The sequence below is a fragment of the Sorex fumeus genome, unplaced genomic scaffold (genome assembly GCF_029834395.1).
Source record: "Sorex fumeus unplaced genomic scaffold, SorFum_2.1 ptg000045l, whole genome shotgun sequence".
Classification (NCBI taxonomy): Eukaryota; Metazoa; Chordata; class Mammalia; order Eulipotyphla; family Soricidae; genus Sorex; species Sorex fumeus.
In genome coordinates, this window is record NW_026606102.1 from 9,143,963 (window position 1) to 9,288,141 (window position 144,179).

At 43.9% G+C, this 144,179-nt stretch overlaps 1 protein-coding gene and 1 pseudogene across 3 annotated transcripts; both read left to right on the forward strand.

The window, feature by feature from the left end:
* The first annotated feature begins 14,371 nt into the window (after positions 1 to 14,371).
* On the forward strand, positions 14,372 to 89,317 carry OMA1 (OMA1 zinc metallopeptidase). 3 transcript variants are annotated; one of them, XM_056122321.1, is made up of 10 exons: positions 14,390 to 14,483; positions 18,550 to 18,757; positions 23,695 to 24,192; positions 27,608 to 27,836; positions 30,367 to 30,540; positions 30,656 to 30,763; positions 34,795 to 34,923; positions 39,040 to 39,114; positions 65,088 to 65,237; positions 88,865 to 89,317. In XM_056122321.1, the coding sequence occupies exons 3-10, from the start codon at positions 23,714 to 23,716 to the stop codon at positions 89,069 to 89,071; spliced, it is 1,551 nt and encodes a 516-aa protein (XP_055978296.1). In that variant the 5' UTR covers positions 14,390 to 14,483; positions 18,550 to 18,757; positions 23,695 to 23,713; the 3' UTR covers positions 89,072 to 89,317. The 3 variants fall into 3 exon arrangements, with proteins under 3 accessions (XP_055978295.1, XP_055978296.1, XP_055978297.1); XM_056122322.1 differs by having other exon boundaries at positions 18,550 to 18,706; XM_056122320.1 differs by lacking the exon at positions 18,550 to 18,757 and having other exon boundaries at positions 14,372 to 14,483.
* Positions 89,318 to 89,445: 128 nt separating this feature from the next.
* Positions 89,446 to 91,221, forward strand: LOC130030992 (protein SPO16 homolog; annotated as a pseudogene).
* Positions 91,222 to 144,179: the final 52,958 nt, after the last annotated feature.

The following is a 144,179-nucleotide window of genomic DNA, read 5'->3' on the forward strand; positions in this document are numbered from 1 at the left end:
AGGTTTGAACTTTCAGTGGTCCCCACTACTACCACTACACCTGGGAAGGGGAGAGAGTCACCAATAGCCAATCCCTTCATATCAATCATGCCTATGTAATAAAATCTATAAACCCAAAGGACCGCCTCAGAAAGCCCTGTAGAGACTCAGGTGCTCACCATTTATGGTTATTGTTCACTCGTGGCATCAGAGAAAAAGGAGAGGCGGACACAGAAGTGCTCCTTGATCACTCTGTAGTGTAGTGGTGACTGCTTGGGGAAGCTCTTGTCAACATGGGGCCTTAGGGCAGGTGACTTAACCTCCCCAGGTCCCAGTTTTTCTCATTTATACCACAGGGACAGCAGTGTCCGTCTCTCTTCCTCTTGGGTCTACTGAGAGAAGTAATTACCTCTGTCCACACTCCACATTTAGGTTAGTGCCTGATTCTCAGTGGACAGTCCTCATGTTAAGCACAGCTCCCAGGGGAACCAGGGAGATTAGCTCCACGGGTTGGAGAGGCCTGGCTTGAGATGTGAGTTCCTGAATTCAATCCCTGGCACTGCAGGGTCCCCTTAGCATAGCGTGTTTGAGCTCCAGCACTGAGCTGTTAGGTCCATTCAGCCAGGGTGAGTGATCAGCAGGCCCTTGAGCACACCGACTGGGAAGCACTCTCCCACCCCAGAGAAGATTAGTTTCCAGTTGCATTAAACGTTAAGACGGAGTGTCCCATGCAAGTTCAAGGAAGAGATGAACTGTTTTTTTTTTTTCTATCCACTTCTGCATTCTCATAGTGTAGCACAGAACATACGCACAGCAGGTGCTCAGTATCTGATGCTAATGAAAAAATTGGATAGATAGATGGGTGGAGGTGGCTGGAGGTGGCCCCTGAGGGCTCACAATGTTCTGGAGGGTTAACCAGTACCATGACATCCCTCTGACATCTGGAATCAATTCATCAAGAAGGAAGGAGCTTTATGATTTTGTCTGTCACGACACAAAATCATATTCAGAAGCAAAAGGAAAAGAAAACTGACGTAGATCTTCAGGAAAAGCAATCTGGGACACATTGAAATCATTATTAGTGGAACAAATACCAAACAAGAAAAATACAGCATATTGTAATATGCAAAAAGTTAATTGCTTACTATATAAAGCACTGAGTCCAATTGATTCGAGAAACAACGACCTGGTCAAGGCCTTGGTTAGGTGCCTCTGTGTAAAGAAGAAAGGTGCCTCCAGTGTGGGTAAAGAAATTAAAAGAGGTTCCATCTCAGGGTCTTGGGCTTGCAAAGCAGGCTTGACCAAGTGCAGAGATGGGCAGGTACCTTAGTAAGGAGGGAGTATACTTTCCTCCCTTGGTTGAGGGTGGGTGACACAGGTGGCAGGCTGGAGTCACAATTTAACTGGAGCCAAGGAATGATTTGGCCATTGCTCCCTCAATCCTGATGCAGTATATCTGTAGATCACCCCTTATCCTTTACCTCATTTCTCAATCGTTTTCCAACTATGACCCTCTTCCAACCTTGCTTCCTTCCAGTGACCCTGCCCCCTCGCTGGACACCCCCTTAATTTTGTTCTGTGACCCCCTTTGTTTATATGATTTTCACCTGTGTCCCCTTGGAATATCCTGGTGAAATCTACACGACCCCTGGCTGAGAAACGCTGGTTTGGGATATGGAAACTGTAGAACGGTTGTGGATAATCAATCCCAGAAGAGGAAATAAAAGTGACAATAAGTATCTTTTAAAACTGTTTCTAACATCAGGAATGGACTGAGTTCAAACCAGAGTTGGACAAAATTTCCCTCTGTGAAGGGTCTAAGACAGGTTACGCTGTTCTTGTGAGGCGGGTATTAATTGGTAAGCCCTTTACCTATTCAGCAAGAACCTTAGAAGTGCTATTTTGTTTGACTTTCTAATTTCACATCAAGGAATTTTTATTAAAAAATGAATAGGGGAACAGGCTGGAGAAAGATTCCAGGAGGTAAGGCACTTACCTTTCATGGGGTGTTCTCACCTGTGATCCCTGGTCCAAATTCCCAGCACCACCAGCGGTCATTCCTCAGCACCAAGTGTGGCTCTCAAGCCCCCCAAAAGGAATGAATAGTGGGGTCAGAGAGACAGCACAGGGGTTCAGGAACTTACCTTTCATACTACCAATCCTAGTTGAATCATAGGCATAACATCACCAGATGTAACATGAAAGGCATAACATCACCACCCCTGAGTGCAGGGCCAGGAGTAAGCCCTAAGTACAGGTGTGGCCCCGTAACAAAATAAAACAAACAAAACCCACAAACGAAAAGAAAGTACAAACCAAGGTTCCCACTCAGACATGTTCCCTGAGCTGAAGGCTCAGCCCAGGAACAATATAAATAGGCTTGGGAGTAGCTGACTGTCCTGAGCCTCATACAGTTAACGCAAGCCCAGACTCCACATTCTGGTGCACAGTCTAATAAAAGATTCCCTATACATAAAAAGAAGACATGTTCCCTTGCAGCAGTTTAATACTAGCAATAAGCTGAAAATAATCAGAATGCCAACAACAGAGAGGTTATAGAGTTCCACAATCTTTGAGAATGTTGGGCTTCAGAATTCCCTTTTAGATTTCAGAGGGATGATTGGGTGTCTCTGATTCAGCCCCTCATTAGGGTCTGTGGCGGCATCAGCAACACAATCAGATAAAACCTCTGCCATGAAACTTATTAATTGTCACGCTAATTGGTTCAGATGGACCATAAATAGCTGGGGTCCACTTTAGGGCAGCTTAGCCTTCAAACGAGTTGGCACCAAATTTTCAAAACAGCTCTCAGAGCATTTGGGACGTGTAGGTAAGGGCTTGCAGATTTGTTTAAATTGGAGTATAAATCTTGAAGACCTTTTATATGGGGAAATGTTCACAACATGCTATTAAGTCAGGAATGGGGGATGACTTAGAAAAAAAAACAGAAACAAAAATTTTAATGTAAAATATACTATTTTATATCCCAACTGATCGTTTTGCCTGTATTATTTGTTTGTAGACCACCCCAGATAGTATCAGGCTTTGTGTTTGGGGGTCATTCTGGCAGAGCTTAGTAGATCAAAGGGTGCCAGGAATTGACCGTGGGTCTCCTGCATGCAAAACATATGTTCAGCACATTGAGTTAACTCTTTTGCCCCTATTTTCCTCCTTTGAAAATATGTTTCCAAAGGACCAGAGAGATAGCACAGGAATTACAGTGCTTACCTTGCATGTAGCTGACCTGGGTTAGATCTCTGGCATCACATATGGTCCCCATTATGTGGACCCTGGGCACAAAGCCAGGAGTGGTCCTTGAACACAGAGTTAGGAGTAGCCCTGAACACTGCAGGTGACGGCCACCTCCTCCCTCAAATTCAAGTGGAATATTATCATTTGATCATCCTGGAAATCAGTCATAATGCCATTAGTTTTTTTTTTGAAGAGCCAGTTCTGGTAGAAGAAAGGAAGCTACTCCTTCCCAGACTTCCCAAGACTTGCCAGGGGCCAAGCTTAGTTGTCCAAGTTGCTTTGCATAAATAAATGGGAGGAAATATTTTCAAGTTGCCATAAACTGTGTATGGGATAAACTAAGGAGGGGGAGAAGATCCCTTGGTAGGGAGGAGTTGGCCCCCCGTTTAATTTCCCTGGGACTGCCATGGTTTAATGGTTTCAAAGAACAGAGAAATTGGTTGCTCAGTTCTGAGGTCAGAAGCCCCCTGTCCCCACATTTTCTCCCCAGGTTCTCTCCAGACCCGAGGCAAGGGCCCTTCTCTGTATCTGTGAGCTTTCTGTGGTTACAGGTGCTCCTTGAGATTCCTTTGCCTGTGACAGAGAAAACTACAGTCACTGTCTTTTCACTATGCCTGTGTCCAAACCTCCTCCACCCCCTCTCTCAAAGTGAACTTGGGACCACCCCTTGCTAGGTGTTTGGGGGTCACTACTCGCAGTGCTTGAAGGACCATGTGGTGCTGGATAGAATCTGGGCCTCTTGCATGCAAAGCCTGTACTCAGCTAATTGAGCTCTCTCTCTCTCTCTCTCTCTCTCTCTCTCTCTCTCTCTCTCTCTCTCTCTCTGTCTCACTCTCCCCTCTCTGTCTCTCTCTGTCTCTCCCTCTCTCTGTCTATCTCTGTCTCTGCCTCTCTTTGTGTCTCTCTCTGTCTCTCTGTGTCGCTGTCTCACTGTCTTTGTCTCTGTCTCTCTGTCTCTTTCTGTCTCTGTGTGTTTTTGTCTGTCTCTGTTTCTGTCTCTGTCTCTCTCTCAGGCCCAAAGGACACTCACCCAAGTGGGACTCCACTCACTGGATCAGTGCCTTAAGTTAAACGGGGGCTAACTCCTCCCTGACAAGGGATCTTCTCCCCCTCTCTAGCCCCCCCTTTGTGGTCCCCACACCCCAAGTTCTCTAAGCCCCAGTGACCTCCTCTTGCTTATATCAGAAAATTCTCCAGGTAAAGTCACAATTACAGGCTCCAGGTGGACAGAGGTTGGCCAGGGTGGGGACACTATTCAACCCCTGGAAACTCCCCTAGCATGTGACTTGATTGAGAAAAGAGATGAAAGTTTCATTATTTTGAAGCTCCTGATGACCAAGCAAACAAATGGAGTCTGGTGTGTAGATTTTTCTCCTGGATTTTTTGTTGGCGATGTGCATAGAAGCTAGTGTCTGTGATCAAAGGCAGGGAAAGGAGGCTCAGTGTTTCCTGAAATGCAAAAGGCATCCTTGTGAGGAGGAAAATCCAGGGTCCTATAGGAGGGCCCCTGAGAAGAAATGGCCCGGGGTGCCCAGGGCAAGAGCCTGAGTCCACGCTGACATCTAGTTACAGCTCCAGAAACAAGAGACAAAGATGCAATTATGGGAATACTGGAGAGTTTCCGCTCATCTCCAGCTGGATTTTTATGAATTTTACAAATTTTCCACAATGATTACATCTCACTTTAAGAATTAGAAACAAGACAAATGTTATTGAGAGGAAAGGCAATTCGAGTCAGGGATGGGATGTAAGTTTTGCATTCTTGAGGCTCCTGAGTTGGATTTCTGGCACTTCACAATCTCCTGACCACCGCTGAACGTGGCCTTGGCAGTCCCCAGCCCTGCTGAACCTGAGCAACATTGCATTGCGAGGCCTGGCATTGCTTTGGCCAGGCTGGCCGAGTATTGCTGGGAATGGCCCTGGGGTCCTCGAATACTGCTTGGGAGCTGCTCCCACCAAAAAATAAACAAAAAATTACAAAGGAAGGGCAGTTCAAGGTGGTGTATCGTTCAGTTTTAATCTTCAGATCTTCATAGAATGCTTGAAGGACTGAAATATTAAGCTCTCCCCCTTTCTTTCGTCTAATCAGACTGCTAAATGCTATTAAGGCAATAGTCTTTGCCCTCCTTGAGTATAATTATCCTCTTCAAATTATTTCCTTTGATCAGCCTGAGGAGTTAACAAAATTATTATTATAATTTCATTAAGAACTCCCTCAGTAAAAGCAATTACTAGCGTCTGTGCTAAAAACTAATCAGGACATATTAGAATTGTCTGATAGCCATACAAAACACTTTCACTTGGTTGGACTTTATTTTATTGTACCTTTGAAAAACAGATGAGTATTTGAAACTGGAAACAAATGGACATTTGTCACCTATTACATTTTACCACTATGCTAGAGATGGGAATGTGTAATAAAAAGAATTTCTCTTACTCTCAAAGATCTTACATTTTAGACCTGGATGGAATAAAGTAGATAATTATTATAATGGGCAGTAGTATGTGTGGGTGAATACAGGCTACGAGAATGTCCAGTAGGCAAAATTTATGTGGCATGGGAATTGTTTTAGGGAAGATCTGTGTGAGAAAGTTACATCGAGCTGATAAATAGGGATTTATCAGAAGGAGGGGAAAGGAAACAGTCGAAGGTAAGCATAAGTCACTTTGTCAAACCGATGATTTTGAGTTGAGGTCATTAGAGACCCTGCAGTCTCATGAGAATTTTTCACTGACTTCTACCCCTTCCCCCAACAACCTAGAAGAATGAAACTCAGATGTTACCCAACGTTTTATCAAAAATAGCCTTTCTATTGGCAGGGTGAAGGTCTAATTACAGAGAAAGTGGGCTTCATCAAAGTGATGACTTCCCTCTTACTCCTTTCTAATCCTGTGGGCCCCCCTCCTCTCTCGGAGAGCCCCAGGCCTCTCTCCCTATTCCTCAGCTCTGGGTCTTTACCCTCATTTCCATCATTGGCTCTAGAACCACATCTCTGTGCATTCTCCATAAGTAATTCTTTCTATTTTCTTACTGATTTGTCTGATATTCCCGTGATCACTAGACCAGTCTTGGGAGAACCCAGAGGGTTTCCCTAGAAGGGAACCATGTCCCGTCGTCCTGACAAGTACAATGCTTGAATATATTAAGGGGTATTTCAGCTGCAGGTGTTAACAATTCAACGCAAGCTATTTACGGCAATAGAGATTGGTTGATTCACACACCTGAAAGGTGAAGGGGAGGCGTGAGTTTCAGGCCTGGCTGGAAAGTAAAGGGAGGTGTTAGTCCAGGAATGACTTGACGTGAGGGTTCTGGCAATGGCAGGTGTCTGTTTCTCTCATCATAGCCTTATTTTGATATGATTTTGCTTTTTTTTCTAGGCCATATTTCTCCTCATCATGGGAAAGATGGTCACTAGTAAAAGGGGGGGGGATAGATAGAGGAAGACAGAGACAGAGAGAGACTGAGACAGAGACAGAGAGGCAAGAGAGAACTTGGGTTAGAGCTCTTGTCTTGCATGTGGTAGACCCTGGCTCACTTCCTGGCACCCTCTTTGGTCCACCAAAGGTAACTCTTGAGCCCGGAGACAGGACTACCCCTGAGCACCACATGATATAGCACCTCGCCCCTCATGAAAAATGCACTCTGCAAATTAAAAAGAGAGAGAGAATCACACAGAAATATTGCCTTATTTGAATTTACAAAACTAGTGTAAGTATAATTGGCCTTTAGGTCTCTGAAAAATGTCCCCTCCTCACAACCCCTTCTGTCATATCTACCTGGATCCCGGAATGTGACCTTATTTAGAATTAGAGTGATGGCCTCTGGACAAGAATTGAGTGCTGAAAGTAGACAAAGGGATATACATTTCAGAACTTATATTGTGGGCAGGAGCAATAGCACTGCGGCAGAGTGTTTGACTTGTGCGTGGCTGACTCGGCTCAGGTTCGATTTCTCCGCCCCTCTCGGAGAGCCCGGCAAGCTACCAAGAGTATCTAGCCTGCACGGCAAAGCCTGGCAAGCTACCCGTGATGTATTCGATATGCCAAACACAGTAACAACGAGTCTCACAATGGAGACGTTACTGGGCCTGCTCGAGCAAATCGATGAACAACGGGAGGACAGTGCTATAGTGCTACATAATGCCCAAAAGAGAGAAAAAGCAAGAGAGAGAGAGAGAGAGAGAGAGAGAGAGAGATAATGCCCAAAAGAAAGATAAAGCAAGAGAGAGAAATAGAGAGATAGAGAGAGGAGGAGGAGGAGGAGGAGAAGGAGGAGGAGGAAGAGAGAGAGAGAGAGAGAGAGAGAGAGAGAGAGAGAGAGAGAGAGAGAGAAGAAAGGTGCCTGTCACAGAGGCAGAGCGAGGGGAGTGAAGGGAGGGAAACTGGGGACATTGGTGGTGAGAAATGTATACTGGTGAAGGGACGGGCATTGGAACATTCTATGATTAAAACCCAATCATGAACAACCTTGTAACTATGTATCTAACGATGATTCAATTAAAAAAATAGAATTATATGAGATGTTAATTCAACTAAGGATCTAGAGAGGAGATGATCCTGGGTGTAGGATGGGTTCTAGGTCCAAATTCTGGTGTCCTCATGGAAAAAGACAGTGCACAGACTCACGGTCATGGTGGTGACATGGACAGAGGCGGAAACTGGATTGTGGACTTTCTGCTTCCCTGGGTTTTAGAGTCGCTCTCTGCAATCTCCGAGGAGGAATGTATGACCATGAAGAATAGCAGGTACGCCAGTGGGGGATGATGTAGGGAGCCTATGCAGATTCCTGCCAGACCTCAGAGTAGGCGGCCTTACCCTCTGTTTGATGAATCATCCAGAGGACAGGAAAGGCGTTTGTACCAAATGCCACAGGTGCCTTTTCATATCTCCATGCATGTTGGGGCCTGGCCTGTACTTCCCCACATGCTGGTCCAACTTTCATCTCCCAGCATCTGAAGCCTCTGGGTTTTTTCTGGATCCAGAGGAGCTCAGGCAGAAAACTGGAGGAGCCAGAGACTGCCCTCCCTGCACCCCCTCCTTCTACCCTCCCCAACCTCTGCCCAGTGGCTGGCTGGAGTTGGTGGTTAAATAGCCTGACAAGCTCACTTCTCAGTTGACAAAGCTGGGGCATGTGTTACAGTCTCGTAGCAGTCAGCTCTTTCCATCGGCATCTTTTACAACTGCTTGTGAAGGCATCACTCAGTGTTTCCCTTCCCTGCCATGTCTCACCCCTCTGCTCTCCAAACGGTACTTTCTGCAATCACCTTCCAGATAAATGGTTTACACTTGAATCTTTGTCTCTTTCTGAAGTTGCCCCAAGTTAGAAAGAATTCTGTACATAAATAACAGCATGTACAAAGACCTGAAAAGGTAAACATGAAAATCTCACAATAAGTTTAAGGATTATTCAGATTATTTGAGAAACCGATGCCTGAACCATTGGTCTCGTGGATGGAGAATAACCAGGGGCTTTGAAACAAACATATTGTAATGACCCATATTTTCTCTAGAAGATTATTGGAGTCTAGGAAATGAGCAGAGGGTTGTTAATTTTCCTGGGCACACTCTATCAGACGAATACAGTGCCTGGTACATAAAGTGTCTTTAATAAGTATTTTTGAATAAATGAGTTTGCTAATTGCATTACAATTCATGGCTGAAAAGTTAGAGTTTGCCCTATAATGCACTGGTGGATGGCTAACAGAACTGATGTTTATTGTGGAAAGTCAAAGAAAATTTTTTTCTTGAACAGGCATTGTGCCATCTGGTGGTAGGTTTTGAAGAGGGGCACATTACAGGAAGTAGTTATGTACTCTTGGAGTTTAGGGACTTTGAATCTGGTTAGGGTTCAAGACAATAAACTGAGTTTTTCATAATAGCAAAACAACAGATATAGCTTAAAAGGTCCGTAAAGATGGGATGGAGCGATAGTACAACAGGTAGGGCTCTTGTCTTGGATGTGGCCAACTTAGGTTTAATCCTTGGCACCATACATGGTCCCCTGAGCCCTGTCTGGAGTGATCCCTGAGTACAGAACCAGTAATAAGTCCTGAGCATCATTGGGTATGAGCCCCATACATAAAGATAAAAGGTCTATAAAGAAAGAAATACTGAATTGAATGATAATTTATAATCTCTACAGAGTACCATGCAGCAATGAAAATGATTCAGTTGATCTGTATGCATGGATATAGTAATCTCTCCCAGACCTGTTCAAGTTATAAACTAGAATCTCACAATCTACATACTGTATAATGTGATGTCATTATATAAAAGAAAACCCAAATGAACCCTATATCTGTGATGGTTTGGGTGAAAGACTCAACTACAGTTTAGAAGGAATGATGAGGCGATTTTAAAAGTCCCTTCCAGTTTTAGATTCCGCAGTTCTACAAAGTCAAAGTTTATAGTTCTTTTAAAAAATATTGCTTCAAACCATGGTAGAAAACTGCCAAATGTTATGGAAGACATTAAAGAAGGCCCAGATAAATGGAGACACGTGACATGTTCTCAGATGGAAGGAAACAGCATAGCAAAGACATAAATTCCCCCTCAGTTTAGTCTAAGTGTAGAAACAACAATAGAAAAATCAAAATGTGACTGCATTTTTAATGGGAAAGACTTGAAGCCTATTTCCAAGGTTTATCTTGAAGGTTATATGTGTAAAAGTAGAAGCCACATGAAAATAAAATCTATTTTTTTAATTTTTATTTATTTGTTTATTTCAAATCCCCATCCCTCCACCAGTGCCCATTTCCCACCACCACGGATCCCAATATCCCTCCCCCCATCCCATCCTGCCTCTGTGGCAGGGCATTCCCCTCTGTTCTCTCTCTCCTTTTGGGTGTTGTGGTTTGCAGAAGAGTTAAGCTTGACTTTCAGGGAGAAACGTTGGATGATTAACTTTCCATTGATCACTTTGTATATAAGGAGATGTTGCATGGCTGCCTAAGTTTGGAAAAAGTGTCCTGGTTCCCGCATGCCCGAGCTATGCTTGTAGAGGCTCATGGTCACCGGGGTTCTCCTCTGGAGAAGGTGGGATGCAGCACCTACCCCATCTGGGACCTCCCGGTGATATTGGCTCTGTTTGGGACGTGGAGCATTTTCTGGGAGCTGTGGGGCCCTCCAGCGGTTTTCTTCTTTGTTACTGTGTGCTGTAAAGATTGCGCTGGGGGGCAGGTAATAAAATCTATTTTGTAAAATTAAAATCCCATACGATTATCAGAACAGAACAACCAAGGGACGAAAATACAGAAACAGACTTGGATATTTGCAAGAACTTAGCATGTAATGAAAGACTTTCTGGAAAGAGTGGATGATTCTATAAATTGTAGAGACAGCGGTTATTTTGGTGGGTTCATCATGGCCTGGCCAAGCTGGGTTCGAGTCCTCTGCCCCTCTCGAAGAGCCCGGCAAGCTCCCCGTGACATATTCGTTATGCCAAACACAGTAACAACAAGTCTCACAATGGAGATGTTACTGGCCCCGCTCGAGCAAATCAATGAACAACGGGAGGACAGTGCTACAGTGCTCCATCATGTGAAGGAGATGGGGCCAGGACCAGACTATAGTGGAAAAGTACACTTGCCTTCCATGTGACTGATCAGAGTTTGATCCCCAGCATCCCAATTGATCCCTGGAACACTGCCAAGAGTAATTCTTGAGTGCAGAGCCAGAAGTAACCTGTTAGCACAACAGGGCATGGCCCCCAAACAAATTAACAAAAAATAACTCCCCCCCCAAAAAATCCAAAACATCACACAAAGGATCATGCATATGTCTTAAAGCCTCACAAGCCTAGTTATTTATGAAATGTTTTGTTTTATCTTTCTGTCCTTCCTTATATCAAAATTAATTCCTGATTGATTGAAGAGTTAAGAGAGAATGCAGTCACTAATTACACGGTACACGGTCCTCCCGTTGTTCATCGATTTGCTCGAGTGGGCCTAGTAACGTCTCCATCATGAGACTTGTTACTGTGTTTGGCATATCAAATATGTCATGGGTAGCTGGCCAGGCTCTGCAGTGTGGGTGATATACTCTCGGTAGCTTGCCGGGCTCTCTGAGAGGGGCGGAGGAATCGAACTCTAGTTGGCCATGTTGGCTGCGTGCAAGGCAAACGCCCTACAACTGTGTTATCGCTCCAGCCCACAGTCACTAATTATCAGAAGAAAATATTGGTAAATATACACCCCTGCCTGGGATTGGGGCAGCCTAGAAACAGGACCTCAAAGGCAGAAATCTGAAAAGATTTGTCAACAACAAATGGTGGAGCCAGGGGTGGTGGTGGCAGGCAATTTGCTAAAAGAGAAATCCAAATAGCGTGTAAACACGTGAGTGTTTAATGGCTGGAAATTTCCTAGGTGAGCCAGGCTGGATCCCAAGCTCAAGGGAGAGGGCAGCATCACAAAGCAGTTCCCAGGGGGCTCTTGTCTGCAGGCTGGGATGATTGTGCGAGAGACAGTCCTGGGGCTGGATAACATCGAGAGACACAACAGAGGGTTAGGTGCTTTACACTCTCGACCCAGGTTCTATCCCCAGCACTGCTTATGGTCTGCCAAGTATGATCCCTGAGCCCAAAGCCAGAAATAAGCCTTGTTTAGAATTAACGGCAATTCTGGATCAACAGGCAGCACAGGGGACTGGGCAGCAGGGAGGTGGGACGGCATTTAACTCACAAGGAGCCCTCTCAGGGAGAAATGGCTGCACCTTGATTCTGCAAATAGAAGGCAACAATGGAAGATCAGGAGATCATGGAAAGTGGTTGCTTCAATAAAAAGTCATGGTTTGTGTTAGCTCTCAGACTTAACTTGATTTTCAGACCCAGACAGTGAAACAAGTATTTACTACAAGGGTTATTCACAGACTAGGGCCATTTTCTCAGCTGACTATTATAACGGGACATTTCACCAGGTCCAGGAGGATCTCGGCACTGCAGTGTTACCATGCATCTCGGCAGGAATGAGGGTAATAAGCAGAACCAGCGGTGGGTGATGAGTTGATCCACAGGTACAGGGACCATCCACTGCCACTTCCCAGCCCCTGAGTGCACTATCAGGAACATAGATGGGGAAGATCCAGCAAACTCCATCTGAGATCTTGTGGCCTTGAGTTCTCATGGTGGGGAAGAACAAGAGGAAGCCTCTGGAACGACCCTTCCTACAAAGTAGAGACACAACATCAAAATCATGATTTCATTTTCACGGAGACTTAGGGCCACAGAAGGATGCAGGAGATTCATCTCTCTAATTTGCTACCCTGCCCGTCAGACACCGGGAGAGTACATGGCTTACAGACCGCTGCAGACTTCCTCAGTTGTAGCTGGCTTTCCACCAGTGCATCTGCTTTGGGATCAGTCTCACATAGTCCCATGGGCTAGAGCGATAGCACAGCGGTATGGCGTTTGCCTTGCACGCAGCCAACATAGCTGACCCGAGTTCGATTCCTCCGCCCCTCTCGGAGAGCCCGGCAAGCTACCGAGAGTATCTCGCCCGCACGGCAGAGCCTGGCAAGCTCCCCGTGACGTATTCGATATGCCAGACACAGTAACAACAAAGTCTCCAATGGAGACGTTACTGGGCCCGCTCGAGCAAGTCGATGAACAACAGGAGGGCCTTTACCTTTACCTTTACCTCACATAGTCCCATAAGATGTCAAACATCTGGATCTCCCTTGGAGCATCACATCTAGTTGCTGTATCTATGTGACTGCTAACCTATTGTTTATTCAAGAGGAGAAAGAGGTTCCTGACACACCGGAAAGCTTGGTGAGACATGCATCTTCCATAGGGTGGGAGATAAACCCCTGAAGACCAGGGACCTATGGCTTAGTTCTTAGGACACCCCTGGTCAAGGGTCTTCCAGGATAATGATTCAGAGCCAATAACACATTACAAAATACAAATGAGTGAGAAGAAAAAATGTGCTTCTTCTAAAAGAGACACCTAAAGATTTAAAAATATTTTTTTTCTTGACTGCTGGGAGATAGATCATTACAAACCTGTTTGAGCCGGAAGTGGGTTTTGGGCATGGCTTCCACATACCTAACTTTTGGCCATTTAATTCCTCAGGCAAACTAGGTCCCTAGTTGTTGGGGTCCAGCCAGAGGCACAGCAGCATTTTTGGGGTAACAGGAAGCCTGAAGACAACATCAGGTTGCTGATGCACTTGCCCTATGGGTACAGGTTGTTCTGCTGGAGACTCCATACCCCCTTAGGCAACTAAAATTTTTAATTTTGCATATTATGTTATATAACTTACGTGAGATTACAGTCCTTCTCCCTATGCAATTTTTTTTTCCTATGCAGTTTTATAGCCTTAAACAGGCTATAAATAGCCTCTATTTCTTTACTGTGAATAGACTCTGTGGAGGTTGGATTGGGGTTGCCACATTCAAGCTATATCCTTGGCACCTAGAACACAGTAGGTGCTGCATAATCTTTGGTGGGATGAGTACAGGCTACAAAGGCCTTAATTTCTCATCTGCCCTTTTTAACCAACTTCTTGATGCTTTAGCTCAGGCTTCATCTTTCTGTGAAATTTCATTCCAGAAGTCACAGGAAAGTAGATTCCTTCTACTGACGTCTGTCTTCAACTTCCCTTTTTGCTGTCGTCATGAGTGGGGTTGCACACACACTGAGCTGCACACTGAGGTGGGACTTGCACTTGGGTTGGGTGCAAGCTGGGATACCCTGAGACTGCATAATAATTACCGTCTGGGCTTCCCAGATAGCAGTGTGAAGGCGGGTGGCACTGAAGATGGGACTCAGGCATGAGAGAGGCATCCCTGCACCTCTAGATGATGAAGATGATGAGGGTTGAATTTCTGGACCACATGCAACCGTGCTTGCATAGTCCTGCGGTGCAAGGACGGAACCGAGGCCTACCTAGCCTCCCACCCAATGCGCCCCAGGGCCTGCCTGGAGTTGAGCGAGAAGCCCCAGTTTAGAGAATTCCCTGCATGTCCCTCCTCCGCCACACGGGGTCGCTAGAGCGCCGCGGTGCTCGCGGGGCTCGGGGAGGCTGGAGGAAGACTCGGGCGCGCCCGGCTGCTGGTGCCTGCCCGGCGGGGGCGGGGCGGAAGGCGCCCGGGCCGCGCGCCGAGGGCAGGAAGTGCGGGGGCGGGGCCTCTGCGCGGGGCGTGCGCATGCGCAGCTGGCGTCCGCGGAGTCGGCTTTGCTGGCAGCGCTGCCCGGGTCTGTCGTGGTGTGGGGGGCGCCTTAGCCCTCCTCCGCCGAGTGGGGCCGGGCCCAGGTGGGGCGGGGGAGGCCTCGGAGGGGCTGGGGGTGCGGGGCCGGGGGGCGCCGGGCGCGGGGAGTGGAAACGGGGTGTGGGGTGCAAACTTCCTTTTCCCTTAAGGATGTGGCATTGCCGGGTGCTGCCCGGGCATCCTGGGGGTTTGCAGATGGGCAGGATGGGTGGGTTTGGGGACAAGTGGTCCCCCATCCCCCGACCCTCACCGGCTTGCTTTCTACATAGCAAACGTCCTTCCACTCCTTTGCAAGGGGTGGTTCAAAATTTTTTTGGTCAGCCTTTCACACTTGCAAAACAGCAGCTCAAAGCGTTTTTGAGATGGAAGCCCTCCCTCCCCTTTTTTAAAAACCTGTTCACTTTTAGAAGTAGAGAAAAGTTTTCTTGCCTTTTTTCACTCAGCCATGAAAAATAGAACGTTTCCCTGTCGCCCACCATTCTCGGGGAGTTTTAAATAATTTCTTTGTAAACTTGCCTGCAAAAAAAAAAAAAAAGAAAAGAAAAGAAAAGAAAAGAAGCAAAGGAAAATCATCATGTTTGGTGATATTTAAACAATATATTTGCCTGCGTTTGAAAGGGGGAAGCAATGGTTTTATGGTGCCATGCGGTTCCTCGATGAGAAATTTTAGTTGCAGGGAGATGAAAATAGCGCCTTTGGAATTCAGGCATTGATCAGCTCCAGCGATTCCCGTCAGTGCCGTGTAACCTTCACTTCAAAGGATTTAGGTTCAAACCCGTCATTCCCAGCCTGGGTGAAGCGGGTGCAGGCTGACATTCGGGAGCTCCAGAACCAAGTCTGTTGCCTTTCCAACTTATTTATTTATTTTTTTAAAGCCCTCCATCATGTGTGTACTTTGCTTGAATGATTATTTTAAAGTACATGTCCTATTTTTTGCCAATCTGACAGCTGTTTCCATAGAAACTGGAGAAGAAATAGTCATTTTCGGCAGCTTCTCTCGCAGGCTTCAGCTCTGAGTGCCAGTGAGTGCTGTACTTGCTCTTTCTGAGATGGTACTTAGAGAATTAAGGCTCCGAGACGTTCTTCGAGGCTAACAGTCCAAACTGTTTAATTTTCTCACATCATTAATTGAGTAATCCTGGGAGCCTGCCAGCTCCGTTGGTTGACCTGCTACGTTCTTTGAAGAAGGATGTGTCAGCTCCGTTCCTCTCTTACACCCTGTATAGTCTACTGATTGGCTCTTTGAAAATGGAGAAATTGATTTCTCCCCCCTCCCATTCTCTATCCTTTCTGAAGGATGAGCCCGGAATCGCAAAATACCACGCACTCTTTCTAGTCTAAATGACACTTGACTGTCAGCGATCCAAATGATTGTGTTAGGTGCATACTGTGTTTGGCGTTTTTGCTTATGCCTTCTGTGGCATTAGTTCCTGGTAAAAATGTTCACCTAAGTCCAAAGAAGGGCAGGTGTGCTTATTTTCTGAACAGAGCTGAGTAAATGGATGTGCATAAGCTGAGGGCTTTTCTGCTTCGTGTAGAAGTATAAGTAAATCAGGGGGTCTGAAGAATGGGTGAAATGGGGGTGAGGCAAAGGTACCCTATGAAGTGGTGGGAGGTGGCATTATAAGGGGTCCTGGTCTATCATAGGAAGTTATTCACTCTCATCCCATTGTTCATTGATTTACTTGAGCGGGCACTAATAACATCTCCATTCATCCCATCCCTGAGATTTTAGCAGCCTCTCCTTACTTGTCTTTCCCAACGCTGCTGTATTAGAGGCTCTTTCAGGGTCAGGGGAATGAGACCCGTTATTGTTACTGTTTTTGGCTTATCGAATACACCACGGGTAGCTTGCCAGGCTCTGCCATGATACGAAGTTATTGACTTCCATAAAGTCAACGGAAATTAGGGGAAAAGTTGCCTTTATTGGTTCAGGGCCTTTCAAAAGTAAGACATCCTCAAAGACTAAACCAACACACAGATACTTAAGATGGAAATGCTAAGTCGCTCTCAGTTCATCCTGCCAATCAAAATCATCTCTTTTGGGATATCTTTCTTGAGATTTGTTTGTACCTGTAGACACGAGCATATTTTGTTATTGGCTAGAGGTCTTTGTTTCATTTTCTGGGGTATCACTGGCATCCAGTATGGTGACTGGCATGTGGTTGGTGCGCATTTAATACTGAATGAAGAAGTGAATGAATGAATTGTGTAAGTCAGAGATAAAAACTGAATGGGGGGGTGGGGAATCTGTTTACTTGGCTAAGGGAGTTGAGAAAATGCTTTAGTAAGTCAGTTGCCTGAATTTTTAAATGGGTAACTTTCACATAACATCTGAACTTTGGGCTTTCCTTGAGAATATTTGAAATTTGGTAATGTAAAGCACAAAACTTTTTCCTTATACTCTTTTAAAAGGGCCTGACTCTGCTTTTACATCAGTATAGCTTTACTGATGTTCACGGTCCTGGATGCTCAAACCTGTACTGTCCAATACAGTAGCCATCATGTGACATTAAATTTTAAATTAAAATCACTGTCACTGTCACTGTCCTCCCGTTGTTCATCGATTTGCTCAGGTGGGCCCAGTAACATTGTGAGATTTGTTACTGTGTTTGGCATATCGAATATGTCACAGGTAGCTTGCCGTGCAGGTGAGATACTCTTGGTAGCTTGCTGGGCTCTCCAAGAGGGGCAGAGGAATCGAACTTGCGTCGGCCATATTGGCTGCGTGCAAGGCAAATGCCCTACCTACTGGAGCAATAAAATAAAGTTAATAAAAAATTTTGTTTCTCATTCCCACCATATTGGAGCTGTCTTATTGGACAGTGCAGATACAGATGATGGCCATCCTTTAAGAAAGTTTGGTTTGGTGTTGTGGTGTTACACATCTGAGTTTGCAGTCTTCAATCTACAGAGTATTTGCAAGGAGCATGTGTTATTATTTAAATTATTACACATACCTGTCAGTGCACAAATTCACATTTTTCAGACAGCCGCATAATAATTTAGCAATATAGGATTTTATGTGAGCTGTAGCATTTTGTTGTTTGGCATTTTCGCAGCTCTCGTTTGGGGAGGATGAGTTCGAGGGGTCAGAGTTAGTGGTGAAAAATGACAGAAAGAAGGTGCATAATGATCTGTTATCCTTAGGTTCCTATGCCCAGGAGTGGCTAGATTGAGAAATGGAGCCAGAGTTGATGTGATTAATTTAATGTTGGTCGTGATGTTTGGTTGCTTAAGTCACTGTAGAGAACAGTTTCAGTATTAAGCGGAACTGATTCAATATTGAAAGTTGGGAATTTGGATTGTAGAGAAGGAACTCTCAAGTGTTTCCACTGAAAAAAACTTGTATAATATTAGAAATTGTAGGCACTGGGAAGATAGTACCAGGGATTAAGGAGCTTGCCTGGCATGTGGCTGACCCGGGTTCATTTCCTGGCACTGAATATATGATCCCCTGAGCACCTCAGAACTGATCCCTAAGTACAGAGCCAAGAGTAAGCCCTGAGCACTGCCAGTTGTTGCCCAAGAAGCAAAACAAACAAAAAATAATTTGTGTCTAAGACAAATGGGTAACATATTCATTTATTTTTTGGTTTAATGTCAAACTCGAGCCACCCCCACATGGTGCTTAGGGCTTATATCTGCACGCAGGGGTCACTCCTGACAGTGCTTGGGGGACTATAAGGGGTGCGAGGGATTGAATCCAGGTCTGCTGCATGCAAGGTGAGTGTCCTGCCCTCTGGTCCCCAAATGGGTAACTTTTGTATTATATACATTACTTAAGTATCATTTATTTGCAAGTTATAGAAACTCCTTGAAATGGGATTTATTTTAGGTACAGATTCAAAGCTCATGAAACATACAGCTGTAAGGAATTGTAAGCGCAGTTTGGAGAACCGGGAAGGTATGCATCCTCGCAGAACTTCACGGTCCATCTCTTGCTTTTCACACGCCGATTCCACTGTCCGTTCCATTACCTCCCCTTTGCAAGAGCCTTTTGTTTGCATTTGTAGCTTGTGTATTGCGCTGTGTTGTCACCAACGGCAGCAGCAATTGGTACATTTCTATTCCTGTGCCTGACACCTTCTCACCAAAAAATCTTTTCAGTATCAGATGTCCACTGGTAACTCTGTGGCTTGAGGCAGAGGTCACTAGGGACTTACAGGACAGTCCAGGCCTCTGCTGTTCTTCATGGAGGCTGTAGGAAGCACTTGGGAAAGGAGTGTGGCTGGCAAAGTCTGTGGACCACTGTCAAGGGAAGAAAGTGAGTTTGTATGTATCATTATGCGTTTTGACTTCTAGAAGACTCTTTAAAGTGAGTACACATTCCTGTTTGTAGCAATTGAAAAAAACCCTTCTTTTCCCCCCTCTGACCAAATGGTATTAAAAAGTGACTTTCCTGAATTATTCTGCTACTTTTATTTATTTATTTATTGCTTTTTGGGTCACACCTGGTGATGCATAGGGGTTACTCCTGGCTCTGCACTCAGGAATTATTCCTGGTTGTACTCAGGCAACCATATGGGATGCTGGGAATCGAACCCGGCTTGGCCACATGCAAGGCAAATGCCCTACCCGCTGTGCTATCACTTCAGCCCTTATTCGGCTACTTTTGATACTGTCTTTAAATAAATCCATACAAGGGCAAGATAGGCAGCTCTAACCAGAATATGTCTCTGTCACTGTCCTCCCATTGTTCATCGATTTTCTTGAGTGGGCCCAATAACGTCTCCATTGTGAGACTTTGTTGTTACTGTGTTTGGCATATCGAATACATCACAGTTACTTTGCCAGGCTTTGCCTTGTGGGTGAGATACTTTGTAGCTTTCCGGGCTCTCCAAGAGGGGTGGAGGACTCAATCCTGGCTTGGCTGGGCTGGCTGCTTGCAAGGCAAACACCCTACCGCTCTGCTATGGCTCCAGCCCAACCAGAATATACAATGTCTCTTTAAAAAAGTGGGTAAGGAGCTTGCTTTGCATGTGCCTGATCTGCATTTGGTCCCTCTTACCCCATATCCAGTGCCTGGTTATGTGGTCTCTGATCACCAAGCTAGGAGTAAGTCCTGAGCACAGCCAGGTACGGCCCCCAAAACAAAAAATTAATGTTGTGCATAGGACTTAATGAGGAACTTTATTGTTTCCCAATACTTTCATATTTAGGTACTTCCCCCCCATTTCAACTGAATTATGACCCTCAGGAGATAATGGACTACATTTATGCTGTGCCTGTAACTCATGTGGCCATCTTGAGGAAATACTCTTAATACTGATTGAAAAGAATTTCCAGTGTGACTTGTGAGTGATTCATGTGTCAGTGTGATTAGGGCTTGTAACATCCTAATGCTCCTATCTGATTCAGGAGGGAAAAATAAAATTCCAGCCCTAAATTATTTTTCGCACTTTTTATCCTGATCATGAAATGATTAATAAAGAAAATAACTCCTCTTCCCCACTCCCCTCTTCATTCCTCTCTCCCAAAGAAAACCCAGGATGTATCTTGTTAATGAAGTTAAATTATTATGTCAGTCTGGACTCTGTTGATTTGAAATTGATGGTAATTTAACAAGTTTGAGTATGAGTTAAAAAAAAGTATGAGTTTTTTTTTTTTTTTTGCTTTTTGGGTCACACCTGGTGATGTACAGGGGTTACTTCTGGCAGTGCTCAGAGAGCATATGGGATGCTGGGAATCGAACCCAGGTCAACCACGTGCAAGGCAAATGCCTTGCCTGCTGTGCTATCACTCCAGCCCCAAGTTTGGCTTTTATTCACATTGTTTTTAAATAATACCAGAGGTAATATATGAACTTGTAAAAAATTGAGTAGTGTTCATGTTTTTTTTTTCTTTTCAATAAGTGTTACCATAGTTTTCTTGTCATTTTCTGTATTGCTTTGGTATTGGGTAACATTAGTCTTATTAAATGAGTTTCAGTTATCCTTCCTTTTTAATTTCCTAAAAGAATTTGTATAGAATTATTAATCTTTCTTTAAATGTTAAATGTTCTTCCCTTAAGAGGTCATTTGGGCCTATAGCTTACTTTGGTAAGGTTTTTAATTACAAATTTGATTAAGATGTAGATACACATTATTTATTTCTTCATGAGTGAGCTTTGAAAATTACTGTTTTTCAGGCAATTTGTCCATTTTATCTATGGATGAAGGCAAACACTCTACCCGCGGTGGTGTCAAATTCAGAACTTTCTCTTTCATGAATTTCAGGTGTACCATGGTGTACCATAAAGTAGTTTCATTTTTATCGATAGCACAGCGGGTAGAGCGTTTGCCCTGCACGAAGCCTATCTGGGTTTGATTCCTTTGTCCCTCTCGGAGAGCCTGCGAGCTACTGAGAGTATCCCGCCCGCACAGCAGAGCCTGGCAAGCTACCTGTGGCGTATTTGATATGCCAAAACAGTAACAACAAGTCTCACAATGGAGATGTTACTGGTGCCCGCTCGAGCAAATTGATGAACAATGGGAGGACAGGGCTATAGTGCTACATATTCCATTCAAATTTGTAGAGTTTTGCTCATTATTTTTTCAAGTGTTTATTTTTTTTTCTGCTGCTCTCTTCCTTCTGGAGGACATCAGTTATGCTTGTGTTAGTCTACTTGGAGTAGATCCATACCTCACCCATGCTCTGTGCATTGTTGGAGGGGTCCCACACCTCACCTATGCTCCATGCATTAGTTTCTGGTCTATTTCATTGGGTACGGTTCTCATTGGTGTCATGTTTGTGAATCCTTTTCCCTACAATGTCTAATCTGTTGTTAATTTCATTGTGTTTGTGCTTTTGTTTATTTTGGGGTGATGGTCATGAAACGTACCCAGCAGTACTCAGTGCTTACTTTTGGAAGTGCTCAAGGTGGCAGGGGATCGAACACCAATGTTAGTCTGGGTGGCGGAGATCAAACCCAGGTTGGCTGCATGCAAGTCAAACATTTTACCAAGTTACCTGCTATACTATCTCTCTGACCCAATTCTCTCTCTCTCTCTCTCTCTCTCTCTCTCTCTCTCTCTCTCTCTCTCTGTGTGTGTGTGTGTATGTATATATATATTTTTTTATATAGAATTTTAAGACATTGTATATTCTGGTTAGAACTTTCATTGTAGTTCTTAAAGCGAATTGTGTGTATTTCTACATAGCATGCTGAAATTTTCCTTTAACTTCTTAAGTATGAAAGATATGGTCATAATAGCTAATACTCTTATATTCTGATGTTTTTATTAGGAAGCAGGCAGTAGCTCCTGCTGATAAATATTGATAGATGCGGATATGTTGTTTTGAGGCTGGCGCACCAGGCTGTGCTCAGGGCTGACTCCTGGCTCTGTAGTCAGTGATCCCTCCTTTCAGGCTTTCTGCTAGAGAGAAGGTTCTCTGTGAGGGACAGGATCCCTGCAAGTATAGAGTTTTCTGTAAGATAGGTGGTCTTTGGGGATTCTCTGTGAGAGAGGGGCTCTCTATGAGAGGGGTTCTTTGCAAGGGAGCGGATCTCTGTGAGGGAGGTCTCTGTGTGATAAGGGGATTCCATAAGAGAGGGGTCTCTGTGAGAGAGGGGGGCCCTGTAAGAGAGGGAGATCTCTATGAGAAGAGGTCTCTGTGAGTGAGGGAGATTTCTATGAGAGAGGATCTTGGTGAGTAAGGGAGGGTCTCTGTCAGAGAGTCTGTGAGTGGGGGAGGGTCTCTGTTTGAGAGAGGTCTCTGTGAGATAAGTTCTCTGTGAGAGAGGGGGGAATCTCTGTGAGAGGGGGATCTCTATGACTGAGGGAGGTCTCTATGGGGGGGTCTCTGTGAGTGAGGGAGGTCTCTATGAGAGGGGGTCTCTGAGGGAGGTGTCTATGGGGGGGGTCTCTGTGAGGGAGGGAGTTCTCTATGAGAGGGGGGTCTCTGTGAGTGAGGGAGGTCTCTATGAGAGGGGGCCTTTGTGAGTGAGGGAGGATCTCTGTAAGGGTCTCTATGAGTGTGGGAAGGCCTGTGTCAGAGAGGGGTCTCTGTGAGATAAGTTCTCTGTGAGAGGGAGGTCTCTGTGAGAAAGGAATCTCTTATGAGTGAGGGAGTGTCTCTGTGAGAGAGGTCTGTCTCTGTGAGAGAGGGAGGTTTTTGTGAGGTAAGGTCTCTATCAGAGAGAGGGGATGGGGTCTCTGTGAGAGAGGGGTCTCTGTGACTGACAGAGTGTCTCAGCGAGGTCTTCTCAGAGAGGGAGGTCTCTGTGAGAGAGGGATCTCTAAGTGAGGGAGGGTGTCTGTGAGAGAGAAGGTCTCTCAGAGGGGGCTCCCTGTGCGAGAGGGCTTCTCAGGGAGGGGGCTCTTTGAGGGGGTCTCTGAGAGGGGTTGTCTCCGTGAGAGAGGGGCTCTCTATGAGAATGGATTACTCAATGAGGGGGTGTGTCAGTAACCTCTGCAGCTCTTCCCCTTAGCCCTGGTGTAGACTCTGGGCCAGGTGCTCTGCTGCTGTGACTTTCTGAAGCTCCAGTTTCATCTTTGTTGTTTAGGGGACGACTAAAAGTCTGACCTGCCCAGTGACCTGGAAACACCCTGGCAGGAAACCCGGGCAGTCTTGGGACTCACCGTTTTGTTTCCCGTCTTTCAGGGGTCCCTGTTCGTTGTCTGATGCCCACTATTCTAAACTATTAACTAGCTTTCTCTCCCGCTCGAAGAATGATTTAAGTGGGAGGATGAGGCTGGCCCCTCTCACATCCTGAGCCCACTGAAGAAGGATTATATCTGAGAAGGAATTGGTGTTTCAAACTCAGTTTCTAAGTTCACTTTACCATTGGGTTGTTACATGTTCGCTTTTCCCCAGTTGCTGATGTTTCACTGCTATAGTCATTTAATCCAGCTTTTCTTCTTTAAATTTTATTGAATCCCTGTGAAGGACAAAGTCACAAAGTTATTCATTATTGAGTTCCAGGCTTACAGTCTTCCAACCCCAATCCTTCATCAGCATCCTCAGATAATTTAGCTGTTAAAATAAAAAGACATTCCCCCCACCCCACTCCACCCCACCTCACCCCCTTGCAACTAAAAATGAACAGTGACAAGAAGAAAATCAACTTCAGGTTTCTAAGTACGTGCAGTGGGGTTAGCAAAACAAGTCAGATCTCTCTGGTCTGTGTTGGTACAGGCATTGCTATAGAGGGTGGTAAGGGGGTATGAAAGGAGGAACAAGCTGACTGGCCGGAGCAACAGTTGGGGATAAACAAGTGTTTTTTGTTCTTTTCTTCTCCAGAACTATTTACGGTGTCGATTTGTGTTCCAGAGAGGTGAGCCAAAGAAAGATGCACTTCATCTGCAGGCCTTCCAGAAACCGCCTCTTCCATCTCGGGGCCCTGCTCCCTTGGAGACAGTGCGCCAGACTCCCCGTCGCCTCCCCTGTCCACTGCCAAGCACAGCTGGACCCGGTGGTGATGCAGCTGCGGCCACGGTGCCAGGGATGGACTCAGGCGCAGAGGCACATCTTCCTTCCTGGGATCGCTCGCGGCCGTCGGACTTGGAACGGCCAAACGCCAGGCTGCTGCTCTAGGACTCCAGCGGAGGAAACTGGCACCTCGCCCAGGAAAGGGTCCCCCGGGAATCTCCCTTTCTCCGGGCAGCGCCGGCCCAGGGAAGACGCGGGCCGCCCTGCTCCTCCGCCCGCCTCTCCTCCAGCCCAGGTCAGGGGTTTCCACGTGTCCCCGCGCTGCCAGGCTGGCCCATTGCCTCTCCTGCTGCTCATCCTCAAACCCGTGCAGAAGCTACTCGCAATCATTGTGGGCAGGTAAAATACCTAATTTTTTTTTGGTAAAAAAATAATTTCTTAAGGATATCTGTACACCTCCACTTTTAAAGAAAATTTGTAAGATGGCCTTCCCATGTTTAGCGCAGGATTAAATTTCTATTTATTTTTATTTTTTTGGAGCAGGGCAGGGGGCACATACAGTGATGCTCTGTGGTCACTCCTGGCTCTACACTCAGGAATAGCTTCCTGCAAGACAAACACCCAACCCACTGTACTATCACTCTGGCCCAAGGAGTTAAATTGTTAAATTTCTAAATGATTGCTTCTAATCTGTTTTTTTTAAGTGTCTGATTTAATAATATTGAAATATTGAAATGATTTCTTCCACATTGTTGTAAAGTTTAGGAATACAATCTTTAAAAATTATTTATGTATCTGTGTGAATTTTTTTAATAAAAGGGTTGATTTTTATGTTTCTAATAAGAATCAGAAATGTAGATCAGGGGCCTGAGCGATAGTATGGCAGGTAGGGCATTTGCCTTGAATGACCCTGGTTTGGTCCCCAGCATCCCAGACAGTTCCCTAAGCCCCACAAGGAGTTATCCCTGAGCGCAGAGCCAGGAAGAAGCCCTGAGCACTGCTGGGTGTGGACCCAAAAAGAAAAAAAATTGTAGAGAAAACTCAGTATAAGGACAGACTAAGTACAGTCAAGCTCTTTTCTCAACTCCTTCTCAGATTGATGGACCGGAAGGCCTTCCTGCTATACCAGCTAGCTCAATTTTCTTTTTGTCAAGAAGCAAGAACTTGGACTCTGTCGTGTATTGTGTTTTGTGTATCGGCGTCGGCCCCTAATGGAATGGATAAGAGAGCTCCATGATTGATAGATCAGATATGAGATTGAATGGGTAAATAGTAAAGAAGAGAGTGGAGACAGTGAGTTATAAAATAAATTGCACTTCTGCCTAGGCAGGAAGGGCATGAGAGATCCTAGGAGACTTTCTGGCCCTCAGGAAAGAGAGTAGTGGGTTTATATATACAGAGGACTTTGCTGATCAGCTCATACACAATCAAGAAAAACATTAAGAATTATTAAATTCAGTTTCTTCTTGCAAGGCTTTCTCTGGTGGCTGGCAAAAAGCTAGGGCAGAAATGCCACAAAGTCTGTAAAAATCTTTGGAGCTGTGAGAACTCATGGCCGAGTTATCTGTAAAGGGAGATGCACAGGATTCTTTGTTCCCAAATGTCTCTGCAAGAGATCTTGTGACTCCAGGCTCAAAGCGTCTAGCTTGTGAATTTTTTTTTCTTTTCTTTTTGGGTCATACCCGGCGATGCGCAGGGGTTACTCCTGGCTCATACACTCAGGAATTACTCCTAGTGGTGCTCGGGGGACCATATGGGATGTAGGAAATCGAACCCGGGTTGGCCTCGTGCAAGGCAAACGCCCTACCTGTTGTGCTATCACTTCAGCCCTAGCTTGTGAATTTTAACCCTTATGATGCCAGACCTGGGAAGCTACCCTCACACCAGAACATATGTAGCTGATTTAGATCTGTCAATGTAAGTAATGACTGTCTGAGAGAACCAGAGGGAGGAGGCTTTAGTGAACCAGCAGTGAAAGCCAATTGTACTGTATTCAGGGCTATTGCAATAGGGGTTGTGGCCTCAGTATAGAATCAAGAGTCAGCATAGGCAATGGGAGTTTATAGCCAACAAGCAGGGCGAGGGCACTAGGTGGAGGGAAAGTTCTTTAGGGTAAGCATCAGGACACTGGAGGCATTCCACCCAAACTGGTGATCAGATCCTTGTTGAGGGCAGGTGATGGGGCTGAGGCATTACCTGCGGGATGGGGAAGGAAGAGAAACTGAATTAGATCTTGTAAAATAGTTGGACAAGACAACTTGGAAGTCAGAAAGGCAAGAGCTAGTTGAAAAGGAGGTTGGGAGTACTGGCAGAGTTCAGTGCGAGGGTCTGTCGTGACTCAGCCCAGGGTCTTTTTTTCATCCTTTAAGATGATTTTTTTAAAAACTTTGTTATTTTCATTATTATTGTGAGTTTCTTCATATTTCCTTTTAGATAATGTTTTTATACATTAGACTGAGTTAATTTTTCTTTGTGATGCTGAGAATTGAACCAGGGCCTCAACACGAACAAGGTATGTGTCTTACTGCCAAGCCACATTCCCAACCATTGTTTTTATACATTTCAGAGAATCAGGTACTTTTTATTTAATTTATTTATGTATTTTTCACTTTTTGGGTCACAGCCGGCAATGCTCAGGGGTCACTCCTGGCCCTGCATGCAGGAATCACTTCTGATTGTGCTCGGGGGACCAGGTGGGATGCTGGGGATTGGACTCAGGTCAGCTGCGTGCAAGGCAAACATTTGCCCTCCCCACTGTGCTGTTGCTCTAGCCCCATGGAAGCAAGTTCTAACAAGATTTCAATAGGAGAAAAGTATACTTCACAGTTTGGTTTACTTCCCTTTAGTTTGAAGCCTTTTATCTAAAGGCATATTAGAATCATGTCACTTTATAGGAATAAATATCACTTTAAGAAGTTACTTTATAAAGCATTTTTTTCCTAGAGAGTGATGTACATCATTTTTTTTTGGGGGGGATATGATTTTACAGACAAATTCATGAGGAAACATTTTTGGTGTTCAAAACTTTGCCAGTTGTCAGTGTCTGAGCCCTAGTAAGCAGTGCGGAGTGTTCTTGGCAGCGTAGGGACTGGACCTCCTCGGGGCTAGCTGTAATCTCTCTCCTCTCCTCTTCTGCACACGGGCTTCCTTTCCTCCGTCTCTGCTTTGGTCAAGAGGGCGTAATGGAGTTTCTGCTCCTGAGCAGGAGTCACTTCTAGTGGGTGCCGAGGTGGTCTTACTTTCCCCTAGCAAAACACTGGCCGTGGGTACCGTGAGGCAAGTGTGCTGCAGTGAGGAGTGGGGCTGCAGATAGAACTCTGGCCCACGGGTAGTATCACTGTTAAGGGGACGTGCACATTCTCCCAGAGCATTGCCTTCTTTGCCTGATTTTCTTCTTTTTTTCCTTGTATCACTTTGAACTCGTGTCTTAACTTTTCTGTGTTAATTTTCTCTTTAGTAACAGGGCTATTCTGAAAATTAAAAGAGATGACATATGTCTGATCATTAGAAGAGCCCTTTGTGGTAAAATATCAATGAATATTAACTGGTAGGATTATGGTAAAATAGTTCACGTAGATGTTTTTGCTTGTAGAATTCTGAAAGAAAATCCAACTGAGCACTAGAATCTTGAGCTACATAGCTGTTCATTCTACTCTTTCATTACTTAGCTAAGAATTTTATGAATCAAAAAAAGAGAAATGGAGAAACAGAAAATGTCTAGCACTTAAAGACGCAATTCTAGCCTGAGCATTGACTTCTGGTGGTTTGTGTTGGTACTGTTAGCAGAACGTTGAAATTTTCTTTTCTGCTCTAGGGGCATAAGGAATTGGTGGAAGGCACTTCCTCCTAACAAGAAGGAACTGTTTAAAGAAAGTGTGAGGAAGAATAAGTGGAAGGTGGTCTTTGGCTTGAGTAGTTTTGGATTGCTCTTCATAGTGTTTTATTTTACTCATCTGGAAGTGAGTCCGATCACGGGAAGGAGCAAGCTGCTAGTATTGGGCAAAGAACATTTCAGACTTTTGTCCGAGCTGGAGTACGAAGCAGTAAGTAGTAAGACTTGTTTTTAAGTAGCTCTTTCAATCCAATACTCAAAGCAGGAATGTTTCTTATGTCTGAAAGGCATGCTGGTTCTTTTTCTCTTAGAAGGAACATTTTTTTCTTTGTAGGGAATTAGCATTTCTTCCCTGAAAAGCTCCAATGTGTTTTTCATATTTAGATTTCTAATGTCTGCATCTCTCTGCCTCCTGTTCACTCAGCCAACCCCTGCACCTCACAGGTCACTCGGCAAACTCTTCTCTGGCCCTCTGAGAAAGAATTAGACAGGGTTGACTATCTTAGGTTCTAGGGATATCCTTCACAGGGACTAAATTGTGAACTCTCTCTTTTGTAGTCGGGTCTGGTGCTGGCTTCAACAGCGCTAGGTTGCTGACTTTTTATTTTCTCTTTGTATGCTGTACTTTCCTTCCGGGCAAATATTTGCATGTTCTTTACTGGGAGCGATATAGCACAGTGGTAGGGCATTTGCCTTGCATGCAGCTGGCACGGCTGACACGGGTTTGATTCCTCTGCCCCTCTTGGAGAGCTCGGCAAGCTACTGAGAGTATCTCGCCCGCATGGCAAAGCCTGGCAAGCTACCCGTGGCATATTTGATATGCCAAATACAGTAACAAGTCTCACAATGGAGAGGTTACTGGGCCCACTCGAGCAAATCGATGAACAACGGGAGGACAATGCCACAGTGCTATAGTGTTCCCTTTTACGCCTAGTTCATGGGGACCAAGTGTACAAAATAGTTCTTTGTGTTTATTTTTGGAATATATAGATTTGAACTCTGAATTTTTGACCTTAAAATAAGAGAGAATAAGTTAGTTTTACTCAAACATTCATTTAGGATGTGTGTGTGTGTGTATTTTTCCCCTCTTTTTTGTTTAACAAGCCAACAATTTTATCTATTTGTTTGTTTGTTTGTTTTTGGCTTTTTGGGTGACACCAGCAGTGGTCAGGGGTTACTTCTGGCTCTGCACTCAGGAATTACTCCTGGCAGTGCTTGGGGGACCATATGGGATGTTGGGGGATCGAACCCGTGTGCAAGGCAAATGCCCTATCTGCTGTATTATCACTCCGACCTCGTAGTTTATATTTTTTTAAATGCAAAATAAAGTTCGAATTCGAAAGGCTTCATTCCTTGTAAAATTAACAATCCAGTTGTTAGCCATCTTACACCACATGTGAGATCCTGGAGGACAGATCAGTTTTCTGTCCCTGGTGCCTACCCGGCTGATATTTGCTGAGGCTGATATTCAGCCTCAGGACAACTTTGTTCTTGTTTTACCTTTATACCTTTTAATTCTACTTGAGCTTATGTTTTTAGTGAAAAGAAAAAGAAATAATGAAAAGAAATAAAAAAGAAATAATGGATTTTTCATTAAAAAGATTCTTAAGACCAATGATTTCTAGTAGATTTTAAACAGATTTGAAATATTCCTTAGAATATAGGCTAGTGAGAGGCAATTGTGAGTAAAGTGTACTGGAAAGATTGAGACAGGCCTCATGCTATCCTGACTGACATGAAGTTGTAACCACTTGTTTTTATTTGGACATTAGAGAGTACAGCGCCTCTCAAGGAAGGAGGGGGCAAACTTGTTGATTGTGATATGCAGGTTAAATTAATGTCAGAACATCCTTAATTTCCTCAGAACACTTGAAAAGGCCTCATGAATATAGCTTCAAGAGATGTGTTGTCTTCTGCATCTTACTCAGCACAACAGAGAGAATGAGGGCCCCCTTGTTCTGTAGCTTCAAACTATGAATGAAACACTTAAAAATAATGAAATGTCCACTTTTGGTGAAAAGTTTAATATTCTTTTGTTCACTGTCACTGTCCTCCCACTGGTCATTGATTTGCTCGAGCGGGCCAGTAACGTCTCCATTGTGAGACTTGTTGTTACTGTGTTTGGCATATTGAATACGCCACAGTTAACTTGCCAGGCTTTGCTGTGCGGGCGAGATACTCTCAGTAGCTTGCTGGGCTCTCCGAGAGGGGCGGAGGAATCGAACCTGGCTTGGCAGGGCCAGCTGCGTGCAAGGCAAACGCCCTACTCACTGTGCTATCGCTCCAGCCCATTCTTTTGGTATAAGTTTAATATTCTTAGTAAGTCTAGGATTTTTTTTTTTTGTTCAGTGGGTTATGAAGGATAATTTTCTCTTGCAGTTCACTTTCTTGTGTAAATCTTTGTATTCTCTCAGCACTGTTTGGTTTTCTCAAATACTTAGGAAAGTAGAAATAATATTTAAGCATTTTATTTGTTTATAGGCTAATAGAAAAGATGAATGAGATTTTTATCTTAGCCAGTTTATATGAAAAATCTTAGTTATTAGGATGTATTCCATTTGTAACAAACCATGTTGCCTTTGCATGAATAATTCAAATTTGAGAAATTTTAGTGTTTAATATGCAGATTTTTACATAATTAAAAATTAAAATGTTCAACAGTAAGTTACCGTATAACTCTCCATGAAGCAATATGTGTGTTTTGTAGCGTTGCATGGTAAAGATTTTTTTTTCTCTTTCAGTTGATGGAACAATTTAAAGATGATATGCTGCCCGAGACGGATGCCAGATACCTGGGTGTTGCAGAAGTGGTCTCCCACCTGATTGAGAGCAATAAGGATGTCCCTGGGGTCTCTGACATCAGCTGGGTGGTTCATGTGGTCGACTCTCCAGTTATCAATGCTTTTGTGTTGCCAGTGAGTGAGCCTTCTCACATTTAACTTTTAAGTGTTATGTTTCATAGTCTGCCCCCTTCCCTTTTATATGGGGTTCTAATTCTGATTGCTTTCCTGGCTTTTCTTTATTATATAGAATGGACAGATGTTTATCTTCACCGGACTTTTAAATAGCGTGGCTGACATTCATCAACTTTGCTTTCTCCTGGGCCATGAAATAGCGCACGCAGTGCTGGGGCATGCAGTAAGTACCGCTGGGGAATATGCAGATGTTGAAGTACTGCTTTGAAGGTAGCAAGTGAAACCTTTTCTTTGGATCTTTTTAGCTTTCTCTCTGTTTTTTTTTTTTTGCTTTCCAGTGATGGAATGTTCACTTTTGGTAATTGCTGTATTCTGTTACCTAAAATAATATGATTGGCCAATTTTGAGCATTTTGATGATCGTTAGTATTTGATACTAATAATTAGTGTTTTTCTTAAATACTATTTTTATCACCTGTCTCTTTTATGCAAAGGTAATTACTCTCAACCCCTAATTATTTCAAATTAGATTTTAAACTTTCCATAATTATTAACATACTTGTAATCCAGTCAGAAAATTAACAGCAGGAAAATGATAATACTATTTTTTTTAGATTTTATTTTCATAAAGTTGTTCACAGTAGTTGATTACATTTAATATTTCAACACCAATCCCACCACCATTACACCTTCCCACCATCATTTTTTCAAATTTTCCCACCACCACTCAAGCCTGCCCCACAGGCAGATGCTAGATCATTTATTTTGTATTGCTTGCTATGAATAGCTTGAGATGTCGTGGGGCCACTTTTGCGGCCAGTCGCTCCTGGAATTATAAAATTGTGAATAGGGTCCGGAGAAATCTCTGCAGTGAGCTGCTCAGTTTCTAGATTCATTTGTGAGTCTTTGGATCATGGCCTTAATGCACTTAAGTGGCACCTGGAGGCAGTTCATGAGCGTGACAGTCAGGACCCCTTAGGGGCAGGGAGTTGGGAAGAAGTGGCCCGTGATGATACTATTTAAGTGAATAAATTTTCTTGCTTTGCATATTCATTCTCAGAGGATAGCATGGAGCACCTTTGAAATGTCTAGACTGATAGGCTATCTATGCAATTTCTCCACAACACTGATACCTTGCCAGTTTACAGTTACCTGAGCTTTTAAATATGTACCTTCTCATTCATAATACAACACCATGAGGTCTGTATTTAATAGTCCCACATTAATCAGTGTGTCGGAACCCTCAGTTAAATGACTCAAGCCACTGAGCGGCCACTCTGGGTCATCACCTCGGGTCTTCTGTTTGTAGCTAGCGCTGCTTGCTGTCCCTGGGCTGGCCTGGTGTCAGCAACACTTTCCTTACAGATCATAGAATTCAAATGGATTTGTGCTCTGGGGAATACACATCTGTTTGACTTGGCTTGAATCCACAAAAACGAAACATTTGTTTTATTCACGTTGTCATTTTTATTCATAAAAAAAAAAGATATGCCTGGTTCTTTTGTCCACATAATTAGGGAGAGTTATATTATAGTTCCTTGAGTTAAAAATGTAAAGGCAGATAGTCATAGGATTGTGAAATGCTTGGAAGTTCAAGTGATTATTGCAGTGAATGCAGATGACAATGTTTTTAATTGTTCTAAAAGTCTAGAGCATTAATCACATGAGGTGGGTTAAAAGTTGTGCTTTTGTCTGAAGCAAAAATGGTCATTGCTCTTTTATTTCTTTTAAGATTTGGGAAATTCAGATACAATTGTCTTTAAAATAAATGCATAAGGATAAGCCTAAGCAGTTGAAATAGATTTTTTTCTTTTTAAGAAATGGCCCCATAACTGCACATGCAATCCGTTTTGACCAATTTTCGCATCAAAAGGTGTTAACACTCAGTACATTTGTTCTTCTGGCATCTGGTTTTATGCCTCATTCAGCATGTTGTTGTCATCTTTATCAGTGCAAGAACAATAATTAGACGAGATGTAAAAGCAAATGACAGTCTTAAAAATAGAAAATAGTATGCATATTTCTTTGACAGAGGTCTTAGACATTATTAACACTACACTTTCTCTTTTAGGAGTCTTGATTTTATCTCGCCTTTTGCATTCACTGTATTCCATAAATACAGATTTTTTTAAGGGTTTTTGTTTTCTAAGACTGTGTAGTAGTAATTATAGTTTTTAATAATTAATGGCACGTATTGTCTCATAATGACTTCTTTTCCTTGCTGTAATCCTTAATTCTTTTTCATGATACAAATTCTTACCAATGAATCAAAAACTGTTTAGTGAGGACAGATAATATTAAGAGAAGCATTCTAAGTGATTGATTTCAGTTGTGAGTTATGCTTCACACATTCAAATGTGACTTCTGTCTTATCAACTCCAATTTTACTTTAATATTTATCAGATAACTTTAATAGTGAACAATATGTGAACAATATGTGCATTAAACTTATCTTTAGATATTACTACTCAAAACTTCTATTTAAAATAAAACCTTTTCGGATACTGGTGTATGGAATTAATGGAAATTTATAGCTTCCAATTTCCTGATGATAAATATCATACTTATAATTTTTTTATCTTTAAAAAATTATTAAAACACCAATGATTATAATACTTATAATTTTGCTAACTTGTATAAATGATTCATATTTAATAGTTCATATAAAATTTGTTTTTCTTTTTTTTAGTTTTTTGGGTCACACCCGATGATGCTCAGGGGTTACTCCTGACTCTGGAGTCAGGAATTACTCCTGAAGGTGCTCCGGAGACCATATGGTATTCCGGGAATTGAACCCAGGTTGGCTGCAAGCACAGCATTTACCCTACCCTCTGTACTATCACTCCGGCCGGCCCCAGAACTTTTGCTTAAATTTCCAGGAACCGGGGATGTGGATCCGTAGCAGAACATACACCTTGCATGTGTGAAACCCTAGATTCCACTCCTGGTATGAAACATAAAAGTGAATAAAAGGTAAAGGTAAAGGTAAAGGCCCTCCCGTTGATCGTCGATTTGCTCGAGCGGGCCCAGTAACGTCTCCATTGGAGACTTTGTTGTTACTGTGTCTGGCATATCGAATACTCTCGGTAGCTTGCCAGGCTCTCCGAGAGGGGCGGAGGAATCGAACTCGGGTCGGCCATGTTGGCCGCTTGTAAGGCGAACGCCTTACCGCTGTGCTATCACTCCAGGGCTGGAGCGATAGCACAGCAGGTAGGGCGTTCGCCTTACAAGCAGCCAACATGGCCGACCCGAGCTCGATTCCTCCGCCCCTCTCGGAGAGCCCGGCAAGTTACCGAGAGTATTCGATATGCCAAACACAGTAACCACAAAGTCTCCAATGGAGACATTACTGGGCCCGCTCGAGCAAAAAGTGAATAAGAATAAATAAAATGCAATAAAATAAATTTTCAGGGCTGAGAACTAGTGCAACAAATATGGCCCTTGCCATGCATGCACCTGACCTGGATTTGATCCCTGGCACCACATATGGTCCCCTGAACCCTGCCAGGAGTGACCCTGGAATACAGAGCCAAAAGTAAGCCCTGAACACAGCTTGGTGTGACCCCAAAAGCAAACACATGCAGTATTTCTCTGTCATTTCTACTGCTTCATATGTTAAGCAGTATTTAGTCTCCGCCTCAGAGTGTAAGTAAACTTATTGATTGATTGATTGTTTGGTTTTTGATTTCTGGTGATGCCTGGGGGATCTTGTGGTACCAGGGATCATTTCTAGTCTCTGCATTACAAAAGCATGTTCACTAGCCCTTTGAACCATCTCTCCAGCCCCAGCTATTCCATTTCTGTAAAGCTTGCAGTTTATCTAAAACTAAAATTTCCATTTGATTCGAGTTCTTTTGCTTTCATTAATAGCTTTGTGGATTGGAGCAATTTAAACTCTCTCTGTTTTAGTTTCTTTATCTATGAAATGGGGATAATTGTACCAATTTCACAAAATTACACCACTTGTTAGGACCAAAAAAATATAGGTTAACGAGCCTGTCATTGTATCCGAGTAATGTAAGTGCTTTGTGTTAGTTGAATGAAGAAATGAATGAACAGAGTTGTAAGAAGGGGATAAGAAAACAGAAGGGGAAAGGAGAAAGCACACGGAAGAAGAGCTTGTGAGCTTGGGTTGAAGGGGTTGGGTAAGCTGCATGTAGCTATTAATGTGATTATACATGATGAACTTAAAAAATGTAAGCATTTCCTGTCTCATGGTATTAAATGTAATTTTCGTTATTTTGATTATTCTCAGGCAGAAAAGGCTAGCTTGGTTCATTTGTTGGATTTCCTAGGTCTGATTTTCCTTACAATGACGTGGGCCATTTGTCCTCAAGATAGTTTGGCACTTTTGGGCCAGTGGATACAGTCTAAACTAAAGGAGGTAAGTCCCAGCCAATCATGCAGTTTGTGATGGCCTCTGTGCGGGTATTTTCCTGTTACCACGGAGCAACAAATAGCCAGAGATTTTTTTTACACATTACCCTCTCGGAGAGCCTGGCAAGCTACTGAGAGTATTTAATATGCCAAACACAGTAACAAGAAGTCTCACAATGGAGACATTACTGGGCCCGCTCGAGCAAATCGATGAACAATGGGAGGACAGTGTTCACAGTGTTCATTGTTCACTGTGAAATTTTAGAGTCTTCTTTTTAGGTGATAATTCTTGATAGCAAATGTACAATGAGAAAACTCTGCATTTCATATGATGAACAAGGAAGCGGGTTGGGGAGGTTGTTGCTGGTCTTACAGGGGAAATACCAGAAGATCCAGACCCAAACCTTCCTTGCTTCTGTCAGCGACCTTAGAATTGCCACTCTTGAGTCTCTGTGGACTGTGTACTAAGTGGGAGGACTAAATGTGTACTAAATCTTTGCCCACCTTTGGGGGTGGAGGGAGGGGAAGTGTGTGTGTGTGTGTGTGTGTGTGTGTGTGTGTGTGTGTGTGTGTGTTTTATACAAGGGAATCAGACCCAGGGCCTCTCAATGCAAGATAAATGCTCTCCCACTGAGCTACATCCCCAGCCAAGTCTCTTAAAACCTGTAAACATTTATGGGCCCAGGGTTGACTGAGACTGTTTTTATCAATTTCATATCCTTATTCCCAGGTGCATTAGCATTGTTCAGGAAATATTGTAAGGATCGTCTAAGGTGTTTCATTTACTTTTATTTTTAGTGCTTATGTGTAATGGAAATCTCCTAACACTTACTGAGTCGTTCATTTTGTTCTCAAAACACAGCACTGCTGAAAGCAGGTCTTGTAGTCTCGTTAATTACTTTGTTAACTATGATTAATTATTTTATTTTACGTCTTTCTTCAAATATTTCCTCTTGTCCTGGGAGGTTTGGTTATTTAGGAACAATCTGTTATTTGTTTATTTAATGATTTGTGCAGCACCCATCAGAGTGCCATCTGGGTGCTGTTTAAATCTAATGTGTAAAGTTCTTGGAGACAAATGGCTTTTGAAATTGGATAGCAGAGTCTCTTTCTTGTTCAGTGCTGCCATCTCATTTGGCATTGGTTTTATTGAAATAAAGGTCCTTAAAGGAAAAAAGGAAGATTGATTATTGCTTGCAGTCTCATATTTTGAATTTTATGTTTATCACTGATGTGCGCCTGAGTCCAAGGAGTTAACTTAGAAGTCCCACCACATATCCGCACATAGGTTTTCTTCCTGTAGAGGAATCAAGTTGAATCGTAAGAAAGGTAATTTCTAGCTGTCTACCTTGAACTGGATGAAGAGTCCTGCTATTGTGATACAATTCTTCAGTTTGATGATTAAACTGAAAATAGAGGAGGGATTTCTTCTGTTTGAACTTCTTTCTCTTAAATCAAGTTGTGTGTCCCCCCCCCCCCCAACACACACACATACACACACACACACATACACACACCTCTTGATAAGGGGTAATTTTGTTGATCAAGAAATGCTTTTTTCTAGAAATCTTGTTTTTCTGGTTTGGAAAGCAGTGGGGAGTGCTGAGAAAAACTAGAGGTGTTGGGGGGGGGGGGGGGAGTATTGTTTCTACTTATTTGCCAGAGAAAGGAAGGGTGGAGAAGGGTCCTTTAGCTTTGGGGAGCTTCTGTTTATATAATTAGATCTGTGGGTATAATGCAGCCACCCTTATTGAGTGTTACTAGCTACAGTTTTGAGTATTGATTGTAGTTGCTAATGTTTATCTGTACTTACCATTCAGTAGGCCCTGGGATAAACCTTATGGGCTAATTATGTACAGGGGTTAGGAAGAAATGTTCTAATCAGATGGCATCGCATTTGAATGTAGACTTCGCTTGATCTACGTTCTGTTGAACTTGGGCGGCTCCACTAGGTGGATCCCTGTGTGTTTCTGAAATGGGATAATAATGCTTTCTAACTCTTCAGCATCACGCTGTCTTTCATGGGCTACATTAGCTAGTGCAGGATGAGCAGTGGGCACTGGATCTTGCTGTGGATACTGCCCATCTGGTCTCTGCAAACTAGAAGGCAGTTGCCATCTCCCTCCCCCCAGTAGCAACAGTGGAAAATGGATCCTGATATTTCCTGATATCCCTGGTAGTGGTGGAGGCAGCACTATTTGTGGTGATAGTGGTGGAAACTGCCCCACTGATTCCAAGTATGTAGCAAAGGAAGCCTCTAAATAGGTGCTCATTGCATCCTCTCTTGCCTGGAAGTCGAGCTCCATTTTATGTAGAGGGTGCTCTGGGCTCAGAGCTGTTTACTATATGGTTCATAGTCGTAAGTGTTAGCATTTGGCTCTGAACCTGTTTCTGTCTTTTTTTTTTCTTTTTTTTGTGGCCCTGGGAATCAAACTTTGCACCTCACACATGGAGACGTGTGGTGTGCTGCTGTGTGATCCCCCTGTCCTGTTTTTCTCCTTTGCTGAAGTTTTTAGTCCATTAGGCTCTGGGTAGCTGGTTGGTTCACCGCAGACTGCTCAAGACGAGAGAAGACTGTAATGGGATTTGGGCACCTACAGCAGACCAAGGGGAGAAGGGAGATGCCTTGCCTGGTCCCATACCATGATTCAGATGGTTTCTTTTTCCAGCCACCATGGACACAGAGCTATCCCTGAAAAATTGCTTCCCACAATTAATGGGTCTTTTCTCAAAAGTCCTGCCTATTGAACCGTCTCCTACAAAGTTTTAGTACTTACTGAAAATTAGAATTAAACTGGGATACATTCACATAAATACAAATAATTAGGGAAATTAAAGTTACGATGTCTATTTGTATTTTTTTTTATTGAAGTTGGAAGAAAATTTCATTTTCTTAACCAATCAATACTGTAAAAAGAAAGGGAATTAAGAAAATTAATCAAGGGAGACCATTCTGCCGGATGGTTAATTTTGTACCTGAAATAAATCCTCCAGCAGGGTCTGTGGCTATTAGCTTGCTATATATATATATATATATATATATATATATATATATATATATTTCAGTTTTCTTTTAAAACTGCAAGACCACAATGTTCCTTGGCCATATTAAAAGTCTGCATCAATAAGCTTTCTTAGGGAATCCTCGCGGTAGGTGGAGATTTTAATTGGAAAAATAGAACTCTCCCTCTGTATGGTGCTGTAGTCTCCCCACATGTTTTTCTTTCAGGATTCTTTACGTTAAAAAAAAAGCACTTAGTTTCTTATAAGGTAAATGTGCCTTATACTGTGGTGTTTATGGCTTTATTATTGAATTTTTTTGGTCTCTAGGACAGTGCTCAGGAGGCCCATGGGGCCCTCTTGCTGATCCTTGGTCAGTATGGTCCATGGTTCAGTACAGGAGCCGGAGGATGCACTGAGTCTGGGTGTGTGCTGGGGGTTGCCTGGGCTGCCCTGGCATTGCTGCGGGCGCCTGCATTCCTGTTGGGCCCGTGTTCTGGGGGAGTATCAGAGCCACCCCTGCAGTCCTGCTTGGGCCTCCCTGGCCATACTAAGTGTGTTGGGGATCTCTGGGCCTATACCAGACAATGCTTGGGGGCACAGGAGGTGTCAGAGTTGGCCGCATTCAAGGCGGCCTTAAACCCTGTGCCATCTCTCTGACTTCACTCCATGGCTTTCTTTAAATGTTAATCAGAGGGAGTATTTTATCCTAGAGACCCTTCTGAGTGCAGAGCCAGGAGTAAACCTTGAGTACAGCTAGGTGCGACCCAAAACAAAAATTTAAAACTGTATTTTTGTGGACCTATTAGTGATAACACAGCAGGTAGGGAGTTTGCCTTGCACGTGGCCGACCCGGGTCCGATTCCTCCATCTCTCTCGGAGAGCCAGGCAAGCTACCAAGAGTATTTCGCCTGCACGGCAGAGCCTGGCAAGCTCCCCGTTGCGTATTCGATATGCCAAAAACAAGTCTCACAATGGAGATGTTACTGGTGTCCGCTCGAGCAAATTGATGAACAATGAGAGGGCAGTGCTACAGTGCTACCCTTCTGAAATGAATTATTGAAACATTTTGTTCCTTCTTTTGCTATAAGAGCTCTAATGAGTCTTTTCTGTTTCTTTTTAGTACATGTTTGATAGACCCTACAGCAGAACGTTGGAGGCAGAAGCAGATAGAATTGGACTACTGTTTGCTGCAAAGGTAAACTGATGTTTGTTTGTTTGTCAATTGGTTTGGGGGTCATACCCGGCCATGTTCAGGGCTTACTCTTGGCTGTGCTCAGAAGCCCTAATGTGGTGCTGGGGTTCAAACTCAGGTTGGTGGTGCGCAAGGCAAGGGTCAAACCTGCTGTTCTGTCGCTCCAGCCCCCAAAGGTAAGACATTCTTAGCTAAGAATACCGTGTCCTTCCTTAGCAAAATCTTCATGTGCGTTATTGTTGCGAGGTTTGGAGTGGGCAGGGAACAAGAATTAGACAATCTACACAAGTCTTTTATGTCTTCTGCCCTCTGGAAGCTAGTGCAATCTTCATTTCATTCTTCCCATTTTTTTTTTTTTTGGATCACATGCACAGAGGTATCCTGGCTCATGCACTCAGGAATTACTCCGGTGCTTGGGGGACCATATGGGATGCTGGGAATCGAATCCTGGTTGGCTGTGTGCAAGGCAAACGCCCTACCCACCGTGCTATTGCTCCAACTCCTCTTCCCATGTTTTGCTGATCTGTGTGGGCTCTCTGAGTAAATCAGATGACCTGAAGTTGTTTGGCCCCGCTGGGGAAGAGGCCTGTCCTGTCGTAGCTCTACAACCTGGCTGGGCAAACTGAGTTTTCACAGATAAACTGTTTCAGGGTAGACTGTACTCTGTATTCTTCAGGTTCTCTCTAACCCACATTCCTTCTGCTCTTTCTGTCCACGGAGAGAACTCCGGCCTTTGCTCTGATTAAAGTGGAACCTTACACGTGGCTGCGTGTCAGGCTTGTCTGGTCTGACTGCTCTTTCCAGTTCCCCTGTTCTCCCTGGATATTGTTGGCTGTTTAACATTGCAAGTAAAACAGCATTAAAAAAAATCAAGTGAAAACAATGTCTCTCTGTGTGGTTACATATTAAATTCAAATTACATTTGATTCTTTGCTGAGTTTCCAGTAATTACTGGGTGTTCTGTCAAAAAGTTAATCATTGAACTTCTCATGGTGAGGTTTATGGCATTCATGGTGTAAGTAAAGATATAACTTACAATAGCAAAAGTAATATTTTAAATATTATGTAAGTCTACCTAAATGAAATAATCTATTTGCATAGGTTAAGGTTTCCAAATATGGTCATGGAGAGTATCATGCTAAGTGAAATGAGTCAGAAAGAGAGATAGACATAGAAGGACTGCACTCATTTGTGGAATATAAAATAGCATAATAAGAGACTAACACCAAGGACAGTAGAGTCAGGGCCAGGAATATTGCTCCGTGGTTGGAAGCCTGCCTCATGAGCTGAGGGAGAAGGCAGCTGGGATAGAGAAGGGATCACTAAATCAATGATGGTTGGAGGGATTGTTCAGGATGGGAGATGTGTCCTGAAAGTAGATAAAGGACCAAACGTGATAGCCTATCAGTATCTGTGTTGCAAACCATAATGCCCAAAAGTAGAGAGAGAGTATAAAGGAAATTGTTTACCATGGAGGCGGGGAGGGAGGGCAGGGGGAGGGGAGAATACTGGGGACATTGGTGGTGGAAAATGTGCACTGGTGGAGGGATGGGTGTTCTTTCATTGTGAAACTCAAACACGAAAACTTTGTAACTATATTTCACGGTGATTCAATTAAAATAATGTTTTAAAAAAGTTTTACAAATAGTGGGTCTCAGATCAGTTCTATCAACATTTTCCCGATTTTAATGTATTTTCCTTTAGCTAAGTGCGTGTTGTGTTCTGGTTAAGATACCTTCACAATAAATTATTCCTTCCTCCCCCGCCTCTGCCTCCCTTCCCCCCCCCCTTTTTTTTTATGGGACTACACCTGTTGGTGCTCAGGGCTTATTCCTAGCTCTGTACTTAGGGATCACCCATGGCAGGCACAGGGGACTGAGTAGGTGCCAGGGATCGAACCCTTGTCAGCTGCCTACCTGCTGCTGTACTATCTCTCTACCAACTTTCCCCCTTTTATTTCCAGGAAGCTTCCTTGTTTTATTATTTTTTTTCCATCTAAGAGGAAGAAAGCAAGATCATTTTTTAAAACTTTTTTATTGAATCACTGTGAGATAGATCCTTACAAAGTTGTTCATGATTGGATTCAGTCATACAGTATTCCAACACTCAGCCCTCCACCAGGGTACATTTCTCTGCACCAGTGTCCTCAGTTTCCCTCCCATCCCCCCCATCCCCTGTCTGCCTCTGTGGCAGGCACCTCTCTCTCTCTCTCTCTCTCTCTCCTCCTTCTCCCCCCCCCCCCCACCTCCTTCCTCTTTGGTTAGGCAGAATCTTTTTTTTTTTTCAATGTGAATATCTAATGGCCTAGCACTGTTGTTGAAGACTCCTTTTTTTCTCCACTGTGCTCCAGTGTGTATTATCAGAAACATGGCAGCTTTCTGAAAGTCTGAGTCAAGGTCCTTGTTGAGTTCTGCTGGCCTGTAATTTATCTCTGAACCACTATTGTATAGCCACTGTAGCTTTGTTATTCAGTTTGCTGTCTGAAAGCTTCTGTCCTCTGATGCTCTGCAAGATTGACCTGGCTATTTTTTTTTTCTCCTTTGTATGTCTGTGTAGGTTTCAAAATTGGCTTTTCAGATTGTACATTTGTGCAGAAGCACCTGTGACTTTTGGTTGGGATTGTATACATTTACTGTACATCGTTTTGGGGGCAGTAAATGAGTGCTACTCATGTTGAGTCTTCCAGTCTACAGATGATGTATTTGCCCATTTATTTTGGTATTCTTTCATTTCTCTCAGCGATGTATCAAAATTTTTGTGTGTGTCTTTAATTTTTATGCATGGAGCTTGTATTTATCTTTGGTTATATTTATTGCTGTTAGAACATTTCGTGGTATTATAAACAATGCCATTTAAAATCAAACTTCATTTGTCTTAAAATTGACATTAAAGACAGCCACTTTGTTAAATTTACACAATTCTAATTAGGGTGTGATTATGATGTTTCTTGGCTGCAGTGCTCAGGGATTTTCTCCTGCCTCTGTGCTAAGGGATCACTGCTGGTGGATGTGGGGGACCATTGGTGCCATAGATTGAATCTGAGTTGCCTCACTCATGGCAAGCACCCGGCCCGCTCTACTATTGCTTCAGCCCTGGATTCAGTTCTGTTTCATTTTATCTATCTATTTATTTTGGTTTTGGCGTCACACCGACAGAGTGCAGGGGTTACTCCTGACTCTGCACTCAGAGATTACTCTTGTGGTTTTTGGGGACCGAATGGGATGCCGGGGATCAAACCACATGCAAGGCAAAAGACCTGCCTGCTGTACTGTCACTCCGGCCCCTCAGTTCTGTTTTAAGAAATATAAACCTACTCAGGTTTTTCTGTTTCTTGTGTCATTTTCACAAGTTTCATTTTTCCAGGGACTCAGGTTCCATGTAAATTTTCATTATTGTTGGTAGAAGGTTGTTAAAAAAGCTATTTTATAATGTGTTCTCCGTGATATAACTATATACTATAAAATAACTATATAACTTATGAATATTTTATAATAGCTTTCATAATAACCAATTCATAATAAAAAGATATGAAAATATGCTTCTATTTTCTCTTTCCTTGGGAGGGTGGTCCCAGCAGCATGCAGGGAACTGCAGTCTGGCTCTGGAAGCTCTGTTCACTGCCCAGCCATGTGGGCACAGTACTTGGAATTGGTGATGCTGAGGGTGGCAGGGATAGAGATCTGTGCCTTCTCCTTGCCAGGCCCTATTCTCCCAGACCCAAGAGCCATCTCTGCGACCCTCTTATTGTACCATTAGTATATTAAGGCTATCTATGTTCAATGGGCATAATTAATTTTTTTATATAAAGTTTCATGTTAGTCATCCTGACTTAACTGTTGGTGATGGGGTTTCACATATGCAGTGTTCCAGCACCTCAGTCCCCTACCTGAGTGGCCGCTTCCCACCACCATTGCCCAGATGTCCCCCAGACCCTGTCTCCCTGCTGTGTTGAGCTCAGTTCTATAGACAAGTTCTCAGGTCCTGTTGCCTGAAAAAAATATACAAATTGTTTTAAATGCTCTCTTTATTCTAATATTGGTGATAGGTGTGATGGTCCTTTATTTTTTATTTTTGCTAGATTTTTATCACACTTACTGATCTTTTTTTAAACCATCTTTTTGTGCATGAGATCCAAGCTTCGACAATGCCTCTCAAGGTGGCAGGCTGGGGTGGGTGTGTGGAGGGGGTGTGGTGAGAGGGAACTTGGGGACACTGGTGGCAGCAAGGTGACGCTGGTCGTGGGGTTGGTGCTAGAACAGTGTGTGATTAAAACTCAGCTATGAATAACTTGGTCAATCTTGGTGCTTTTTTAGAAAAAAAAAAACCTTATTTACTCAGTTGATTTTGGGGGAGTCACCCAAGTTTATCTTTGGGGTCTGAGGGTCTCCCTGGTGATTTTCATCCTTCAGGTCAGAAGTTCATTGCAAGCTCCACGTGATGTCCTTTGTGCCTTGTGATGCCAGGGATCACCAGATTTACCCTGATGGTTCTTGGGCCCCCAGGACCACACCCGGCAGTGGTCAGGGGCCTTCCGGGGCTGTATCTGCCCGTGCTCAGGGAAGCCTGTGCTACCAGAGATCAGACTGGGCTTGGCAGCATATAAAGCAGGCATACGCCCTGGTCTCACGCGATCTCTCATGTCCCTGCTCTGTTGTTCAGTAAGTCATTACTGCTCGTATCTGTATTATTTCCTTCTGCTTTTGGTTTATATGCTGGTCTCTTTCTATCGTTTTTGTTTTATTTTGGATGGTGTCAGGGATTAAACTCAGAGCCTCCCTGCCCCCAGCGGGTCACTTATACCACTGGTTCTACATCCCTGGCCCCTTTCCCAGTGTTTGATTTTAAGCTCTTTTTCTTTCAAACATGCACACTAAAGGTAATCCATCACCCTCTGAGAACAGTTCTTGTCGTATTCCGAGTTGCACTGTGTTTTCTTTTGTCTAAAGCTCATTCTCGCTTTCATTGCAGTTTCTTCTTTGATCCATGGCTTACTCACAGGTACCTTCTTTCCTTTTTGGACAATTGATGATTCTATTTAATTTTTTTCATTATTTTTAATTTCTAATTTAATTACATTATGATTAGATAAGATCCCAAATGGCTTGAATTTTTTGAAATTTGTTGAGTTTTCCTCAAAAACTCCCCGTGGGACCATACTTGTTAAAATAAGATGCACTTAGAAATGGCTTCTGTGACTGGGGATGGAAGGGGGGTGGGGGGCACATGATCTGTCCTTTTCGCCAAGTTTGTTAGTTCTGGTATTTCAGATCATCTTTATCTTTATCAAGAGGGGCATGTTAGTTTCTTTATCATGTTTGTGGATCTTTCTATTTCTCCTGCTCGTAGGTCCCAGGCTCGAACAGATATTCCAGGTCCTTCACTTTTCCCTCACAGAGTGAAATTTCAGAAGGAGCTGAGGTGGGAAGCAAGGGTTTTTTTTTTTTTTTAAATTTACTTATTTTTAATTTTTATTTAAGGTACCATGGTTTACTTCCTCCGCCCCTCTCGGAGAGCCCGGCAAACTACCGAGAGTATCTCGCCCGCACAGCAAAGCCTGGCAAGCTCCCCGTGACGTATTTGATATGCCAAACACAGTAACAACAAGTCTCACAATGGAGACGTTACTGGGCCTGCTCGAGCAAATCGATGAACAACGGGAGGACAGTGCTACAGTGCTATTTTTGTTTTGTGTATTGTCGTTTGATTTTTGCATATCTAGGATTGTTTACATTTTACCAGTTGATTAGTCATAGAGATAATCCTTTGTCTTGATTAATGCTTTCTCTCTTAACCTCTCCTTTTTCCCTTACTGGTTTTATTAAGGCAATTTCCTTTTGATTCTTGGGTACCCAGGGTTACCTGTTTTTATTCTTTCCTTTTCAGGCTTTCTGTGTAGATCCTGTTTGTGTTTCCTGTAAGTAGCAGATGGTTTTCCTGTTCGTTGTTTTCCTTCACCTCTGCCCTTTGTGGGGGTTGTAGTCCAGTTACAGTTTAAATTTGTACTTTTTTGACTGGAATAATGTGTGTGCAGCCATTTGTTTGTCTTTTGGGAGTTCTGTTTTCTTGCCGTTTAGTTTTCTCCTTCCTTCAGTAGCTCTGCGCTGTCAGAATTTCTCTTTGAAATTTCTCATTGCTTTGCAGCCTCTGAACTTTGATCCCTGCCACATTAGCTGATGACCCTGTTGTGTTCTGCTACCATCCCTGCAGCCCTGGCAGTGCCGTTTGTTGGGGGAATTCCCTTCAGTGCTCGGAATAGGACCCAGAGTCTTAGCTCCTGGGCTTCATCCCAGTCCGGATCCAGGAATTCTGATCTTTTGTATTAAAGTATTCCATGATTAAATTTCTTTTATTTTTTTTTTTTAACTTCCTACTTTTGTAGTTTCCAGTATTTCAAAAATAGTTCTTATTTTTGAAGTTAGATATCTCTCACTTCCCTGGCTTTTAAGTCTTCTCTTCTCTCACTGGGTTTTCCTGCCATGCTGCCCCTCAGTGTTGGTGTCCTACCCTGTCACCCTGACCGAATCTCTCTTCTTCATCAGCTTGGCTTTCTCTTGAGTTCTGCTCAAAAGTCCAAAGGCAGAATGTTTGTTTTCTACCCTGGTGTTCGTCGTCTGTATTGTTGTGTTGTGTGCTTCTTGCCCTTGTTGTGTCTCTTGCCCTTAATTGCTTAGAATGCGCAGGAATTGCTGAGGGCAGGAGTGAGACGGAGACACACCATCCCACTCACTCAGGGCTTCCTTTTCCTAGGATTTGGTCTTCCTGGTCTTGGCTGACTTGGGAATTCTCTGGTATTTTGAAACATATTCTTCATCTCTTCCCTAGATTTTGTTATTGGTTTTGACTGTTCTCTTCAAGCTGCTTCCATCACTGCTAGAGAGTTATTAGGTGGTTATTGTAATACTTACTACCCACAGTTTGAAGAATTAATTACACTCCTGCTAATGAATACGTGGGTTATTCCCACTATGTTCTTTGTTGTTTTTTATTGTAATTAATTTTAATACAGGTTTCTTTACATATGTATCCTTATGCTTCTTGGACTTTTAGAGATGTAGGCTAGAGCTCTTTGGGGTTTTCATTTTTTATTTTTAAAAAGGTGCTCCCAAATATTTCAAAGTGTTACTGGTGGATCTCCCAGTGGTGTATCAGAATGCCATTTGTTTTTGCCCACACTAACACTGTTTTCAGTCTCTTTGATTTGAACAATATTAATTAGCATTGCTTTAATAAAACCTTATGTATTTTCTTGCCTAGCATTAAAGTTGGTATTTTTTTTAAAGTTGGGTTATTATCTGTTTTTTGTAGATTGACTTTTATTTTGTTTTGCTGGGTGGATTTAAAACAAGCAAAGAAACAAGCATCTCTTAGTCTCCAGACTTGGAAATTCTGACTCAGTAGCAAGTGATGAATTTTCGGACCTGTAGGCTTAGGAGCGGTCACATAATTCTGATAATGAAGCAGCTTTGAGGATTCGTACTCAAGCCAGAAACCTTTTTTCTGTTTTGTTTAGTAAGGAAGTATTAGTAAAGCTTTATTAGCTTTGAAGAAGAATTTAGTTTTAAAAACAACATATCCAAGCAGGTAAAACTGTGATTTCCTTTTCTGAAGCACACTAAATATTATTGCATGGTGGACTTGCGGACCAGAGTCCAGCTGTGATATTATGGGTTATCTGATGCAAAGGAGAAAGCAATACTGCTACCCAACTTGAAATCATGAATACATAGTGATGCAGATAATATCTTTACTGTGGGGCTACTGAAGTATTTTATTCCTTATCAAGAAGGAAAAGCGGCATAAAAACATCAGAGGCTGTATTTATACCGCCATTTATTTTGATATTAGTCTTTTAGATAATAACACCATTATCTGCTGTTCAGTATAGTAGCTGTTTTCCGCTGGCTGCGCTTAGTATTTTATCTGTATTGCCTGATCGAATCCTTTCAGTAAGTCCCTTAAGTAGTTGTTGTTATGATGATCATTAAATTATTGTCTCTATTTTACAGATTAGGGTTTTAGTCCCTTTCTGGTTCTCACGTAGACCCGAATGGTGCCCAGCCTGATTGTGACCAGCGAGTGTCATTTCCAGGTTCCGACCCAGGTTGCCATCCAATGCTCTCCTTCCAGGTGTTCCTGCCTGGTGCCCTGCCACATGGGTCTTCTCTGTCTCCGATTTTTTACTTAATTTCAGCAGCATTTTGTGCTCCTCGCCACACTCCTCTTTAAAGCTGATCCTATATTTGTATGCAGTCACGTGTTTCAGTATGGTTGAAAACCATCACTTAGTATTATAAGCCTATAATCAGAAATAACAACCTCCACTCCCCCCCACCCCCACCCCAACCACAACTTAAATACCTGCTGGACTTTTTGCTGTTCTTGCACCCTTTGCCTCTATAGTTCTGCGTCATTTGTTTACTTTGTAATTTCTCGGCAGAAATAATAAAGGTCAGCCAGCATTGATTTCTTGCTAGGGAAGATTTAGTCTTCTGTCACTTGGCTGATGGTTTCATGTGCTTATTTCTCACCTGTATTCTTCTTGGTTTAAATATGGTGCAAGTGTTTCACCATATTCTAATTGGACATTTCCCCCTAACCTTTTCCTGTATTTTTTTTTGGGGGGGTGGCAGGGTGTTAGGGGTACATATGGCCGTGCTTGGGGCTTACTCTTGGTTCTGCACTCAGAAATCACTCTTGACTGCATTCAGAAGTCAGATGTCCTGCCAGGGATTGAATCCAGGTCAGCTTCGTGCAAGGCAAGTGCCATCGCAGCTCTCCAGCCCAGTTGCTTGTTTTCTTTTCTTGCTTTATTTTTGCTTTTTGGGTCACACTCGGTAATACACAGGGGTTACTTCTCGCTCATGCACTCAGGAATTACTCCTGGCGGTGCTTGGGGTCTGTATGGGATGCTGGGAATCGAACCCGGGTAGGCTGCGTGCAAGGCAAGCACTCTACCCGCTGTGCTATTGCTCCAGACCCTCTGATAAACTGTTTAAAAAAATATTTCAACATGGTCAAAGCACTTAATACCCTTGGTTATCAGATTTTTTGGGGGGTGTAAAATGAGAAAGTGGGGTAGCTGCCTATTTTGCTACTACTTGTTTCTAATATTAGCTACTACTTGTTTCTAATATTATTTGTGAGAAACTTGATATCTAACTTGGGCTGTTAAAGGAGAAACTGGCAAGAGGGAGAATCCACTCAGAGACTTTCAGACATGAGAGAAAGCCTACATTTGCTACATTGGTTCATTGCTCCAGCCCCCCAGTTGCTTGTTTTCTTAATGAGATTTGATTTGAAAATACTTTTTATTCATCTTTGCTTATTTTTTTTTTTTTTTTTGCTTTTTTGGGTCACACCTGGCGATGCTCAGAGGTCACTCCTGGCTCTGCACTCAGGAATCATTCCTGGCAGTGCTCAGGGGACCATATGGGATGCTGGGAATTGAACCTGGGTCAGCCGCATGCAAGGCAGATGTCGTACCCGCTGTGCTATCGCTCCAGCCCCTGCTTATCATTATTTTTTAACAAGTATTTTTTTCTCCCACAGAGCAAATAGTTTTTAATTTTCACAAAACCTACTTAAGGAACTTCAGTACCATTTTGGGGGTGAGTTCCTTCCTGGCTCCACACCCTGCCAGTTTTAGCTGTGACTGCAGACCTAATGCCCCTTCACTCTCCTATGTGCTTTACTCAGTGAGGCCTATCAGGCTCTCTGGCAGAGATTGGCAGCAAATCTGGTGGTTACCCAGATGTTTCTGTTCTTTCCTGGATCTCTGTCTTCTGCCTGTTTGTCTGGTACCAAAAGGGGTGTTCCTCATGTGCTCTACCAACTTTTGGATCATTAATGGTGGGTAGACAAATTCAATTCCAGTTCCTCTTTTACAGATGGAAGTGTAAGCCCCAGATTGGGGATTCATAACTGCCCCATACTTTGTAAGACGGCACTAAGACAGTTTGTAGAAGTTTGTATGCATTCAGATTGGAATGGTGGGTTTAACTATAGAATTATAGGGCACTGAGCTAGCTCTTTCTAAGGGGGGAACTCCACATGGAGAATATAGTCCTTTGCTCTGTGACCCCTCTTCCTTTTTTTTTATTTTTATGATATCACCAAGAGTGATGATACTTCACCTTGTGGTTAGGGCCTGATGTTTCGCCCTGGCAACGTCGGAAGTGGGGGAAACTTGTAGCATGGATATTCAATGCAGGGCTTCTCCCATTCACATGCTAGGCAGCGCTTGCTGGGGATCCTGGGATAGTTGTTTCACCTTTCTGTATCTCACTTTTCCTCATCTGCAGGATAGGAGCAGGACATGCATCATAGAATGTGTGCAAAGTCTTAAGAGCACTCATCTTTCAGGCATATCTCCTATTCAACATCTCTCAGGGTTCATTTCCTTTCATATTAGTTTCTCTTCTAAGCTTTCTTTTACGAATAGGCATGCCACCCTCAGTTCATTCACTCTGGGAAAAGACCTGGTATTCTCTGTAATAATTTCTTCCTCCTTCTTTATCTGTGTCTACTCTTTCATAAAGTCCTGGTCGTTGTATCTGTAAAATATCTCAGTATGTTTCTGTCTCTGCTTTTAGCTTCTGTTACCTGAGTTTCTGTACCTGACTCAATAAATTTCATTGATGCAAGTCATTAATTCCTCTGGCACAGTGACTAGGGCATTTGCCTTGCACATGGCTGATCTGGGTTCAATTCCTCCATCCCTCTCGGAGAGCCCGGCAAGCTACCAAGAGTATCCCACCCACATGGCAGAGCCTGGCAAGCTCCCTGTGGCATATTCGATATGCCAAAAACAGTAACAAGTCTCACAATGAAGACGTTACTGGTGCCCGCTCTAGCAAATCGATGAACCACGGGAGGACAGTGCAATCCATTCTTTACCGTATCACAAAATAGTCATAAATGGACCTTGCAAAGCATTTAGCATCATACTTTGGGCTCACTAACCCCCTACTTTTTGTTGGCACGTTGTTTTTTTCTAATTTGTTAACATAATCCATCAGAATACAGATCTTTCAGGTAGATAGCTGTTCTTTGACCTATGCTGTTGTTTTTCACTTGTTGATTTAACATATATTTAGTGTTTGCCTACCATCTGCCAAGGTATTTTTTACAAGGCTGGAGGGTGGTGGTGGGGAGGGTGGGTAACACTGACACAGAACACTTGCTTTGCGTGTGTGATGTCCTGGGTTCACGTTCCAGCAGACGGACAGATAAACACACACTAAAATACAACAGTATTTTTGTGGATGTCAGAATTTGAGGACGAAATAGACCTTCCCTAAGTAATTATTTGCAGTTGGAGGTATTATGATTAAGATGTTCAAGATCCTTTGGAAGAGTATAGCCAAGAGACTCACTTTATCAGGGAAACACAGTCTGGGTATTAGGCTAAGAAAAAATGTTTCAGGTGGAGCTGTGAAAGCTAATTAGTAAATATCTTAATAAAAGAACCGAAGGAATTGCTTTCAGTCCAACAGTGTGTTCTCCTAGGCCAGAGAAAAGTTGTAGGTTGAAAATTCAGGATGAATATAATGAAGATAAAACTCAAGTGATGAAATGGGAAGATGGTCAAGGTCTCTGTTATCTCTGTTGGTGATAACGGATTTTATACTTTTCTAGTGTACTGGTTAAAGCCTTGGACTTGAGGCCGACTGGTGGGACGCTTCCCTCTTCCATAGAACTTTGGGCAAATGACTTAACCAAGAAGTTGGTTTTCTACCCTAGAAAATGGAGGCATGGTGATGCAAGTCCTTGTCTCAGATGGTTATTTCGCATATCCTGGTCTTCATTTTCACGTGTGCCTTTTTGGAGGCTTTGGTGCATTGTGACGCCCTTGGCTTCTCATTTAAGATTCAGATCACACAGCAATTCTTATTCCCAATTTATCTTTATTAGGCTGGAGCGATAGCACAGCGAGTAGGGTGTTTGCCTTGCATGCTGCTGACCCGGTCAACCTGAGTTCGATTCCTCTGCCCCTCTTGGAGAGCCCGGCAAGCTACCGAGAGTATCTTGTATACATGGCAAAGCCTGGCAAGCTCCCTGTGACATATTCGATATGCCAGACACAATAACAACAAGTCTCACAATGTTACTGGGCCCGCTTGAGCAAATCGATGAACGGGAGACAGTGACAGGATCCTTATTAGACAACTTTGTGTGTATGGCCCTCGTTCTTTAGAGCTCACCTAAAATAGAGAGGGTGTGCTGATTTACCACAGAGGCCCTGTGTCCTTGGCAGTTTTGGTAGTTAGAATAATTGCCATAAATTATTAAATTGTCATCATGATTTTTGGTGATCTTCTGAGAACTAGGTTAATGGGAACAGTTCCTGACAGATGGATCTTTTGGTCATGTGTTTTCCCACTAGATTAATGAGATTTTTATGGCTAAGGGCAGAACAATTTGTAAGCTTTGCTAAAATCAACTTAGTCATGACACATCTTTCAAAACAAGCAACCTGTCTTTCCCAGCTTCTTCTTGACTTTTACTGTGCAAAGACAGTTGACTATGAGTTACTTTTGTATACTTACACATTTTTATAGTTTCAATTTTTAGTTTTAGCTCTTTAGCTCATAAGGCATATCACTGTGACTAAGACAGAGTTAGTAAAAACTGGTAGCACAGAATAGCTTCCAGGTGTATCACTGTCATCCTGTTGTTCATCGATTTCCTCGAGCAGGCACCAGTAATGTCTCCTTCGTCCTAGCCCTGAGATTTTTAGAAAGTTCCACATTCGCGGCTCTTTCGGGGTAAGGAGAATGAGACCCATCGTTATTACTGGTTTTTGTCATACTGGTTTTTGAATACTCCACAGGGAGTTTGCCAGACTCTGCTGTGTGGGCAGGATACTTTCGGTAGCCTGCCAGGTTCTCCAGAGCAAGAACTAGATAATAAGATGTTGTGCGGCCTCAAATGTGGCCGCGCGCTTCTGGGAGCTAGGTTTTATAGTCTCTGGGTCTTGGCCGTTGATGGGATTACACGGTGCCGGTGAGCTTCCAGGTGATAAAAAATAAATCACTTGTTAAATATTCTATTTTTTCAGATGTGTATATTCATTTGTCACTATAAAGAGAATTTGACACTTTTTACTCATTTACGGAAATACTTTTGTTTGATTTCACAAAATACCTAAACCATCCTTTACAATTGTATCTGATAAAGCAAGCTTCTGCTTTCAGTGGTTCTAAACTTAATAAGGTATGTGTCTTTTTTTTTTTTTTTTGATGGTCACAGTGATGGGGGATTGTGCTTACTCTTGGCTGGACATTGGTGGGTGGGGTCAGAGATGCCAAATATCCAGCAATTCCTTAGGGAGCCACGGAAAGGTAGGAATTAGTTGACCAGTCCCCGTGCCTGGTTTCTTCAAGTAGCTGAATAGCTGTGTGCATAGCGCCATCTAGTGAATGAAATATGTAATGAGCAAAGTATTTTGATCACAGAAATAAGAAAATTTAGCATTGTGAACTTTCTGTAATGTAACAAATTGTGGAATCAGAGACTATAAGAAAATCAGAGATCATTTTATCCACTTCTTTTAATAGATGCTTAAACAAGGGTGTCAGGTGGTAAAATCAGGTGTCTAATAATAGACACCTAGTTAGTAGCAAGATTCCAGGCTAAAATCCACATCTTAAACAGATTAGTAATCTGAGCTGTGACAGATTTGTGTTCTCTTTGGTTTAGTATCTTGGGCATTTTCCCTTCGTAATTTATTTAAGAAAGAAAGAATTGTAAATGAGAAGAACATCTCACTAGTTATGCTACAAAGTAAACTTTCACAGTGCATACATTATGTGTCACATGTTATTTTGAAGCTAGTTTGTGGCCTAGAGAAAAGACACAGACTTATGTGTATTTAATTTTCGAGTTGCTATGTTTCCCGCATAAATGATAGGTCTCCAATATATACTTGGAAATACTATAACACTTGAATTTTTTTTTGTATTGAATGATGAAGTGACAGTCTGGCAATCAAAAGAGATAAACATTTTAAATTAAAATGGATGAATGGAAATCTTCTCATTGCTCCACTATGTTGGGAAACATAAAATATTCTTAATAAGTTAAGTTTTTATTTTTATAACTGAGAAGGATTGGTAATAGCTTACACCCATTCGTAAAACTGTATCGTGTTCAGTGGGAAAAGAGCTATTTTAAGTTGCTGATTGGAGAAAAAAATGTTTGAGTTACATACAGAGTAAAGTGAATTTATTTATTTATTTTTTATTTATTGAATCACTGTGGGAAAAGTTACAAAGCTTTCAGGTTTAAGTCTTGGTCATGCAGTCATCAAACACATTTCCCTTCACCAGTACTTATTTTTCACCACCAAGAACCCCAATATATGCCCCTTCCCAAAGTGAATTTTTTTTAAGTTTTGGGGAAGTTCTTTAGAATTGGAAGTACTGGGAAAATTAATAATTGAAGGCATGAGCCAGGAATGCCCTAGTTCTCTCGTAGATGGTGAGGACAGTGGTTCCCCTAATGCTGGACAGCAGTGATGACCACACACTGCTCTTTGCAGAGCCCTGGGAGCGATGGGCCTTCCTGTCACCCTCATTCTCCTGCACACACCACCAGGAGGAGAAGGGTACTAACTGGTCAAAGGCACCAAACACAGGGAGGAAGAGTCTCTGTGCTTTCTTTCTAGGATGAAGAGACGTTCCTTTCAGAAATGGAAGTTTCTAGTATTGTAACTTACTAGGAATGATTTAGGCTTTCTGTAGTATTATCTCTAAAATAAATTGTTTTAAAGAAGCTTTTGGTCTCTTTAAATATCATCTTAAAGTAGGCTCAGTGTAATCTTATAAACCTCTGGAGTCCAACTACCTTCTTCTGCAGTCCTTCATCTTATTATGTCATAGTCCTTCATTGTATCATTTCACAGCCCTTCATGTATCATTTCATAGTCCTTCAAGTATCATTTCATTGTCCTCTATAATATTATTCCATAGTCTTTCATAATATTATTCCATAGTCCTTCATAGTATTATTTCAGTTTTCATAAGTAGCATTTCACAGTCCTTCATAGTATTATTTCATAGTCCTTCAAGTATCATTTCATAGTCCTTCATAGTAGTATTCCATAGTCCTTCATGCTATTATTTTTTAGTCCTTCATAGTATTATTTCAGTTTTCATAGTATTGTTTCACAGTCCTTCATAATATTATTTCATAGTTCTTCAAGTATCATTTCATAGTCCTTCGTAGTATAATTCCCTTGTCCTTCATAGTATTATTTCACAGTTTTCATAGTGTTGTTTCACAGTATTTCATGGTATTATTTCATAGTCCTTCAAGTATCATTTCGTAGTCCTTCATAGTATTATTATTCCATATTCCTTCATAGTATTATTTCGCAATCCCTCATAGTATCATTTCACAGTCCTTCATAGTATTATTTCATAGTCCTTCAGAGTGTTATTTATTCTGTGGTCCTTCATAGTGTCATTTCAGGGGACTGTCCACCACACATCTATGTGGGTTGCAGGAGGATGACATAATGGCTGAAGTAAGTGTACCGAATTCACTGCATTCTAGAAAAAAGATTCAGAACTGTGACTGTCAAAACTCACCTGCTAGAGAGGTCACAGCCAACAAGGATTTTGTTGGAGAGTCTAGGGGAGTAGAAGGAGCAAAATTCAGACATACTTTCCATTTTTGCATTCTTTAAAAGTTACTTTTTATTTTGCAGTAGAATCAGTATGCATCACATACGTGCATCACAGCTAAGGTCCTTTCCCTCCTCTCCCCCCGCATCCTTTCTGTATTTCTAATGAGAATTCTGGCCACAGGTAGCGTGTACTAGATCTGTTTATTCATGTTTCTCTGAGTATTGTTGTAGCATTGGGAAATGTTCATAATGCAAGAACAGCGTTTATACGACTGCATTCTAAGAATATCATATCCCACTGAGTTTCTAATTGAATAATAGTAGCAAATTGTCAATTAATGTCTCTTAATGCATATTCATGTATATTGATATTACAAGCAGAATTAAACTAGATCCTTCTTTACTTGTAAATTGGTGATATCACTTATGACCAAACGTAGTTGCTCTCCAGGGGGAATAGAGAAATAGAAATATCATCTTACTGATGTCTAGATTCAAGGCTGGCTGCATTACAAGGGTTATCACATTTAATCTTAATGATCCACTACTTTAATTCAGTTTTACGGATGCATTCGAAACTTCTGGAAGCTACATTATTGGCACAAGGCCACAGACTCTGGAATTACTCTACTTGGAGTTGTGTGGCAGCTGTTGCCCTGTGACTTTTGCCAAATTTCCTGATCTCTCTGGGCTTCCCTCCTCTTGTCCCTACAGTGAGCCTGAGAATGATAAGCTCACGAGGTTGTTTTGAGAGCTGATACTTGTAATACCCTGAGAATAGCACCTGGCACACGGGGTCACCTCAGTGATCGTTAACTGGAGAAAGAAGTAACTTGGACTCTGGACTCAGATTTTTCTGGTGTTACCACCCGCCCTTTCTCACCGTCCTAGTGCACCGCCTCAGAATCGCTCCCGCACCAGCAGAGCGACTTTCTTTATGTTCCCAAGCCCACTGTGGCCTCTGCAGGCTCTGTCTTAAGGCAGAAGCATTGCCTAGAAAGTGTCCCCATTTCTTTGTGTGCGCTCACACACAGAGGAGACAGAAACTCTTTCCTTTGCCGGAGTTGGGCCTGGTGTGGGCCGGCGGTGCTGGACCTGGCCGTCGTATGGGCCCCCCTCAGACATATGGTGTGGGTTTGCCGAATCCAGGGCCTTGAACCAGCTTTCCTGTATGATCCCTGGCTCTGCCATGATTTTTATTTTATTTTATTTTATTTTATTTTATTTTATTTATTTCGTACTGCCATGATTTTTTTTTTTATAGAGGAAAATGAATCAGGCTTGTAATGGGATGTATGTTTTTTTTTTAATATTTCTACTTTGATCTATAATTATGTTTTTATTTCTTTCTTGGGGGAGGGGTGGGGCCACACCCCACAGTGCACGGGTGCTAGTCCTGGCTCTGTATGTTGGACTGACCCCTGCCCTGACCTATGTGGTCCCTGGGATTTGAACCAGCGTTGCAGCTTAGGTAACCCTGTACAAGGCAAATGCCTCATTACCTCCTGTATTGTCTTTCTGGCCTATTTTCCTTTTTTTCCATTCTAATGAGAATGCCTAATATTAGAGCAACACTTATTAGTTTCAAGAGTGTGGTAAACTGTTCACTGTGTGATAAACTGGGGGTTGCACTTAGTGATTGGGGTGCTGCTGGGATACAGCTGGTGGTCTCAGTGCATGCCAGCCAGGTGTCTGCCACCGCGCGACAGCCCTGAGCTTAGATTTTCACCTCTTAAGTAAAGTTCTTTTTTCTCATAATTATTTTTAAAAAATATTTTACAGTTATGTTAACGTCTATGGTTTCTTTTGGTGTATTTGTTTTGGGCCACACCCAGCATTGCTCAGTGGTTATTCCTGGCATTACATTCAGGAATCACTCCTGACATGCTCAGGGGACCATATGGGATGTTGGGAATTGAACCCGGATCAGCCGTGTACAAGGCACGCACCCTCCCGCCATATCACTTCAGACGCCTCCACTGTCATCTGTGGTTTTGATATACACAGCCTCACCACTACCACTGACTTTGACTATTTTGAAAGCTTTATGTGAGTGAGATCCTGCAGTATTTGTTTATTTGTTTTCCTGTGACTGACTGGCGTCAGGTAGCGTAATGGGCTCAAGGTTTGTGTGTAATTTTGCACAGAGCAGAAAGTGGCCTGCATTGTTAGTGCACACCCCAGTTCATGACTTATGTTTGCAGCCATGGAACTAGAGGTTGTTTCCTTTTCTTCACTGTTGAGAATAGTTGTTGCAGTGCAGGTAGAGATGTCAATATCTCTTTGAGAGACTGATTTCAGCTTGTAGATAAATACCCCAAAATGTGTGGTACTTTTTACTCTTAGCTTTTTTGTTTTGTTTTTGGCTTAGTCAGGGGTTGAACTGAGGGCCTCAGACATGCAAGGCAAGTCTGTACTGCTGTACATCCTCGTCACTGACCCTGTAAATATGCTTAAGAACCCTCACACTGTGAGCCCCTGATTCCATGTTGGGCACAAGATTGAAAAACAGCCCCTCCATTCTGTATCCTAAAGAAGCTGCATTGTTTTACATTTCCATGGACTGTACTGAAATCCCATTTTTTGTTTGTTTTGGGGCCATACCCCGCAGTGCTACAAAACAGAAAATAAAATAGCAACAATAAGCCTTGCTCTATCATTGACTTTGTTTGGTTTTGGTTTGGGGTCACAACTCCCTGTACTCATAGGACCGTATGGGGTGCCGGGGAGCAAACCCAGATTGGCTGCATGCACGGCAAGAGCCTTACTCACTGGACCATCTCTCCAGCCCCTGTCAGTGATTATATTAACTATAACTTCAAATGGATTAAACATCTCATAGGACATAAAAAACCCCTACAGATTAACATCTCTGATGAATATAAGCCGTGAAACAAATCTAGAGAAATGTGCTAAAACAAATCCTAGCAAACCAAATCCAATAGCACATTAAGTGAAGTACGCACTGTGGAATTTTTCCCCGAGATATAAAGATGATTCAACATACTAAAAAGAAATCCCACAAACAATCCAATGTAATGGTCTATATGACAGCATTTTCCAGAGTGGGGAATTTCACCTTACCTCTCAACCCCCCGGAGCACAGGACTATCCATCAGGTGATACCATCAGATATAATTGGGGATGGGGTAGGGGGGCTAATAACTGTGGGAGTTTGTATTCTATATTAACAGAATAAAGGATATTCTATATTGAAGTATACCTTATTTACAGAATAAAGGCTGAATCTCACAGATCATCTCAACAGGTGAAGAAGAGGCATTTTGCAAACTCTAACACCCTTTTATAATAAATCCTTTTCTATAAAATGCTTATCAAGCTGGGAATAGAAAGAAATTATATCAGTATTATAAGGGCCATATATGAAAACCCCCCAGAAAAATCATACTCCGTGGTGGAAAAGTTTCATGTAAGATAAGGAACAAGACAGGGATACCCAGTCTGGAGTAAGCCAGTGACATGGCCAAAGAGAACCTCACCTGGGGTGGCAGAGCAGGAGGTCAGGAACTGCCTCTCATTGTGTAGATGTGCTGTGGAGAAGTGCTATGTCACATTCAGTGCCCTGCCCTGGACTGTGTAAGGTTTCTCCTGAGAATGTGATGGTTCCTTTTTTTCTTTTCCATTCAAAAATTCTCTAAGTTTGGTAATGTGTCTAAGTGTTGGCTTCTTTGAATCCATAAATTTTGAGATCTTTGATGTTTCTTGGAACTGGATATCCTTTTCTCTGCAGCTGGAAATATTTTGTTCCTTTGTTTTTTTTCCCCTCACATAAACGGTCCTTTCTTTCCCTTCCTTCTTTCCCAAAGCTCCTGTAATATATGTACCAACCTATTTGATGAAAGTTCCTTAAGATTTTTTTTTTCACTTTTTCCCTTTTTTTGCTCTATCTCACTCATTTCTGGTGATTTGTCTTCGAGCTCACAAGAACCATTCTTCTGTCGATTTTAGCTACTGTTGAACCCTGTCATGAAATTTGCGATTTCATTTGTTATATTTGGCCGATTCAGTAATTTTGTTTGATTCCTTATTTATTTGCTTTTTGGGGATCGGAGGTTACACCTGGTGGTACTCAGGACTTATCTCCCTTGTTCTTCACTCAGAGTAAGTGGGACATGGGGAACCAGGTAGGGTCTGGAAACTGGTTCAAACACATGTAAGGCAAGTACTTTACCCACTGTACTCTCTACCACCATTGTTTATCTTTTAAATTGTTTTTAAGTTTCCATTTCATTAATTTCTGCTCTGAGTTTTATTTCCTTCCATCTGCTATCTTTGGGTTGCTTTTGTTGTTGTCTTTTCCTAGCTGCTTAAGCTGTTTATTTATGTGGGGCCTATTATTTTTTAAAAATTTATTTATCTGTTTAATATTTGCTTCCTAAAGAACACTTGCATTGCCATGAACTTTCTTGTAACACAGCTTTTGTTGTGTTCCATTTTCAGACAGCTTGGTCTTCACTTTTGATTATTTCCAGGACTCTTTCAATTCTCTCTGATTTCCTCGTTGGCCCACTGGTTGCTTAGTAGTAAGCTGTTTAATTTCCAAGTGTTTGAGTCCATGTCCCGCCCTGTTCATGCCCATCATTTCTGTTTATGGTTATTTCCCTTTTTCAAAGCCTTCTTATGAAAGGGATGATTGATACAATTTCTTTTTTTTTTAAATTGAATCACTCTAAGACCCTTACAAAGCTGTTCATGATTAGGTTTCAGTCATGCAGTGTTCCAACACCCATCCCTCCACCAATGTACATTTCCCAGCACCAGTGTCCCCTGGTTCCCTCCCATCCCCCCATCCCCGCAGCTTGCCCCTCTATAGCAGGTGCTTTCCCCCCTCTCTCTCCTTCTCTCTCTCTCCTCTCTCTCTCTCTTTCTCTCCACCCCCCTCCCCCATCTCCACTACCCCCCAGTTTTGGGCATTGTGATTTGCAACACATATACTGAATTTCTATCTTCTTGATTCTACGGAGATGCATTTTGTCACTCAATACGTGGTCTGTCTTGAAGAATATCCTGTATGTACTGGAGAGGCGTATGTAGTCAGCCTTTGGCGTCTGCCAAACCCATGGCTCTTTCATCAAGTTCCCTATTCTGTTTCTCAGAGACTTTGATTATTCTTGTCAGTAACATTCCTCTTGAACTCATATCCTAGTTCTTTGATGTGTAGTTCATTTCTTTTCAGACTTCACTCCATCTTCTATTTGTTTCTAGAAGTTCCTGTATCTTGTCTTGGAGCTCACTAGTTTTTCCTCAGCGGTTTCACTCTGTTGTTGAGGCCTTCCACTGAGTCTTTTACTTCACCCCCCAGTACCCTTCGGGGTGCAGTCACGTCTTGCTGCAGTTTCCTCGTTTATGCTCTTGTACTCTCTTGTGCATGTCCCATAGTTTCTTTGGGTGCACTTAACACCTGCATCCCTGTGTCCCTAAAATCTCTCTCCTAGAGGTTATAGAGCTGGTTGCTGCTGGTGGAATCTTCACTATGCAGACTCAGAGGGCTTCTATGCAGCGTCCCCACTGGGTCTGCTATTCTCTGGGGCGGACTTTTGTAGTGCATGCCTGTAGAAGTGCTCCTCGTGACTCAGGATTGTGGACCTCCATGGGGATAATGGAATCTTCAGGGTGAAGGGGCGAAGCTGAAAGTTACAGGTCAGTATTCCAACACTGGAGAGTGTTTGGGCTCCAGACTTCCCCAGGCTCCCCCTCCCTACAGCCATCACCTGTTCATTGTCAGGATTGGAGTTGCGGCTGGGAAGCCACAAACAGGCTGCCGACAACTTGGACTTCCAGCTGTCATTTTTGATGGCACAAAGAGGAAACATTCCACTTCTTTTGATAGCACTTGTAGTCTGAAAATACATTAAATTATAGATGGTAATCTTCGTGGTGAACATAATTTACAAATTCGTAAAAGTCACTGGATATGTTTGCCTTGAATTTTCCAGGTTATTTCTGTTTCACTGCTAGACAGTTTGTGCTTTTAAAAATGGTAGCTTGTACAGTCAGTTAAAATTCTTTCAACTCAGTTTATTCATTCTGACTATTTTTAAAGGAACACCTTGCTGGTTTGTCTCAGCTTATGTTTGTATTGTGAACTTGTTGACTTGATACAGGACTTATTCCTGTGAGTGTTTAGGATTGCATATCCAATGTTCTATCTGTTAAGGAGATATATATTTATAAAATATATAATAGACACATTTTACACATAAGCAGAAACATATGTTACACACATATCTTTCACATATATAGATATTCTTGTATTTATAAACATTGATCATATATTTATCGGTTTGTTTTAAATATTTACAAATTCCTTTTTATACACATGTAAACACATATATCTATAGATGTGCAAAAGGGTACATTAGCTTGGATTCTTTTCAAGTTGCGTAAGTGTATTTTCGGAACAGGGGAGAGTAGGGATGAACACGACTGTGTCTTCGTCTGTGGGCAGCAGCATCTGTCTCCTCTAACTCTTCTGGAGCTCTGGGAGTCGGCTAAAGGCCTGACACTGGTAGGGTAAGGTGTGGATGATGAACTCCGCTTAATTCTGGTCCTTCTGGGCCTGTTGCACAGTCGCAGCCACCCACCATCAACGCAAGCCAGGGGGCAGGCAAGTCCACATTGTGTCCCTGAGACCCAGTTGACAGGGACCAGGATGCACAGACGGGCCTCCGTGCTGTTGACAGGTGCAGGCAGCCAGCCGGGCAGCCATTGCTGCTCTTCCTCCATGGATGCAAGCCTCTCTGGCTCAAGGGCCATCCAGAAAGTTTTGCCATTTAGTCTGACCTTACCCACTCTTCTTTTTCTTTTTTCCTTTCCAGAGTCAGACTTGCATTTATGGAGAAAGGTACACAAGTAGTACAAATGCCCCTGGAAAAGTTCAGAAACTCTCCAAGAAGATGTTAAGTTTGTTCTCCAAGCTGACTCTTAGTGTAGAAGCAGTCTATAGCAATTCATTAAAAAAAAAAAAAAAAAAGCAAAAAAGCAAACCCAAACCTGTAGCTCGATGGTCTGAGAGCATGCAGGAGTCTGGAATTTGGTCAATGGCATCCCATGGATTCCCCTGGGAGCAATCCCTGAATACAGAGCTGGGAATAGTCCTGAATACCACCGGGGGTGGCCCCCAAATAAGCAGGCAAACCCAAAACAAACAAAATAAAACAACAACAGAAAGTTGTAGGGTAGGGATGGAATCTGACTTCCAAGGCTATGCCATTATTGAGAGTCAAATTCTAGTGTTCAGAAAATCATTCAGTCATACAGAGAAACAGGAAAGTGTAGCCCTTTGCCCCTCCCCACAAAACAAAACAAAGTCAACAGAAACTGATTCTGAAAAACGTTCTGTCATAGCTGGATCATATGGTCGTCGTCGTTTAAGTTTGTGAGATAATGTCTTCCATAGAGGCTGAACCATTTTACATTCTCACCAACAGGGTGTCGCAGCTCCTTTTTCTCCACATTTCCACCAGCACGTATTACTTCTGCACTCTAAGATTGCATATCAAATATTCTAACTGTAAGGATATATATATCTATATGATGTATATATATTTATATATAATAGACACCGATGAACAACGGGATGACAGTGCTTCAGTGCAATGCTACAGACACATTTTACACATAAGCACAAACATAAGTTACATACATAGGGCCCATAACAGTAATGCTGTCAGTACAGTACCCCTCTGGCAGTGCTCAGCCTGGTAAGGCACCCACTGGTGGTTGGTTTGGGAGGAGGGGATTGTGCTGCTCCAGGATCCAGTTCAGAACCTCACACATCCTGAACTGTCTCCCTGCTCCTTCTCCCCCTGTTTTGACTGAGTTAGTATTTCGTTTGGGGTTTTGAGTGCTCGATATACACCCTTTATCTGATTACCGTATGCAGGTATTTTCTTCCATTTGGTGGGGTGTCTTAATTTCAGTTATAGTTTCTTTTGCAGGGCTGATGTTTTTCACTTCGCGGTAATGCCTTGTTTATAATTACTTTTGTTTTCCTGGCCAGTGAAGCCAAGTCACTGATCACGGATGATACTTCAGTAATGTCATTATAATGGAGTGTTTGCCTGTGTTTACTTGATGTGTTTCCTGTATTCAGGGGTAACATTTAGTCCTTAGTTCTATCTTGGGTTAACTTATGCGTATCAATGTAAGATAGTAATTCAATTTCAGTTTTTTGCGTGTGACAATCCTGTTTTTTCATCACTATTGAAGAAACTTTCTTCATCTTGTACATTAAAATGCATTTTGTATATTAAAAGACATTATCTACAGAGTAAAAAGTCAACAGGAGAAAATACATGCTAATCATAGATCTGATAAGGCGTTAATATCCGGAATACATAGAGGACTTTTAAATCTCAACAGCAGCAACAAAAATACCCCAATCAGTCTAGTTCAAAAGTGAGCAAGGGACTTGAGGAAACTTCTCCAACGGAGGGGGGAGAAAAGTCTGAGTGCCAGGAAGTGGGAACCTATGTTCAAACGTCAGCGAGCTTCTGGGAACTGCCAGTCAGGACCCGTGAGGCTCACATTCATTGTGATGGGTACTAGGAACTGTTGGAGAATGAAGGGCTGGAGGGCCAACATAGGGGTGAGGCGCTCACCTTAGATGTCCCGTGTCACGACACTAGTTCTATATGGGGCATCACATGGTCACACAACCATCACTGGGCACGGCTTTGCAGGTCCTCAGCACTCCCTACGTGGCCTCGGTTTCCCTCAGCAGCATCACATCCTTAGGCTTCTATATTGATCTGTCACGTAAACTGGGAGAAGCTCTGGGTTTCCTGGGTATCACTTAGGAGTGTCAGTTGGGATGTGGGATGTGGAGAAATTGGGATCCTGGTTCATTGCTGCCGGGAAGTAACCGTGGAAACAGTGAACTGGTTCTTCAAAAGATTAAAACATATTCTTCAATGACTTTAGTGACATTTTATAACAAATCTGCTGTTCTGGCCTTTTTTTGGTTGTTGTTTGCTGTGTTTTTAAATTTATTTAAACTGTAAACAGCTTACCAAAGTTGTTCACAATACAGTTGTTACAGATATTTTCAGTATTCCAACACCGGTCCCACCACCAGTGTGCCCTTCCCTCCACCACTGCCCCTGGTTTCCTACCCGGCCCCCAAGCCTGTTCCTCCCTTAGCAGGCACAGAATAATGTGCTTTATACTGCTTGTCACAACATAGATCCCGTAATGGTGTTGCTAAAGCTGTGGCGGAAGGATTTACTGAGTTGTTAGGTCCGAGTTGAGCCTTCTGTGTGACTGTTTTCACTCACTGAGCTTAGTGGGCTTCTGCTCAATTTTCTCATCTAATTTTCTTGTTCCTCCTGGGCTGTCAGCTCTGTGGAGTTTGGAGGTATTGTATGACCGCATATGCGGCTGCTCACTTCAGGGGCTTTGAAACTGAGACAATCAACTGCAGGTGGCTCTCAGACACCTGAGATCAGTTCTGAAAGTGGGCTTTTTTTCTCTGGCAGTGGTGGAAGCCAGATATGAGTGGGTGGAGCTCGGCTCTCATAGTGCGTAGCGTCCAGAGAACTTGGCCTGGAGGTGGCCTTCCTGGGCTAAGTCAGCAGGATCAACCCTGAAGCGGGGCCAATTATCTGGGAGGGGCTGCTTGTTTTAATGGGAGCACACCTAGTGGTCTTCAGGACTTACTCCTGGCTCTTTGCACAGATTACTCCTGGCTGTGCTCAGGAGATCATATTGGGTGCCAGGCATCAAACCCAGGTGGGCGGCATGCAAGGCCAATGCTTTATTCCCGGTACTGTCTCTCTGACTCCATCCAGCCTTATTTTCAGAAAGACAGAAATTTTTAATTTGTGTGAAACAGTCTTGCCTGTAGCACATGTAGAACATCTCTCATACTGAAAATCCTGTAGTACCTTGGTCCTGGGATCATCATGAATGTTTTGTGAGGCAGGGAGGGGTTTTGTTGGAAGTAGCATTCTAGTTGTGAGTTCTTTAATGCCATATTACTTAAGTGTGTCTCCCCCCTCCTCCCGCACTTTGGTGAAACAGTAAACATATTCTCGTGTGTGTGTGTGTGTGTGTGTGTGTGTGTGTGTGTGTGTGTGTGTATTTGGCGTTTGGGCCACACTGGGCAGTGCTCACGGCTTATTCCTGGGTCTGTGCTCAGGGTTCACTCCTGGTAGTGATTGGGGGACCATAGGCGGTGCCAGGGATCAAATCTGGGTTGACTGCATGCGAGACAGGCACCCTAACCCCTGTACTATCACTCTCGCACCAGAATTTTTTTTTTTTTTAACTGTGGTGACAGAATGGCGTCACTGAGCTCATGCTGATGCTTGTTGTGTTGCAGGCTTGTGTGGACGTAAGGGCCAGTTCCGTGTTCTGGCAGCAGATGGAACTCGCAGACAGCCTCCAGGGCCAGCCCAAGATGCCAGAGTGGTTATCCACACATCCTTCTCATGGGAACCGAGCAGAGCACCTGGATAGACTCATACCACAGGTGAGCTGACCGGATTCCAGCGGGCACAGGCACTCTTTGCCTAATTACACTTGATTTCACCATATTCTTCACTTTCAACACTGTTGATGCTTGTGCTTGGGGCAAAGAAAGACAAAAAACATGGGATCATTATAGTTATGCAGCATCCATCTTCAAATGAACAGAGAGTTAAAATTGTACTCCACTGGGGAAAAAATGACCTTCTATGTAGTGGACTCTTCTTGATACTAAAATTATAGCTGATTTGGTGGAAGATTAAAACTCAGGGCATCTTTTGTCAACATGTTGATTGTAGTCTTTTCTTGGTGATTTCACCTTGTTCTTAAAAATCTAGGTTAATGATTAGTGTTACAGATTTGACTCTTATGGGTATTAAGTACAGTAGTAATACTCAATTATGTTTTGTGATTATTTCTTTCAGAAATATGGTTAACTGCATGCCACTCCTTTTTTTTGTTGTTGTTATATTCACCATCAAATGGGAACACTTTTTTCTCCAAGTAGTTTTTACTATCTTTTGAACATCTCTGGATGTGTTGACGTTCAGATGTTAATATTCAGATGCATCGGGAATGTCTTCCTTAGTCTCTACATGAGCACACAGTGGATGTCTATCTGGAATCTTCACACCCAGCCACATGCCCATTTGGTCTCACATTAAATGTGAGAGCTAGTTGGGAAAGCAGAATATTTCCTCATAGTGGGTTTTTTATTTTTTTATTTTATTTTATTTTATTTTTGCTTTTTGGGTCACACCTGGCGATGCACAGGGGTTACTCCTGGCTCTGCACTCAGGAGTTACTCTTTGTGGTGCTCAGGGGACCATATGGGATGCTGGGAATCAAACCCGGGATGGCCTCGTGCAAGGCAAACACTCTACCCACTGTGCTATCTCTCCAGCCCCTCCTCATAGTTTTGAGTCCTGCTATTGGGCTGTTTGTTAGGGGATAATGCAGCACCTGTTAAAGGATCCAGGTGTATTGTAAAATTGCCTTTCAGTATGCCCTTATATTCATTCAGCTTAACAAACGCATACTAATGAAAAACAAATACTATTTTCAAGAAAGCAGTGCTACTATAGCTATTGGGTTGCAGAGAAAAATAGGGCATGGCTCATCACACATTGAGGATGCTAAGAATAAAATGGTTACTAATCTAAGAAAGATAAAAAGATAAATATTTTTATTTATCATTTGTCATTGAAAAAGATAAATATTTAGGCCTGCTCTTCAAAGAAAGAATAGTCATCAAGTTTGTAATAAGGAACTACCACAACGGATTCATGTGTTCATTTATTCATTGGTATGATCAATATTTATTGATATTTATCGATGATCTGTCGTTCTGTGTTTTATGACTGGAGAATGATCAAGGAACACAATGGTCCCCGCCTTCTCAGAACTGGCATTCTAGTTCGGTAATAGAACTAATAAACAAACATCCAGATGGTGTGTCGAGTAGTGCCAAGCATGTTCCACGGGGACAAGACAGCAGGCTTAGAGAAGTAAAGCCAAAGAGAGGCAAAGGTGTGGTCACCTCTGCTCAGTTTTCAAGGAAGACCATGCAGAGCAGAAGCTGGAAAGGAAGAGGCGAGCGTACCCGGTGGGTGTCTGGGGGCACCTTTCATTCTGAGGAAGCAGCCAGTGCAGAGCCCCGCAGATACAGTGAGTTTGGTGTGTTCAGGGAGTAATAAGGAAGGACTGAGTGGGGAGAGGGAGGGGAGGATGACCGAGGTCCAGGGATGCCAGACCGTGAAGGCACTGCTGAACCCGGCTAAGCGCTGTGTCCAGAGCCAGTCAGCTGGGCAGCTTCCACCTCCATCCAGCAGAAGTCGGTCACATAGAACGCCACTGGCAGAGACATAAGCAGACAGACGTACACACGGACTGTCGGAGCACGAGGGTGGCCTGGGTGGCCTCCAGTGGTCTCACCGCCGGCCATTCGTTCCTTACCATCTCCCTCCCCTACAGGCGAGCATTGTTGACAGAGAGATTTAGGGCAGTCAGTGAAATCTTGGACATTCAGTGTGATGTATTCAATATGCCAAACACAGTAACAAGTCTCACAATGGAGATGTTACTGGGCCTGCTCGCGCATCTTGATGAACAACAGGAAGACGGTGCTACAGTGCTACAACAGAGGCTGGGGGGCATTTTATACCACTCTCAGAAGGCACCCTTAGAGTAAAGTCCTGACAGTTTCCTACCGGACTTTTGCCCACGTAACCCCTACATCGAAAAGACACTGACCAGTCTTATTCTAGACTTGTGTGGGGCATTTTTGCAGCTGGCAGAGATTGGTTATCTGTTCTATTCTTTCCTCACTATATTATTCTTTCCTCACTATATTATTCTTTGCATATATGCAAACCCTTTGCATTCTAATAACCTAAACTATCTTACCTGAGGGCCCCTCCCATCCTGGTGGGTTTTGTTAGAAGGGACCACGGAGCTAGACTTTTATTTCAAGCCCTAGAGACATAGGCTGAGGGTTCTGAGCACCGTGGCTTGCTCTGACATCTGTGTTTGGTAAGCACCATGGACCCCTGCATGGAGGGGAGGGGCCTCGAGTAGAGTCAGGCTGAAATCAGAGAGGCTCTGGGGGAGGCTCTTGTAGTGATGGGGAAGAGAGTGAGAGGCTTAAGAGAGAAAAAAAGAAGGGTCAGAACTGGGGTGTGTATTGAAAGGGGATCTTGGAGAAAGCCACAGGAAGTAGTGACTTGCTAAAATATCTAGCTGTCACTCATCTTAAAAGCTTCCTGGAGGAGAAAGCTGAAAGGGGTGGAATACCTGCCTTGATTTTGGTCCTGGGCATTGCACCTCTCCCTCCCCAACTCCCCCCTGAGCTCTGGAGTGTGTCTCCGGCGGGTCCTAGTGCAGTCCTGGTGGCCCATGGCACAGCATTGTCAGCCCAGGTTGTGACTATAGCTGGAATGGGCCCAGCTATATGTCCAGCCCTGCTCCCCGCCTCCAGACCCCCTCTCCCCTCCCCCCTCCCAAAAAAAGGGTTACACAGTATGGGGACACAGTATGCATCTCACTAGTGGTTTTCCCTGAGGGTCCCTCTAGAAACCCTCTAGGTGCTGAGCCTCCCGTCCTCCCCTTTGGGGGTCACATGGCTTGAGGAGGGTTAGTTCCCTCTAGAGCCACTGGGGGCCCTTGGCTGACTCCTAGATCCCCTTTGGATTTTTGCTCCGTGAAATTCTGCAGATACATGGTTTGCTGAAGCTGGAAAATAAATTCTGAGCCGCTTTTAGATGCTGTGTTGCCCAAATTCTGAGTTATCATTTTTACATCAGATAATTGTGGGTCTTTGTAGAGGTTAAAAAAATAAAGGTGTTTCAGATGCTAAAATAATTTTTAAAAATGCTTTAGAGAAGTCTTTAGTAGTGGGTTTATTAGTGAGCATGAAGAGGAATGACTGGGAAACAGATTATTAGGGAGCCAAGAGGAAAAGAAAAATTGAGAGACGTTTTTCTTCTAAAAATAAACTGAATTCAGAAACTTAATTTGAAAACCTCATATAATTTCTTGCATTTTCCCCCCCAAGTGATTAAATTCAATTTGAAAGTAATAAAACCGTACTACAATATTGGGAATAATTCAGTGGTTGAAGTGAAAGTGATTGTTAGTGCACGAGTATATTGTTAATTAGAATACACAGTCATAACTCAGAGAGTGGAGTTCCCGACTATCATCGGTCTAATTTTTATAATGAAAGAAGAGATACCTCGGGCAGTATATAGAGTTATATGAGTCGACCTACCGCTGAAGATGACTTTTCAGCTAGCTTTTATTTAACATATTTTTCTGCTTCAGTGACTGTAATCGATGCTTCATCCTACCTAAGGCGCCTGTCCTTCGACTGACTAAGACTGTAGGGATGCTTGTTCACTGGGAGCTGGGAAGACAGCTCAGAGCACAGGGAAGTCTGGGATTTTGGAGTTACCTAGGAAGAGGTAATGGCTGAAGCAGTGAGAGTTGTTGAGTTTACTTGGGAAGTGAGCAGTTGAAATTATAAGGTTGCTTCCACATTTGATTGGTAAGAAAAAGACAGAGCTGAGAGTGGATCAGATTTGTTAAAGAGGACGAAAGGTCATGAAAATGTAAAAACTGTACAATTCTGTGGTGCTGTGAGAGCAAATAAATCTTAGTCGTTAAAAAAAAAAAACAACTGATGTGGGGCCAGAGAGATAATACAGGAAGTAAGTTGCTTGCCATGCTTTTGCCCAACCAGGGATTAATCTCTAGCCCGCCCCCCCACCCCTCATTTGGTTCCCTCAAGCCCGGGAGTGATCCTTGAATGCAGAGCCAGGAATAAGCCCTGAGTACTGCTGGGGATGGCCCCCAAAAACAAGTCAAAAGAAAAAAAAAATAAAGATTTTTAAGTTACTGGGGCTGGAGCAATAGCACAGCGGGTAGGGCGTTTGCCTTGCACGCGGCCGACCTGAGTTCGATTCCTAGCATCCCATATGGTCCCCTGAGCGCTGCCAGGAGTAATTCCTGAGTGCAGAGCCAGGAATAACCCCTGTGCATTGCCGGGTGTGACCCAAAAAGAAAAGAAAAAGATTTTTAAGTTACTGAAAGTCATCTATTTTCTTCATTGTTTATCTTAAGTAATATGACAAGACTTAGGTTATTTTTCACCATAGCATATCGGCATTTAATGATTTGTAGAGGCTGCATTCAAAAATACTGTTCTGTGCAAGCTTATAGGCTTTGTTGGTGCCATGAGTAAAGTAAACAAAACTCCCCTGTCCTCATGAAATGTATTCTGCAGTGAAGGGAGCCAGATAATAAGTAGACTAAAGTAGCAGTGCATAGAGGAGATCACTGGGGTGTCACCTATTTGTCAGTAATGAGTTTTAGCGGGGAGAATAGCACAAGAGGGCCAGTGAACTCGTTAGTGTGTGTTGCCGGGACTAACACTGAGGGACATTCACTTCTCAGCTCTGTTGGGGTGCAGTGGACAACTCCCCTGTTCTTCTAGGCTCTTTTGGGGCTGAGGAACAAGTAATTAGCATTTACTAATTGTAATTAGTAAATTACAATTATTGCTCAATAAGTGAACTAACTCCTTTTTTTTGTTTGTTTTTGAATCAAGAAAACACCCCCAAATCAGAATAAAATACTCCCTTGCTATATCTTAAACATGTTAATTCGGAGATAAAGCCTGTGTAATAGTCTTGTCATATAAAATTGTGTGGTCCACTAGCATCTTAAGAAGATAAATATAGGATTGTAGTAATAATATTATTTGTAGTTAATAAAATGATGTGTGATAATTTTATTTACTTGAAATGATCAGTTAAATTTAGAAAACACACACTCCACATATTTTGGTTACCATAACAACTGGGGTGAAAATTGAAGAACAGATGTTATATCAACCTGTTGATGTTTAATATATAAAGTATGACAGTTTTAAAATGATAAGTACACTTTTCAGACTTCAAATTTATGCATACCATGTTTTGTTCTTGAAAGAGATACCTTGTAAAACTTTCTATAATGATAGTTATAAAGCATGGGAGATGTAAATAGGGGAATTGTAGCCCAGGTTAAAAAAAAAATTACGTGGGAAATTTGTTTTAAGACTGAAAGCACAGACTGAAATTTTCATTTATTGCTTCTCTATTCAACTTTGTCTTGTCATACTCTCCTTGGAGACTGGGGGGCTGACGGGGTTGGGGAATGGTAGGAAATATAGAAGCTGTATTTTAGTACTTCAGTGTCAATTTTATTTGTAGGCTACTTTTAAAATCCCGGTGTTTAAATTTACTACATTCAATTTTTAGGCACCAGAATCACTCAGTGGCGAGCTGCAAAGGCATTCATTTCCGGTCCTGTATTCTTTTGAATCTTTCGACTTTCAGGAAGCTGGGGGTTTGAGCTCCTGTGTGAATCATACTTATGCATTTGTAATTGGACAGAGTAAATGCATAAATCATCCCTACTATACATCTCATGAGTAGAAATTAGGAGTGTGTAACATTGAAATGAAATGTTGTTGAAGGGGATAAAGGATGGTTGGCCAATGTGTACAAACACGCCGTTCGCCTTACAGAATCCCATTTTGTCTGACATGGAGAGTGTGGAGGAAAAGGCAAATATCATAGCTGCTGCTGTAATTGAATTGGCCTCTGAATCATATAAAGCCAGGAAGCCTGACAGCAACATTGTCTAAAACCTTAAAAAAATATCATGCTGCCTGTGATGTGTATCTACTTGAGGCTGAAATGAATGGGCTATTAGGGGAAAATTGCTTTTAGGAGGAGAGGGGAGAAAACTAATAATATTTTAAACAAAAACACTCTTTTTAAAAAATGGGAGTGATTTTTCTTTTTTACCTTAAAATGTTTTAGTTTCTGTTGTCAAAAAGAAATTTCAAAGGAAGCTTTTAATGTAATCATGAAGCTTCTGACCTTTCAAAAACAAACAGAAAACTAAATGTAGCTTATTTTTTTTTATGAATATGTAATTTCAGTCTTACTCAGGATAGAGTGCCAAAAAGAATCCTAATATGTGGCACATGCCAGTCATTTCATAGGTACTTTCTTTGGTTGTTACTAGGGGGTAAAATTTGCCATTTCTTAGTAGATCATTCTTATATCTTAGAAGTGGTTGTCATAAAATTTCATTGAAAAGTTTTTCTTATTTTACCATCCCAGAGGACAGTTGACTGGTGTCAAAATTAACCTGAATTTTTATGTTATGTACTTAAAGTGATGTTCATTTTTAAAAATATTTCATTTAGAGCACTTTGAAAATGAAAAGATTCTAATTTCCATTACAATTTATAAAGGAAGTATGGTATGAATTAGAGAAGCGAAATGGTAAAATCATGGCTTTTAGGTATAAAATAAACCATGCATATCTCAGGTTTTATTTTCTTGCTATAAATGCAGAAGCCAGTAATATGTTAAAACTAACACCAAGAAAACACAAGAACCACAAGTGTGTGACAATAAGGAATGTTGAAGGAACTTTACAAACAGATGCAAAAACTGGTCCATCCGTAAGGCAGTAATCAATTGCATTCTGCCAGGCAGAGTTCATTTCCATTTTCATGGACAAGTATCATTTGAATTGTTATCAGTTTTCTGAGTTGTAAAATAGCTCAAAGACCATGAAAGCATAGATAATGCAAAAGAATGAAATTGACAGGATACTCAGAGATCTTTTTTGCCAGTTTCAATGTCTTTCATACCTTTGTCTGTTTTTACTTGCCATTGACATAGATTTGCCTTTCAAATAATGATGCCCAAATCAAATCATTCTGTTACATTAATATTTATCGATCTCAGAATATATAATTGTTTTGTTAAAGTAGTCACTTAGATATAAACCCTGGCTTGTATTTCTTCTTGACTTTTTAAAGTGGTTAGTCTGGGGTCGGAGAGGTAGAATAGTGAGTGGGTAAGGTGCTTGCATTGCATGAGGCTGACCCAGGTTCAAGATCTGTGGCACCCCAAGTGATCCCCTGAGCATTGCCGGGAGTGATATCTGAGTATAGAGACAGGGGTAAACCCTGAGCATCATCAGGTATGGCCCCAAAGCCAAAATAAAGTGGTTAGCCAGCTTTTTTGTTCTGTTTTAGTAATCTATTTCCAGTGTTTGGGGCTTGAGGATTTTTATGATTTTAGTTTTTTTGAAAAGTACATGATTGCCTTCCAAAATTAAGAGAAGTTGGAAACAGGATGTGTAAAGAGTTGGTTTCATTATTCAGGAGTGTAGGGATAGAGGGGAAATCACCCCCACCCTGTCCTCCACCTCTGCATCTCTGCCTTCTTCTGGGATGGGTTTATTGAGCAATCAAATAATGCCAGATAGACCCGTAGAAAAAAAAAGAATGAATAATACATACTCTTGGAGACTCTGTATCGATGTCGATTTTCTAGTTATTGGGGCAAAATGAAGGTACTTATACCCTGAGCCGAGGAGCGGCTGGGTTCCGAGACCACCCAGAGAGCTTGTTTACCAAAGAGGCTCTGTAACTAAGCCTACCCTCCCTTAGAGAGAGAAAGGTGCTTTCTGTTGAAAACTCTAATCCTAGACGGTACCCCCAATTCTGGATAATACTCCAGTTTTCATTCTTCTAGGTAGCATTTCACGAGCCCACAGAGCCCCCTCTGACCTTAGTCTGAAATAATCCACAAGCTGGAGAGACACGTCTCTGGGACGCCTGTCCTTCAGGAGAAACACTTGACCTATGGCCTTCTCAAGCTGAGGATTATATCTCTATCTCTATCTCTATCTCTATCTCTATCTCTATCTCTATCTCTATCTCTATCTCTATCTCTACATCTACATCTACATCTATATCTATATCTATATCTATATCTATATCTATATCTATATCTATATTTATAGATATATCCTCCAGAATGGAGTCACTGAACTGCATGACAGGAGAGAAAGAATGAGGAGAGCAATGGGAGATGCATGCTGAAAGTAGACTACAGAACGAATGATGGCCATTCAATACCTCTATTGCAAACCACAATACCTATAAGGAGAGAGAAAGAGCAAAAGGGAATGCCCTGCCACAGAGGTGGAGTGGGGGTGGGGGGTGGTGGGAAGGATACCAGGATCATTGGTGATGGAGAATGGGCACTGGTGAAGGGATGGGTACTCAATCATTGTATGACGGAAACGTAAGCACGGAAGTTTGTAAGTCTGTAACTGTACCCCCATGGTGATTCATTAAAAAAAAAAAGAATGAGGAGAGCAGAAATAAGCAGAAAATAAAGTTCATTTTAGTGGTACTCAGATCATTTAGTGGTACTTAGACATATAAAGGGGCTGGAGCAATAGTACAGTGGGTAGGACGTTTGCTTTGCATGCGGCCAACCCAGGTTCGATCCCTGGCATCCCATATGGTCTCCCAAGCAGCACCAAGAGTAATTCTGAGTGCAGAGCCAGGAGGAACCTCTGGGCATCCTCTGATGTGGCACCAAAACCAAATAAATAAAAACACATGTAAAGATGCAGAATAATTTTAATAATTTAATAAACCCCCTACTTTTTAGAAAAAATTTTTATTAGTGAAACACCATGAGGTACAGTTGTAGATTTACAAATTTTTGTGCTTGGGTTTCGATTATACAGTGATCAAATACCCATCCCTCCACCAGTGCCCATTTTCCACCACCATGGATAATATCCCTCCCACCCCCATCCCTCCCATCCTACCCTGCCTCTGTGGCAGGGCAATCCCTTGTGTTCTCTCTCTCCTTTTGGGTGTTGTGGTCTGCAAAAGAGGCATTGAGTGGCAAACATGTTCAGTTCATAGTCTACTTTCAACATGCATCTCCCCTCCTGGGAGGATCCTCCAAACACCCTTTATTTGGTGTTCCCTTCTCTATTTGAGCTGCCCTTTCCCCTAGAATACCCGGCTGGCCTCTAAGCTATGGAGTAATCCTCTTGGTGCTGATCTCAGCTATTCTTGGGTATTAATCTCATACTTTGTTACTTTATATCCCCCAGATGAATGCAATCTTTCTATGTCTATCCCTCTCTTTCTGACTCATTTCGCTTAGCATGATACTTTCCATATTGTACCACTTGTATGTAAATTTCATGACTTCATCTTTTCTAACAGCTACATAGTACTCCATTGTGTAGATGTACCAAAGTTTCTTTAACCAGTCATCTGTTCTTGGGCACTCAGGTTTCTTCCAGGTTCTGGCTATTGTAAAGAGTGCTGCAATGAACAAACAAGTGCAGATGTCACTTCGACTATACATTTTTGCCTCTCTGGGATATATTCCCAGGAGTGTAAACTCCCTACTTTTAACACACTCTGGCTCTTAGCATCAACCAGCACCTCCATTTTGCTTCAGCTATTTTTATAATTTTTGCCAGAAGAATTTTTATGCCCATCCCAGGGAGGAGCACCTTGCCATGTAATCACGTCAGCATGTATTTAATTTCATTGATACAGATTCATTTGATTGGTTGCTGTTGTCATGGGAACTGCACCCTGCGGGTTTGGTGGGGATTCAGGGTTCTTCCTGACCCTGTCCAGGACCCCCACTGTGCGTGCTGCGCTGGGGATCCAGCCCAGGGCCTCCCACATGCACAGCACTCTCTACCCCCTGGCCGCATCCCGGACCCCTCAGCATGCATCTTTGAATGTATTGTTATTTTCCTCATAGTTGAAGCATTTTTTTAACTTTTTTAATATTCAAAAAGATTTTATTTTAAAGTAGAATAGCCCTTGAAAAGAAACTAAAGTATAAAATGTATAAACTAAAGTATAAAAGAATAAAAGTATAAAATGTAACATTTTTTTAAATAAACCTTTAAATGTGAACCCTTCTAAGTGATATTTCTTTTATAATGTACTAGACATAGAGTAATAACACTTGGCTATACTTTGCAGGTATAGAAAGCTTTTTTGTTATTTATGTTTTATTTTTATTAAAAAACACCGTGATTTGCAAAGTTGCTCATTATTTAGTTGTTTCAGGCGTTCAGTGTTCCAACGCCACCAGTGTGACCTTCCCTCCACCAATGTCCCCATTTTCCCTCCCACCCCCAACCTGCCCCCTTAAGCACATAATACATTTGCTTGTTCAAACAAAACTTTAAGAAATGTCAAATAGAATGATGAGAAAATAAATCAGTAAGAGCCAATTTGTGATTGCTATATGATTTTAACCTCTGTAAACAAGGAAAATAAAACCCTTAATACAATATTATAAAATGCTTCTTATTTACATAAGTAAGTTTTCAACTCTGGAATCTAAGATATATTGCACTAAATTTTTTTTTGGATCTCATTATGCTTTATCTGTCATTAATAAAACTTTTAAAGAAGTTCTGTGCTAATATATTTGTAGTTTACATGAAATAGTAAGGCCTGCTTATGTAAATATTTCCCTTACATTTTATATAAACACTGTGGTTTGCAAACTTGTTCATGATGATTTGTTATTCAGTATTCAAACACCAGTCCCCCACCATTGTCCCCTTCCCTCCACCATTTTCTCCAATTTTCCCAACCACTCCTCAAGCCTACCTCTATAACAGGCCCACAATAATTTATTTTACATTGTTTGTCATCAATAAATTGCTAACAGAGTGGTAAAAACATTTCCGTAGAAGAAAATCTGTGTAAATTGTATCTTACCATGGAGACGTTAAGTCCTTATATGAGGGATTACTTAGATGTTGTTACCGATTAAGCCTTCTGTGTTACTGTTTGGTTAGTTGAGATTGACTGCATTCTGTGTTGCGTCCCATCCAACCTGGTGTGCTACTATTGGAGTATCACTGTTGTTCAGTTTGTAGAGTTGTCAGTCCAGGAAGTCCAGAATTCTTAATGGGTTGATAACAGGGAGGTACGGGGTAGCCTATCCCGACCCTGAGAAAACTGTGAGATTTTGGTCACAAAAACCCACGTGCCCGAATTTTTAGCAGGTTAATTTCTGGGTAAGGCTTCCTTCTAAGACAGTGGAGTTGGGCCAGTGGCATGGTGGTGATTTTGCAGTGTGGGAGCAAGTGGCTGCCCTGGCTCTATGTGGGCAGGTGCCAGCTGACCCGCCCCACTCAGGGGTGCCTCAGATGTCTCAGCCTGAGCAGGTATCTGAGAAACTTTTTCATAGCAAGTTGATCTCTTTTGAGGTTTATTTATGAGTCTCCAGAGCAAGGCCCGTTGATGAGCTTACATGGCGCTAGAGGTGATTCGTGGTCATGAAAGCTGATGCTCCCAGAAGTACAGGAAGCTGGGTGGAGGGAGCCCATCTCGACCCTGAGAAAGCCTGAAGGTTTCAGTCACAGAGACCCACATACCCGAATTTTCAGCAGGTTAATTTCTGGGTGAGGCAGTTGAGGCATTTTGTCATTCATAAGTCATGGTTCTTGCATAAATTAAGTATCGTATCTTGCTCACAATCAGATTTCTATCTCAGTGTATAGTTTTACAGTTGGTTTGATCCATTAAGAACTGTCCATTGTGTTTGGTTATGTTCCATCAATCTCTTGACTTTAGAATAGTGCTCCCTTCCTCTTTGTTTCTCAACATGTCATTGACTTGTGGAATAGGTCTTACCCCTCATTCTAGATTGATCTGATTGTTCCTTTGTGGTTCAACATGTTCCTCTATGTGCCTGTTCATGGAAGTTGAATTTTGACAGTATGGGTGGAGGGGTGACTCAGGCCAGAATTGCAAGCCCTGATCACACAAGGCCCAGAGGTCAGTGCCCTCACTGCATTGCCCTTGGGCTGTAGTCCTGGAGGCCCCTGAGCTCCCCTGGACCTGAGCAGCATCACATTGTCATGCCCTGACTTGGGACCATCCAGCCTGCTTGGTTGAGAATTACTGGAAGTGGCCCTGGAACCCTCTGAACACTGCTTAGAAGTCTTCCCATCCCCATTTGGGTTTGAGCTCTATCACTGCATATGATCCCTGAACATCCCCAGGAGTGATCCCTGAGCACAGAGCCAGGAGTAAGCCCTGAGCACCACCAGGGGTGGCCCGCAAATAAATAATCTCTCTCTTGACCAGCCTTTTAAATTTACTCTGTAATCAGGGGCAAGTGTGGCTCCATTTTTTACTGCGTTGAGCTGCTCTGGCTGGTACAATTCTGTTTTCACAGTCCGCACAGGCTCCTCCTGAAGACTCACATGCAGATCAGTTCTTGAGGAAGGACAATGCCTCAATCAGAAGTAAAGTTGTGAAGCTGCAGGACACGGAGGGCTAAGTCATACCATCACCTGCTGATGTTCAGGATAAACCACTGCTAGACAGGCCTCCATCATCCAAACAAGCCCGCTGTTGGAGCATGTTAGCTCAAAATGTGAAGCAGTGTGATAGGAACAGTGCGACCCAGTGCACTATAAAGCATGCTTGTGCCACCTACAAAATATTATCAGTAAAATGACCCCTGTATCAGCATATGCAGGGCAAGCACTGTGACTCCAGCCCAGGAGAGTTTAGAAAGGGGGGGACAGTGAAGAAATTCACAAGTTGGAAAGAAACATGACCATTCGATAATTGCATTTAAAAGATTGATTTTGTGTCTGGGTGTTCTGAACTAATCAAATGGACAATAAAGATTCTCATCTACAGTAAATTAAAAAAAAGGCCAACAAAAAGCAAAAGCCTCTGAAATGTCCATTTTCCCTTAATAAGCTTCCTCCTTAAAAATTAGGGGAGATCCAGGGCCTGGACACTGGCTCATACAGCAGGAGCATGTGCTTCACACGTGGAAGCCCCATGTTCGATCCCTGTACCTTGTGGTCATATCCCCCCCCACCCTCCACACACCTGCACTCTGAAAAAAAGGAGTAGGAAAATCCTTCCACCCCCCCACCCCCCAAGAGGGAGAAGAAAACACAACTTCAAGATGCATCTCTAATGTTAAATTTGACTCCTTTGGCGAGAACATTTTAAGGGGTGAGCAGCAGGGCTACCTGAAGCTGGCTTGCTAAGCCTGTTCCTATCCCCATTGAGAGTACAGAAGAAGGAAAATTACGGATCAATAAATATAAGACATCCACGTCATTTCAATTGTGACTATAGCTGAGAAGTTGCAAAGCTTTCTGTGGAAGTTGTGAAAGAGCAGAATTAATGCCCCAGAGCAAGGACTCATTGGAGCGGGAGAGAGGGGAACTTGACACAACCAAATTAAAATACCCATAGCGAGGAAAATGTCTAACAAGTGGAAGAGTGTTGAAGAGACAAGGAAATGTAAGTGCCAAGTGATGGTGGTGAATTAGTACAGCTGCACACTCTTTGCATTTCTTTGACTGTAGTTCCTTATCATAACATTCTTGTCTTTTGCGAGAAGGCCTTACAGAACATGATGCCTGGATAGTTAAATTTATCAGATGTTTCATCTTTATGGCAGGGATACAGGTTGATGGTATATAAAGAGAAAATTTTGAGGATGTTACAGGGATGAGTGACTGTGGGTCTTCTCAGGCTTTGGGGAAATGTGAGAGGATGGGTAAAGAAACAGAAGGAGGCAAACAAAGGAAGTGGGACATTGAAAAAAAAGTATGAAACTAATAACCAAGGCCAGGGAAAACAGTCCGGGAGGACCCATCAGTGGTTGGGAATTACCACAAGGGTGTGGAGGATGGAGGGTAGTCAAGATAGAGGAGGGTCCATTATGACAATACTAGTTGCCGTTGATTACACTAGACAAGAACTGAGTGTTGAAAGCAGGTAAAGGGATATATATACATGATAACCTTTCAGCATCTGTATTGCAATCCGCAATGCCTGAAATGAGAGAGAGAAAGAGAAAGAGAAGAGAGGTGCCTGCCGTAGAGGCAGACTGGGGTCGGGGGTGGCTTGAAGGGGTGGGAGAGAAACTGGGGACACTGGTGATGGGAAATTACACTGGTGGAGGGATGGGTGTTGGAATGTTGTATGACTGAAACACCACCACGAATAATTTTGTAACGCTCTATTTTATGGTAAAGGTAAAGGCCCTCCCGTTGATCGTCGATTTGCTCGAGCGGGCCCAGTAATGTCTCCATTGGAGACTTTGTTGTTACCGTGTCTGGCATATCGAATACTCTCGGTAGCTTGCCGGGCTCTCCGAGAGGGGCGGAGGAATCGAACTCAGGTCGGCCATGTTGGCCGCTTGTAAGGCGAATGCCCTACCGCTGTGCTATCACTCTGTCCCGCACGGCAGAGCCTGGCAAGCTCCCCGTGACGTATTCGATATGCCAAACACAGTAACAACAAAGTCTCCAATGGAGACGTTACTGGGCCCACTTGAGCAAATCGATGATCAACGGGAGGGCCTTTACCTTTACCTATTTTATGGTGATTCAATTAAAAAAGTGCAAAAAGAAAAATTAAAAAGTGGTGGGACTAATTTACACACTTTGGTATAGTATGTTGCCAAACCAACTGTTCTTTGCAAGTAGAAGATTCCTCAGTAAATAGATCCTACAGAACAAATGTCTCAGTAGGAACACACTCTTCACCATAATCTACTTGTGATTGAGAATTAAAAGAAAGAAATATACTTTAGCTTGTTTATATATACAATTGTCATTATAGCTGACACACAACTTTTAAAGGAAAACCTCAGGTCTAGCAAGGGAATAATAGAGAATTGAGCTCCATGATAAGAAAAATTTAACTTAAATAAAAAGTTAAGTACGAAGAAAAAGATGTCTGTTTTTCTTTTCAAATGCATTTATATGTTCTCTAAAAATATCAGCCATATGATTAGGACAGAAGCATTTATACTTAATGTAAAGAGTTCATGTTTTTATTTAAATCATCAGAAAATACTACACTAAAATTAATGCAACAAAAATGAAAAGATTTGTGGGCTCATAAAAATTAAAATTGAATTATGTGTTTATAAGACGAGAGAAATTCAGAAACAGTAACAGCATGCATTGCAGTTGATAAATGTTATAATGATACAGTTATATTTTCATGGGTTGCTGCCAAGTCTGCACATAAAGAAAATTTATTAATTTAAATGTCTATATTGACAAAGAAAAGAGAAGATATCGATACAACAATTCTGGGAATGAATTAATAAAATTAAACAGAAACAAGCAAATTAAAATAATTTGATTCTTTGGAAAATGCAACCAGAGTTATAAAAAATTGCGTCAGCTAAAGAATGAAATATAAATAGGGCTAGGAAGAAAGCTATGAAAGGAAACATAGAAGAAAACAAAAATACTTAGGTGACTGTAGTTTTTAATTAGATGATGAGTGTTTACATCAAGGTTAAAATCAGAAGTCACTAAAGTGTGTGCATTCATGTTGGGGGTATATTAAGACAGTTGTTAAATTGGGTGCATCCAGCGGTAGACACTGTAGAAGTAGAAGATAATCCTCACATTAATTTTAAAAAGATGTAAGTTATAATTAATTCAGGTAAATAAAAATAACTGGCAGGAGACTCAGAGTCATAACAAATTAGCAAATCAAAGGGAACCTACCCCCTCCCCCCCATGTTGATGTATTTTGGAGAATTTTTTTTCAAAAATTCAAAGCAGTGAATGATTAATTCTACATTCAGAATAGAAGAAGGGGCACTGTTAATGCTGTGATTCATTTTATGTGTGCAAATGATTTTAGTCTGACAGTTTGTTATGAGTACCACTTTTGAAAGAACTTCCTTTGGGCTTGGAGTTCATTAGTCATCTAGCAATACAATGCTGCTTCTTCTTCTTCTTCTTCTTCTTCTTTTTTTTCTTTTTGAGTTATACCCGACAGTGCACAGGGGTTATTCCTGGCTCATGCACTCAAGAATTACTCCTGGCAGTACTCGGGGGACCATATGGGATGCTGAGAATCAAATCCGGTTCAGCCTCGTGCAAGGCAAAAATGCCCTACCTATCGCTCCAGCCCCCACAATGCTTCTTATAGTGATTATTTACTATGACCAAGTAAATTATTTTCAGATGCATGGGTAGCATAATAAAAGAAAAACACAGTAGAGGAAGTTTAGGACCCCTCTTTGATTCTCCTCTTTTCTTGCCCTCTGTATCCTACCCAGAAGCAAATCTTTTTTTGTCAACCGCCTTTACAAACCATTAGAAAATCTCACTACTGCACTGCCGCCATCCAAAATAGTTACCATGGCGTTGCCCCCAGGCTACCCTATTGCGTCTCTCATGTTAATATTCCTGTTCCAGTTTCATCATTACCCCTGACTGCTTGTTTTCAGTACAGTAGCCTGCAGAATCTTTTTAAAAATTTAATTAATTTTTAAAAATTGAATCACCATGAGATAGAGTTAAAAAGCTGGTCATGGTTGTGTTTCAGTCATACAGTGTTCCAACACCTGCCCCTCCACCAGTGTACATTTCCCACCACCAATGTCCCTAGTTTCCCTCCTGCCACCCTCCCCGGGCCCATCTCTCTGGCAGAATCTTTTTAGTGTCATTTCCTTAGTTAGAACCTTTTTTTTTTTTGTAACATCACTTTTTTTTTAAATTTTTAAAAATTTTTTTATTAGTGAAACACCTTGAGGTACAGTTATAGACTTATAAATTTTTGTGCTTGGATTTCAGTTATACAGTGATCAAGTACCCATCCCTCCACCAGTGCCCATTTTCCACCACCACGGGTCCCAGCATCCCTCCCGCCTCCCATACCCCCCGTCCCACCCTGCCTCTGTGGCAGGGCATTCCCCCTTGAGGGCATCCTTTTCCTCCCCTTTCTTCCTTCCCTTTCCTTCTCTTCCTCGAACTAGTTTTCTTGATGTATAATTGACATAGTAAATATGTAGGGGAGGATGAGAATTTTTTTTCTCTTTCCACTTAGGTTCTATACCTGCCCCTCCCCCCCAAAAAATAAAATAAAGCCGACAGGAGATAGAACAGAAGAAAAATAAAGACCTCAATGTGTGCATGCAGTGCTATATCTGTGGGACAAATTCAGTGGTAGGTTGCAGTGGTAGTTAGAATCTGGCTTAGTAGATGGGGAGAAAGGGCACTTAGGGGAAAATAAGTAACTTTTGTAAAAGTGAGTTTCCAAAACAATAAATTGGACATAAGAAAGTTTGTGATCATGCGTGTCGATGTTAGTTTGAGTGGTCTTACTCTCTCTTTCAGGGTGTACCTACCTTACTCCCCCTTACCCCCCCACCCCCAGCCCCACATTCTCTCAGAAGAAAGCACTTAGGGTAGACTTTATCCCTCTTTTCTGGGATTGCATCCACCCAGGGCATGCATTTGTGACAGCCTGATTTCCTGGAATTTGTTACTTTCAGTTTGTTAAGAAAAGTTCAGAGAATGTTTTTGATATTTTTCTTTTATTTTTCCCCCAGGGATTTGTGGGGAGGCAGAAGTTTATTCCCTAATGCCTCCCATTTGGGGCCAGAGTGATAGTAGAGAGGGTTGGGTGCTTGCCTTGTAAGGAATTGACCTAGTTTCAGTCCTTGGGCACCCCATATGGACCCCAGAGCACCGCCAGTTGTGATTCCTGAATGCAGAGCCAGGAGTAAGCCCTGAGCACTTCTGGGTGTGGACACCCAATCCTGCCCTCTGGAAAAGAAACAAAACCTCAAATATCTCCAATTTAAAATAGTCTCCATACCATAGTGGCATATGGGGACAACCTATTCTTGATCTCCTTCAAACCCGTACTTAAAGCACAAGGTTTCCTCAGTTTCACTGTTTAAGTACCCAGTAAGCCAACATCACAATCAAGATGGTGAGCTTATTTGTCAGCCCCTTAAAAGAGTGCTCCCATCCCTTTACAAATTAAGCCTTCTCTTTGCCCTCCACTTTCCTGTACACCGGATGTCCCTCATCATTGCTTCCTATTATTTTGAACTAGTTCGCATTGTCTGTAGTTTTACATCCATGGGATCTTAAGCATGCTGGTTTTTTATTTATTTTTTGCCTTGTTGCTCCTTTTCAACTTCATCCATACCATGACTCCTGTTACCGCTGAGAGGTTTTCCATTTCCTTCATCTGTAAAATGGGGGTAGCAGCATCTCCTGTGAGTGTGATTTTTTGTTCTTGGGCATTTATGTAGACAAAATTCTGCCTTCCTCTTTCTTTCCCTTCTTTCCTTCCTTAATTAAACACTTTAGTAACATCTTCTCTACCCGGTCTGAGATGTCAAAAGTGGTTTTTTCACACCATCAGCTTAGACCACATTTAACAGACCTAGCACAACACAAGACTCATAGAAAATGAATAATACATGATCCTTTTGGTTGGTTGTTTTTACAGTATTGAGGACTGACTTCTGAGGACCTCACTTCTTCAAGGTCAGTGCTCTACCATTGGCCTACATCCTGGACCCATCCCTTTCACTTCCTGTTAGAATCTTTACATTGCTAATTCCTTGCTTAACTCCAAATCTTGGGAAACTTAGGACAGTATAGTCCTATTGTTAGAATACATTCATGCTTTCTCTTATACTGTGAGTTCTTAAAAGTGTTTTTCTTATGATTTCAGAACGATTTATTCATAACCTCTGTGCTGTACATGTTTCTTTAAAATTCAGCATGTATTTAAATACCCATTATGTGTACTGCATCAAGTTAAACACAGGCAGAAAATAAAGTGAAAAAAAATGGAAGCTCTACTCTAGCTGTATAGTAGGACAATACAGCTCAGTTTACAAGAGTGAAGGTGTATTTCCTGAAATAGCCCTGAACTTATGAAAATGAAAGATTCTGACACCCTGAAATATAATAGAATAAATATGGAAAAGGAAAGTTAAAAAAAGTAAAAATAATATATATGATACAATTTGCTATGTAAAGTAAGTGAATGTTTGATACTAATATTCATGGTTTGTAACAGGATTCTGCCTAGTGGAGGAAAGGACAGTTCATGCATGAAGAAATGTTAATAGAAAAACTTCATGAAGAATATCACTGTCACTGTCACAGTCCTCCCATTGTTCATCGATTTGCTCAAGCGGGCCCAGTAACGTCGCCATTGTGACAATTGTTATTGTATTTGGCATTATCAAATACCAAATGGGTATGGATAGCTTGCCACGCTTTACCGTGTGGGTGAGATACTCTTGGTAGCTTGCTGGACTCTCTGAGAGGGGCAGAAGAATCGAACTCGGGTCGGCCATGTCGCCCACTTGCAAGGCAAACGCCCTACCCACTGTGCTATTGCTCCAGCCCAATGAAGAATATTTAGGTTTTTATAGCAACTAAAGAGGCATAGCTCAGGCATCAAATATTTGTGGAAGATTTCAACAAGAAACGTATGATATAAGGGGGGGAGGGGAACAGTACAAAACAAATCAACAGTAGAAACAAGTTCTCATCTTTATTTTCTTTATTACTTCCATGACAATGCTTTTAAAAATTTCCTTACTAGTCAGAGTGGTTTTAGGTTTGTTCTTACTTTTTCCATCAGATCATGCTAGGGATGGTGCACTTCAAGTAAATCCAAAAGGGCGTTAAAAATACTTTTTTTTTCCTCTTTGGGCCACACCTGGTGATGCTCAGGGGTTACTTCTGGCTCATGCACCCAGTAATTACTCCTGGTGGTGCTCGGGGGACCCTATGCGATGCTGGGAATTGAACCTGGGTCAGCCGCAAGGCAAAGTGCAAGGCAAACACCCTCCCCCCCCTCCCCCTCCCCGTGATATCGCTCCAGCCCCTAAACATACTTTTTAACAAACATTTTTATAGTAGATGCATTTATAAGAGCCAAACAATACAAAGCCTGATTGTGGAAAGCCATTCAAGTGCCTAGTCCTGGGGGAATGTAGTGTCAGTTTTCAGAGGCCGGGGATCGTGGCTTCTCTCCTGATCAGGGTGGACCCTCACTGGGCTCGTGCAATGCCCTGAGGATTTGTGGAATGGGGAAAAACTGACTAAGGGAACTTCAGTGGAAGAGAAGGGCTGCAAACTCACTGCTTCTCTCTCTGGTCCTGATGAAGGCTGGGCATGTGAGGACACCTGGCTGGCAACTTCTCCTGTGGGAAAAGGAAACCAGAAAAAAAACCCCAAAATCGTGGCTCAGTCTGTGACATGTTAGAGGCAATAAAAGAGCAAGAGGAGACTGTGTCCCAGCTTGACCAGAATAGTCTCAGCTAATACTGATGTCACCACGCAAATGTGTGTGCGCATGCATGTGGGCATGCATATGTGTGTGTGGGGGGGTACTAGGGATCACGCTTAGGACCTTACACATGCAAGGCAAGTCCTCGAAATCCCCCGCCCTCGGTGCAAATATTACCATTATTAATGTTTTGGTTTGGGGTTGCACTCAGCAGTGCTCAGGGCTTACACCTGCCTCTGTGTCAGGGACTGCTCCTGGTAGAACTCATTCTAATCACCCCTTCCACGCGCCAAGGGCTTCAGATCTGCACAGCAAGTTGCTATTTTCCATTTACTTCAGTGCTGTTTTGGGGAAACATTTTCTTGTGTTTATTTTTCTATTCAGCTTGCTCTTCTAAACATGTATTCACCACTCAAGAAGTGTGATACTTCTTACACCTCCTGTATTTATCGTGCAGTGCAGAGAACACCAGGCATCTGCTACCGACCAATTTTGCTTTTTGCTGTGGCCTCATGAGAATATATCCTAGGAACGCTGAGCTGAGCCTCCCTTTTTCGGAGTCAGACGTGCTCCCAGGCCCTTGCTCTGCTGTGCTCCCTACAGAGGCCCTGTGTCCCCGCCCGCCTTCCTCTGTGTGTCTGGGGTGTTGGGATTCCTCGTCCAGGCATGCTGTAGTTGCTTCCACGGACTCTTTGGATCTCATCCTTGGAAGCTTATTCCGAGCCCCTAGAGTCCCGGGACACCAGGCCAGGGGCAGGAGGAGGGACAAGGGCTACGCTTCCCTGCCCAAGGCATCCTGAATCACAGGAATCCTGGCCTCCCAGCATCATCCAAATGTGTATTTCCCCAAGAACAGAGAAGATAGCTTGTGTGGTGTTGAGTGCCTGTGTTCTTGTATTTGAACACTGGTCTCTGGGTCTTTCTTTGCCTTATTGCCCGGACCCCACAGTGTCATGGGCAGCCCCACTCAGAGTGAAACCGAAAATCCCGCAGCTGGACTCCAGAGATCGTGATAATTGGCTGGCTGTCCCCAACCCTACTCTGCTCTAGAACAAGTTTCCCACCTGCCCCAGGGCAGCCAGGCACATACCCTGCTGAAGCCATCATGCGCACCATTCCTCACTTTTGGGATGATCTGCTTCTAGTTGCCTCTATGACCCGCATGTCTCCTCCCCTTCAGGGTCACCATTTTATCAGTGAAGCCTAATCTCTTCACTCTTCCAGTCCTATCCCGTTCCCCCTCCCCTGCATTTCCCACCAGTAACACAAACAAGTTCAAAGTGACCAAACATCACAACTAGCTCTCCTCTCTATGATCTTCTATGTACTTTTTCTTTAAAACCCTTTAAATTTTATCAAACATCAGTTTTAACATTTTGGTCTTTGACTTTTTTTGGCGGGGGGTCATACCCGGCAGTGCACAGGGGTTACTCCTGGCTTTGCACTCAGAAATTACTCCTGGCAGTGCTTAGGGGACCATATGGGATGTTGGTAATTGAACCTGGGTTGGCCACATGCAAGGCAAATGCCCTACCCGCTGTACTATTGCTCCAACCCCTGGTCTTTGACATTTTAATGTCTTCAAGTCCTTCTTGTGCCCACTTGCTTTTTTCTGTTTGTTTTGTTTTGTTTCTGTTTGGTTTGGGGTCCACACACAGCGATCAGGGCTTACTCCTGGCTTCGGATATCTATGGGAGGCTGAGGACCAAACCCAGGTCAGCCCCATGCAAGGCAAACGCCCTACCCACTGTTCCATCTCTCCATCCCCCATCCATCCACTTGAAAGAGTCCCTGTTCTTCAAGACTGGATGCTTAAATCAGCAGTGCCCGCAATGGCAGTGGTGACCACAGGCCAACTCTGTGATGTTATGTTTTGGTATTTTCCACCAGATCTACATAACACACTTCCCTGGCCACTTCCTCCCCTCTCCTGCTGTTGGCACCGCTGTCTCCTTCCGCTGCAGTAGGTGAGCATCAGATCCTTCTGCCTCACTGTCAAATCCAGTGTACACACTCACCAACCCATCTCTCATGTGTCCCGGTGTGGCGAAGTTTGTGATTTTGGATAGACCAGACTTTAATATTTAAAAAACAATTTACAAGCTACTCACAACTGAGCCACGTAATATACTGTGATTACTTTTTCTTTCCCTACAGCTTTTTATTTTTCCTGGAGTTAAAAATTGGATGGTTTTAATTTGCTTACTTTTCTAGGTTATTAGCATCAATTCCACCCTGAGTTGTCCCAGTTCTATGTATCTTCTTTTAGAACCTCCTGCTATTCGTATAATACTAGTTTTCTTTTCTTGAACAAAGTCTCTGCACCTTAAGGTCTTCTCTGCTCTGAAAGGTTATGATCAGAGGCTGCTCCAGTTTATGTTTTTGTTTTGGTGTCACACCAAACAGTGCTTAGGACTTATTTCTGGCTCTGCACTCAGGGATCACTCCTGGCAGGACTCTGAGTGATCCTGAGTCCCATATGGGATGACAGGGGATTAAACCCAGATTGACCTGTACAGTACCCTACTGGCTGTACTATGGCTCCTGCCCCATGGGCCTAGACTGTAAAGAACTGACTATTGGTCAGATGACCTGTTTGTCCTCCACATGGCACTGACCATTGTGGCAGATTGTGTGTGTGTGTGTGTGTGTGTGTGTGTTTACATTATTGTGAGAAGCACTGTAGCACTGTCCTCACATTGTTCATCAATTTGCTCAAGTAGGCACAAGTAACATCTCCATTGTGAGACTTGGGTGGAGCGATAGCACAGCGGGTAGGATGTTTGCCTTGCACGCAGCCCACTCAGGTTCGATACCTCCATCCCTTTAGGAGAGTCCTGCAAGCTACCAAGAGTATCCCACCTGCATGGCATGACAAAGCCTGGCAGGCTACCCGTGGCGTGTTCGATATGCCAAAAACAGTAACAAGTCTCACAGTTGTGAGAAGAAATAATGAAAATATAACTTCACAGTTTATCTCAGCTTCTTTGTTCATGTGTTATATACTTAAGGTATTTTTTATTTCGAATGTATTTTTATGTTTTACTGTCTGGTGTAGCGCTGTGTTAAGAAATATAGGAGAAGTGTTTATTCACACATGGACATGTATATATACATTTGTATATTGTATTCTTTATTTGTAGGCTCTTGAAATGAGAGAGATTTGTAATTGCCCACCGCTCTCTGGACCAGATCCTCGATTACTGTTCAAACTCAGCATGAAGCATCTTCTTGAAGAGACAGAGAAAGGAGGCCTAAATGTTACTGTTAAGAAACCGAAAATGGAACCTCGCCTCAAACAAACCCAGGAGCAAATACCATTAACAAGTATAGTTGATAAAAAAAATTGACAGTTGAATGAAGATTTATGAGACACGGGATGTATGAAGAAATGAAGCATTCTTTCCAATTTTTATGTGGTTTATTTTTAAAATGATGTTTGAGATGAGGGAGAAAGGCTATTCAAGGTCACATCATGTATATTATGACTATTATCTAAATTCTACCAAGTATTTTTCATGATATATCGATGTATTTTAAGCTACTTTGCAATACCTCCAATGAAGGGAATGTCACAGAATAAATTTTTCTTACGTATTTTACCCTGTGTTCCTCCTACTTACTTGCCTTGCATGTGGAAGGTGTCCCCCTACTGGCCGAGACATGGGAAGTGCAGAAACTTGTGTTTGGTTCTGGCAAAATCTAAACAAGGTATTAAGTCTGCATGGTGATTAATGATCAACTGGGAAGTAGAGAACCTGAAACACCTGCTTGCATGGGGCTGCAGGTATGTGCAACTGGGGACCTCTGGCCAGAGAGCTTCCTGGTTTTCACTCACAGTCAGGTTATAAGAGAAGCTGAAGAAGTTTTCCTGTCTTCAAGACCATGAGAAGCGATGTGGGAAAAGAGTTCGTTTTTTTGCAGACACTTTAGTGTGCTGTGCACAGAGAGCCTTGACCCTTGGGCTTCTTCATAAGAGTGGGGGCTCCCAGCGTGGGTCCAAGGATCTGTTCATTAGGTTTGGGGCCACACCCTGCGGTGCTCTGGGCTCACTTCTGGCAGTGCTTGGGGTGGGGCGTGGGGCCTTATGCAGTGCCAGAGATGGAATTGGCATTGGCCATGTGTAAGGCTGTGGCACCATTAGAAATGGTGTGATATAGAGGCAGACAGTGGCTGCAAGTGGGAAAGAAAAAATAAAATGGACGACCACCATTATTAGTAGCTCCTCTTAAGAATTAGGAAGTGGCAACTGCCTTAGAAAATCGAGGCCACAGAGTGTGCTCTTCAGATTCAGCAAATTGATAGATTATATTTTCTCTTTCTGGAATTGCACTCTTGTTGATGGCTACTAAAGAATACGTCATATCAGCCAAAAAAACAGGGCTAGTCAAAATTGAGAAGTTTATCAACACTCACCCAAATACTGTTTTGATTGTGTCTGTTTCACCCCATGGGCCTGAGGAATGTGAAGAGATGCTCAGGATTCCGCACAGTCCCGCGTAGTAATTTACCGATAATTCCAGTATATAACGCAGTAAATGTCATTAATCTTATGTGCACAAAAGCCAAGAAAAGCTGCAGTTCCAGCCTGCCACTCGTTCGAAGTCCGACGTGGTCTCAGTTCATTCCCAAGCACTCGCTCCTATTCGAAATACCTACTCTAAGCCAATAGAGAATTCAGTTCTGGATACATTGTGTTGGAGACACTAAGAAGTCACCTAAAAAGTCTTAACGTATGTTTCTCTTTTGTCCAACCAAGGCCCCCTTTTGACCTTTCTTAATGTGACTCCATGTCCAACCAGTTGGCCTCCTATTTTAGTGCTGTATGTTGTTCTCCTCTAGTGCAGACTTTTTTCTGCCCCTCCCTGGCACTATCCTGGGGACGCACAAGAAACCATATGGTCCCTGACTGAGAAATGCCCAACTAAAATGCAAGTAATGGTCCGATTGTTGTTCTGGACTGGTACTGTTTTTTAGAAGGTTCTCCACCAATTGCTCATTTTCTTTTTATGCTTGTCCTTCTGCTAAGTGTGCCACCAAATTCACTTGGCACAAGGAATATTCCTTACACTTGCTCTTGGAACAGATTTTCATTGTAGCTATTGTTATGACATTTTACTTTCAAGTTTGCCATTTACTTTTCAGTCAGAAATTAGGCTACATAAAGACATCAGCTAGGTATTTTCCTCTCTATTACTCTAAAAATGAAGCTATTAATCGAAAACTGATCACATACAGTGTTTAAAACCTACATAGTTATCTTTACTTGTTGAATAAAATAAAGTTAGGAATCTGTTTATGTGACCCCCCCAAATAATTTATTTCTGCAAATACTATGTTGCATGTTTTTACTTTCTTCAAGCTCACTTCCAAGCAGTGTATAAATCCTGTCCGCTACAGAAGAAAGTTACCAACTAAAACAAATATCATTGAGCAGAGTCCTGTATGGAAAACACTTCAAAAACTAAAACTGAGTAGTGGGTTATTTAATCCAAATTAAATTGATTCTAAATCGTCTTTTAGAACATCTGAAATGGTTAAATAAATTATAATGTTCAAATGTAAGGAATTTTGTAAAATATGTAGTAGGATGTATACAATTAAAATTTATTATCTGGGGGATATATACAATTAAATTTATTATCTGGGGACCAGAGTGACAGTACAGTGGGTAGGGTATTTGCCTTGCATGCAGCTGACCCAGGTTTGGTCCCCAGCACTTCCTATGACTCCTGCGTCTCTCAGGAGTAAACCCTGAGCACTGTTGGATGTGGCCCCAAAACAACAACAAAAATTGTATCATCAGGAAAGAAAATAAATTTTTTTCTGTGGGAGGCTCTGTTTCCTTAGAGAAGGTCACCATTCTCTCCTCATTGGGATGACCAACCATCCTTCCTCACTGAGGGAATCACCAACCATCCTATCCTCACTGACTGAATCACCAACCAGCCTGTCCTTAATAAGGGAATCACCAATCCTCCTGTCCTCATTGGGAATCGCCAACCATCCTGTCCTCCTTGGGAATCACCAACCACCCTCTCCTCTTTGGGAATCACCAACCATCCTGTCCTTACTGAGGGAATCACTAACTGTCCTGTCCTCATGAGGGAATCATCAGGAAAAGAAGGCGAACACAGTTGTTCCCAAGTTGGTCTCTGGACAATGGACATTAATGAAGTTCTGGAAGATCAGACTAGAAGCAGCACAAGATACACGCCTAGTGGTCTGGCAATTGCTGTCATAGAAATGTGGAAAGCACTTTTTAAGTGTGCTAAATATTATTGTACTCCCAGATTGTTGAAGGGACTTTATATTTCCAAGAGGGATGTGTTTCTTAAAACATTAGGGAAGGGGTTTTAAGCTAGGGAAGAAGTGACTTAGTAGTAGAGTGTGTGCCTTGTATATGTAAGGACCTGGGTTTAATGCCTGGGACCGTACACACACACACACACACACACACACACACACACACACACACACACACACACCACAAAAGACATGTAATTTATCTCACCTAGAAAGAGCAAAGCTGACTGTGACTGGCTACAGATACGTATGTCTACAATGCTCTGCTTTCGAAATCTAAACTTTCAAAAGGCAAAGAGTAAACTCTACTTGCAGTGGCTAGTTCGCTTGCTCCTGGCTTCAGTGCTGAATATTTATTATGGGATCAGGAAACACATATTATCTGCAAAATTTTTTGTAGGGCCCTCTCTAAAACTTGTTACCCAACTGTTTATGAGAAGCTGGACTGAGGCTGAGTCAGAACTGAAGCTCTCCCCTGCTCCCGTGGGCCATTACTCTGACATTTTCTGAGACATAATATTGACTTGGGAAGATAGGTTCAGAGACTGTTTTTCAGGGCGTGTTATAGATTACTTGTGAGGAATTTATAATTTTTTTGATTCAATAACATGCGCAGTTACATAATTGCATAACTGACTGTCAGGGCTTTCCTTGTGCTGGGAGTATTAAAGTATGTTGATGGGTCTGCCAATTATTAGGAGCATGATGCCAATGTCCAAAGCATGAATTCAGTCTAATTTTATAATACAAATAATTGTAAGTCTAAACTTATCTCACCTCCACACTCTGGTTTCTCTTTGGATTGTATAAATCTTTCACCTTTTTCTAAAATTAAAACACCACCAACACTCCTCCACCCCCACCCCCACCCATGTGTATTTACTGCTATATCCCTGTGCTGACTGACTTCGACCGTGAATGTGGAAAGGTCGGACTACAGCTGAATCTTACAAAGACAGTGTTTATGAGAAACAGCCTTATTCCTGATGCTTCATTCGCTCTCAACGGAACCACCATCTCCAAATGCAACAGTTATATATACCTAGGTCGAGGAATCTACATGATGAATGACCTGGCACCTGAGTTGCGCAGGAGGAAGAGAGCGGCTTGGAATGCTTTCAAGAGTGTTGAAGAAATAACTAAGAGGACAAAGAACCTCCAGCGACGAGCACACCTCTTCGATTCCACTGTTCTTCCCACATTAGCATATGCCTCAGAGACCTGGACCCTACGAAAACAGGATGAGAACGCTATTTGGGTCTCTCAAAGAGGAATCGAAAGAGCTATGCTTGGAATATCACGATTCACTCAAATGAGAGATGGAATCCGGAGTTCTGATCTTCGTCAACACTCCAGAATCAGGGACGCTGTCTCATTTGCCAAGGCATCAAAAATCAGATGGGCTGGACACGTAATGAGGCTTACAGACAACTGCTGGACTAGAGCCATTACTGATTGGATTCCATGGGACATCAAAAGATCACGTGGACGCCCACCTACAAGATGGTCAGACTTCTTCGTCAAGACCCTGAATGATCGGTTTGAGGCTCTCTCTGCATGTTCCTAGAACGAACAGATGCCATTGGGCTACGCTAGCACGCAACCGGGATGAATGGAGACGTTACTGGCACCCGCTCGAGTAAATCGATGAATAACGGGGATTAAGTGATTAAGTGATTCCTAAATTTAGTTTGGGACACATATAAGAATTTAGTTAATATTTTGCTAATACAGTCATTTTCAATTATCAAGTATTATTTTTTTTTTATAAAAAAAGAGAGGTCTAGGGCCAGAGCTATAGGATAGGTAGAGCTTTTATGTGCCTTGTGTGCGGCCTACCCAAGTTTGATCCCTGGCATACCCTATGGTTCACTGAACACCTCCAGGAGAAATTCCTGAGTGCAGAGCTAGAAGTAACCCCTGAGCATTGCTGGGTATGACCCAAAAAGCCAAAAAAAGAAAAACCTCAAAAACAACAAAAAATAAGAGGTTCTGAGAGATAGTACAGTGTACAGGCACTTGCCTTGCACACAGACAACCTTGATTCAATTTCCAGTTCCCACATGGTCCCCTGAGCACTGCCAGGAGTGGCATTCCAAAACAGACAAACAATAAATGGAAGAAGATACAATCTTCATAAAGTCTTTGCGCTGTGGTAGCCTTGGGATCATAGGCAACTCACAGAAACTTGGCGCTTCTTTTGATCATCTGCGAAATGGGGCTAAGAGATCTTACTCCTTTGGTCAGTCTGACAATTAAGGGAGATGCTGTACTTAATACAGGATCTGAAGCTCAAACCATAATAAAAATTGCCACCCATACTTTGTGCCAAGACTTACACTAATAATTTTTTGCATTATTGAACCTCACCGCAGCCCTGTATACAGATGTTTTTATGTTCTTCCTAAACCGTGGATCAGGAAACTGAAATGTGGGACTTAATGAAACTCACTCAAGGGCACATAGTCTCTTCCTTGAGGTGGTTTTACTCGCAAGAACAGGAAAATCAAATCCGATAAAAAATGTATTGTTTCACTTTACAGAAAAGCCAACCAATAGGACACAGTTGAGTACAGAGGATCATGTATTGTCCTAACAATGACTCTTAGCTGTGGACTCAATCTTTTCTCTTGATTCCAAAGATGTCTGCAGTGGTCCCGAGTGCTATGCTTCCTTCACATCCAGAGGAGAAAAGGGACTCACTTCTCAATCTTGGACACAGCCTCCTCCAACAGCATCCTCCAAAAAGCACCACAAAAACAATCACCGTAGCAGCCTACGGGACGTCCAATCTGGCCGGAGCTAAGGATACGTACAGCCTCCACCATCAAACAAAGCACATTCAACAAGAAGAGACAGTCTGTTAAGTCAGTGGAGGATAAACTTGTTTATCCCCGGTCAGCAAGCAAAGAAACAAGATAAGTCTTTGAAGATTTTTGGTCTGAAATCATCTTTGAGCTAAAACAGATCAGCATAATTTTTACATTGATGCGAGTTCATCTGATTTGCATTTTCTTGACCTGAATTACCCGCAAGTCCCCTAAACTGAATTACCCCCAAGTCCCCTAAAGGGCGAGTGGTGGTACTTACTCAAAGGAAAGAAAATTAAAGCTTGGAGAAACTGGGCCAGTTATCCAAGCAGGCATTTCAAGTAAATGGCTGAACTGGGTTGAGAAGGAACAGAATAATTGATTTGTATATAATCCAGTGCTTTCAGCAATACCATGTTTTCTTTGGAGAGGGAGATTTCACTTTCAGTTGTTCTTTTTTAAGTCTGGAAACCAAAGCTCAGACATTAAGCAACTGTGTGCCTAGAACTGCTCAGCACATAATGGCAGATCTGAGACTCAAACTCTTCTCTCTTGACTCCAAAGCCTGTTCTCTTTGTCCTTTTACTGCCACTTCCAATGGAAAAGCTCATAAAGCAAATGGGAATGAAGAGCATCCAGTTCCCTTACCTCTCACTTGGAAGCAGCAGGGTCAATGCCTTCTTCCCCCTGTTTAAAACACTCATTTTAAAACCCCACGACTGGTGGTAAGAATATTCACTTAAAGCATTTTCAGAAAGGTGGAAGAGAAGATTTCTGTGAATTATCTCAAAATGTGTTTTTAGTAGGCCTGAAGAGTGTCTCGTTCTGTGGTGAGAAATAACTATCACTTTATTTCCAGAAGGAATACCCTATCTGTGTGCTCCCCTCTTCCTTCCTTTCACCCCACAACTTCCATTAGTAGCCTCAAAAAGTGGCGTCCAGCCTTTTAGTGGCACCACGAATCTGATCTTTGTATTGCCTAGTTCTGTGCAGGCAACAGAAACCAGTTGTTCTTTTGAGTTGCCTCCATCTGGGAGGGTACAGATTCATCAGCAGAGGGGCCCCTGCTCAGAGTTGGAGCTCTATGGGCAGCTGTCACTGTGTGGTCCTGCCTCCGAATTTATCTGATGGCATCAGAGACTGATCAGAACCACTGATAATCAGGTGACCTCTGCTGCTACCAAAATTGCAGCTGTAGGAAAATCTGTGGTTTTGAATAGTCTGTGTAGCCTACGTGTGGGATGAAAACTTTTAAAACAAATTAGGGGCGAGGGGACTCTTTGAACCATTAAGCGTACCTGACAAAATTTCAGTACTACATTCATAGACAGTGGGACCTGGCATGTCACTGCGGGCTGCAAGGAGCTAAAACCACACTTACTTTTAAAAAAGTTTTTCTTGCCAGGACTGGAATGATAGTACAACAGGTAGGGTGTTTGCCTTGTACACGGCTGACCTAGGTTCAATCCCTGGCACCCCATATGGTCCCATACACCCTGGCAGGAGTGATCCCTTGAACACAGAGCCAGGACTAAACTCTGAGCACTGCCGGGTGTGGCCCCCAAACAAAAACAAAAGTTTTCTTGTTAGAATACAAAATAAAGCAAATTAAGCTTGATCAGTGGTGTTTCATCTTTGAAGGTGCCTTTAGCTTCATGTTCCTCTGTGTACTTGAGGTATATTTTTAAAAGTTATAATGTTCACCTTTTTGCACAGAAGCATGCGATTACATTTGATTTTCCCACAAATATTCTCCTCTGATCTGACAGTAGCTTTGAAAGAATCAAGGACAAAATGAGGGTCTTATTTTTCTTTTGGGAATTTGGGATGCTGATATTTGCTCTGCCTGCTTCCCAGAGTTATTCTGGGTTTTGAACATAGAAATAGGCAGAAGTACTTTATACGTTTATATACTTTATACTTTATTCCAAATGCACTCTCCATGGGGCTGCGTGTGTGAAGTGGGGCCTCATGCAGGTGAGGTGTGTTCTCTCTCACCGATCCTGTTGTAATTCCTGCATTTTCTGAGTCTGGACTCTAGGATCATTAGTTACGAGATGACAATTCTAAATGCTTGGTCATATTTGCCTGGTCTGCAATCCAGAATCGATGATCATCAGCTTTTGCTTGTGGGAAGAAAAGGGAAACTTTCATTTGTGGCCTGTTCTGTTTTAATCTGATTTATGAGTGTGTTTAGGTGTTTCATTAACTTTGCTGTTCTATTTGCCTTATTACAACCCTGATCCAGACTATTCTGGATCACCACGAGTGTTGTTTCTAATGTTTGGACTAAGAGAGACAAAGTCAACCTTTTCCTAGAAAGGCAGATGACAAGGGACAAGGGGAACCGAAGTTTGTTCCAGACAATTGGCCAGAACCTTTCTTTCCTTTAAACTCCCATGACTGCTCTTCAGGATTTCTCTGAAATTTACAGATCAGGCGGGGGGTTGGCGTGAGAGCTTTGATTTGGGGATGGAGCCCCAGTTGCCAAGACACTACTGTTGGTGATGATGCTTTAGTTGACTTTCCCTGTCCCCTCTCTTCGTCCACTTTCTCATCTGTGTTTCCTGACTACAAGCAACAACTGACAACAAATAACTCCCCAGTGCTGTCTAGCTTTGGACGTAGTCCAAATTGTGATGTTATGGTTGGATCCCCATAACACACCCATTTAACAGATGAATAAACTGAAGTTTAGAGAGGTGGGCTTACTGGCCCATGTTTACCTAGCAAATAATTCCAGTAATGCTGAACTCTCAGGGTTGCTTTGAGGAAGTAATAAATCAGCTGTCAGATCTTAATGAGTTTCATAGGTTATGGTGCTAAGAGTTGGGTTACAGTGTCCTTTCCCCTTTGGGCGCCATAGAAGTGATCCCCAATACCCAGACTGACCATCAACATGCCCAAGAATGGGAGGTCATCATTCCTTTCCCAGGTCACATGATCAATCCCCAGAGAGACCTCACAGATTGAACCTCCTATCTCTGATTCCTCAGCTCTGGACTGGGAGTAACCAGAATGGCCATCCATGCAGGGGGATTTGAGGTTAGAGATCATGGATCAGGCATGACATACTGTTCAAGACAGCTCATGTGGGACCAGAAGTTTCTTCAACAGAACAGATTATGGAGTTAGCAGCAGTAACCCCCTCCAGAACCCAAAAAACTGTCAGGAGTTAAAGTGCCAAGGCAGCCACCAACTGGGCAGATAGACAGACCAGTCTCAGGAGCCTGCTTAGCGGGGCTCAGACTTCCTCCGAGAGGACACTCAGGATGGTTGTACTGAGGGGTGCAGCCATGGGGGCTTAACCAGAACCAGACTCTCAGTAAACAGTACCCAGAGCCTCAACCCAAGTTGTCGTTCTCCATAGAATGACTAATGAGTCACCTTCCACAAGTCAGGTCCCTATAAACACCTGATTTGCTGGAACTGGTCTGTGGCTTCCACTGTGACATCCCACTTTATAGATAGGTGGCAAAGCAAGGCTCAGAGAGCCAGGTGCCCCAGCCCTCACAGTTTGTCCCTCCCAGTTCATGCCCCCATTGTTTAGTGACACTGGAGGCTCTCGGTGTTGGCGATTAGGCTCTTGGGCAGGTTGAAGTATCTGTGCGTGAAAATACAAGTGTTGAATCAGACAAACCCTAATACGTGACTTCTCTTATTCAGACTTATTCCATCTCCACTCCTGCTAAATACGATAGGCCTTTTCTGTCCCAGAGACCACCAGGAGAAGGTGGTGACTTCATGCACCCAGGTTCCTGGGAACCAATCACTGCTCGCTCTTCTTTGCCCTTATCACCCCTGTGGCATGACTATTGCATGGAGTCACTCCCAATGGTCACTTGCAGTGCACAGGTGGAGGGCAAGAATCTGACAGGAGAGTCTATCTCACAGGACTTCAGAGATTCTTTTGTAAAGCATTATTATGCCAAGAGAGAAATTTGGTTCTCACCCAAAGTATTGGGTTTTCTATTCAAGATAACATTAAGTGATAATCAGGCTTGGCCCGTACCAAGGAGGTCTCGTGGTCGCATCTCTTTCAAATGCCCTGGCAGAGCTGCAAAGCCCTGCTGCCCCAGCCCCTTTGACTTACGGGGTCCAGTAAGGCTCCTGTGGCCAAGGACAGTGCCTGGTCATGAGTCTTTTGCTCAGAGGGTCCTGCTTCCATCTCTTCTTGCTGAAGAGGTTAATTCGGGCTGTTTGGGGGGGGGGTCTCCTAAAAGGTAGAATAAGAAAAATAAGACAGAAATGAAAATCTGTTGGGACCAAGGACACCAAGGTAGGAGGGTCAGCTTCTTGGAGAAAACTGATGATGCAGAATATCCTGTTCCTCTTTGCAACTGGAGTTAATGCCTCATCATCCACTCTACATGCCCCCCAACCTCCACTGCCAGAGGGGATGCAGTGTGAATCACACCCCATAGGATGCTGCAACCAGTAGTCTTACCTGAGATGCCTGTACCCTTTCTGTTCTGACCTTGAAGCCTGACCTTCGAGGCAGGACATTTTTTTTCTTAATAAAGAAATTTTGGGTTTTTTTTTCTTTTTCTTTTTTTTTTATTAGTGAAAAATCATGAGGTACAGTTGTAGATTTACAAATTTTTGTGCTTGGGTTTCCATTGTGCAATGATGGAGTGCCCATCCCTCCACCAGTGCCCATTCGAGGCAGGACATTTTGAAGGGTAGAATCAAGTTCTCTGTAGGAGACGAGATGATCATTGAGAACATGGGTGCTTTGATTGATTTGTAATGACCAGAGGCAATAGTCATGGGTACCAGTTACGGATTTAAAACCTTTCAGGAACACTAAGCTCTTTGTGTATTTTACCCCAATTTTTGTTACTAATTGCTTTCCAGCTAGTAGTAGCCTTTTCCTTCCGTGACAGCAAATCCCCCCCACCAGATTTTTTTTTTTTGGTTCAGGTGGCAGCGTGCCCTGTGCAGGGATAAGTCCCAAAGACCTCTGTAAACTATAACACTGCTTTTCCCCTAAGCTATGATGAGTCTGGAGGTGAAAATGTATGTGACCAGAGCTGGCACATGAAAAATGAAAATCTTGTATCTTCTGCCAGATACTTTCCTCCCCCAAAAGAGACAAACTACATAAAAGATTATTTTTTGCTTATTTTGTAAAGGTGCTTAGTTTTTGACTATCCAAACATGGGTCTTCTATTCCTGTGCTGCAGGTATTATGATATGAAGCTGATTTCTGCTGTGGCCTTCTAGTGAACTTGAGGGGAGGCCTAGGAATTCATAGTGATAGTACCACAGAACCCCATATTGCTTCATTGCTCAGCCAACCCCAGTGTTACCTCCCTTGGAATTTCTTGTGCAGTGAGATAATTAAATGTCCTTATTGCTTATGCCAATATTAATTGAGAATTCTCTTACTAGCACCCAGAAGAATCCCTACTGATAAACTATCAATTCATTTTACAAATGAGTTAAATAACTTGCCCAGGGTCACACAGCTTGTAAGTTGGCCAGGCCGGCCTCTCTCTTTGCTGTTGTTTTGCCTGGGCCAACAATGACACACAGCAGAAATTCCACTCTAGGGGTGAAATGCGGCCTAGCTGAGGAAGTACTTTCAGCTGCAGACACCACCAGCCAGGGGGAATGTTCCCTCCCTGGAAATAGTCCAGCCTAGCCAGCAGATCCATCTATAGGAGAGGAGCCTCAGGAATTGAGACAAGCAGAAGGACAATGGACAACTCAAGAGAGGCAAATGCCCCCTAGCTGAGTTCTAGAAGGGAACAAGAAAGACCCAAGATGTGGTGGGCAGTTCAAGGCTGCTAGGGCAAAGCAGATTCACAGAGATCATGGCTCAGGATTCTGTGCTCTGAGTATTGAGCACAAGGAACATGTCTGGGATCTGAGAGGCATCAGGTTCATGTCTGGGTTACTGCCATGGTTCTACTTCTTTGCTTTTAACTCAGTTTCTGCATTTAGTCAAGTGGGAAGAAGTACTTCTTGAAGAGTAGATAACATAATCCCACACATCCACAAACATTTCTCGAACACCTACTAAGTGCCTCACCTCCTCCAGAGTCCCGACTGATGTCTTGTGCAGCGTGAGCTACAAAGAGCCGCCCCAATTAAAAATGTGAACTATCCTTCTTTATTTTAGAAAATTGTCCCACCTTCTTTCCTTCCCACACTACCACAGGAGCCAATGAAGGGCCTCATTCATCTATTTTGAAACAAATTGACCTTCTATCCAGGAAAATAGAAGAAATGGTTCCAGTGGACAGAGTTTCCAGCAAGACAGATCCCCCAGTGGCCTTTCTCTGCCACCGCTCAATAATGGTGTTTGCTATAAATCAGAGAGCTTCTTTATCAAGTGCCCTGGAAGCGCTTGGGACCGCTTTAGCCCTCGACTGAGATTAATCACAAAGGCTGCTTTGGAAAGAGTGATGGGCATGGAGATCATTTTGATTCACCCTGATTGCTATAGATAGCTTGCCGAGTTTGCAGAACTAGGGCTTGAAGTTTTTAAACATTTCTCAGTTTGAGAAAAACGATTGCCTCCCAGAATAGGTGTCTCTAGCCCAAACTGTGACCTAGAGGAGTGAGGTGAAGGAACTGGGCCTTTTACTAGGGAGGGATCATATGATCTCTGCTGGTCCCTGTAAATGCTCCATGAGGTCAGCCGGGTTATCCCCCTCCAGCCCCTCCCCCTCGTGCCCCCAGGGGAAAATAGTCAGCCCTGGAGCAGTGCCAGGGTCTGGACAAGTCAGAAGTGCCATGGTCTGAAGAAATCACACAGGGGCAGAGGCGGGTGTGAAATGCAGTTTTGGTTGGCACCACAGCCTTTCCGTGGAACTTCGGGGATTCTGACTGAAAACCCCCTGTAGCAGACCTCAATGGAGTCACCTGGAAATCAAGAGAAGCATCTCCCAGAATCTGTGTGTCTCAGCACTGAACACACTAGGATACCCCCCCTCTCAGTTCTGCCCATACTCATTTATGATGCAGTCTCAAACAGCTTACTCTTTTTCACCCCCTAAGATGAATGATGAATGAACGAATGAATGCATGGATGGATGGATGTCAGTCCCTTGGCAGAGTCAGACTTGGCCTCCTCTCTGCTCATGCTCAGTGGGGCAGCCATGGTGGTACAACCCCATGAAGACCCCCTCTTTAAGGGAATATGCTGTAGAGAGCAGATTTGACTGATGTTCCAGACACCACAGCTTCAGGTTCAGCATAATAGTCACCCAGACTGTCCCCAGGACAGCCCCAGAGTTAGACAAGTCCCTTCCTGCCTCAGAAGCACCTTGAGTGAAGAGACTGGGGACTAGTATGTGTGTGTTGCTGGGGGGAGCAGTGAGACTTTCTATAGCACAGTGTGCTATAATGGGGAGTTCTCCCAACTTGGTTCTGCTTCCTTCCCCCTGTGTTTGATTGTGGATCTGACCTGTACCTTGATCTCTAGACTTTCCCTGACTCTTCCCCACTCCACGTCCTTCACATGAGTTTCTCCAACTCTGCTTCATACCTAATCTCATCTGGGAGTTTGCTTCTTAAAGGACACTCAAGTGGACAGGCATAGTGATTCCATTTCCCCAGCTGCAATGCCTCTCACCAGAAAAACAGCAGGACTGGGAGACTGCCGTGCAGTGGAATACAGATACTTCCTTCTGACAATCGATTCAGCCTGCGTTTCTTTGATTTTGTCACGGTACGAAGGCAACACACATTTAGTAGAAACCGTCCTCCAAATTTTGATATTTTCCCAGCCCATCAATGCCAGGGGGGTGGGTATTGGGGCAAGCCAGTGGCAGCAAGGCCCTGCTACTGGGTTTCTGCATCATCACAGGGGAAGCACCCTTCTACAACCTCTTCTTCTGCCTCTTGGGAAGATATATAAATGGATGGTGCCATGGTTGCAGCCACCCCAACATCCAACAGTTAATTTCCATTCAATGCTTCTAATGTTCTTTAGGCCCCATATGCTTTTGTCTCTGTGTGAGTGGGAAGACCCCAGAAAACCATTCCACTTACAGTAGGGTATCTAATAAGCTCCATGCATGACTCAACACTGTACGATAAAATGGACTTTGAGTTTGGTAATCTTCCAGACTCATGGCTAAACGTTAGTGTTCTGAGCACATTGCAGATGGGTGAGGCAAGACTGTTCTATAGGAAAGGACTATTACATGCCTTTCCCCACTCAGGATATTTTCTTCTTACCATGGATTTGTCAGGAGGTAACAGGAGGTAAGTCATGGCAGAGCTGGACAGCAGAGGAGGGGAATCAAATTTGTTGTCCAGGTTTGAACCCAGACACAAAGCATCCTGGGGAAAAAATACTGTAAAAGTTGCAGAGTATACAACAGAGAGAATAGAATCTGCAGTTTGAGAGCAGGTAAAGCAGTGAAATTCGTTCTCTATAGATACAAACACATGTAATAAAAGTATGAAAACACCCCAGGGAGTGATAAGCTCCAAATTCAGGAGAGGGGTTACTGCTTGAGAGAGAGAGAGAAAGAGAAAGCCTTTGGGTTTTCTATTTTAGGCTGGAGATTGGTACCCAGTTGTTCATTGTACCCATGCTTTTTATATGCCTGAAGTATTCCATAATAAAATTTTAATATGCATTAAATCATTTCCAAATTGCCTTTTTTGAAAAAAATACATTAGGAGGATTCAAAATTGGCCTCTTTTTAGAATACTTTGAATGTATGCTGGCACACGCTGGCCATTGGGCCCCTGTTGTGGCTTCTCCTGCATGGAGGAAGCGGCAGGTCCTTATTTTGATGCCTGTTTCCATGTTTCACTCCTGAAACATCTCTGGGTCTGGAGTTCAGTGCTAGAAGGCTCCCGACTCCTGAATCTCCAGCATCTCCTGCAGTGGCAGGGGAGTGCTCTGAGTTTATTATGTTTGTAATAATCAGTAGATGAGGTAGCAGGAGCTGGGAGACAGGAACCCATTGAGCCTGAGGAAGCTTTCTGGGAAGTCGACTGCGGGTGGGGCATGGAGGATCTTCTTTTGTCTGGCCCCGTTGGTGGTGGTGATGGTGATGGAGGGGCTATGGTAGAGCATCTCACATCCTGACGCTCCAACAGTTACTCTGGCCAGTTGATTAAATGTATTTTCTTTTGCATCTGCACCGCCCCTTGGAGAGTGTGGCATTGACACCCCTATTAGCAGACAAGGACACTGAGGCTCAGCAGACAAGGACATAAGGACACATGTCCCTTGTGTCATGTTGTGGCTCACCTGTGTCCTTGTGACTGCTCATGGGCAAAGCTAGGTCCATACCCATGTTTTCTGTTTTGTTTTTGAGCCACACCTGGCAGTGATCATGGCGTCCTTCTGGCTTTGTGCCCATGGATCACTCCTGGCAGTTCTCAGGGAACCATATAGACTGCCAGGGATGGAACGCAGGTCTATCACATGCGAGACAAACACACTGCCCATTGGACTATCTTTCTGGCCCCAACATACTAAATTCTTTCTGACCCTGGTTGCCCCCACAGGGTGCCCAGGTACTGTTAGTATTTGACATGGAGTCTGTGATGTCAGCATCAGCCTGTATGCTGTAGGTTGGTGACTTTGTGGCTGTGACAAAGCCACATGCCTCCACCCCAGGCCAGGCACAAGGCACATAGGACCTCCCCTCCCCATTTGATGTGGACAGCAGGGCCAGGAACTAAAGGATGGATTACTTGACAGGTGAAGGTTGGAGGCAGTGTGTCATGGAGAGGTCCACCCTGTCATCCCCTCTCTTCATATGGGCAGGTGAAGGGAGGAGACAGGGTGGCAGGGGAGGGAGATTGTCCCTTGAGAGGATAGTCTCTGTAGGCCTGGAGATGGGAGTAAAGTGTCAGCACAGCCTCTTCCTGGAAGGTGCTTTAGGTCAGCTGCTCAGAACCCTAGTTCCTTATCAGAACATGTGACCAATAACACTTCTGTTCCATAAGGTGTTTGTAGGAACAAATGATTTCATACACATGGTTGATGCTTCGTAAATGTCACCCACCATCACTTGAGAGGGGCAATTTGATTATAACTCAGGAGCAATTTCAATGCACCCACTCCAAAGGCTGCTTCAAAATGCTTCAACATTGCCCCCCCACTCAGTCCCCTGCCCCACCTCCCAGCCCTCCTCCCACAGTGCTTTGTGTCAGCCCCTCACTCTCTCCTCCACCTCTCGCCCATCTTTCTTCAAAGCTTCTCCCAACTCCAAGGCTTGTTTCAGGACCCTCTTCTCACCCCTTCTGCCAGGGAACTTTTCACAAAGAATGGTGGCAATTTCCTGGCTGTAGGTTCCTGTACTAAATGGAGACTTCCTGCGGGGAAGGGCAATGTCATTTTGAAAAAGGTGCTGGGTCAGCTAAGGGCAACTCAGCCAGTCAGCAGGGTTTGGAATGTGTACAGAAGCACAGCATTGCACCTCACACTGTTGGCCTCCCCATTCTAGAAACTTCTGGAGGAGCCCTTCTGTATCTGTTTCTGTCACAATAATAGAGGGGTTAGGTTCACGCTCTTTGGTAGCCCCTCCTTTCCCAACCTTCAAGGATGGGAGGAGCCCAGTGTTTGGATTCTGCTAAGTGTGAGGGCAGGACTGGCCACGTGCTGTTCAGGATGGCTGGCATTCTTTCCTGGGCTCTGGAGCTTTGCTCACCAGCCTGGCCAGTTCTCACTGACTCCTCTTGCCTGCCCCAGCCCATACCCATTATATCTGATGGACACTCTCATTAGTAGCTTCACACTCTCTATCTCTTTGTTTGTTTGTTTGTTTGTGTTTTGAGCCATGCCCGGCAGTGCTGAGGGCTCACTCCTGTCTCTGTACTCAGGGATCACTCCTGGTGAAGGACCATATGTACTGCTGGGGATTAAGCCTGGGTCAGCCATATACAAGGCAAGTGCCTTGCCTGCTGTACTTTTCTTCTGCCCACCACACATACTTTTTGTTTGTTGTGGTTTAAGAGCCATATCTACTAGTGCTTATCTTGACTCTGCTCAAGGATCAATCCTGGTGGTGCTTTAAGTTTGGTGCAGGGGATTTTAGGCAGTGTCAACCAAATGCAAGGCAAATGCCCTAAACTTTGTACCATCTCTTCAGCATCTTTTTTCTAGCGCTGGGGAGTAACCCAGAGTCTAATACATTCAAAGCAAGTGCTTTACTGCCAGGTCATATTACTGGTCCCATCTTCACATGGATGACTCTCTTCATACTCTCTACAGTGTGGTAATGTTGGTGTTACTGACACATTTTGTAGGAAGAGGGAAATGAAACTCAGGGTCATTACTTGTCCAAGAACACCCAGCAGGTGAAAAGCAGAGATCCAGACTTGATCCCAATCTAGAAAGCTGCTTTCCTACTTTGTTTCTCTGGCCTGTACCTTTTCTCTGCCTTGCACATCACATTCTTCTTCATCTAGACCCACCCAACACCTTGTGTGCACAGCAAGTGTTGAGTCAGAGCTGTCTAAGAAAAGGCCAGCTTGCTTGAGAGATGCACCACAGACAAAACCCCAGCAAGGTCTTGCACACACAAAGACACCAGAACATAAATCACAATCTGCCCACATAGTACAGCAGGTGAGATCCCCCTGATAAAATGCTGAGTTCAAATCACAGCCCTGCCCCAGTATGACCAGCTATTGTGGGTCTCTTAGTGGATGCCTTGACTCCCCATTTATGCACAATGCTCCACTCCACTTTCCCTGCTCCTTACCAGACAGCACCTGCCTCTCCTGCCATGGACCCTCTGTTCTTCTTTGTCCCTTGTGGCTGTGAGCTCAGCTTCCCCAACCAAACATTCCAGTTTTTCTCTAGCTCTGGGGCATTCACTCAGAATCTCTGGCAAGTGTCTGAGCAGATGTATTTCTGTCTGGGAAGCCAAGGTGGGCCCAACCACGTGCAGGCCATGCACACATGGAATCTGCAGTGCAACCTGATGTCTGTGAGCCTGAGACAGGTGTACATGCCCCCCAACATGTGCCAGTGCATGCAGCACGCCTTTCTGAAGAGACACACACATGCATGCACGCACGCACACACACACATACACATGCTGTCTGGGATGCAGACGTAGGCTCTTTCCCACCATGGAGCCTGCCATCACAGCTAACAAATGCACAAGTTCACACTTTCTCCTTCGGGCCAGCTCTGCCTTTTCAAGTTGCTGACCCTGGGAACCTGGTCTGAGCTGATGGCCTGGAATTCTCTGGGTGTCCACATGACAGCTTGTCACCTCCACACTCTGCTATTCCTCTCCAGAGAAACTCCAATCTCAGTGGGGAAGGCTTGGGGCTTGAGGTAATTGAATTTCTCTCTCTTTTTTTGTTTTAGCACCATTTATCTATACAGGGACACGCTCTTGACTCCACAGAAATAGAGCTTTTAATTTCTCACCTGGAAGTTACTGTTCTGAGGCTTTTTTTTCATGTGTGCATCATAGGAGTCAACATTAAAGTGCACACTGTCGTCTTCAGAGCACACTCTAGTTTCGAAGGAACTTTTGTACCATTTTCTGTGAGTTTCACAGTAAGCCTTCTGAGTAAAGGGAGGAAATTATATGAATGAGCCCATTTTACAGGTGAGAAGGCTGTGGCTAAAACCATAGCAACAGCCATCACTGACTTCCTAATTATGTGTCAGGTACTGTTCTAAATGCTTTGCACATTTTCAATTTTAATGTTTACAATAACACTAGGGCCAGTCTAGCCTCACCCCTAATTTATTTGTTTTGGTTTTAACTTTTTAAGTTATTGGGTTTATACATAGTGATGCTCAGGGGTAATTCTTGCGTCTGCACTCAGGAATTATTCCTGATGGTGCTTGGGGACAATATGGGATGCTGAGGATTGCACCTGGATTTGGTGCATGCAAGGCAAATACTATCTCTTACACCCCTCCTTCACTTCCATTTTACAATGAGAAAAAAAAGTATATTGAGGTCATACTAATAAGAGGTCACATATCTAGTAAGTAATCTGCCTCCTTTAGGTGCTTCATGAGGCTAAAGAGAGCTGATACATGGGTAAAAGTTTAAAAAAATGAATCTGTCTCGATAAAAAATCTTAAGTAATGAAATCTCCACATTCTGAACACAAGTAATTTTTTCATATTATTGATTCCTACCCTGAAAAGATTTTAATGGCCACAACATTAATATTGTGATCATTAAAATACAGTCACTATAATACCATTTAATTTTTTTATTTGTGTTTGGGGCCACACCCAGCAGTGTTCAGGGATGACTCCTAACTCTATACTTAGGGAACACTTCTGGCTGGGCTTGGAGGACCATATGAATTGCTGGGGATCGAACTTGGATCAGCTGTGTGCAAGAGAAATGCCTGTCTCTGGGTCCTTCATTTTTATGTGACATTTTTGAAGTTTGGGAAAGATTTGGGGGGTACCTTGACCATCCAAAACATTGCCACTGCCTGAGCTTCCTTGAGATGGGGACAAGCAGTCTGGAGACACCTGAGGTGTGACGTAGAGTTTGGTAATAATTTGTCCTCGGATTGATGGGCTCCAAATCCTGCTTCTATCTCCAACACCCCCTTTTCCTCTTCTTAGACCCCCTGTCTAAGCCTCAATAATGAACTTGCAGGCTCAAATGAAAACAGCAGCAATTCAAGGTCACAGCAGGGTGATCACGGATACCCCATAACTCCTGGCGTGAGAGGAGAAGTATTCAGAATTGTCAGAAACATGACAGGACAGGCAGGGGGATATGAAATCTGCTATGGAAGGGCGAACTCTATGTCAAAGTTCTATTTGTCCTGAGACAGGGTGGGAATCAGCACATTTCTCACCAAGATAAAGAGGAACAGCAGAAAGACAATGCAGGGTCTTTGGAGTAATAGCCCTGGGAGCTCATTCCCTTCATTGGGGGTGCTGGGACCCCATTGCTTATCTCGACATTTGCCTGACTCTGTTTCCCTAGATGTGCACCCTGGGTTTTCAACCAGTCAGTGGGAGTCAGCCATAGCCTCATCCTTGGCCACTGTCCTTCTCCAGCTTTAGAACAAATCTTGCTTTCTCTTTGGCAAACTCTGAGCAGGTCGGGCTCCCCAGAGCCTTCAGGTCCTATGTGTTTCCAACCTGCTCCTTTCCTCCCCCTCTGCCCTGCCCTGACTTTTAAGGAAGTGAACACAATTCTCAGCCATATTTAGGAAGAACAACCAAACTCAAGGTCAATCCTTTTGGGCCATCAGACTCTATCTGCATTAAAAACGGAATCTCCAACAGCACTATATGAATTTCTTGACTTAAAAACTATTAGTCAGGGCTGGAGAAATATTATAGTGGGAAGGTGCTTACCTTGCATGCAATTGACCCAGGTTCTCTTTCCAATACCTATGCGGGCTCCTAGCCCCACCAGGAGTGTTACCCGAGCACAGAGCCAGGGTGACTCACCATCTCCAAAATTAATAGTCAGTCCTCTTCTCATAGTTAATGTATGAGGCATACAAAAAATGGAGATTTTTTTTCTCGATGGAGATTTTTAAAAAGCGTGAAAGAAAAGAAGTAATCATTAAAATATAATTTATTAATGAGCCCAAAATGCTCACTCACTTGGAAATTATTACATTTTCAAAATCCCTGGTCTAACATTTTCTGAAATAATTATTCAAAGGTCTAGTCCAAAGTTCACTTTATACCAGAGATTGAATTTAATCATGGTTCTTTGCTGTAAGAGACGACCAACCGCTAATTTCATCACTGAAAATGTCAGCAGTTGGGAACCCTTGTCATTTGGAAAAACAATCACATGCCTTGTCTTTATTTTAGGCAGCTCTTTTGAAGCAGGCAGTTCTGGGATAACTAGGGAGTCCCCCCCTCCTCGGTGTAGAACATGTGTTGCCATCTTTTACCAATTCCAGGATTTCAGGAAATAAAATCTCTGAATCCACTTACCCCTGCTCACACCAACTACAGTAAGGCATGGTACCTGGAAACCAGATTTTCTGCCCTGGGTGACACTACACTTTGCACTGGACCAGAGAGTGGGTTACAAGTAGAACTGGTCACTAGTTGACAAGTAGATCTAATCAGTGTCCCAGAGTCTGGCTGCATATTGCATCTTAGTTAACATTAGTGCCTTTCTTATGTTAAATTAATACACACTTAGAGAGGGCTAATGTCTTTTCTCCAGCAGCCCTTGTGAATTATTGTACATGCAGTCTAGAGTGTTCAACCTCATTTTGGAAACGATTCAGCAAGGAACAAGGGATTCAGGACCACGGACAGTTCCCCATATCTGCAAGACCGCCCTCTGCTTCACTACTCTGCCTCTGGCACCTATCTAATAGGATAAGTGTGAAAAATGAATAAAATGGCATAGTTAAGTGTTCAATAAATCTGATTCTTTCCTTCCTCGACTCAACTGTTCAAGTCAAGGCCAAATGAGGGAAAGAAGCCAGATTCAGGGAAGATACTTTGGTTGCGTTATAGCATGGCCTTTTTGGATGTGTTCCTGAACTGGTGTTCTCTGCACCTCCCTCTCAAAACACAGCATCACAATTAAGAGGATTTATGCATAGTCATTTCACATCTTATTAAAATGCAGGGGGTTCCCATCTTTCTATGCCTCGGTTCCATGTGTATGTTTTCTTGATATGTCCCACTGGTGCCCATTTCTTCAGACCTTTTGCTCCTCTCAGAGATCCAAGATAGAGACTTATATTTCTAGACTTTCACCTTTAATTTCTTTTTTTCTCTTTTCTTTGTGAAGTAAGATAGTTTTGTTGAAACTTATTTAGAATGATGTGAGGGAAGGGAAAGCAAGACATATGTGTTTAAGAGAGCGCACAGACATCTCCAGAGTCAAAATCGTCAAGCAATGAAACACAGAGAAGAGCAAGTGAGATGGTCTTCAGGGGAGAACATGAGCTCGAAGAGCAAGCATTTGCTTTTAATTTCTGGTTGATCCAGGGACTCTGGGGAGTGCTGGGTGTGGCACCCTGCTTGTGGTGGTTTTATTATATGTCCATAAATTCTTTAAGATTTTGTTCCACCTTTTGAGGAGCAGAACTTAATTATTCTCTTAGTCCAGCCTAGATTGGACTGTGTGCCTTTTAATGGACAGAATGCATGAGAGTGGTATTATATCCGTGGGATTAGATTGTAGAAGACTGTAGGTTTTCTTTCTCTTCCTGCTCTTCTATCATTTACCCAAAACAAATGGTTTTCTTTTTTTCTTTTTCTTTTTTTTTTTTTTGGCTTGTTGGGTCATACCCAGCAATTCTCAGGGATTACTCCTGGCTCTGAACTCAGGAATTACTCCTGGAGTTGCTGGGGAACCACATGGGATGCCAGGGATTGAACCCAGGTTGTCTGTGTGAAAGGCAAACACCCTACCTGCTGTACTATCACTCCAGCCCCAAATGATTTTCTTATTTTTCAAATTAGCCACAGTGGAACAGTTGCTCTTTGGTCACTCTTCTCAGGTTGCCTATTCCAAAAGGCTCCATAGCAAATTGAGGGACAGATGCAAAAAATTACCCATAATACCTGCCTGTCAGTGGATTATATGGTCCAATAGAACTATGGTGCGTAGTCCAAAAGTTCTGGTAGCCACAGGTAGCTATTAAGCATCTGAAATGTGGCAAGTACAAATGAGAACCTGACAGTTCTTGTTGCATCAAATTTAAATCCACTTAAGCTCAAGCGCCTCATTTGGGCAATGGCCACCATATTGGACAGTTCTAGACTGTAAGTTCCAGGAAGGTAGGGATCATGCCTATTTGATTTTTCTCGGGGTATTAGGCACCTAGCACGGTGTTTAGCCAAAGATGCCACTGTCATTAACTATTAAGTGAGTGAATGAATGAAGGCACAGAGGCGTTGCAGGCATTTAATAAGTAGCTTCCACCAGCTGGCCAGCGCACTGCTGTCTAGCAGAGTCCTGCTCTGGTCCCTCTTGCCTTTTCTCCCACATCAACAGCAGCCAATTACGCACTCCTGCAGAAATGTCATTTGAGCCAGGAATTGGACAGAGACTAGTTTTCAGGTGACTGGGGGGACAGAGGGAGCAAAGCCCCCTACATCTCTAATGGGCCACAGAGGACATGAAGTCCCTTCCTTCTCCCTCCGAGGCTGACTAGAAAGTTCGTCTGTTGCAGAGACGGTTAAATTAATGATGAGCAGCAGTGACAGGGAGGCCAGAGCAGCCCCCTAAATGTCACCTTCATTATTTTTCAAGACCACGCCAGGCACAGGCTTCCCAGCCAGCTTCCCTGTTGTCGCTGTTCTGCCTCAGGCAGAGGGTTCTTTCCCCTAATCCCTACATAGGGAGTGGTGTCAGGTCAGCGAGCGAGCGGGGCTAGGGCCACTTCATCAGGCGTCTGAGAGGGGCTGGGCAGGAGTGTCATGCAGAACGGGGTGGGTGACGGGCTGAGATGGTCCTTGGGGGTTTCGTTTCTCTCAGGGTCGCTGAAATACGTCACCTGTCGTTCTGGCTCTGGGATGCCAGGGGGACCCCACTGCTTTTCCTCTGCCTGCTGCATGTCCAGATCACTAGAATAAACAGAATAGAATGTGGCTTGCCTGAGCGCTGTGCATTGTGGGCCAGCAGTCGGAGAGGAGGGCATTTGGACTGGACAGGGCTAGTGCGGTTGACCTCCAGCAATTCACATCCCATTCCTGAACCTCAGTGTTTTGTTCTGAAAATCACACGAGAGTGGCAGAAGCAGGCATGCTAGGAGCTGACATGCTGTCCCTTAAGACTTCCTGAAACTCTCAGCTTGCATTGAGATTGTGAGTATGGGCAAAGCTAAGCTTCCCAGGTGCTTTTGAATCCTGTTTAAGGTCAAATGGGGAGGTTGATTTTTATATAGCAGGCATTTGGTAAGTATTCAGTGATTCAGTGGATATTAAAACAAATCCATGGAGGTAACATTGGTTTACAAGACCATGCATAATTTCACAGCGTCTTCACAATATTTTATTCTATCAGGCTCACTACCAAAGTACCATTATCTTTCCACCATGGCCCACTGGATCTCCCCTCCCCACTTCGATCCTTCTGGCTTCTGTTCGATTTTCCGTTTCTGATGATTTGTTTTGCTTTTGTCTGTTTTGCTTCTCTGTATTACATCTAGGAGTGAGATCATCTGGTATTTGTCTTTCTTCTGACCCCCTAACTTAGCCTGAGCTCTGCAGTTCTACCTATGTTGTAGAAAAAGGTGAGATTTCATCTTATATTACACCTGAATAGTATTCCATTGTATATGCATATATATGTATATACACAATAGTATACACATATATGCAACAGAAGTTTTTGTTTGGGGGACACACCTGGCTGTTCTCAGGGTCTTGGATTGAACTTGGTGTAGCTGCATCCAAGGCAAAAACCCTCCCTACTGTAGTATCTCTCCCATGCTGGATTTCTTTCTATATTCACTTACCTGTGTTTGGACTCTTGAGTTGTTCTCAGATCTTGGCTGTTGTACATAGCACTGCATGAGCATAGATGTGCATATCTATTTTTGAGTTAGTGTTTTTCATGTTATATTTAGGAATGAATTGTGAATCATACAGTTCTTATTTTCAATTCTTAAAAGAAATGTCCATACTATTTTCATAGAGGCTGAACCTCTATGAATCACTTTGAATCAGTTCTTAATCCCACCAGCAGGTGTGGAGAAAAGCCGGTCCTGTGCGTCATATAAGGCCCTTGAAATCATGTGTTCTAGTCCTTGTAGAAAGTGAGACAGACACAACCCACATGACTGTGTTGTATGTCCTGAGAAGAATGTTATAAGTAAGCAAATGGATCTTGGTAGAAGAATGACCTCTCTGAGCATTTGTTATTTTTGGTCTTTTTCCTCTCTCTCTCTCTCTCTCTCTCTCTCTCTCTCTCTCTCTCTTAGTGAAGCAAAATAGTTTTATTGAAATAAATGCAGAAAGATGTGAGGCAAGGGAAACATGTTTGAGAGAGAACATGGGCTTGGGAAAGAGTCTCTTTGGCCTACGTCTCATAGGCCTGACTCACTGATGTGAGGTGGTGTGCCTTTGACAGCTTGATTTGCATTCCCTGATCATCTGTGAGTATGAACCCTTTTCTCAGTGGATCTATTTGTGTCATCACCTTTTCCCATCCCTGGTTCTCTGGCCCTAAATTCTACACGTTTGAAAAGGGTTTCAAGGTTTTGAAGTATAAAATCCTCATTAGTTCCTTCCTCTCCCTTCCTCCTCCTCCCCCTCCACCTCACCCCTTCTTCTCATCTTTCTCTTCATCTTTTCCTACTCCTCCCCGCTTCCTCCTTCTCTTCTTCCTCTCCTCCCCTTCTCTTCTCACCTTCTCTTTATTCTCCACTCATCCTTTCCCCTTCCTCCTCCTTCTTCCTCCACCTCCTCCCACACACCTCCTCTCCACTTTCTCCCTCTTCTTCTCCATTCCTCCATCTTGCCTGTCTTTCCTAGACATCTTCCTGTCTGTTTCCACAATCCTGCTCTGCTTGAGACCAGCTTTTGGCACTTCTAGATTCTTCTGTATCCTTTTAAATAATCTTCCTGCTTTCAGAAGGAAAACTTCCTTCCTTTCTTCTCAGAAGGATCATGAAACTCCAAGATTATGAGTCTGGGCCCTTGTTCTAATCCATGCTGGTTCTAATCCTGCTAAACCTCTTAACCATTTGTGAGACCCTGAATGGTTTGATTAGCCCCTTCCTTCTTAGCTCCTAATCTGCTTACTAGGGATCCCAAAGTGCTCAGACTTTGCTGGAATATGTTTTATTTCCCCCTGTCTGACCTTCCACCTTGCATTAGAGGAAAGAGCACTGAGCAATACTGAGCACAATGCTGAACCTACTGCATATCTTGTGTCATTGCAACCCCCCCATAAGCAGGGTAGACACCACCATTTTACAGAGGACAAAAGTGAGGCATCAAAAAGTGTCACAATATTCCCAAAGCCATGTCATGAGGAGGGGCAGAGTCAGTGACCGTGTCTGCATCCTCCAAACTTGTCTGATGCCAGCATCTGTGCTGGCCCCACCCTGGCCATTTCTCTGCTGTGATTGGCCACCCAACCTGGAAGGTATGCAGGTAGCACAGAGAGGGTCAGGATGGTGTCACCCACACCACCCCCCACATGCAAACACACACATGTTCAAACATAGCATCTGAGCCAGCTGGCCATTGGTTCAAATATTATGTTTTCAAGAAAGGTCTAAACAGAATCTGAAACTCTCCCAGCACACTCAGGAAGATCTGACAGGACCTGAGCATTCTGTCTGGCTTCTGTTCTTCACGGGAGAGCGCTCGACCGTGGCAGGAAGGTTTGGGGAGAGCCGGCAGAATGTGAAAGAGCTTAGCTCAGGGTTTTCTGTGAGGCTGCATCTCCTCACCCAGGTCCCCACCCTGTGACTTCTTTTCCCCTGGTACCCAGTCTCCTGCCCCCACTCCTCCCTGTTGAGAGCATTCCCCGCTGGCCTATTCTGGGGGTGGGTTGTCACCCCCTGAGGAAGGAGCAAACCCTCCTTCCTCTTCTCCCCCCAGTTAGAAGCAATCCATGAACCCATGATGGTGATTGGGAAGCCTAGGGGTGACAGAGCTGTACTTTCATGCCCCAGGGCTCAGCGGGGGGAGGCAGGTGTTCAGGGCCAGCCATCCCCAGGCGTGGCTGGCCTTGACTGCGCCCTCTTTGGGGTGCCTTCCCCAGTTGCTTTCATACCCCCTGCCCTCTCTGGGTGTCTCCTGAGCACACCTCCCAGTGAAAGACTGGCCCTCCAGTCTGTTCCTCAGGGCTGCCTCTGTAGAATGCTGTGTGGACACAGGAAGAGAATTCGGATCTGCAAGGAGCTCATGCCCTTGGTGAGAATGAGGGGAGCACTGACAGTTTTGTTGGGAGGCGGTCCCGGACACTGGGGAGGTATGTGCCGAGGGCACCATGACCAGACTGGGAAGCCCCCCATTAGTCTAGGGGGCCGTGAGGGGGCAGAAGAGGGAAGTTGAATAAATAAGTGAGAGCAGGGCTGGGCAAGACCTGTTTCCTTCCCTGAAGGAGGCCAGCGGGGCCCTGTCACTAACCGGGTGTGGGGACCTGTTGGTCCCGGGAGAGGCAGAGCCCAGAGAGGGCTGTGTCTCTGGTGAGTGACTGGGGCCTGCTCTATGGAAAGGCAGCAGCACCCGAACTCAGGCAGAGCAAAGCAAGGGCGTGCCTCCTCTCCTCCCCTGGCCGCCCTGAGCCCAAGTGCCCTTCAGCAGCTTCACCCTCCCCTCGCCAGCCCCTTCAGCTGTCAGCCAAGCTGTTGGCTCTTCTGGACCCGCCTCTTGCCTCTCACCAAGGTGAACTTGGCTTCTGGGTGATCTAACAGGCCTGATAACCTAACCAAAGGGTTGGGGCGGGATTTCTGCTCATCATTCAGGCCTGCCATGTAAGGGCAGGTGAGTGTCTTCCTTGGCTGTTCCCGAACTCTGGGATGTGGGGTCAGTGCCTTGCCTGGGGATCTCCCTCCCCAGTCTCCCTGTGCCTGGGGAGATGCCGTTCACAGACTGATCCTGCTCGCCACACTGGAGGGCAAATGCAGAATTGTGCAGCCGGATTCATTTCCTTATGGCTTTCTGTGGTCAAGTCCTTTCCCTTATCCCGAAGCAGCAGAATTTTCTGTTACACAGGCTCATCCTTTCCTGCTGTCCAGAGAGAGGCCCAGAGTTCTATGTCTGGGACACTTGCACTGCAGTGCTCCCTGCTGAGAGAGCCTCACTGTGTGGACAGAAGGGTCTGTTTCCCTATCACCTGCTCTCCTGCCTCGGGTGGACATAGCCCTTCACATCCAGATGCAGTTCTTTATTTTTAAATTTTTTTTAATTGTTTGTTTGTTTGGGGGCCAGACAACCTAGCAGTGCTCAGGCTTTAATCCAAGCTCTGTGCTCAGGGATCACTCTCAGTAGGCTCTGGGAACCATAAGTTGTGCCGGGGATCAAACCCAGATTGGCTATCTGTTAAGACAAGCACTCTACCTCTGCTGTACTCCATCTCCAGACCTCATATGCAGGATTTTTTTCTTTTTGTTTTTGTAGGCCACACCCAGAGGTGCTCAAGACTTATTCCTGTCTCTGCACTCTCGAATCACTCCTGGTGGGCTCAGGGAGACCATATGGGGTGCTGTGGATTGAACCCGAGTTGGCCATGTGCAAGGCAAGCTCTTACTCACTGTGTACTATTGCTCTGGGCCCCAAGTGCAGGGTTTTGATTCTCTACCTTCCTGGAGCAGGAGACAAAACTGTGGGCAGGGAGCAGTCACATCATGAGAGACTGCAGATACCTTCACCCCAAGAGTGATTGGACCGTGTCTGAATTTCCACCTGCAAGGAAGGAACATTCCAACTGCTCCATTATCATTTATTTACTTATATTTTTACTTTGGGCTTTGAGAGGCCACACCTGGTTTTCTTGGGGGTTGTTCCTGGCTCTGTAGCCAGAAGTGACCTCTGGCTGTGCTTGGGGGTCTCTATCTATCTATCTATCTATCTATCTATCTATCTATCTATCTATAGATCTATCAGGCAATGCTGCTCTTAGGTGGCTACTTGGGGAGGTGATTAGGTCGGAAGAGCTGAGCAGGGATGAGGTTGGTGCCCCGATGAAAGAGACCCCAGAAGCTCTCTTGCCACTTCCTGCCTCATGTGGGAACCTAATGAGAAGGCTCTGGCTATCATCAGGATGGAGGGGAGGTGTCTCCACCCCACTCTGCTGGCACCCTGAGCTCACGCATACCGGATCATGAACCAGGGACTTCTGTGGTTTCGTACTTAGTTATCACAGCCTGAGCAGACCAAACCCTCTAGCAGGATGCAGTTGTGCCTCACTGGGACTCGCCTTTGTCTGTTCCTAAAGCTGATGATGTGGAGATTTTTCACTCTACTTTTCTTTTTAATTAACTGTGTATCTCATAGTGATTCAAAGTTATTCATGATCGGGTTTCAGTTGTACAGTGTTCCAACACCTGTCCTTTTACCAGTGTATATTTTCCACCACTAACACCAGTGTCCCCAGTATACATCCATACTGCCATCCCCACCCCCAGCCTGCCTCTAGAGAAGAGAGTTTTCTTCTCTCTCTCTCTTTCTCCCTCTTGATCTCTCGCTCTTTCCTTTTGGGCATTAAGGTTTGCAATACAGGCACTGGAAGGTTATCCTATCCCTTTACTTACTTTCAGCACTCAAATTCACATGTGCTTTTGTTTTGCCATATGGACTGCTTCGTTGGTGAGTGTCTGAGCTGATGTACATATACTATATAAGTGAACTCACTGTGGGTTTTACTTTTTAGAGTGGTGTTAGGTTCACAAAAAGATTGAGAGGAAGGAACAGAAATTTTCCATGTATCTCCTAAGGCTGCCCCCATGTGTACCCCACCTCTCCCCGCCACACACCTTCCTCCTTTGTCAACATCACTCACCAGAAAGTTGCCTTGTTTGTAGCTAAGCCTTCGTTCACACATCAGCAGCACCCAAAGTCCCTGGTTTACCCTTAGGTTCTCTCTTGGGATTGGAAAGCTAACTCTGATCCAGTTTTGTATTCATTTTTGTGGTGGATCTTTGCTTTATTTGATATTTGCAGCTTACTTACATTTTAAGCATAGATCCTTTGTGGGGTATGTGATTTACAAATATTTCCTTCCAGTATTTAAAAGTTTGTCTTTGTTAGAAACATAAAAAGAAGAAAAAGAAAAAGAAAAAAGGGAAAAAAAAGAACAGACTGTGGGAAGCCAAGAGCCCTCTCATAGACCCTGGCCGTGGTTCCCATGTTAGGAACTGCTTGGGACAGACATTGGTGATAGTCTCCCAGGACTTCCTGATCTCAGCGGATACCTGATCTATAGCCACACATCAGGCTGACAGTTTATCTGGCCTTATCTATAGTAACCTCCAGGATGCATCTACTCCCTAAGACCCTTTGATATACAAATGTAAAGCTCAGGATGCACCTACTGCCACAAGACCCTTTGATGTGCAAATGTCTACCTTGAATGTTAGGTAAAGCTCTTGTTGCTGACCTTACCATATATGGTTATATTGCTTCTGCTCCTGACTGAGCTGCCCAGACCCTATATAAACAGCCTGTATCCCTCAATAAAGCCTGTCCCTTTTTCTCTCTTTTTCTATTTCTAAACTGTACTCTGTCTCTTGTGTCTCGTGTTCATTCGGTTGGTCCCTCGTTGCACCATCGGATCAATCCTCGGGCCACCTCCGCGGGCCGGAGAGTGGTTACCGGGGTCCCCTGCAACAGACCAAAAAAAAAAAAACAGACAAAAAGTTTTTTTTTTAATATTCCATTTTCTTATTAAAGATCTCTCTCAAGGGGTCAGAAGGTATTATAGTGGACAGGGCACTTGCAAGTACTGCTTCTGCTCCCATCCAGCTCCTTGGTCTGAATTCCAGCTGCCTTTGAGTTGAGGCAGGAAAGTTCTGGAGGAAAATCCCAGAAAACAATAACCATCACTTAGGTACTTTTTTGTGGTTCTGTTCCTTCTGCAGCCTTTGTCTGCTTCCATACTTCCCAGAGTCCTGCAAGAGTTGTTCCAGGCTTTCTTTCCAGAGTTTTCTGTGCTTTCAACAACAGTGGAACAGAGAGGTGCATCTGTCTCACCCCCAAGTGGAAGCAGTTACTCATCTTTTCCATCACACATTTCATTTCAAAATAATCCTGGACTCAGAAACTGGAAGAAACCTGAATGCCCGAGAACAGATGACTGGTTAAAGAAACTTTGGTACATCTACACAATGGAGTACTATGTAGCTGTTAGAAAAGATGAAGTTATAAAATTTACACCCAAGTGATACTACATGGAATGTATCGTGTTAAGCCAAATGAGTCAGAAAGAGAGGGATAGACATAGAAAGATTGCATTCATCTGGGGGATATAAAGTAACAAAATATGAGATTAATACCCAAGAATAGCTGAGATCAGCACCAGGAGGATTACTCCATAATTTAGAGGCCAGCCGGGCATCCTAGAGGAAAGGGCAGTTCAGATAGAGAAGGGAGCACCAAATAAAGGGTGTTTGGAGGATCCTCCTAGGAGGGGAGATGCATGTCGAAAGTGGACTATGGACTGAACATGTTTGCCACTCAATGCCTCTTTTGCAGACCACAACACCCAAAAGGAGAGAGAGCACACAGGGGATTGCCCTGCCACAGAGGCAGGGGGGGATGGGGGGATGGGGGTGGGGGGCTATTATCCATGGTGGTGGAAAATGGGCACTGGTGGAGGGATGGGTATCTGATCATTGTATAATCGAAACCCAAGCACAAAAAATTGTAAATCTACAACTGTACCTCATGGTGTTTCACTAATAAAAAAAAAATCCTGGACTCAAGAAATGGGAGATCAATTAAAATTATAAACATGAAGGTTGGAGAGTTAGCACAGTTGGTAGGGTGCTTGCCTCATATGAGGCCAACCTGGCCCTGGTTCCTGGAATCCCATATGGTCCCCTGTGCACCATCAGGAGGTATTCAGAGCCAGGAGTAAGCCTGAGCACCACCTGAAACAGCAATAACAGCAAAATATGTTCACAAAGTGGAATGAGTGCTGGGACCCTAAGTGTAATCAATACCTTTACTCAGAGCTTTAGGAGAAGGTAGCCTGGCTTCAGGAAGCTCTGTGTTCGGAACGCATGAATTTGGGGTAAACTGAGGCATTTTCTGTCTGCAAGGGCAGCATGAACTAAGGCATGGGAATGGGAGGCCAAGGGCCATGCCTGAAGAAGCATCTTAGGTTTTCCTAGAATTTGGGGGTAAGGGCTGGAGCGGTAGCACAGCGGTAGGGCGTTTGCCTTACAAGCAGCCAACATGGCCGACCCGAGTTTGATTCCTCCGCCCCTCTCGGAGAGCCCGGCAAGCTACCGAGAGTATCTCGCCTGCACGGTAGAGCCTGGCAAGCTCCCCGTGACGTATTCGATATGCCAGACACAGTAACAACAAGTCTTCATGATGGAGACGTTACTGGGCCGCTCGAGCAAATTGATGATCAACAGGAGGGCTGTGACCGTGGACCATGACTTGGGGGTAAGGTATGACTGAAAACAGATAGAGCACAAGTACTCCCCCAAGATAGTCCTGAGAACCCATGAGCTCTGCTAATTGGTATGTTGTGTTCTCTCTTGGCCTCTTCATTCCCATCCTGGTGGGGGCTGTTTTCTTGGGATTCTGTCATTTGCTGCACTGAAGGCTTTGCTCCAAGCAGTTGATGTCTGTCAGAGTGCTGTAAAGGGCAGGGAGGCAGTGAGCTGTGTCTAAAGCTGCATTTGGAGAAAAGGGCGGGATGGTGAGTGGCGGTCGGGGGGGGGGGGGGTGGCAGGGTGTGGAGGTTAGGAGTCAGCACCTGCAGATGCTTGAATCCAAGTGGAAACAGAGTCCTGAGGTTCCCCATCCATTTCCAAACACCTCCCACCTCCCCTTTCTCTCTCAGATCCTAACCCCGGGTGCCTTCAAATCCTCCATTCAGCCCTACGCAATACAAACAACCTGGCGTTCATTACATTTGATCATTCATCCAAGATGTTATTTATTCACTCTCACATGCACATGTACAAGCAAGAAAGTACACACAGGACAAAGAAGGAAAAATGGTGATAACGCTCTTAAGCCACTTAATTGAGCAATCAGGACACGAAGCTTTATCTGGTTGCCTAAAGAGAAATTTCCTTTTGCTTAAGTCAGTCTTCAGTTGCTACTTACAACCCAAGCATGCTGTGAGGTGGTATGATAAAGCCTCGCTTGCCAGGCTCAAATAAGAAACCTTTTGCTTACCTTCTGAGCTCAGCCCAAATATCACTTCCTCAGGGAAGCCTTTCCTGATTGCTCACACTGTGCCCTCTTACCTAGCTGTGCCTCAGTCAGTAGGACCCTGAATTTCCCCCTCTGTTTGTTCTTAGCACTTTCCTAGTTTGTTGGTTTATTATCCATACTCTCCCTTGCTGATTTGTAGGCTCTTGGAGGCAGGTAAAGGGTTTCTTTTGCTGACCCTGTGTCTCCCAGAGCTACCACCGTACCCTACATAAAATCACCCCCTAGTGCATATTTGTGGAAGGAAGGAATGAAAAAGCAAACATCTATAGAAGTAAACAAGCATGACGAAGGAAAGTCTACCTTCATGTCTTCCCTGTGACTAGAAAGCTGATCAACTCACTCATTTTTCATGTTGACAAATGACTTTGTATGCGATCATTGCCTGATGTATTTCAAAACAGTTTTAAATTTACTTTGAAATGTGCCATTATTTCATCCCCTCAGGAGCAGGTGCTATTCATCCCTGCCCCCCTCCTGCGACTGTTCCTTTGGCATTCATGACAGTTAAGCAAACCCCTTCCTGGATTTTTCTTCTGCAGGCTCTGGGTAACTCATCACTCATTGCTTGAGAATAATGACCAGGGAGGTTGCTGAACCGTGTAGGAGTCTGGCCACCTTGCTACTGAGCACTCAGCTATTGGCAAAGGAAATGCAGACGATTCTGCCACCCACACCCTTCTAACAAAGTCATCAGTATTCAGTAGGGATCTGGGCTGGGGGGGTGGATTGGTGATGGCAAAATGGATTTGGAGCTTGGGCTAGACTGAAACAGCTGTGGCATCTCTCAGGAGTGTTTTAGGAAAACAAGCTAGTATAGCAAGTGATATGTTTTGTTGTTTGTTTTTTTTTCTTTGTCTTTTGGGGTCATACCTGGCAATGCTCAGGTGTTACTCCTGGCTCTACATTCAGAAATTACTTCTAGCAGTGCTCAGGGGACCAAATGGAATTGAACCTGGGTTGGCCTCATGCAAGGCAAGGACCTTCCCCACTGTCCTATCAGTCTGGCCCAGCAAGTAATTTGTGTTTTGTTCTTGGGACATGCCCAGTAGTACACAGAGTTTACTTCTGGCTCCACGCTCAGGGATCACTCCCAGTGGTTTTGGGACACCATATGAAATGCTGGGACTCAAATTTGGCTCTACTGCATATAAGGTAATTGCCCCGCCCACTGTACCCTAGCCCTGCAGTTGGTTTGTTTTTCTGAAGTCTTAGTTTGTCCTCAAGACTGCAGGTTTGGAGGGGCCAGGGCTTAGGGTGGGTAGAAACTCTCCTCAGCTATTTCCCATCATTGGACAGTGTCCATTATAAGTGCAGACTCGCCAGGAAGGAAGCTGGCAGCGAGTTTCCATACCAGAGGTCCTATCTCACATTGATCAAAAGATGTTTTGCAAATCAGGAATTGCCCACATGCCCTTTGCCAAAGGAGTTCTGGTTAAACTGGTTTGGAAACACAGAACAGGTGCTTTTCTCAGAAAATGTAGAGTCCCCTAGAGCAAAAAGAAACCTAAGGTAGGGCTGAGTGGATAGCCTGGTGGTCAGAGGCATGTGCTTTTCCATGTGACTTCCATCCCCACCATTGTATCCCCACACCCACCATGTACTACTAGGTATGATGTTCTCTGGCCTTGAGCAGCAGATCTACTTGACTGGGAATTCCTAGGAATTTCCCCCAGACCTCATAAGCAGGATTTGGGAGTGGAGGGAGCTTGATTGACTTCATTTAACTCTGATTCTGGCACTTATTTTACCAAGAATTCCTCTTCCTTGTAACTACTAAGAACAAGAAGGAGGCCATCCAGGGGATTGACGGTCTGAGCACAGGTGGTTACTGGCCATCCCTGTATCACAGACATCTATAGAGCAACCTGTTAATTCACTGGTGCATCAATTCATTATGTGTCTAAGCTCAGTTGAGGTGCCCACTCTGTGTGGCATCTTGGGCAAGGAGCAGGCCTGCAGATATGATAAATGCCTGCTGATAGCCACAGTCTAGTGGACAAGACAAAATTAATGAATTTCATAATGAAGCATTTAATTGCAGCTGCGATGAGTGCCACAAAAGAGAAACCAGGGGTTCTGGCTTCTTAAGTAATGGGATCAAGGAGGTGGCTTGAGGGCCATCAGGGAAGCTTGGGCCAACTGCCCTGGTTTGCCAGGTAACCTCCACTGCTGAAATAACTCAGGGTCAAGTGACCCAAGATGGCTGGTAACCCGAGCAGAGTGTGACTTCTGAGGTATGGGGTGTACACAGTTTTCTTGTAGTGCATGCATTCATGATGGACGGCTGTTGGCTGTTATGCATGAATGATCACAAACATTAGCTGTAGGTCAAGGATCACAAACGGGCCTGTTACTGGGATCACACTTAGTGTATGAGGTATGACTAGGGATCAAACTTGAGATTCTATAGAAGGATTTCTTAAGTTTTTCCTCTTTTGACCCAAGGAAGTCAATTTAGGCAAGCTCTGTCAGAAAACTTTGGATTCAATACACAGGTGATTTTTTGATTTGTTTGGGGGCTATGCCCAGCAATGTTAAAGGCTTACTCCTGACTGTGCTCAGGAATCATTTCTGGCAGTGTTTAGGGAATCATATTTGATATTATGGATCAAACTGGGGTCAGGTGCATGCAAAGCAAGTGCCTTAACCCCTGTATTATCTCTTTGGCCTGGTGTTGATTTGGGATTAATTTTTGGCCATTGTTCAGAAATCTTTGACTGTCGCCTCACTTTTTGCAATCCCATATTCAGTTATGTGAACCCATATGGGATGTGACCCACAATATAAGAAGCTGCGTTTTAACGTTGGCTGCTCAATGCCTCTTTGCAAACCACAACACCCAAAAGGAGAGGGAATAAAAGGGAAGGCCCTGCCACTGAGGTGGGGTCGGGTGGTGGGGAATGGGGTGGGGGTGGTGGGAGGGATGCTGGGAACATTGGTGGGGGAGAATGGGCCCACTGGTGAAGGGATGGGTAAATGATCATTGTATGACTGTAATATAAACACAAACGTTTGTAAGTTTGTAACTGTACCCCACGGTGATTCACTATATATATATATATATATATATATATATATGCTGCGTTCTACCTGAACCATCTCTGCCCCCATAATTATGAAATCAACTCCCATTTTTAATACAAAATAAGTTCTTTTAGCTCTTAAAAAATGGAGCCAGAGTGATAGTATAGTAGATTGGGCATTTTCCTTGCACGTGGCCAACCCAAGTTTGATTCTTGGCATCCCATTTGGTCCCTCAGGACTTGAGTGCAGAGCCAGGAGCAACCCCTAAGCATTGCTTGATGTGATCATAGAACCAGCCTCCCCACTCCAAAAAAAAAAACAACCCCAGATAACAAAACAAAACCATAGATTAATAACGCTCACCAGACAGTAGTATTGCTTAGTGCTTGTAGTTTTCTTCTGTCTGTGCCCAGTACCTTAGACATCAGACGAGATGTCTAAGTACTTGTTTGAACCAATAAAATGTAAGAAGGCATGCCTTGCTTTGGAACAGAATCATGTAAAACAAACACAGGATGCGATTCTCCATCTTCTATGAAGTGGGCACTGGTGCACCTCTCCTCGAGGCCCTTTGCTGGTGGGTGCCCAGCTGCTTTGAAAGTTGGAACACTGACGCTTCTCAGCTCTCTCTGCTCAATGGAGCTTTAAGACCCTGGGAAGCGACTTCTCTTCAGTGTGCCTTAGTTTACTTGTCTCCAATAGGAGACTCCCTACTCCAGGCTGTCAATGTGAGGATTCGGACACATGTGTGGAAGCTCTCAGAGCAGTTTGGCACATGGTTAGCGCTCCAGTTACTCACGTTTCCCCGGCTTTGCTTTGTCTGGTGCAGTGTGATAATCCAGACCAGGGGTGGGAGAGTCAGAACCTGTCACAAAGGATGGCTTTGAGTATCAGATGAGGGAGCGCAGCCCAGAGTGTCACATGGGGCTGGGGTGTGGAAGTTGGAATAAGAACCCTGCAGGGGACTGACACTAACTCCACTGCGCATTTGCCAGGCATAGCATTTTGTTTTCACACATTTGAGCTGGAAGTCACTCTACACTCAATTTTTTTAGAAATAGAGACAGAAGTGAAATAAAGTTGCATAACCAATACTAATGTTAACATTAGAATAGAACTTTGACAATTTAAGATAAACTAATATTTAGCCACACAAAAAACTATGTTTGCTATATTTAGTCATAGAAAAGTGTTGGATAGTTACTTATTTTTAGAAGGATTAACATGTGTTTGTTTAATTGTGCAGATAGTATACAGTTGCATGTTACTACAGATATATAGTAGTCTCCATCGAGCCTTTCATTTAAAAAAATTTTTTTTCAATAAATTGAAATTCACAGAAAGGTTTTCAAAGATTAATTAAAGTACTTTGTATGTATCCTTCACAAAGCTGTCGCCAATCTCAACACTATATCAAAGTGGTAACATGTGTCAAAACTACTGGTAGATTATTGTGAACTCAATTCCAGGCTTGTTTGGGTTGTTTTTTTTTTTTCATACTTCACCAATTTTCTCACCGTCCAGGGTCTAATCTAGAGGTTTCTGAATTTCAGATGAAGTAACAAGAGATTTAAGTGAGGTAATAAAAAACTTGTTTGCTAATGAAAAAAGGATTTGACACTAAGGGTAGCAGAATTAGAGATTCAGAATAGGAGATTTGCTCCCCCCAGCCCAATCCCCATGTGTTCAAAACCATGCCACTCTTGATACTCACACTCTTTGGGAACTGTTACTGTAGGAAAGGGTCTTATTACTGTGGATAATAGCCTTGCCCAGTTTAAAACAGGTTTGGAATAGAAAGTTCTTTGGTTATCATTGGACCCACAGAGTGGGCAAGAAGCTTACATGAGTGTGTGTGTGTGTGTGTGTGTGTGTGTGTGTGTGTGTGTGATGGGGGGTTGGGTTTGTAAGTCATGTCACTGCCACTGTCAAAAGGTGGGGACAGGAGGAAGGCAGGCTGGTTGTGTTGAATGCCTGCCTTGGAGGTACATGATATAGATGAGGATTTCTCAAGGTGGGGGGACGCATCCCTTAGGAAGCGCAGGAAGGACCCAGATGTGAAGTAGAAGTCTCAGGTACAATTGGGGGTGGAGGTGCGGTACTTTCTCCTTGCTTGCTTAGAACCACTAAGAAAAGTCTTTTTTTTTTCCTGAAAAGAGTGGTAGGTCAATACATTTGGGAACCTTCAATCAAAAGACTGGTAAATACAGAAGAATGACTTAAAGGTCTTTTCTTTTAAAACTTCCAATTTGAGTTCCAGCGATTCTTAGAACACCGAATTTAAATATCCATGATGCGGCAGGGCCTCTACTTTTTTTTTAACTTATACTTACTTCTGTTTGTCCAAAGACACAAAGCTTGCTAGTGGCCAGGTGAGGGTTAGAACTCGAGACAATGGAACACTGTTGTTCTTTTGCACCCAAAGCGTTCTTCTTTCACATTTCATAAAACATAGACGAAGGATAAAAAAGAAAGGAAATAAAAAGAAGCAATAGCCCCATTGAAGTGGGGGCCTCTAAGGAGACCCCTTCTCTCCTGCTGTGCATTTGGCTGAGAGGCTGATAGAATGCCCCAGGAAGGAGCCAGCCCAGTGAGGTTTGGCCTGTGAAGGTTTGTGGTGGGGATGCTGGCTTGAAGTAGAGATTTAAACCTCAGATGAGCATAGAAAGGAATCCTGTGTGAACTTGGTTAAAACTAGCACTTGGGGGGGGCACGGTGGGCCTGGGAGGGAGCCAGCACCCATATCAATAAACAGAGGCCCTGCCAGCACCCAGTTCTGAACAAGGTTTCCTGGGGATTGCCCAAGTTGAATTTCCAGGCCAGATGTTTGGGAAACTTCCAAGTTGATTTGAAGGGGCATGGTAACTCCCCCTGCCCCAAACAAAAACACCAAAATAAATAAACTGGAATTTTTTTTTTAAAAAAAAACATGGCATTAGGTATTTACACCCTATTTACAAAGCTGCATATGTTTCTTCTGGGTTATATTTGATTTTTTCCTTCATTGAGAAATGGGGAGACATCACAATGACTGATATGCCAAGGAGAGGACCCTGACTATCCTTGAGCACCCTCCTCATCCCCCCCCATCCCTTTTGTATGACAGGATGCCCTCAATTACTCTTTGTTGGGTGGGTGGGGGACAGTCAGAGAAAGATGGAGTCAACCATCTGCTACCAACCCCAGTGAGCAATTTAATTTTCTCTTGTTCCCATAGAGTAGGATTTTGTAGGCACATAAATAACCATCAGTCTGCTTAATCAGGAACTTTATGTCTGAAGGGGCGGACGTAGTCAGGCCATCGCCACTGACCCAGGTCTGTAGGGAGGACATCTCACACTTCGATGAGAACCCCCTGGCAAAACGTGCCAGGCAGGGAATCTTCCTGAGAGATCACACAGCCTGACACTGCCTTCCAGATGTGAGGTGAGAAACTAGAGAGGACAGGATGGCTCCAGCCAGGCAGGGTACAGGAAAAGCTGGAATGACACAGTTCTGGTTCCCAACTTCAGGTCTCCAGTATAACCCAGTGTGAAATGGATGGTTTGACTACATGGTTCTGGAAGGAGGAGGGCAAGCGTGTCAATAAAGATGGGCTGGAGAGACCAAAGAATAGTACTCATGATAATGACAACTACACAATCTAATGTGAGGATCAGTGCTGAGCAGGCAGGTTAGTGTGCAGTTAACTGATTGGACTCTGGAGCTCGGCTGCCCGTGTTCAACTCCTAGTTCTGTCACTTAGTGGTTTATGACTTTTGGAAGTTACCTAAACTCCAAGACTTATAGCAGACACTGCAAGTTCTTGGTGCTGATACGTGCACATCTCTCTGCTACCAACAATAATTTCAGCCCAGTTTTCCATCTGCATCTTCGTTGGAGGTCTCACCTTGATCCTCTAGAATTCATTCTGTCAATGAGCATGATAACCTCAGAGTCTCCTGGGGGCAGCGTTTGATTGCTGTCATTTGTGGGGATATAAATGCCCCAATTCCCTGCCTGGCCTCTTTGCTAGGATAATTCCCAGGCAGGTATTTTGCAACATTTCCCAGTGTTCCTTGCAGGAACTTTGCTTCTCCACGCTAATGGGTCAATGCTTCTGCTGTTGACTAGCTTCCTTTCCCCAGTTGTTACTTAGGATCTTAGCATCTTCTCCATAAACTACTTGTACTCAAATCCTAGTCTCAGCATGTGGTTTTTTTTTTAAACCCAGGCTGAGACAATGAGGCAGCTCTTTTTTTTTTTTTTTTAACTTTTTGGGTCACATCCTGCAAGGTACAGGGGTTACTCCTGGCTCTGCACTCAGGAATTAATTCTGGAGGTGCTCGGAGGACTAAATGGGATGCTGGGAATCGAACCCAGGTCGGCCGCATGCAAAGCGAATGCCCTACCCATTGTGCTATCGCTGCAGCCCCCAGTGCCACAACTTTTTACCTCTCAAGTCAGATCCATGATAGTTTCTGTATCAAAGACTGTTACATGGGCTGTAAATGACAAAGAAAGGTATTTGATCTTAGTAAAAAATCAAGAACCCCATTAGACACATGCACAGCAAGGATCCTACCCACTGTACTATCTCTCCAGCTCAAAAATTTTCAAGGACTTAAAAGCTGTTAAAGAGTGGGAGAAAAGTCAGGTAGGAGACAAAAAAATATTGGATTGGCACAATTATTGGCACAATATGCAGAATGTTGTTCACTGGGGAAGGAGATTCTAGTTAGAGAGTGAGGCCCAAAATGAGAGACTCATAAAACTGGTGACAATGTTTTTTAAACCTCTTTTATGTTGGTCTCAATATCTTGTTTAAAAATCCAGTTATTGGGACATACCATCAGGCTATCACTGGAAATAGAAGATCAGTCCAAGTTTTGAGGAAGGGAGGTGGCTGGGATGGGGAGAGAGAGAGAGAGAGAGAGAGAGAGAGAGAGAGAGAGAGAGAGAGAGAGAGAGAGAGAGGCAAAGAGACAGAGATAGAGAGACAGAGAGAGAAAGAGGGAATGTGCCTGCCACAGAGGCAGAGGATGGGAAAGGTTGGGGGTGGTGGGAGTGATACTGGGAACATTGGTGGTGGAGAATGGGCACTGATGGAGGGATGGGTACTCGAACATTGTATGACTGAAACATAATCATGAAAGTTTATAAGTCTGTAAATAAATGAATAAATAAATAAATAAATAAGAGAGAGGAGATGCCTTGCAGACTACAGCAACACACGTGCTCAGGTGTAGCACACAGGCATGTGCAGTACACATGTGCATCCTTCCTTTGTTCAAGTCAGCCTTATAAACCCTCCTCCCATACTCACCCCACTGCACCCCCACACCTAAGTTTACTTGGCCTGGATTTCTGCATCTCTGTGGCTTTCCTGGTTCCTGAGAAGGGTCCTTTGCATCAAAGGCTGGTTCAAGTTTCAGACTGTTTTCCTCACAACACACAATACCTGGGCCCTACCTGCCTTCAGCACTAGTTTCCAGGGCACTGGCAAGCTTGTACAGATGAGAGAAGAAGCCAGTTTTCTCACCATTGTGGGAAGCTGTGATTAGACAGAAATAACAGTGATTTTAATAGACTTGGTGGGTGGATGAAGACCCCTCCCCAGCATCGTCAGTAATCCAAAACTGTCTCCAGAATAAACCACCAATGGCAGCAGAGACCAGTAGGTGATCCTAGGGGGAAAATCTGTGACAAGTCACTGGATTAATTCAGAGAATGGGTCTGGTTACAAGAGAAAAGGGGACAGAAAGGATTTCATGTTCAGGCTACCCACACCCCCAAGGAAGCAATCAAAGGAACACCCCTGATAGAGGACTCTCTCCGCACCCCCACACATACAATCAAGTTTCTGAAAAACAAAAGAAACCTCCAGATCAAGCGCCAGGATGTCTCCTATGGGGAGACAAAAAGCACATGCTTTATGGGTAAAATCTGGCAGCAGAAGGAGTGAAAGCATAAAATTTTTCAGAAATCAGTGATAATGTCATGGAAATACAGACTCTAGGAGATAACAAATTGAAAGTTATTATTATGAAGAAATACAGGGAGATACATCATATGCAGGGTAACACAGAATGAAGCATTAATGAAATAACAAAGGAGATACATGATCAGTGGGAGCTCTTCACTGAGACTGAAATGTAAAAAAAATCCAAATGGATTCTGTTTATGCAAAACACAATACAGGGACTGGGGGTATGGCTCAGCAGTGGACACTTGTCTGTATGAATGAGACCTGGGGTTTGACTCCTGGTACCATAAAGAAAAGTAGAGAAAGAATGAAAGGAAGAAAAAAAGAAAGAAAGAAAGAAAGAAAGAAAGAAAGAGAGAGAGAGAAAAGGAAGGAAGGAAGGAAGGAAGATAGAAAATTACTATAATGAAATGGGAAGCATAAAAATAGACTAATCGTGCAGGAGAAATATATAAAATGACAAATGAAATTATACGAATGACTTAAATAGAAGAGGATAAACAAGAAGAAGATAAATACAATTTAGGAAAAAAAAATCCTGTGGTAATGATCAGACTCCATTATAAAAGCAGACATAAGGGTATACAAGAAGGTGAAGAAGGAGAAAAAAAAGAACAAAGTGCTTATTCAAAACAATAATAATTGAGAATTTTCTAAACTTAAAGGAAAAACATAGCCATAGGAATACAGGAAGCGGCCAGAAAACCCACATCTTTACAATTGAAGACTTGTTAGGTTCTCAGAAGTCAATGAAAGACAAACTATTAAAGGCTGCTAGGGGAAATATGTGTACCACACAATGACATGTCACTGAGGGTATCATCAGATTTCTCTGAAGAAACTCTACCAGCTAGGAGAGAATGGAATCACACATTCAGTTAAGATGGCAAAATTATCATTCTGCTGTGATAGGTTTAAAAAAGGTTTATCTCCAATAAACAATAGAACAAAATGGAATTTATCATAATCAAATCTATATTGCAAGGAAATTTTGTTGTTGTTGATTTGGGGGCCACATTCAGTGGTGCTCAGGGCTTACTCCTGATTCTGTTCAGGAATTACGCCTGGGTGGGCTCAGAGAACCATCTGGGATGTTGGGGGTTGAACCGGCTGGTCATGCACAGGCAAATTCTATACTAGCTGTACTATGCTCCAGCCCAATCTTTCAAGAAATGTTTAATACAGTTATTTTATAAGGGAAAACGTCATACAAACAAGAAACCTTGAGTATGATCAAGCAATAGTACTGCAGAGTCAGAAATGTATACGAGAATAAAAGGAGATAACAACAACAGATCATTAAAGGGGTGGAAGAATAGGACAAATGTTTAAAGATGTTCCTTTCAATACCAACACAAAAAGATTCCTTAGATCTGGATAGGCTGATTCAAACCTCATGGTGACCACAGAACAAAATTCTGGTGCAGAAGGAGTGGAGAGAAACACCAGGAACGATCACCCAGAGGAAAAGATAAATAGAAATTCATGATAGAAATTCATGGCTAAAGAAACCCTAAATATAAAACAACCAGCAAACAAAGAATAGCGTGGCAGTAACTAAGCACTAATCACCCTAAATATATTCACTAGTTCTGTTCTGTTGTTGCTGTTGTTGTTGTTGTTGTTGTTTTGGGGTTGCCCCCAGCTGTGCTTAGGGATCACTCCTGGCAGACTCAGAAGACTTTATGGAGTGCTGAGATTGAGTCCTGATGCCAGGCAAGTGCCTTGCCTCCTGTACTATCTCTCTGCCCCCTCAATCAATCCTATTCAGTTACATGCTGCATAATCTTGGGCAAATGATTTGGTTCCTACATGGAACCCACTTCCCACCCACCCCACCCCTCCTCTTCCAGTTGACATTCAAAGGTAGTGAATGGGAGATGGCTTAAAGGGCTGAAATGAATGCTTTCTATGCAAGAGCTTGGGGTTCAATCTTGGGACCCTTGGGTCTCCAGGCACTGCAAGGTGTGTCCCCTCCCACGACAGAGGGTGGATGCTGGGATAAGAAAACAATCACTTACTATATATTATGCATTAAAAAAACTTATTTCAGTATATAGGCAAACAAATTTATAGTGGAAAGCTGGATTAAGGTATTTCAAGCCAATAATAACACAGAGAAAAAGGCAAGAAGTGCGATGCTAGCTAAGGGCGTTGTGGAATATATACTCAGCTATTAAAAAGGTAAACTCTTGCTTTTTTGAACAACATGGATAAAACTTTTTCTTTTTTAGCTTTTTGGGTCACACCTGGCGATGCTAAGGAGTTCCTCCTGGCTCTGAACTCAGGAATTACTCCTGGCAGTGCTTGGGGGATCATATGGGATGCTGGGAATCAAATCAGGGTCGGCCACATGCAAGGCAAACGCTCTACCCACTGTGCTATCGCTCCAGCCCCAGAACATGAATAGAACTTCTAGTGATTGTTCCAAGTAAAAAGTCAGTAAGTGAAATTACCGTATGGTTGCAGTCATATGTAGTATATGAATAACCAAGCAGATGATCTGATAAAGTATAATAAAACTAATGCTTGGGCTCTATAAAATTATGCTGGCTAGCAGAAGGAAAGGGAAGGGTTGCGTGGAGTGGGAGGGTGGATGAGTTTGATAGTGTGATGGCATCGAAATGTTGACGTTGGGTGGGGTGAGACTTAAACACATCTAGAAATATGAAGTTGTACTCCAGAAATTTTATGGTATTGTAAACCAATGAGACACTAAGAAAATCTAGTTTACAAAAAGAATCCAGGATTTGAAGTCCATTTTGCTTGAGTTTAAATCCTGTTCCGGGGTAGAGGACGTAGCAGAGAGAGTGCCTGCCTGGTATGATTGGGACTGAGGCTTGAATTCCCAGATCTGCGTCCCATCATCCAGTGTGATTCCCCACCATTGGGGGTGTGACTTCAGGGCCACAACAAAGCTGCCCCTCAGCAAACCACAACAAAAGTGTGTGTGTGTGTGTGTGTGTGTGTGTGTGTGTGTGTGTGTGCGCATATCACAGGCAAGAGTTTGAAACCCGGCACAGGGCAACATGTGTGACCTGGGACACCACCACCTCAACAATCAAAGAATCTTGTTCTGTTGTTGCTGTTGTTATTGTTGTTGTTTTGGGGTCACCCCCAGCTGTGCTCAGGGATCACTCCTGGCAGACTCAGAAGACTTTATGGAGTGCTGAAGATTGAGCCCTGATGCCAGGCAAGTGCCTTGCCTCCTGTACTATCTCTCTGCCCCCTCAATCAATCCTATTCAGTAAAAAGTAAAGTAAAGTAAAGGCCCTCCCGTTGATCATCGATTTGCTCGAGCGGGCCCAGTAACGTCTCCATTGGAGACGTTGTTGTTACTGTGTTTGGCGTATCGAATACGTCACGGGGAGTTTGCCAGGCTTTGCCGTGCGGCCGAGATACTCTCGGTAGCTTGCCGGGCTCTCCGAGAGGGGTGGAGGAATCGAACTCGGGTCGGCCATGTTGGCTGCGTGCAAGGCAAACAAACGCCCTACCGCTGTGCTTCGCTCCAGCCTATTCAGTTACATGCTGCATAATCTTGGGAAAATATTTGGTTTCTACATGGAACCCTCTTCCCACCCACCCCACCCCCCTTCCAGTTGACACCCCTAGACCATAGCTGAGTGCCAGTTCTGGGAAGCAGCCTGACTCTCTGGGCTCTTTGGCCACCCCTTTGTCCTTCAGGCTCCATGCAGTTTCCTTCTTAGCACCTCAGGCAATTGTGCTGAACTACATTTGTAAGGAGGCACAGATAGAACTGTCATTTATCAGCAATAGAAAGCTCAAAATAAGCTCAAAGGAGGCAGGTGTAAAACCAAGAGCTGGAGGACCCTTGATTGAGGTCTCCCCCAAGGCCAGGCTCCTCTCTCTCCACCACTCTTGTCTCTTCTCTTGTAGTCACTGCCTCTCCAGCTCATATCTTTCTAGTTCTGGGGAAAATTGCAATTGACCTTGTGGAGGCAGGTGCCCCAGACAATACCTGTTATCCAGGAGCAAGACTGATGGGGCATTGGTCTCACCCATGGGCAAAAGGCAGGAGACTGCCCTCTATAGGTCTCATTGAGTCACTAACTCAGAAGCGCCAGTACTATTCAAAGGAAGTCCCCAGGGGAAAGGTGGATGGGTGGGTGGGTGGGGGGAGGGACACTTGTTTTCTGCTCTGTCTCACAAGTGCTCTTGTAGGTGGTATGGGATGTGAAAATAAACACATATACCCAAACATGCTTGCACAAACCCCTCTGTCATGGTGAAGATGTAACAGGAGCATGTTAATAAGATGTCAGGGGGTGCAGAAAACGTCCAGGGATGGAAGACGGGATAAGCTGAGGGGACACTTTCCACAGGGAGGAGGTGGTGCTGGCAGGGACCAGATGGTGCTTTTCAGAGCCACACAAACCAAGTCCTCATGCCAGCCTGCCTCTCTGCCTTCTTCCCTCTCTCCCTTCCTTTCCAGTTTTTCTTAAAAAAAAAAAAACCCTCTCCAGACTGTACCCTATGGGGGTGGGCCCTGGTTAAGAAGTGGGTTCCCAGTCCCTCCGTCCACCTCGAACCACAGATCCTCTTTTTGTTTTGTTTTGCCTTACACCCTGTGATGCTAAAGGCTTACTCCTGGCAGTGCTCAGGGGATCCTATGGGTATACCGGAGATCGAACCCAGGTTGGCCATGTGCAAGGCAAGCACCCTACCCACTGTATTATTACTCCAGCCTGTATTATTAATCCAGCACCTCTGGGGGGAGGAAAAGAGTTGAATCTTAGCAAGCTTTTCCAGGTGAATCTCTTCTGGGAGGGGCCGGGAGAGGATTCTCCCAAGCTATGCTCAGGGGGTCGCCAGGGCTGAGCATCACTGTGTTCTAGGGAACATGAAGTTCTGAATATGTAACGTGGGGCCTTTGCACAACAACCATTGGCTTTGGCACTGGCACTGCCACTCTGGCCCTGGGCACTGTCAGTATTCAAGTCTGAAGACAACTGTCTGCAACAATGGAAATAGAGAGAAAGCTCAAGAGGGAAGGAAACAGATTTCACCAGATTTTGGGAGATTGAGTAGGAATTCCTGGGAGGCCGAGCTAGAGGAGGAGGAGGTGTGGAGGTCCTGGCACCAGAGAGAGTCCTAAAGCATAAGGAGGTGAAGAAGCAAAAGCTGTGGTAAGTGGATAGGAATTGGTGCTGATGGGATGTGGGGGTGAAGGAAAGGAGTGGTTGAAAGCCACCAAGGGCAGCTGGACCATTCAGCCAGTATCAGTGAACCGCAGATGTCAGTGACCTCACATTTCTTCAAGTTTTGTCTATCCAAGGAGTGATGGGAATAGCATAGTTCACTGGTGTCATTTGACTACTAGTTGCTGAATGAAAATTTCATATTTTTCTTTTCCTTTTCCTAGTGTTTCTTCTTTTGGGAATTTTGGAACGTGAATTGAAAGGAGTTGGTAGGAACTGCCTGTCTAATTTGTGTCTCTGGTGTCATTCATTTGCCAAGGGAAGGCCATTAGGAAAGAAGTTTTCTCTCTGGGAGTGAGAGATGGTAAAAGATCTGAAAAAGTCAAGGGACGTGGCAGGTTTGGGATATGCAGGTACAGAATAAGTCAGAATTAGTGCTTGTGCCAACTCGGGATCTTGGGTCAATTGACTGCTCTGTTGGAAGAGTCCCTCACTCCTTTTTCTAATCCTCTATCACTGTCACTGCCACTGCCGTCCCTTTGTTCATCAATCTGCTTGAGCGAGCCCAGTAATATTGTAAGACTTATTGTTACTGTGTTTGGCATATCGAATATGTCATGGGTAGCTTGCCAGGCTTTGCCGTGTGGGTGAGATACTCTAGGGAGCTTGCCAGGCTCCCCTCTATGATAAAAGATATTTCCAGGTCTTCTCCCTTCACCCTCCACCCCAACTCCAGTGGGTGTGCCCTTGATTTAACTTGCTGATGATTGGACGTAAAGATTACCTATGATAAAATCGATTTAAAAAATTGTGTGTGTGTCTATCCAAGGAGTGTGTGTGTGTGTGTGTGTGTGTGTGTGTGTGTGTGTGGTGAGTGCTCCTGGCTTGCCCTGGCTCTGTGCTTAGGGATCACTCCTGGCAGTGCGTGGGGGACTATGTATGGTATCAGTGGTTCAGTATGTGTTGAGCTGTATACAAGACAAGTACTTCACCCCTGTTCTGTCTCTGTGGCCCAAAGGTTATAAAATTCTTTTGCATAATTTTAGCACTTTTTTTTCTCCATAAGGGAGGCTGGTAGCTATTATTTCCCTATATTACACTCTCATGGAAGCCCAGTGATTTGCCTGTGATCACACAGTGAAAAAGAAAGTGTGGCTTCAAATCCTGGCCAGAGAGATCCTAAAGTCCATGTGATTTTTCCATGGGGCAGGGTGTCAGGAGTGGCGGTCCTGCAGTTAAACCGGGGGAGGGGTACGCCTGTCTTCTGGGACAGGACCATCTCACTCATCTAGTTCTTAGCCACAGGCTGCGGATGCTGGTACATGGGGAGGAAATCTGAATTCCCACCTGCATTTGTTCAGCCTTCAGAGGGAAGGAGGGCAGCTGTCTTATGGATTATGGAAGGAATTCACTGAGGGAAGCCTGAGATCTCGCTCTCTAATACTCTCCACCTGTGACAGGCCAGGGGGCTAGGAACTTCATGAGATTGGCTCTACCTTTTGGGGGAGACTGACAGGGAGGAGGGCCTGGAGAGGCCAAGGGGCAAGGCAAGAGGGAAATCCAGACAGAGCCAAGAATAGAGGCAGTTACCCCCCATTCCGCCAGGCTGAGTCCCACATTCCCATCTGGCCTCTCCTCAGATAGCACTCACAGCCTGATTCAACTCACTCCTGATTCAACTCTTGCTTCTCCCTCCTCAGGCTGTTCTCATGGCTCACCGCTGTCTTGGCCCACCGTTGTCTCAGCTCCGTGCCCTGCTGCTCTCTCTGCTCTGAAGGTCACAGTCCTTCATGGGCTAACTCATGCTCCCAGATCCTACATCCTACATCTCTGCCTACATCCCAGTAAGTCCCGGATTCAGCCTTCCTTCCCTGTCCGGATACTAGCTTGTTACCACCTCCACTTCTGCCAATCTCCTCCTAGCTGTCCTCCTCCCCCACCTCCCCTCCTCCCCTCTCTTTCCTCTTCCCCTCCTCCTTCACTCCTCCCTCCTCTTCCTCTTCTCTTTTATCTTTTTTTTTTTTTGTTTCCTGTTTTTTTTTGTACTGTACCTAGTGGTACTCAGGGCTTATTCCTGGCTCTGCAATCAGGGATCACTGCTGGCGGAGCTTGTAGTACCGTGTGTCTTGCTGAAGATCAAACCTGGTTGGCTGCACACAAGGCAAGTGCCCTGACAGCTATGTCTCTGGCCCCCTCCTCCTCCTTCTCCTCTTTTCTCTCCTCCCCACCTATTCCTCCTCCCCTTCCCCTCTTCCCCTCCCTTTCCTCTCCTCTCCCTTCCTTCCCCTCCCCTCCCCCACCACCCTTCCTCTCCCTTCTTCTCACCTTCCCTTCCTCCTTCTTCCCCCTTCTTTCCTCCTCTTTCTCCTCACTGTTCTTTCAGGTCTAGTTTCAAGGTCCAGCTCTGGTCCATGCCTCAAGCTGGCCCATGCTGTCTTTCACTCAGAAGGCGGCCACTCCATTTCATCCTACCGGCTCCAAAGTCCTTCAGTGATCAGCTGGATCTGCACTCCACACCCCTGCCCTCCAAACCTGGACACTGATATCACCTCCCCTTATGCCACCTCCACTCCTACCCACTCTTCAGAAATGCCCGGAAGCGCTCTCCTTGGGCCTTTTGCATCAGCTAACCCTTCTGTCTAGAATGTTCTCCCACTTGAGACTCATGTGGTGACCACCTCCCTCACTTCCTAGAACTTCTTCCCCAAATGCCGGCTTTTGGGTGAGTGGTCCCCCACTTCCATTTCAGATTGAGCCCCTGCACAGTTGACTCCCTGGCATCCCAATCCCCCCGCTTTGTGCTCTCAGGGGTGTTTGTGGAGACCACTCCTGGGAAGCCCCCTCAAATGTGCAATTCTGTATCTTCAGGGAGAACAGCCCTGCAGTCTGGCTGGCTTCTAGGGTGCGAATGGGAAAGGCGGGGTGTGGGAGCCCGCTCACTCGGCTGCTCAAACTCAGCTTTCTCACACAACCTCACACCTCATTGTGCGGGAGCAGGAGAGCAGGCACTGCCTCGGGGGAGCAATCAGAGGCAGAGAGGAGCCTGGCATGCTGGCACGGTGCTGAGCTTGTGGCAACCTGGTGCTTTTCTGATGCCCTGCATGGGACAGGATCTGCGGCCACCCATCAGGAGTCACAGTTGCCAGGAGCCTTAAGAGAAGCCCGGCTTGTCCCTGTCTGTCCTCTTGCAGAGATGGGGATGATTCAAAGCTCACAGAGAGTGTCCAGACTCTCAGGAAGATGCCCCTATTATTGGGGCAAAGCTTTAGGTTCCATAATCTGTGCCAGGTGGGCATGGGACAGGGAGACTGAGAAGCTCCCTGCTTTTTTTTTTTGCTATTGTTAGTACCCTCTTAGCTGGAGAACTACCATGACAGGCTTTGTGACCTTCTGAGTGACTTAGGCATCTTTCAGGAACAAGAAAAGCAGAAAAACTAGATGCTTTTGTCAAATATTACATCCCTGTAATAAGATTAGGTATCCGGAATATATAACTGTCAGGTGGGCTAGATGTTGTGGGCCAAAACAATAACAAAAATTATATGTGTACTCTGTAGGTAATAGAAATTTGCCGAGTAATGCCAAAAGGAAAGTATAAGAACTTGCTGAACCTAGTACTTGGGGTCCTTGTTGAAACCCACTGTGCTGGGCAGATACTTAGATCCCAGCTAGCTGGAACAATAAACCTTGCTACGTGATTTGCATTATCGGCTCTGTTCTCTATCCTTGAGGGGTGGTCGACTCCGGACTCTAACACTATTTACTTTTTTTGGTTTGGGGGCTCTGTGTGGTGGTGGTCAGGGCTTACTCCTGGCTCTGTGCTTAGCGATCACTCCTAGAGAGGTTCGGGGGCTCATATTTGGTGCCAAGGATAGAACCTGGGTCAGCTCTGTTCAAGGCTAGCCCTGTTCTGGTGCTTCCAACCTGGTATCTCCAGCCCGGTCCCCGCCTCTTCATGGAAGCAATATTGATTTGAAACCTCTGGGCCTTAGAGAACCAACTAGGGCCAGAGAAGGAGCTTAGTGAGATGAGCACTTGTGTCCCTTGCAGGTGTCAGCCCTAGTATTGGATCCACTAGGGGCAACCTCTGAGCAAGCAGCCAGGAGTCACCCCTAGGCACTGCCGGGCGTGGTCCTAACCCCCAAACCAAACAGGAAAATACCTTATGTGGGTTTGGGTGAGCTGCATTGTGATTCCACATCTGTACACAGTTCCCCAGGGTGACCGCAGGTTCAGCTTCCATCTCTCACCATACAGTTGAGCCCCCTCACCCAGTTTACCCATCTTCCATGCTCTTGCCATCTAAGTTTACTCTTACAATCTGTTTTGTTCATTTGTTTTCATTTGAGGTTCTAGGGTTTGAACCCAGGACCTCACACACGTGAAGTAAATTTGTGACAGAGCTACATGCCTGGTCCTATTTTGCTTATCCTCCCAAATGAGGGAAATTGTATAGTGATTATCTCTGTCTGTCTGACTCACTTTGTGCAACCCCCCCCCCCCCCACTGCCTGCCAAACCTCATATTTAAGGAGCTCTTGGTTGGGGTGGTGGGAGATAGGAGAGCAGGCATGGATAGGTTTTCAATTTTGTGTTATCTGTTTAAGTGGCCACTGAAGCAGGCGGGCACATAGGGGTACCCCAGCAATAAGTTTCTCTCTATAGATGTACTGAAGAAGCCACTTTGAATCCAGCCCAAAGTAGCCCAAAAGCATGAAGTCTGGAAACCCATTGAAATGCAAAAATGAGAGCTGCCAGCACCTGTGCAGAAGGCTGGACATCCCCCTGAGAAAAGAAACTCCAACAGAAACAAAAGGCCATAGTAAGAATATGAAAGAAGACCACCAGAATATGAAGGAATTCCAAGCTTTTTCCTTTAACAGCACTCCAGTAACAGATTCTTTTCTACCTCAAAAGCCCCAGAGGGGGAAAATTTGTGGGAAAATAAAAAACCTCTAAGCCAATTTTGCAAAGGCAAGGGGAGCAGATTTTCCATAAGGGGATCCACCTGCATCTCAACGCTTGGCTCTCTCTCCCCCTCCAAAGCCTGCATCTCTCTCGAATGTGCTTCTCTCTCTTTCTCTCCCCTCATAATTCCTGAACAAAGATATTTTACTTAACTAATTGTCTCTTTCCCGAAATTCTTTGTTTGATTTTTTTGGGTCTACTTTGGTGGTGCTCAGGGTTTACTCTTGGCTTTGCTGAGGGGTCACTCTTGGTGGTGCTTGAAGAACTATATGTGGGATCAAATAGGAGTTGGCTGTTTGCTTTTTCCTGAAATTTCTTTTTTCCAAGGTCAACAAAGGGACCTGTGGAATCTGGATAGAGGCCCGGGCTGGCCATTCTTTTTCTCCACTTTTTCTACAATTCCTTGCTTTCACCTGAGACTGTGGCACCCTGAGAACTCGGGTGTGGGGACTAATTCCTGGACTTTGAAGATCAAATGCTCTCAGGTGCAACTTGCGAACTTCCCAGCAGGGCAAGCAGAATGCCACAGTCTACGCCAGGCAGCTGCTGTGACCAGCTTGACCCAATTAATACCACCTCCACCGTCCTCCAGGCACTTTTCCAGGGAAACTCAGGTGGGTTGAGCAGGGAGGTAGCTTGACACTCTTTGTCAAAGCTTCTACCGGCATCATCACTCCTCATTTCACCCAAGTCACCTCTGTCATGTGGTCAATCAGTCAGGAGTCACATGACCTAGGACATTCCTGAACCATTCAGCAGGCCCATTGTATTTTTCAAATCACCCAGGAGACCTGCCTTTTAGGGGTGGCGGGGGTAGGGCACTTCTCCAACTTACAACACTATGACTATGACCATATGAGCACAGTCTTGGAAACATATGTGCAAAAGAGAAGCTTGTTCTGAACTTGGAAGCAAGGCCTGGTGGAGGCAGACTGGGTGCAGACCAGCACTAAATGCATTGTACCCAGCTCCCTTTAGTCATACAGTATTTGTCCGTGATTAGTCATATGCAAAGAGGCTCAGGGGCAGGGGGGTGCAGCCTCGACTGAAAAGAAAGTTGTTGGGTTTTTTTTTGTTGTGTTTTCTGATTTCAAGGAACTTGGGTCTAGGAGAGAAGACAGATCTAACTGGCCAACTGACAAAATATGTGTGAAATTGTTACTGCTTCTTTTAAAGAGCAGCCCTTTATTTGTTTCTTTTGGTTTGGGGGCCACACCTGGCGATGCTCAGGGGTTACTCCTGACTCTATGCTCAGGGATATTTCTGGTGGTGCTTGGGGGGACCACATGGGATATCAGGGATCGAACTGGGTCTGCTGCATACAAGGCAAGCACCTTACCTGCTCTACTCTCTCTGGCTTAAGAGTGGCCCTTTACATGGAATGTTTGTGGGAGACCCTCTCTGACTGCAAGGGAGTGAGCTCAGAAGGAAGGACAACTGGACCCCTATAGCAGCTGGGCAAGGAGGGGCATCCTTCAGATTTCTCCTCAAGGAGGAGGAGTCAGCAGGTAGTTGTAGGAGATATGGGCACAGGATTCTTGTTTGTTTGTTATTTGGACTTCCTCCTTACTTTGTGCTCAGGGATCATTCCTGGTGGGGCTGGGGCATTGAACTGGAGTTGGTTACATGTGAGTCATATGCCTACCTACTTTATAGATTCTCTCTGGCCTGAAGAATTTTGTTTTGCTTGGGGGCCACATCCAGCATTCCTCAGGGCTTCCTCATGGTTCTGTGCTCAGGAATGACTCCTAATAGGACTAGGGATTGATCTTGGATTGTCTGCATGCAGACATGCTTTAAGCCTGTATCTCTGGCTCTGCAGGATTCTGAGTGTGGAATTCAGGCCTTTCCTCATCTGTCCACCCCCTCCCCTATACCACGCCTCCAAGAGACCCACCCAATCCCCTCATCCCTTCCCACCATCTGCAGGTCTGTGCCCTGAGCCCCACAGGTCAAGTCTTCTTGTCCTTTATGCCTGGGTTCAGACATCACCCCATCCATAACTCACTCTTCAAACCTGCAAGTGGGATGCGGTTCACAATTCTGCTTTGTAGATTGCAAGTAGGTTTGTGTCTCCAGAGCTGCCAAGAATGAGAAGGGGGTTGTGCAGAGCTGCTCTAACCAGGCCAGGGCACAGTCACGGATCAGCAAGCTGACAAGGGAAGAAGGAAGCAAGAAGGAGCTCCCAGCGTGGCTATTTTACCTGTGCTCAGATTGTCTTATGGAGCCCTGGTCCATTCAAATGTTTATTAATGGCAGTTTAGAGAAGTCGGGCTCTTTGCACTAAAACTTGTGCATCTCTGGCCCTGTTACTTTTCTCCCTGCTATATGACTAGTGTTAGCTCTGGGCTCTCGGTTTAGGAATGACGATTCACAGAGAAGCCAGTTTTGGTACTTTTTTTTTGTTTTTTGCTTTTTGGGTCATACCCAGCAATGCACAGGGGTTACTCTTGGCTCATGGTCTCAGGAATTACACCTGGCAGTGCTCAGGAGACCATATGGGATGCTGGGAATTGAACCTGGGTCAGCCACGTGTAAGGCAAATGCCCTATTCACTGTGCTATTGCTCCAGCCCCAGTTTTGGTACATTTTTGAGAATTTTTAGAAATTTTTAGAATCTAGCTCATCAGCATTATCCTGTAAACCTCACAAGCCAGTCCAGGGTTCTCAAACCCACTCACCAAACAAGGAAAATGGCTCTTGAAGACCAAGTGAATGGTGGTGCAAAATGACAGATGACTCTGTGCCTCAGACCCCAGGACTCCCCGGGGAATGGTGCAAAGTGGGACCCGTTCAGGCCATGGCTGCCCTCAACGGCGAGGTTTAAGGAGCCTCTAGGAAGGACTTGGCTCCTGGCCCTCTTCTGTCCTCCTCTCCAGATGCTGCAGGCTCCAGCTCACAGGACCCCAGGGTTAGCTACGTGCCCCGTTACTACGGAAACCTTAGTTGTCAGTCCCCAGCCCTATGGGAATCATGGTGATTTATTTAGGAAAAGCGAGGTTTGTCACTTTAAGCTTACTGCTACAAAATTGCTTCTTGATTACCTCTCTCCTTATTGCATTGTCTTGTCACAATAAACTACAGAAACAAGTGGCGAGGTTAATCATCGCGGCTGCGTGCTTGTCACTCTCGGTGCCCAGCAAGGTCACGGCCGCAGCCTGGGGCAGGCGCACAGGCTTCCTTTGGCCCTTCCTCTGGCAAATGAGGCCCCCGGAGGAGTCGCGTCCTCTCTCCAGGCCACTGGTCATCCTGACTATACATAGCCTGGGGCACACTTCGGGACCTGAGTTTCTTCCACTGGGGGCTGCCACCTCCAAATGCAGCCCGGCGCCTGCAAACCCAACCTCAGTACCGGCTCCAGTACCCACTGGGATTTCCTCCCCTTTGGAAACCACCCTGAGTCTCTGCATCTTGTTGTGGGTCTCCCCGGGCAGGCACTGCTCAACACCACCAC

Coding starts and splice junctions, on each gene's coding strand:
- OMA1 (XM_056122320.1), top strand. CDS start 14,377: ATGCGCAGCTGGCGTCCGCGGAGTCGGCTTTGCTGGCAGCGCTGCCCG. Junction 34,924..39,039: donor TACAGTCTAAACTAAAGGAG/GTAAGTCCCAGC, acceptor GTTTCTTTTTAG/TACATGTTTGATAGACCCTA. Junction 39,115..65,087: donor GACTACTGTTTGCTGCAAAG/GTAAACTGATGT, acceptor GTTGTGTTGCAG/GCTTGTGTGGACGTAAGGGC.